The sequence below is a fragment of the Lotus japonicus genome, chromosome 1 (genome assembly GCF_012489685.1).
Source record: "Lotus japonicus ecotype B-129 chromosome 1, LjGifu_v1.2".
Classification (NCBI taxonomy): domain Eukaryota; kingdom Viridiplantae; phylum Streptophyta; class Magnoliopsida; order Fabales; family Fabaceae; genus Lotus; species Lotus japonicus.
Genome location: NC_080041.1, coordinates 91,841,658 through 91,982,964, shown reverse-complemented (window position 1 = coordinate 91,982,964; position 141,307 = coordinate 91,841,658). Strand labels below are relative to the sequence as shown.

The 141,307-nt window shown below is 36.5% G+C and overlaps 15 protein-coding genes, 2 long non-coding RNA genes and 1 other non-coding gene across 21 annotated transcripts in view; 10 read left to right on the top strand and 8 right to left on the bottom strand.

The window, feature by feature from the left end:
* Positions 1-3,002, bottom strand: part of LOC130727789 (kinesin-like protein KIN-7F) — a 6,545-nt gene extending 3,543 nt beyond the window's left edge. The window contains exons 1-10 of the mRNA XM_057579037.1: positions 2,811-3,002; positions 2,359-2,670; positions 2,064-2,153; positions 1,852-1,952; positions 1,650-1,763; positions 1,478-1,559; positions 1,320-1,387; positions 1,163-1,228; positions 944-1,068; positions 64-376 (exon numbers count right to left, since the gene is read on the bottom strand). Coding sequence (XP_057435020.1) covers positions 64-376; positions 944-1,068; positions 1,163-1,228; positions 1,320-1,387; positions 1,478-1,559; positions 1,650-1,763; positions 1,852-1,952; positions 2,064-2,153; positions 2,359-2,584 — 1,185 coding nt within the window. The 5' untranslated portion in view covers positions 2,585-2,670; positions 2,811-3,002. The remainder of the gene's footprint in view (positions 1-63; positions 377-943; positions 1,069-1,162; positions 1,229-1,319; positions 1,388-1,477; positions 1,560-1,649; positions 1,764-1,851; positions 1,953-2,063; positions 2,154-2,358; positions 2,671-2,810) is intronic.
* Positions 3,003-8,535: 5,533 nt separating this feature from the next.
* Positions 8,536-14,151, top strand: LOC130727787 (uncharacterized). Of its 2 annotated transcripts, XM_057579035.1 has the most exons (15): positions 8,691-9,152; positions 9,254-9,338; positions 9,427-9,921; positions 10,136-10,304; positions 10,396-10,548; positions 10,944-11,038; positions 11,190-11,281; positions 11,903-11,973; positions 12,064-12,199; positions 12,781-12,840; positions 12,933-13,018; positions 13,110-13,186; positions 13,276-13,346; positions 13,774-13,831; positions 13,925-14,151. In XM_057579035.1, exons 1-15 carry the CDS (start codon positions 8,965-8,967, stop codon positions 14,069-14,071), a joined length of 1,983 nt encoding a protein of 660 aa, XP_057435018.1. In that variant the 5' UTR covers positions 8,691-8,964; the 3' UTR covers positions 14,072-14,151. The 2 variants fall into 2 exon arrangements, with proteins under 2 accessions (XP_057435019.1, XP_057435018.1); XM_057579036.1 differs by lacking the exons at positions 13,774-13,831; positions 13,925-14,151 and adding an exon at positions 13,430-13,765 and having other exon boundaries at positions 8,536-9,152.
* A 3,419-nt stretch (positions 14,152-17,570) lies between these two features.
* Positions 17,571-19,313, top strand: LOC130712001 (putative glycine-rich cell wall structural protein 1). The gene is made up of 2 exons (XM_057561822.1): positions 17,571-17,889; positions 19,243-19,313. Exons 1-2 carry the CDS (start codon positions 17,571-17,573, stop codon positions 19,311-19,313), a joined length of 390 nt encoding a protein of 129 aa, XP_057417805.1.
* Positions 19,314-19,463: 150 nt separating this feature from the next.
* Positions 19,464-24,861, bottom strand: LOC130727786 (uncharacterized). 2 transcript variants are annotated; one of them, XM_057579034.1, is made up of 8 exons: positions 24,598-24,861; positions 22,347-24,266; positions 22,199-22,253; positions 21,488-21,636; positions 20,924-21,010; positions 20,214-20,342; positions 19,877-19,996; positions 19,464-19,739 (listed from the first exon to the last, which is right to left on the bottom strand). In XM_057579034.1, exons 1-7 carry the CDS (start codon positions 24,664-24,666, stop codon positions 19,913-19,915), a joined length of 2,493 nt encoding a protein of 830 aa, XP_057435017.1. In that variant the 5' UTR covers positions 24,667-24,861; the 3' UTR covers positions 19,464-19,739; positions 19,877-19,912. The 2 variants fall into 2 exon arrangements, with proteins under 2 accessions (XP_057435017.1, XP_057435016.1); XM_057579033.1 differs by having other exon boundaries at positions 19,464-19,996.
* Positions 24,862-26,497: 1,636 nt separating this feature from the next.
* On the top strand, positions 26,498-30,394 carry LOC130711991 (uncharacterized). The gene is made up of 6 exons (XM_057561810.1): positions 26,498-26,510; positions 26,580-26,680; positions 26,793-26,931; positions 28,057-28,224; positions 29,269-29,411; positions 30,323-30,394. Exons 1-6 carry the CDS (start codon positions 26,498-26,500, stop codon positions 30,392-30,394), a joined length of 636 nt encoding a protein of 211 aa, XP_057417793.1.
* On the top strand, positions 29,143-29,213 carry LOC130734917 (small nucleolar RNA snoR60). Its single transcript, XR_009018252.1, has one exon. It is a non-coding gene; the product is annotated as a small nucleolar RNA snoR60 (small nucleolar RNA).
* A 6,617-nt stretch (positions 30,395-37,011) lies between the features above and the next one.
* LOC130727785 (agamous-like MADS-box protein AP3) lies at positions 37,012-40,305 on the bottom strand. The gene is made up of 7 exons (XM_057579032.1): positions 39,849-40,305; positions 39,688-39,754; positions 39,522-39,583; positions 39,307-39,406; positions 37,648-37,689; positions 37,515-37,559; positions 37,012-37,415 (listed from the first exon to the last, which is right to left on the bottom strand). The coding sequence occupies exons 1-7, from the start codon at positions 40,034-40,036 to the stop codon at positions 37,230-37,232; spliced, it is 690 nt and encodes a 229-aa protein (XP_057435015.1). The 5' UTR covers positions 40,037-40,305; the 3' UTR covers positions 37,012-37,229.
* A 1,189-nt stretch (positions 40,306-41,494) lies between these two features.
* On the bottom strand, positions 41,495-42,785 carry LOC130732229 (uncharacterized). Its single transcript, XM_057584326.1, has 3 exons — positions 42,669-42,785; positions 42,465-42,538; positions 41,495-41,727 (listed from the first exon to the last, which is right to left on the bottom strand). The coding sequence occupies exons 1-3, from the start codon at positions 42,726-42,728 to the stop codon at positions 41,610-41,612; spliced, it is 252 nt and encodes an 83-aa protein (XP_057440309.1). The 5' UTR covers positions 42,729-42,785; the 3' UTR covers positions 41,495-41,609.
* Positions 42,786-47,545: 4,760 nt separating this feature from the next.
* LOC130732228 (uncharacterized) lies at positions 47,546-50,011 on the bottom strand. Of its 2 annotated transcripts, XR_009016975.1 has the most exons (7): positions 49,853-50,011; positions 49,701-49,769; positions 49,498-49,558; positions 49,122-49,214; positions 48,904-48,975; positions 48,374-48,651; positions 47,546-48,062 (listed from the first exon to the last, which is right to left on the bottom strand). It is a non-coding gene; the product is annotated as an uncharacterized LOC130732228 (long non-coding RNA). The 2 variants fall into 2 exon arrangements; XR_009016974.1 differs by having other exon boundaries at positions 49,122-49,558.
* A 2,777-nt stretch (positions 50,012-52,788) lies between these two features.
* On the bottom strand, positions 52,789-55,502 carry LOC130727784 (S-type anion channel SLAH4-like). Its single transcript, XM_057579031.1, has 2 exons — positions 54,580-55,502; positions 52,789-53,239 (listed from the first exon to the last, which is right to left on the bottom strand). Exons 1-2 carry the CDS (start codon positions 55,450-55,452, stop codon positions 52,979-52,981), a joined length of 1,134 nt encoding a protein of 377 aa, XP_057435014.1. The 5' UTR covers positions 55,453-55,502; the 3' UTR covers positions 52,789-52,978.
* A 6,118-nt stretch (positions 55,503-61,620) lies between these two features.
* LOC130732227 (uncharacterized) lies at positions 61,621-62,434 on the top strand. Its single transcript, XR_009016973.1, has 2 exons — positions 61,621-62,232; positions 62,309-62,434. It is a non-coding gene; the product is annotated as an uncharacterized LOC130732227 (long non-coding RNA).
* Positions 62,435-63,522: 1,088 nt separating this feature from the next.
* LOC130732226 (protein SHI RELATED SEQUENCE 1-like) lies at positions 63,523-65,165 on the top strand. The gene is made up of 2 exons (XM_057584325.1): positions 63,523-64,480; positions 64,687-65,165. Exons 1-2 carry the CDS (start codon positions 64,027-64,029, stop codon positions 65,043-65,045), a joined length of 813 nt encoding a protein of 270 aa, XP_057440308.1. The 5' UTR covers positions 63,523-64,026; the 3' UTR covers positions 65,046-65,165.
* Positions 65,166-76,684: 11,519 nt separating this feature from the next.
* On the top strand, positions 76,685-78,467 carry LOC130727783 (putative pentatricopeptide repeat-containing protein At3g15200). Its single transcript, XM_057579030.1, has one exon. It carries the CDS (start codon positions 76,764-76,766, stop codon positions 78,249-78,251), a length of 1,488 nt encoding a protein of 495 aa, XP_057435013.1. The 5' UTR covers positions 76,685-76,763; the 3' UTR covers positions 78,252-78,467.
* A 236-nt stretch (positions 78,468-78,703) lies between these two features.
* LOC130727782 (V-type proton ATPase subunit a3-like) lies at positions 78,704-85,056 on the top strand. Its single transcript, XM_057579029.1, has 18 exons — positions 78,704-78,998; positions 79,133-79,177; positions 79,644-79,769; positions 79,855-79,962; positions 80,201-80,311; positions 80,415-80,585; positions 80,838-80,975; positions 81,271-81,378; positions 81,754-81,861; positions 81,974-82,122; positions 82,245-82,398; positions 82,480-82,640; positions 82,745-82,951; positions 83,032-83,215; positions 83,310-83,393; positions 83,481-83,674; positions 84,082-84,141; positions 84,243-85,056. Exons 1-18 carry the CDS (start codon positions 78,855-78,857, stop codon positions 84,448-84,450), a joined length of 2,460 nt encoding a protein of 819 aa, XP_057435012.1. The 5' UTR covers positions 78,704-78,854; the 3' UTR covers positions 84,451-85,056.
* Positions 85,057-86,938: 1,882 nt separating this feature from the next.
* On the bottom strand, positions 86,939-87,502 carry LOC130711983 (putative F-box/FBD/LRR-repeat protein At5g25850). The gene has a single exon (XM_057561799.1). It carries the CDS (start codon positions 87,500-87,502, stop codon positions 86,939-86,941), a length of 564 nt encoding a protein of 187 aa, XP_057417782.1.
* Positions 87,503-88,146: 644 nt separating this feature from the next.
* LOC130727781 (cysteine proteinase 15A-like) lies at positions 88,147-90,482 on the bottom strand. Its single transcript, XM_057579026.1, has 3 exons — positions 89,849-90,482; positions 88,882-89,128; positions 88,147-88,696 (listed from the first exon to the last, which is right to left on the bottom strand). The coding sequence occupies exons 1-3, from the start codon at positions 90,422-90,424 to the stop codon at positions 88,422-88,424; spliced, it is 1,098 nt and encodes a 365-aa protein (XP_057435009.1). The 5' UTR covers positions 90,425-90,482; the 3' UTR covers positions 88,147-88,421.
* A 1,377-nt stretch (positions 90,483-91,859) lies between these two features.
* Positions 91,860-98,207, top strand: LOC130727780 (transcription initiation factor IIF subunit beta). The gene is made up of 6 exons (XM_057579025.1): positions 91,860-92,128; positions 93,905-94,013; positions 96,697-96,830; positions 96,932-97,006; positions 97,526-97,675; positions 97,830-98,207. The coding sequence occupies exons 1-6, from the start codon at positions 91,940-91,942 to the stop codon at positions 97,947-97,949; spliced, it is 777 nt and encodes a 258-aa protein (XP_057435008.1). The 5' UTR covers positions 91,860-91,939; the 3' UTR covers positions 97,950-98,207.
* A 14,908-nt stretch (positions 98,208-113,115) lies between these two features.
* Positions 113,116-116,944, top strand: LOC130727779 (protein WALLS ARE THIN 1-like). The gene is made up of 6 exons (XM_057579024.1): positions 113,116-113,432; positions 113,567-113,629; positions 113,846-113,962; positions 114,384-114,819; positions 115,326-115,477; positions 116,409-116,944. The coding sequence occupies exons 1-6, from the start codon at positions 113,209-113,211 to the stop codon at positions 116,596-116,598; spliced, it is 1,182 nt and encodes a 393-aa protein (XP_057435007.1). The 5' UTR covers positions 113,116-113,208; the 3' UTR covers positions 116,599-116,944.
* Positions 116,945-141,307: the final 24,363 nt, after the last annotated feature.

Below are 141,307 nucleotides of genomic sequence, written 5' to 3'. Positions count from 1 at the left end.
GTAAATATTGTTTATCGCACTATCTTAATAGCCGAAGCAAATATTAAAGTGAAGTTCCCTCACCTGTTCAATCTGGAGTTCTCTTTCCTTAAGTATGATGCTATTGAAGCTCCTCAACTCATTCTCCATTCTAGCCAATTCCTTTTGTAGTTGCTTTACCAAAATCTTGTCTGACATCACCACATTGACCTGAGCATTAGTAGCTACCTGTTTTGCGCAGCCAGCAAAAAATAGAGTGTTTTTTGATTGCTCAGCCTGGCTGCGTGCAGGGCTAATGGTACAAATGATGGCTGTTCTGGCATTTCCTCCTAAAGAGTTATGCAGAATGCGAGTAAGCTTAGAATCTCTATAAGGTACGTGTCCATTTCCTCCTTTGCTGCGTTCAATAATTGTGATTTATGATTTAGACAATGTGTAAAATGAAGTATATAGGTGAAGGTGAAAAAGGAAGGGATTATATAAGAGAACTTTCAAGGAATCAAAGATGAAAGTTGAATCAAAATAGTTGGTTTTTTCTACAATTATGTTTTTAAATTATTTATGTAACATTAGCTGCTTTTTCTTTTTGGGGGTTGAACATTAGATGAGTTGATTCAACTCAACTGTGATCTGACCCAATTTAAAATACGTCTAGGTATAGTTTATAGAACGACCCATACATCTAATAGTAGGGTTCCTATCTTTCAAAATGGTGACAAGAATTGGCCCCCAAAAAATGGTGACAAGAATGTGTGTAGTGAGGTTTTTCAATCTTCTCCTTGACCCAATTTGATGTGTTTTCAGTGTTTGGTATAGAAGGAACTTTTGAGTCGCGATATCCTGGCTAAAAGCTCCACAACAATGGTAACATCAGCATCATCAAAGAATTTAGGCTCCTAAGATTTTCTGATCTACCAATAACTATTACACCCACCCGTAAGAAGAATATGGAAGGAAATTCTACCTTAGTTTCCGAATTACAGTTCCAAGGGTCAGTAAACTGCGGTTTATGTGGCTACCTTCTCTCAATCTTGTGCCAGCTGATAATGATTGAGAAGCACGCTCACTTCCTGCAAGATCAACAAAATTCTGGACAACAAAAATAACTCTTGTTAATTTAATCTACTGCATACACACATCTATAGTCCCCACCGTAGAGGATAGAAAAGGGTGAATATCATACCACACTGGCGGTAAGAGTGCCACATCTTGCAGTGCCTACATAATTACCAGGATTACTTTCAACTGTCTGCAGAAACACATCATTTTGGGGAAAATTATGAATGCCATAAGAATTTTTTTATCTCAACAACTAGGTAATTTAGTGATAAAGTGAGTACCAGTCGAAGAATTTGATGTGATCTGGAGCTAGCTTCATTCATGGCTGTCTCTTCCGTTGTTCTTTCAGCTGAAAGATATAGACAGACATGGCTTGAGATAGAGCACTAGAAAGAGTATCAAAAGTCATTAAGGTATAAAACTAGCTAGACCCCAATACCTGCACATATTGAAAGGAGCTGTTGCAATCGGCTCCTCTCTGTCAGAGTCTCCTCAGTGAGTTTCTCAATAACAGTCCCTTTCTGTTTGAGGTTCATAGATTCTCAACCATTAAAAAGAATTAAAAACCAGAAACTCATGACAAAACATGGGAAATGTGCTACTAAATATACCTCTGGATCATCAAGGACTCTTAGTGAAGTAGCATTTGCATTGAGAAGGTCTCTCACAGCTTCATTATAGATCTCCATGGCCGAGAACTTCACAGCAAATTCCCTCTCTCTATGCTGAATCACAACAAGAAATTGTCATCTTTTGGTAACATCTAAAGAGCATCATCCATTTCATACCAATGATTTTTGAATTGCTTTATACCTTCTCTATGTATTCATATATATCCTTTATAGCATATTCAGTAATTCCAGTCATTGTGTATGTCTTTCCACTGCTCGTTTGCCCGTAAGCAAAAATGCTAGCTGTAATCATGTTTCATCAATGAGAAGAATTCAAAGAAAAAAAAATGCCACCAGCCAACATAACAATAATCAGGAACTACAAATCAATAACATGAATATTATTATACTCACAGTTGATCCCCCTAACTACTGAAAGGGCAACTTCCTTAATCCCTTGCTCATACACCTGCTGTGTGGTGAACCTTTCCCCAAATACCCTGTCTGCATCAAATAAAGTAGGAATCAAGACTCAAAAAGAGAATTGGTTGTCTGAATAACATTCAGGGATTCAGAAGTTCCGTAAAGTAAAGTACAACGATCAATTCTGACACCTAGAAACTACTCACATAAACTTCTACACAAATTTGATTTAGGCTTCGAAATCAATTATAGAAGGATTTAAAAACATGCACTATATATTTCTTACCAAATGTGCTGGCATGCTGTTCGGCGAGGCCGTTGTTCTTGAACCTGATGGTGTGGTCAGAAATGCATTCCCAATCGGACACATCATGCCTTGCCCTTTCTCTCTCGTTCAAAGGCCTCACCCTGATGGCAACGAAAATTCTCTCTTCCTGCTGGCCATTTGATTGAGCCGTTTTTCCTTGCTCCTCTCTGACTCCTACCGGCGACGACGACATTCTATCTCTCATCACAGCCACAAACCCGTTGAACCGCAATTACAACACGACTCTCATCATCGAATTTACCTTGCGCTCAACGTCTCAAGTTTCAACCCCTACGTGAAGAAACGAGTATCAAATAATTATGAACAAAGCAACAACGAAATGCAATGCATGTTGATTCATGTGTTGAATGAATGTGAAAATCTGGATAATGATTATGAAATTGTAGGGAGAAAATAGAGAAATGAGGTACCGTTCTCTCAATCTCTGTCGCCGGAGGGTGACCGGAGAAAGAGACAACGGAATGGAGAATCAGATAGATTTTGGGGTTTGAGATGGCAAGTCGTTGGTGTGTTTCCTTCGCGTGGCTTTTGGATTCCGCAACCACCGGCGAAACAAGATGTAAAACCGTTTCGCCCGCTAAAAGAGAATGGAAGTTGAATTACTATTTTAACCCTCTGTTGTCATATTCATATTCATGGTTTGCCTCTTCCTCTACGATTTCATTCAAGTTGTTTTCAGTACCAGTCTGTATCTTTCGCTCGTTTTGCGGGCAAGTTCAGTATCCTCCTCCCTCTTCCTTCGTTGTCAAAACAAACTAACCAAGTTGAATTTCATCGTTTGGATTCTTCTTCAATCTTCAATATCAATTCAATGTCCAAAGTCTAAATGAGGAACAATTAACAGCTCGAAACCAAAACGAAGATCAAACAAACAACAAAAACTCCCCTTAGATATATATATATATATAGCTCCTTTCATGAATTTCAAAATTAATTAAAATAACATTATCATTATTTTCAAAAATAAACTGATTGTGTAGTTTCTTTTACAAGCTCCTCCATATAAAAAAAATTTAAAGATGCACTGGTTTAGAAAGCAAGTTAAGTTTTTTTTTGAACTCTAAAAAGCAAGTTAAGTTGAAGAGACAAAATGATAGTAAAGTTGAGTAATTGGTGATAATAGTTGTTGGAAAAAATATGAGGTGATGATAGGTTTTAACTTTTAATATAAGGCGTTACTGCTCAGTTATCCTTTAAAAGTTTACTAGGTATTATACCCGTGCGTTGCACGGGTTTATTTACAATATTTTTAACATTATATAATAATAATTACAATTTAAATTATTACATAAATATTAAAATAATTTTTATTTTAAAATAAAAAATAATAATTGTGTTCATTATTTCAATAATTTTGAAAAAAAAGACTTTTCAATAAATAGTATTGGAGTTTTCTTTATAAATAATTAATATTACTCGAATTTAATAATTAATATTTAATAATCAACATTGGATCATTTTATAAATTTAATTATTTATTTATTTAATAACGTGAAAAATAATACAGTCCATTTGAAAAAAAGATTAAGCAATAAGTTTTTAATGCCATCGAAAAAAGTTATTTTAACATTTTTTGTACTTTTTACAGAGAAAGTCATTTTTTGGAAAGAGCAATTACAATTTCCCCAACAGGTTTACACATGTTAGATCATTTTATAAATTTAATTATTTATTTATTTAATAATGTGAAAAATAATACAGTCCATTTGAAAAAAAAGATTAAGCAATAAGTTTTTAATGCCATTAAAAAAGTTGTTTTACCATTTTTTGTACTTTTTTCGGAGAATTGGAAAGGGTAATCACAATTTCCCAAACAGGTTTACACATGTTAAAATCGTGAAAAATAAAGTAATTTCATCTTTTTCAACTATAATAAGATATAAATTAAATAGATTAAGAATTATATTTATTCAACTTCGGTCATAACTATTTTTCTCTATTAAGCGTGCTCAAAATCATTTTTACTAATATATTATAAGATCATAAAATTATATTGAGATTGTTTCTTCAAATAAAACACACATACGTTGTAGATTTTTTTGAACGTTACGTTATAGTTAATAGTAAATACCTTATAGCGTCATTTTAAAATTTAAACTATTTTACCTAAATTATTTATTGATAACATTATTTTGTCATTAATCAAGTTTAATTTTTGTTATTTTTCCCTAATGTGAAATTGAAGTCAATTTTTAAAGTTTATGACCATTATTATTCAATTTAGGTAGTTGAATTACTCTTGAAAATACAATTTTTTTCAGTTTTTTATTTTATTATTTAACATATTAATTACAAAGAAATTTTCTATTGCTTCCTTTATTTTAGTACAAAGCTAGGAAGATTTTACTGCTTAATGTATTTTATGAATTTTTTATGATAATTAAATTAAAAAATAAATGACTATGACTAATATATATATTTTGAAATATTTTTGTATCTAATTAAATATTTTATTAAATCATTACACTAACTCGTATTAACCTCCCTACCTGAAATAAAAGTGAAGTTTTTGTTTATTAGAGTGTCTTGTTTCGTTTTTATTTTTCCACACATTTTTAGAGAACTAAAGAGTTATGCTTCAGGAGTCTTTTGTCATGTTCTATTTTACCTTATATAACAAACATGAAAATTAGTTGGTAGTTGAATAACTAATTAATTTGAAAATATTATTGATCAGGTTTTAGTTTAGTTTAATGTATATAATACAATTTTTTTTTTGTTTTTTGGTGTATTTATAACAAAATTTCAATTTAATTATACATTTTAGTAGGTGTTTAAATAGCTAATGACTTAGGCAGTTTTATTCATTTTTAATATTTTAATATAATTTATTTAATACAAATGAAAATGTTAATACAAAGGTTCAAAGTAACTTTTACTTTTACATTTTAGTAGGTGGTGTAAAAAATAGTAATAAGTTTTTTTTTTAAATTCCTCAACTTATGATGAATAGTTATTATTAAATTAATTTTAATATATAAAAAATTAGAAAGTTTTACAATTAGAAAGAAGTATAAAAAATTACTATTAACTATGTAATATTGTTATTAGTGTAAAGTTAGTCAATTTCAATTATTATTATTACTTAAAAATTTCCCTCATTAATAATTAAAATTTAAATAATATTAATATTTTATTTAAAAATGAGAAATTGAAAAGTTTAACAATTACTAATTAAAAATTAAAAAAAAATTTAATAAAAATTTGTTTAACTTCATTATTTAATGCATTTAATACTTATAGCTCAAGTGAGCTTTACATATATATATAGATTTTATAGTGATAATTATTAAATGATGATTTAGATTAAAAAAAAGAGATAAATTGTATAGTTTCTTTTTTCATGGGCGGGCTATGCTCAAAAAAGAAAAGAAAAAAAGTAACACAAAATAAACTACTCCCTCACAAATGAGCTACTAGTTGCATCGGCAAACCAAAGAGGTTCCAACTACGGCGGAGGATCTTGAATAACTTGCATAGCATGATTCTGGCGAGCACCAGCCTTTGCAAGAAAATTCGCACAAGCATTTCCTTCCCCCAAAGGTGCTGCACATCATGCACCATCCAATCACGCTCCAATTAACAGATCTCTAATGTTACCAATTAGAGAAGCATACGTGCCAATTTTGGGAAGGAGGGGCTCGCTAGAGCAAATCCACTGTAGTGGAGGTAAAACAACGACAAAAGTTAAATAACTAAAACAAAAAGTTTAAGAATTTAGGCAATACATTATACATGTAATTTGTACGATGCATGACATCTGGCCAGCAAATGCGTTTAGTGGTGGTTTCTGTTGCCACTAAATATGGAGTGTAATAAAAAGTTTAGTAAGAGTTTTTAACCTCCAATAAACATGAAATTTTTTGGGGTCAGTGTAATATTTTTAAACCTCTAGGATATTTTTTAAGACTACTCTATAGATTGTGTTGGTCAGAAAAATCGAGATAACCTACATAGATGGTTTGTATCTATTTAGATGGTTATGTATTTCATTTATTAACATTTTGACATCATATTTTTTTTATGGTTAAAGTACACTAATTCCTGTCCAATTTTTTTTCGAAAGCAAAATATATTAAATAATGAGGAAATGATAAAGATATACAACCCTCCTCAAAAGGATAAAAAAAGGGCACATCCAGCAACAACCCAACATGCCCAAAGCACCTATCAAACCCACAAAGCACTTAAGAACAAACAGAAGCCTAAATTTTTTTAGAGTTACACTTAAATTCATCCTTAAATACACATTTCACCTCGAATATGTTTCTATAATGTGCTCTTTTTAAAAGATAAATCATGGTTAATTAATATAAAATAAAAGATAATATATTTGCCTCAATATAGGAACAAACCATGCATACATCATCATCCTAAGAGTTCCAAAACCATAGCAAAACTGTTGTTGCAAGCTGAAATGCTAATAGACGTCAGACGGACACAAATTTAACTGGTCATTATAGCGTCAATTGGAGTTAACATTGATGATCGGTAAGTATATGTTAGCTAGCATTGGCCTGACTACGTTATCTTTAAGTTGAATAGCTAGAGTTTTAAATCGATGTTGTGCGTAGTCTAGTTGACGTTAAAGAGAAAAATTTAGCGTAAGAGTCGGGAGTCGACGCTAATTTTTTACTTTAAAACATACTTTTCAAGTAGTGTCTCTTGTGAAAAGAGTTAAGGCTATTTGATCCTCACTAAACCTAAAGGTTTTGATTTTTCTTTTTTGTTGATGATATAGACACATTGTTTATTATATTTAACATGTTACTCTTGTATTTGGACTATGATTCTATTTAATACTCTCTTTTATTGAAATTTTCTTTGGCTTATAAAAAAACTCACATATAAATTGAATATATTCAACTTCTCATTGATGTTGCTATGGAGAACATGCAAGAAACATGACATGCCATTCATACCGTGTGAGCAAGAGAACAACTAATTAACTATAAATTGAACACTAATTACCTCATAATCTCGTTAATAATGAGTCATCATGGTGATTGGACCATTCCCTCTATATAATGAAAAGATCATTAAAAGAACTTGGTTAGAACATGAGCTCTAGTCTCCAAAGAACTTGCATAATTAATATCTCTATCTAAACCAAAAATCCAAAATCATGACCGCAGTTAGGTTGGAGTTAAGTAAGACTATACTGGTTATGATGATAGCAATTGTGATATCCGCACCATTAGCATTGATAGCATCCTCCTCATCACCGGCGCAGCCTCCAGCATCATCTATTGTTTGGCCGAGAAAGGATTACATGAACCAAGGAGATGAGTTTCATCGGTTCACTGAAGATGTAGAGGAGGACTATGGCATTTGGGACCAAACTCCTTTCTATGGCGGAGGAGGTAATGCCGCGCCTATTCCTCATTCGGATGGGAAATGATAATTTTGAATCATCTATGATTTGTTTTATTGCAGTTTTTAAATTAGTTTCCAACCACCATACCGCAATCTACTAGACTTGATAATGTTTTTATTTTCTCATTTGTGCTTGAATAATTCAAAATATAAGTTCTCATTGTACAAATAATTATACATCCCTTGATGCATCTAAGTAAAATTTATTTAAAGAAAGTCATGTTCTTTCTAATTTCTATTATCGATTTAAAAAGTCTTTCTGACACTCGTTTAATTTTTTCTTAAGTGAAAAATTTCAAATTTATGCTTTCATTCTTACCGTGGCTTAAATTGTTTATCATTAGATAAACATCTATTTTTTTATAGGCAAATATTAGTTGTTAATTGTTAGTATATTAGTTCATTCACCAGGGTTTGAACTCTGATCATTCACCTTTCAATACCCTTCATTTCCCTTAGCTCACAAGTCACAAGCTACACACACCTCGTTATTACTTGCAATTATGCTTGGGTTTGTGATTTAAGATTTTGTGAGATTTTTGATTTAGTAGTTAAGTTTTTAGTCTTTTACCCACTTATTTTGTTGGTTTGATCACTTACTGTACTTATATTGAGTGGAGGTTGTGAAAAATGCTAAAAGAATAACTTGAGAGGAGGTCACCATACTACTCATGTCAAAGCACACTTAATTGCAGGGTGAGGTTGTTTCAAGATTTAAAATTTGAGAAATAATGGTTCCAGAAATAATAAAGTAAATAATGGTTGTTTGCCAACTCTTGCGAATAGAGAAAATTCATTGGCGAGCCCCCTACTGCTTAGTGCACCGTGAAACGAGAGATTAGTCTCACGGCTGTCGGCTTTGGGATACCTTGGTCAAGATAAAAAAAAATAAAAATAAAAAAAAAGGAGTCTCCTGAAAAACAGAGGGGCATGGTTGATGTAGTGATTGTGTGCTCAAGTCACGGCGAGCAACATGCATTTCCCGCTAGCGCGAGAGAAATAAGCCATTTCATTATATTCTATTCCTCCGTCAAAGCAAGTGCGAATTTGAAGTTTGAACAAGCTCAGTTATTTTGGTGAATTTTCCTCCCTTTGTTTCATTTTCCTCCAACAAGTCACCACTCACCAACACAATATCACCGCTTCGAAATCTGATATCAGTTAACCGCTTCGGTTTCGTGTAACGCGATGGAGGAAACCCCATCGATGCTGTTGCCACCTACTCATAGATATGCAGCAGGTGCTCTCTTCGCTCTCGCACTTCACCACTCCCAAATTCACCAATCTCCAACCACCGCTCAGAACGCCGCTTCCGTTTCAGACGACCCCGAGCTTTGGATTCACGACAATTTCGGTTTGCTTTCGCCTGTTCTTAGGTATTCTATTCACTCCAATGCATGATTCAACTTAATGCTGTAACTATGGATCTTGATTTTGCATTGTGATTTTAATATGTTGATCAAATCAAAACTATCAGGTTCCTTGGAGTGGATGACCAATCCTCGAATGGCCTAAAGGAAACCGCCGGTTCCTCTTCCCAATTCAGGCATCACCTTGGATCTGTATGTTGTTTTTCATTGTCTTCCTTTTTCATTTTTCTATTTTAGGTTCAAATTTATTTGACATAGAGTTACTGTAATTTCATTCCAGTTCTTGAAATTACTGGCGGAGGAATCTGATGCGAATTCTTCGGAAAGATTGGATAAAGAAGCTGCATTGACCAAGGCTGTTGATGCAATGACTGAGAGCATGAGCACTGCTAGTATTGCTGAATCGTCGTCTGGGGAATCCGGAGGCCATGAGCAGAAGAGCCAAGATTATTTATGCAATACCACCGCTCCTCCGGTTGTTGAGCCCCATAGTGATAGTAAAACTAAAGACAGTGAGAGTTCAGCTTTGCTGCCTCAACAGAAACAAGCTTCCACTGAACTTGAAAATGTAACATTGGAGAAACCTCTGGAGGAGGCAAGTCTGATCAGTTACCAGAGGAAAGTGACAGTTCTTTACGCGCTTGTTTCGGCTTGTGTAGCGGATACGGCGGAGGTTGACAATAAGTGCTGTCGATCAAGGCAGGGCTATGATGCTCGTCACCGTGTGTCTTTGCGGTTGATTGCTACATGGCTTGGTGTCAAGTGGAATGAAATGGTCTGTGTGCTTGGAAATACGTACATGCTTTTCAAATACTATTATCAAATTATATATTACATTTTTCATGTGTGAATGTTCATAGAAAAAACACTCCTTAATGATGGGGTGTAGAATGTAGATATCGGTATGTCTATGGTTTGTTGGTTGTGGCAAAGTGATTCTTGGGCAGCAATTATTGCTAGAATTTCACCCCCAACATAATATTTTGCAGGAAGCAATGGAGTCCATGGTTGCTTTTTCTTTAATGAATTCATTGAGTGAAGCAGGTGCCAAGGAAGATGAATCTATAGGTTCAGAAAACAACTGGGATAAATGGAAGCGTGGAGGCATTATTGGAGCAGCTGCTGTAACTGGAGGAACCTTAATGGCTATAACTGGTGGTATATGTCTACATATCTGACTTACTAGTATCTTCATCTAACCCAAAGGTGTGGTAATACCAGTATCGTAAGTGTTGAAATGCTTTGGTAGGCCTGGCTGCCCCTGCAATTGCCCACGGATTGGGTGCTTTGGCTCCTACATTTGGCAGTATTGTTCCTTTCATTGGAGCTGGTGGATTTGCTGCAGCAGCAACTGCTACGGGGTCTGTTGCTGGATCTGTTGCTGTTGCTGCATCATTTGGAGGTGTGAAACATTTAATACTGGTTTATATAAGTTGTGAAAAACTCCGCCTATACTTGCGTAGCTGGTCCCAAGCCCGGCCAAAGGAGAAGGGTTGTGTTAGGCCTTGGCAGCCAATGTAGAACCTGTCGATATCATCAATATGGATCAAACTTATATAAGTTGTGAAAGCCTTTACCATTTATACAAGAAAACTGGAAATGCATTCTAGATTGTCTTTATAGATTAAGTATTCTATGGCCATGGACATATATAGATAAAGTATTCTGACATATATAAACTCTTTACTGACATTCATTAAGCAATCTTTTTCAGTGGTAGGCAACACTAGTTGAGTGACTTGGAAAGTTTTTCATTTCATGGGTAATGCTCAGTGACTTGGTTCTTTTGTACCTCAGCTGCTGGAGCTGGCCTTACTGGGAGTAAGATGGCTACAAGAATTGGAAGTCTTGAGGAATTTGAGTTGAAAGAAATTGGAGGCGTTCATCAAGGTGTAAGTTCCAAAATTTCATTATATCATACAAATTTCGCTGGACTATTAGGTGTTTCATGGGTTCAGGGGAAGTGGGGGAGGATGTTTTGGAGGTTTACTATGCACTTTGTGCAAGACTTGCTGATGAACCCATATGGATCTTAATTTTCAGCACCTAGCGGTCAGTATCTCCATTTCTGGGCTTGCATTTGAGGAGAAGGATTTTGTGAAACCTTGGGAAGGTCACTATGATAACTCAGAGAGGTATGGGAAAATAATCCTCTAGAGCTAGAAGTTTTGTTAAATTTTTATTACTGCACCGTATACATGTGCCCATGCTGTGGTCAGAATGCTGTTTTGTCTTTGCAATCCTCTTTGTGGCATTGATCTTGAGATTCACCTTTAATATATGGTTTTTATGAGCAAGCTCTTGTATAAGTCAAATATACTACATACGTACTAGAAATTTTATTTCTTGTCTTTAGTTTATTATTTCAGGATACCGTACAGTTAGGGATCGAAATAATGAAAGGGCTGCTTGGAAGGTGCGTCCCTAAATAGAGACACCTGCACAGCCAAACAGCAGGTCCCGGCTAAACCTGCGCAACCCCTGGACCACCAGGCCCAGGCGCTGAAACAAGCCCAGGCCTCTTCCTCCTAGTGCAGACCTTCCAAGTAGCCCTTTCAGTATTTTGATTCCTAAAACTTACATGTTAAAGTGGAAGGTTACGTGAATGATCAATCTTTTAAAGTATATAATGTCTTACTATCACTTTGTATTGCCGATCCTCTAATTAATTATTAATTTTACTAAATGTTTTATCTGAGTGATTAAAATCTAGTTTCAATTTCAGTTGCATTCTCAATATTTTTGTTGCTTTATAGGTATGTGCTCCAATATGAGTCTAAAAATTTGATTGCTCTGAGCACTGCCATCCAGGATTGGCTTACTTCAAGTAGTTTCGTTGAACCCTGTGTCTGTTTGAGTAATGATCAAATATATTTGAAATATTCAAACTGAAAGCATGTGATGGTTAATATTTTAGAAATTGCGGTTGAGTTGATGAAAGGAGGCGCCATGATGACGGTATTAAGCACACTTGTGGCAGCATTAGCATGGCCAGCAACTTTAGTTACTACATTTGATCTTATAGACAGCAAATGGGCAGTTGCTATAGACAGGTAAGTGTTTTTCATGGTCGTAGTACCCATTTTATATACATGCAAACATGTTATGATGTCCATTTAAAGCGACAAACACATGGAGCCCAATTTTTTTGCAAATGAGACAGATGATAATTCGCTCTAAATTTGTAGTTCTAGGCTTCTAGCATTACTCATGATCTTATGGATTTAATTTTATGGACTTGAATGTACCATTCAAGAACATATACTTGACATCAAGTTGATAGATCTTTATTGCTAAAGCTAGTAACGTTTTGATGGTATCTAGTAGTGCTACTTGAGCATATATAATTCTGAAGATAAATTCCATATTGTTGTACACAGCCCATGGACGCCAACCTCGCTTTGAGCTTGTTATTAAAACTTCTCTCATTACCTAAATTAGTTCTGGAAACGTACTTCACCCAAACTTTAGTTATCAATCTACCTTTTCCATGTATGATTCTTGTTGGTCGATCTTAAGTCTTCATCCATTACTTATCTCTAAACAATCTTTAATGCTTCCTCAAATCCTACAAGCCCAAGTATAGTTACATCACATCTTTCATATTAGCTTGCCTCTCTCTTTGTTGGAGCAGATCCGACAAGGCTGGTAAGGTGCTTGCGGAGGTGTTGCTGAAAGGCTTGCAAGGAAACAGGTGACACCGTCTATTATTATTGTAAAAGGTTGATGGTAATGTTGCCACATTGTATAAAATACAATAATTTGGAGCTTTCTATTATGGTCCAGGCCTGTGACACTAGTAGGTTTCTCGTTGGGAGCCCGTGTTATTTTCAAGTGTCTCCAATTCTTGGCTGACTCTGATGGGGACAATGGTAACCTGGAATCATTGCTTCTTGATTTTCTCAGATATTATGTTTAGACTGTTTGGTGAATAAAATCTTCATATTATGCTAACGTCTACAGCTGGACTAGTCGAAAAGGTTGTTTTCCTTGGAGCACCCATCTCAATTAATGACGAAAATTGGAAGGCCGCTAGAAAGGTACGTGGAAGTGTGAAACTTCTCCACATTTTTTAAGTTCTTCATCCATTGACTTTTTCTTAAGTATTTGATGATCCTACCACTAGCAGATGGTGGCTGGAAGGTTTGTGAACGCTTACTCGACAAATGACTGGACCCTTGGTATAACTTTCCGAGCCAGGTATGGGCTATCTATATATGTTTAAGCCATGCTAGCAAAAATGTTGGATATTTAACTAAATCTCATTATATCTGTAATTATAGCAACGACAAGTCGACAACCATGTCTTTGTCACTGAAAGGTAGTAATAGCTTCTTGTGATGGGGAAATCTCTTTACACTTGGCTGTCACATTGTAAACGTCAAACAGTTGAAAGTAAAGTGCAACACTTTTTTCACTCCACCCTCCCTATCCGAGCGCATGAAACTTTGAAGTCATGATTTCCCCCCATTATTCAATCTCTACAAAGCAACAATGGTTAAAAATAGAAGATTTTAAATCCCAATCAAATTTCTCCCCTCTCCTTATTTTCCACTCTCCCTACCAAGCATGCCCTTAAGAGAGCATAAGCTCATAAATATATTTTGAAATATTTTTGCATGCACAGTTTACTTTCACAAGGATTAGCTGGAATCCAACCTGTTGATGTTCCCGGGATTGAGAATGTAAGCTCTTCATATCCTATTCTCAATAAAACTGTTTATTAATTTATGATGTATTGCTTGAAGGTGCTATTATTTTCTTTTGTTGCTGTGCAGGTTGATGTGACACAACTTATAGAAGGCCACTCTTCCTACCTGTGGAAGACACAGAAAATCCTGGAGCAGCTTGAACTGGACAATTATTTTGCTGTTTTCAGGAGCGAACAAGAAAGGCCCCATGAAGAGAAGAGTATAGTGAACTAGCTTCCTTTTCTCCATTCCTCCATTCTTCTCTCCCCCTATATTTGCTTTCATGAGAGATTAATATCAACGAGTTTTCTCTAGGCTACTGCCTGCTCATTTGCCATAGGTATAGGTAAATAAAACTAAAAACTACTCCCTCCGTTCCTATTTATCTGTCCACTTTGAGAAAAATAATTTGTTCCTATTTAACTGTCCATTTAGCATTTCAAGAGAGTATTAAATGATGTTTTTACAACTAATACCCTTATCAGAATAATAAATGAAGAAAGATAAAAGGCAAATTAAAGGGTAAAAATGAAAAACTAATACTACTTTTATGAAAACCAACAAAATTAATTGCACTCCTTAATATGTGTGTTTCTTCTCTTCCCGGACAGTTAAATAGGAACGGAGGGAGTAGTTGTTTTGGAAGTACTGTCGGCAATGATTTGTATCTTCTATGCATTTGTATTCCTTGCAGTCAAGGGAATCTCATGTTCATGCATTCAAGCACTTCGTTTCTGAAAGCTCACATTTTGAGTTATTATTCCAAGTTACTTCTTATAACTTCAAATGTGAGTGGTCTTAAAATGTGCCTCGCCCGATGAAGATCAAACGACTAAAAACGCTTGAATGCGTGAAAGCGGGATTTCTCTTACGGCAAGGAATCCAAATCCGTTTTCTACATGATGCAATGAGAAAGAAGAGTCATCTGGGAACTATGGACAATATGACCTAGAAGCAAGCATAGGGAGCTTTATTTAAGTGACTAGTGCTAGTTATAAGTCCACCAATAAAACAAGGGAGCGGACTGTGGTAACTGGTAAGTGACTACCAACCTTTTCGCTTGATTGCTAAAGCCGAAATGCCTTGTGAGAATTTACCCAAAAAAAAATGTCTCCACGGAAAGAAGCTAAACATTATTCTATTCGATCATTACTCATTAGATTAGATTGCTTAATCCTAATCAAGTTAGATATGATAAGGTTGCTTGAAGATTAAGGTAGAACTTAAGTGGTCACCTTAGTCTAGGAATATCAGTTCATCCTTTGAAAGTATTGGCTATTGCCATTAGATATTACTATAACTGACGTATTATCCCTGAATGTAAATGAAGGTGCTTGTTTCAATACAATGATTTTTGTAATTAAATGTATACATCATGGCTGGTTAGTATTGGTTTTCACGTGGGTGGGTGGATAATTTACTTTTTAAGCCATTGGACTATTTGAGCACCTATCTGGTCCTGTACTTAATTTTATCATCCGTCTCTATTAAACCACTATTTAGGTCTTGTAGCATACGTTCTAATGCTACGGTATCGTAGGCTTAAAGGTCAAGAAATAGTAACTCATACGACAGAGGAAAGGGCGTGTATAACAAGGTGATGGAGGTGGTCAACACCAACAAGTGAATTGATGATGCATGATAAGCCTATACGAGGGTTCATCTTCATCCTTACCCTTCTCATGTAATTGTTATTGATTAATTTGATGAATGGTGAATTAGAATATTCAAAAAAAAATTGGTACATCCTCTTTAAAGTTTTCAAATGTGTCCATTGAATATCGACCCAAAAGTATTTTGGTGCTCTGTCGTTAAGAGCATCTCCAATGCTAGTTCTTATTTCTTAGTTCTTAGCACTATTTATGTGGGCCCGTACTGCCACATGTGTTTAAGCAACTCTATGCACATTTTGCTCCAACCATGAGTTCTTAGTTCTTAGTTCTTAGCACTATTCATTTGGTCCCACAATATCATTATAGTAGTAATATTTTTTACTTTCATATAATTTTGATTTAAATTTAAATGCTAATTCAATATCTAAATTAAATGAATTGATGAATGAGAGAGAAAAAATTAACTTTTCATGCTAAGAACTCAAAAAGTAAAACATCTTATATAAGAGCATCTCCAATGCTAGTTCTTATTTCTTAGTTCTTAGCACTATTTATGTGGGCCCGTACTGCCACATGTGTTTAAGCAACTCTATGCACATTTTGCTCCAACCATGAGTTCTTAGTTCTTAGTTCTTAGCACTATTCATTTGGTCCCACAATATCATTATAGTAGTAATATTTTTTACTTTCATATAATTTTGATTTAAATTTAAATGCTAATTCAATATCTAAATTAAATGAATTGATGAATGAGAGAGAAAAAATTAACTTTTCATGCTAAGAACTCAAAAAGTAAAACATCTTATATAAGAGCATCTCCAATGCTAGTTCTTATTTCTTAGTTCTTAGCACTATTCATGTGGGCCCGTATTGCCACATGTGTTTAAGCAACTCTCAAGTAATTTTGCTCCAACCATGAGTTCTTAGTTTTTAGTTCTTACTACTACTCATTTGGTCCCACCAACCACATTATTTATACTTTTTTTTCCATAAAGTAATAAAACAAAACTCATAAGGTAATAAAGTAATTTGGATGAGAGAGAAATAATTAATATTTTAAGCTAAGAACTCAAAAAGCAAAACATCTTATATAAGAACCGAGTTCTTATTTTTAAGAACTAAGGAGTCCATGTCAGCACCTCCAATGGTAAAGTTCTTAGTTCTTAGTTCTTAACCCCAAAATAAGAACTAAGAACCTTGCATTGGAGATGCTCTAAGTATGCTAAATGGTACAACTACAAACAGTAATCCAGGGCCTGCATTTTCGATCTGGTATTCTTTTTTTACAATAAATTTTGTGCTTTTAATAAATCTTTACCATTGCAAAAAAGGGGTTTTTGACATGTAGATATGGCATTGATTTGATTAATTTGATTAAAGTCTCAAAAGTTACATTAAGGTTGTTTTTTAGAAATATCATGTACACCTTTCAAGTTGAGACATTGATATTGACCCTCCAAAACCAAAAGAACAAAAATGATGGAAGAAATCTTGTTGAAAATTAGATATCCTCGACCCAACTACAGAATTAATGGGGGTAGTGCATGTCCAAATAGAATTTAGCTACTCTAAAGAGAAAAGCACTTTAGATTCATAGAGTAAAGTAAGTCATAATAACTATTGATTCAAAAATTAATGGTTGAAGTATATATAACGTCATAACTTCTTATACATTTGTAAGTAGATCACAATCTCAACGGTTGATTTCTCAATTAAGGATTGCCATGACTTAATTTATTGACTTGGTTTAGATGAGATAAATCCAAACCATGTAATGCACATTTTAATATATTTTCATAATATTTTTATGCTCAAATCTCTATTACTATAAGAATGATATGCAGGACAGGCTAAAGGTGGGGCTGGTGTGCAGTGTTAGTGGAATAGTGGGATTAGTTTGGGGGGCAGTTCATGTATGATGTATCAGCAAGTGGCTAAAGTGGGGACAAAACAAAGTGAGGAGCAAGGCATCGAGCTTAACAGTTTAGAATTTCTTATAGATCTAATTAGGTGGGTAGTGGGAGACAGACATTGCTGATAACGGTTCATTGTTCTCTCTATATATATAAGCTCTAAAGGAGACAGCATGCGTACTATAATATCCAACAGTGTGCCAAAAGATGGCGACCTTGAGAAATTATTGGGTTCTCTGTCTTATTCTTGTCATGGCAATTGTTGGGCTAAAAGGTGACGAGCTCAAAAATGGCAATGCTCCTAGTCAAGGCAATGCCACTTTTGTTACTTTCTCAGGTCAAGGTGTAAATGAAGGTGCAAAGGAAAAACACAAAACCTCCTACTCCTACAATGATAATGTTGACAAAGGTAATTATTATAGTGGAGGAGGAGGGGGTGGTGGTGGTGGTGGTGGGGGAGGAGGCGGCGGCAGAGGAGGTGGGGGTGGTGGCGGTTATGGGTGGGGATGGGGTGGTGGAGGAGGAGGTGGTGGAGGGGGAGGAGGAGGTGGTGGTGGAGGAGGAGGAGGAGGAGGGGGTGGGTGGTGGAAATGGGGGTGTGGAGGCCAACCAAGACATGGTAAAAGAAAGGGAGGGGGAAGAGGTCAACCTCCTCATTATAATTCAAATAGGAAGAACATGTCTGAGAAGGAAGATTATGTTATGGGTGAGTTTGCACAATGCATGGCAAGAACTCGATGCAGAGGCATGAAGTTGGATTGTCCTCTTCATTGTGGCGGACCTTGTTACTATGATTGTCATCATATGTGTAAGGCTCATTGTCGCAGACCCTGAAATGCTTTCACCCTTTCTAAGCCATTATTTTTTTCATATTAATCTATTTCTTTTCATCAATATTAGATCTTTGTATTTTTGGGTAATTTGAAGTTAGTACCAGACTGTTTCATCCCTGAACTTGAAACGCGCTTACAAAAAACATTTATAAATAATGAAATAATAATTAATCCGACTATAATTCTAAATTCTAATCACTTAACTGGCGCAACGATGAACTCTTGCCACTAAACATATTCTAGCTTTGTTTAAGACGTTAGTGATTGGAACCACTAAGTAAAATGAAGACAAAAGCACCATCCAAGTCCAAGCATACGGAATATTCTTTGCTTTTGTCACATGAAAAGCTGAGTGAACTACTAACTAATTAAAGTGACTACAATGTGTTTTATTCCGAAATTAATGTCCATCGGTGCTTGCTGTGGTACCTCAATTTAAATGAGGGTACGGTACCTTAAATGATGTAAAACCACTTTATCTCCAATTTTTTTTACTTCTAAAAGCCTCTAGACTCATCATTCATGAGCATTTTAGTAGATTATTTCATTATCTTGTTGTTCGCCAGACACCAATTTCCATAACTCACCCTTATTATGGTCAATAACTCTCTTGTTCTTACATCGCATACATTTCCACTTCCACCACTAGATTCTGACTTAAAAAGAGCTGGAACAACGGACATGATGTCTAAGATTCCAACAAAAGTTAAAAGGTCTAATTTTCTCTTTTTTTTTGCCATTCAATTTCATAATTTCATCTAGTTGGGGTACTGTACCCAAAAGAATTTCTGGGTACCACAGAATTTGCCTATAATCTATTCCTATATTGGTTATTTGGTTGAGTCCATTCGCAGAAAGAGGCACATGATCGAGATCGACTCTAAACATATCCTAAAGAGGAGGCACCAAATCTACATTCATATCTGCTAGCTGTGTGACAAAGTCTTGAATGCATTTTTCTCCTTTTAATAATAAGAATCGTGTGTTTTGTTGTTTATCGAAAAAATTGCAATATAATATATGGGTACTTGAATTGTGGGTAATAGGTATGAAAATGGTTATAGGTATAAGGGTGAGTATTAAAGTTGCTATCTACGAGTATGAGAATGTGTATTGAGTATTTTTCTTAAAATTCATGTGTGGGAGTGAGGCTTGTCAAAAAAAATGTATGGGAGTGAGCCAACTCCTCAATTTCCAAAGCAAGCTTCCAAATTTGTAATATAGAAGTGCATTGAAGATAGTATCACAATTTTAACAATCTTTGAAATTAGTCAATAGAAATATTTCAAAATTGAACTCAACCGATTCTCGAATCCAAAAGCAGTAATTTTCAACTAACAGATTGCTGTTTATGCTTCTAAATATAATGTAAGGTAAAATTGCTCAAAGATTTAAGAAAGAAAATGCTGTTCAAACAGTAGTATGCGTCCTTTGCACTTGCATAAGCAATAAAGTTTCAGATTCAGCATTGGCGGTGACAAGAAGCACTCAGGGTTGGGATGAATTTGCCATATCAGAACTTTGGGGTTGAAGAATCATCAACCTTCACAGGCAAAGGAACATGGGGAAGAATAGTGAAGAGCTGCAGAAGTTTTCCATTCCACCAATAAAAGTATTGACATGCAATAGCAGGGTCACTCCTTAGCAAAAATCAGAAAGTGCAGAAGAAATAAGAAGCACCTTCTGTGTTAGTGGACCTCTTGCTACCATTTACAATTACACTCCATTGTCAGTCATATGCTCCAGGAACTGCTTCACACAACTTTCATTTGTCTCAAATATGAATGGCATGCTCTTCAACTGCAAAATAAACCATATCTGCTTTATATTCTATATTTGCATAATTTCAAATTTATCTTTCATCTTCAGCATTTTTCTGTTCTTGCCGCAAGCTACTGTAGTCTCCATTTTTTTATCAGGAAAAAAAAAATCGGTTCCAATAAGAAAATTCACATTGAGGCTACTCATGCCAATCAATCAAATTTGAAAGGAGCTACAAGAGCTCATAGTATCATACCTCAATCAGATAATCGGAATGCAGTCTTTGACACTGACCAGTGCGCACTTCTTTGTTATTTACAAGGATTGAACTCCTGCCCAAGTTTTTAATGTAGAAAGATCCATCTTTGTCCATCTTTATAATTGCCTACAGATTAGCAAGGAAAAACATAATTAATACCTAACCATCTGCGCTTCCAATTTATGTCACAAACTACACATGAAAAAATTAATAATCCACCCGAACTATTATTTGAATTTATATTTATAGTATGTCCTCACAATACTTTAAGTAGAATGTCGATTACAGCATCCACACCAGATGAGACAGTTTGATCCTGTGGTAAGATCAATAACCCTAATGCACTAGAGGATATATAGACACTTGATGCACAAGAATAAATAACATCTATTCACAATTCTTCCTCCACTAGACTCTTAATAAGGCATTGGTTTTCTCTTTGAAGCTAAAATTTGGAGGAAAAGACAAGTATGGGGTATGATTTTCTCTTTGAAGAGAAAGAATGTAGGTGCTTTACCGTGAAAAGTATTTCATGAAGCATACAGAGATGTTTGTAGTATAACTAATTTTCTGATGTAAACACAGTTTTGTCCAAATTTAAAAGTAGAACATGCATGTCTTTATCAGAAACTATCAAAATGCAACAACTTTGTTGCTGCTACATTAACATTTAAGTCAAAGTTAGTAAAGAAGTAAATATAACAAACCTGACGTCGAGATATTGTATTGGCATTCCCTTCTCTGCTCAAGTCAATGTCCACAGGAACACCTTCTGCTGCTCGTCCAAGTAAAACCTGCAGGATGAATTGAGCCATCATTAAAAGCATCGTCCAATGTCTTAAATTTAATCTTGACCACAATTTCAATCAGATTTTCTGTCACGCATCACAAGTAATCTTCACTATTTTAGCTTCTATGTGCTAGGAAATAACAAAGTCTATTTCAGCAGGGCACTTTTCCCTAGCACATTCATGTTTATAATTGATTAATTAACAGGCCTGTCCAAATATTATTTCCTAGACTGTTTGAACAAATGACTCAAATTTACAAATCAATCGCTGTGTCACGTCAAGACAGAAAAACAATCTGAATAAAACATCCAGAAAGATGTGTAACTATGTATGTAATATGCCTGTGAGATAATTTTAGCAGTAGTGAAGTTATTACAAAAAATAACATGACCTCATTATGCTTTAAATATTCAAAAAAAGAATCAATGGAAAAGATTCTCAGATGACTAGTAGATCAAGTAAATTTACATGCCCAAATACCTCGGCTTTCTTAATATAATGCTTTGAGCGGCGACCATATAAAATAGCAAATGCTCCATGTGAAGCAATGGCCCTCTGCGTAATAGAATCAGCACCCTGTTCCAGCCTTACGATAGCTTGCTTAGTTTCCTCATGCTGATAACTTGATACTAAATCATAATCAGAATACACATTGTTAAGCTATCATACAGTAGAGGTAACAATGAAAAATTAAATGGTTTACGCGAGCATATTTCATGACCTTTAGTTCTTAGATTTATTTAGCATAAACAATGTGATCATATTTCATGGACATATCTTGATCAAGGCAAACATTAACACATATTTCGTAAATATTTCACAAATTCAATATACTATGCAATTGATTTGCAGAATTGCATGGTAAGTATGATAACATGAATTCTAGCAACAAAAGTACAGCCAAAGCTCACTCCAGAAAGGATCTATCTCATTTTATATTTATTCAGAAATTGCAGAAATATGGGCAACCACAAGGAAGAGAATAAGTCCAAAGTGGCTATTAACTGCCCAAGTATCTGAAGTGTGTTCCCATACTATAAGGCAAGTATCAGAAAAGCATCAAGAAAAAGAAATGTTATTCAGTTGGGTCATTAATTCATGTTAGGTGTCCCTTCTCTCGGAGCAAAAAAACAAAGAAACAAGTGGGCACAAAGCAAGCAACAGCTGTTAAAATTCATAGCTCTGCAATACCTTCCTCATTATAATACAAATCCTGATCATCAGGATCCAAGTCCATATCAAGTACCTGTAGAAGTGAAGAATGAATATGTCAGGAAATAGCAACAGACATGAAAAAAGTGTTAACAGTTGACTGGAAGTTCAATTCAACACGCCTTACCATTGCCTCTATATCAGAATAATAAGGAACATCATCATCACTTTCTATAGAATCCTCGTCCTCCTCAGGAACATCTGAGGATCCCATTTCAGTATGTTGCAATTGATGATTTTCAAGTGACAAGGCTACATCTTGTTCCTGTTGTATGCTAGAACCATTAGGTTTAGGATGGTTCCTCAAGTCATTAGAACCAACGCCTGGTTTCTCAATCAAAGAATTTGTCGCACAATTGCTCAGATGCTTTGCCAAGCCAACCTTGGTAGGCTCTTCCTTTGTATTTTCATGCAGAGGAGCATTGGTTGTGTTTGCAGCATTATTGTTTCCAACTAAGCCACCAGAAACAATAACTGCACTCCTAGACACTGTGTGTGATGCATGACCATAGGGCAACTCACATTTTACCTTAGAACCACAAACAGGCCCTGGGAGTTGAGATCCCATCATCTGAGAAGGCTGTCTGGAGTTTTTTTGTTCAACCTGCATCAAAGTTTTACCTCTTTCACTAGCTCTATGATTACTAAATCCATAATCATGAGAAGTTGACGGAATTGATTTACTGAATTCTCTAGATTTTGATTTATGTGAATGAGAAAATGTTGACTGAGGCACATCAAAGGGTAGGAAAACGTCATCATTGGATGGAACTTCTGGGTCCTCAGTATTCAGTACACAGTTAATAACTCCGTTAACTAGTTCAGGAAAATGAGGATCTTTAGCTGAGGCAGAAGGTGGCATTTGGAACTCTATTTTGTGAACTACTTGCACACTACTGCATTGCGACTCCGAGTTATCATCTACTTTTGCATGGCATGGAACTGAAAGATCTGCAACATGGGCATGTGAGTCCAATAACAACTCTGTTTCAGCCTTTTCAGGTACCTGATCTGGACTAACATCCATTGGAGGATATCGCAAGAGCAAACTTAAATCATCATAGTAAGCCTTATCAATCCCATCTTTTCTATCACCATTCATCAAAAACAGTTCATCATCATCAAATTCCAGTTCATTAGACAGGTCAGCCAGACCGCAAGCAACAGAATCTTTTAAACCACCATCATACTGAAAATTAACTACTGGAATGTTCTCATCTGTTCTCCATAATTCAGTCATTTCAGGCACTTCAGGCAGCGGAGATAATGGTAAGGCGTTAAATGATGTCCCACACTCTAACTCAGGTGAATCAAACAGATTATTTTCATAAAACGCAGAACACAAATTTTCATGATCATTGTCGACATGATCCAATGCAGATAAACGCATATTATCATCTCCAATCAAGTTATCTACATCCATATTTTCTGGAACCCCCAATTCCTCAGCAGCTCCATTCAAAGACACATCATCACCACGAATTTGCAATCCTTCCTCAAGTATACTATTTTGCTCAATGGGAAGATTGTCTTCAACTGCATGGTCAGCTCCAGGGTAAACCACACGATCAGTATCTCCATCAATTGCATCATTACCATCAATCATATTTTCAGGAAAAACGCATTGCGCCGGATCAAGATCTGAAAAGTGATTCGAAGTTGCACCATCGGGTATGCTATTTTCAGGCAAAGGCTCGCTTCCGTTCAGCCCGTAATCGCCATTTTCCGGATCAACTAGAAAATTGAAGTCCATGGAAGTTGCCGAGTCCTTGCGTAACCTCTTCCGCATGGCATAATAAGAAGAACGGACACTTTTACATTTACTCCTTACAGAAACAGATTTACGTCCTTTCGAATGCCCAAAATTAAAAAACCTTGACGGGAGAGGCGTCGCACGAGTCTCAAAGTCTGCCATGGTTGCAGCAGATTCCGCAGATACAACAGGATCATAGAGGATAGAATACCATCTATCTTGTATTTCTTTAATACTATATCTTCGAGAAAACTTCACTGCGCCTTTCGCCAGTGATTCCAAGGAAGCACCAGACTGCAAATGAAAAACTCAAGATTAATCTTCTAAACATAAATCCTATAATGTTTGTCTCTAAAATTAAAGCGAGAAAACATAAAAAGAATATCAGATTCATGTTAGCTCAAAGTGCATGCCCCTAATCAGACATAAACATTAACATTCAAATTAACAAACAAAAATACAACTATGGGCCTCACTACATCAATGACTTGCAAATTTCACCAATGATTGACACTATAATTTGTGTGTAATTCATATCAGTGTTGAAGCTATAAGCAAAAGAGAAAGAAGAAAAAACGCATAGCAGCAGAAGAGAAAGAAACTCAAAGCAGAAATCAGAAAGAACCTCAACGGCGTTTTTGAGGAGAAAATCGTCCTCACGAGTCCACGGGAAAACGGTGGGAAGAGCTCCCATGGCGAAAACAGTGACTGACGGTGTCTCCGGCGAGAACACAGCGTCTGTGTTGTGAATGAATGAGTGGTTGGTCCTCCTCCTTCTTCTCCTCCGTTCAGGGTTTTAAGCCGTTTTCCTTATACGCCGCAACGCAAAACCCCACTAATGCAACGGCTTTTTCTTTTTTCCCTTTTTTTTCTTCTGCTACAATTTTCAATTGAATCAATTAGGATTTGATTTTGATATAACAAAAGAGCAATTTCTGTGTAATTCCATTTTTTTAGGGGTTACAGATCACCAATGTGATTTGTGAATATACATCATACATGTAAGGGGATGTATTATTTTTTGATGCATCGGAAAAAATAAGGGATTGTATTTGATGAGAAGAGTATTATAAAAAATAAAAAAAAACTGATGAGAAATGTGTAAAAAAAATCAGTTTTTAATACTTAAAAATTATTGTTTAAATTTTAATTATTAACAACAATTTGAGATTTTATAGTAACAAGTAAAATTAATAAAAATATTAAAATTGAAATTGACTAGACCATCAAATTAAAAAATATTATTTATTTATTAATAACCTTTTATTTTTTCACTATATTAATTACTAATTATTTTTATTTTAATTATTAATCACAATGAGGTAAAAGATTAAATAGTACTCATTTAATAAATAAAATTAATTAACTTGACCAAATAACAGTATCAATTAGTTCTATCAAAAAAAAAAACCAGTATCAATTAGTTATTGATGATCTTTTATATTCATAACTAATTGTTTCGGAAAAAAAATATATTCATAACTAATTGATTTTCTTCTTTTAACAAAAAAATATTCATAACTAATTGTAAAATTTTTCAATTTCTCATATATTTATTTAAGTATAGAAGAATTCACTTGATAAAAATATATACAAGTAAAATTGACTTTTATATCCCCAAGTCTGTTACAATTAGTAACTACTTTTTTTTTTTGAACTCGCAATTACTAACTGCTTAATAATGTTATTAATGTTCGTTCAAAAAAAATAATGTTATTAATATATAGTCAAGTCTTTTTTTGACGGGGTATAGTTCAAGTCAAATTTACTTGTATATATATATTTTTTTTGAACCATTACTTCATTTACTTGTATATATTATTATTTTTAAATATGAGAAACTGTTAAGTTGTACTATTCATAGCTAAAATATATATATATATATAAAAATAAGTAAATGAAGTAATGGTTAAAAAATATATATCTTCTAACTTAAGTTTCAAGGTTTTTTACTGTTCACCCGTGCCATTTTTTTTTTGTTACCACTGCAGTTGCTGTTGGGCCTGTTCGGTTCGTGGGCTGCATTTGTAGGATACCTTCTGTCTCTTTCACTTCTTCGCGTGATCTCCCTTGCCAGCCGTCGTCCCCCATCTGAGCATCATCTACCTTCTAGCCACCATGCCTGCAACTCTACTCGTGGTCCATCTTGTCATCACATCACATATACTAATCTCACAGCAAAAAAAACACGTGTTTGAGATTTTCCAGCAAATCCAAGCCTAACCATGCCAAAACCCATAGCCACTTGATTCGATTGAACAAACAGTTACTGATGCAATGCTATAGCTCGTGAATTTTGGCCAGCTGTTGTGTGGTTGTTTTTTGATTCCTGAACCCTACAAGGGATGCTACGGTCTATGTTTGTGAAGGGTTGTCCGGCATAGGAAGTGTTTCCAACCATCCAAATGATGTCACCTGAATTTTGGCCAGCTGTCATCCAATTGAAGCTTACTCATCTACAGCTGGTGTGATTTGTAGTTTGATTTGAGTTTCCTGCATTTCCAACCCCTCATTCATCAGTATAAATGCACCCAACAGGTAACATGTTTTTCACATACTTCTCCTACTCATTCCTGTTTTGCTCTTTTACATTGCTTTGAGTCATAGACATGAGTTCCAAAATTACTGCCATAAAGGATGTTTGTCAAAGAAAGAAATTTCCCATAATCAGGACTCGAGTTTTACGAATGTGGGGAGTTTATCCTGTGGTACTGGATATATTTTAATAACTGATTTGTTTCCAGTTATTTGGGTTTGCTTCTGCATTAGTATTGGATTTAGTTGCTTGTACTCTATACTGCCTTATGTTTTTTATGGTAGGGTCACAAAATTGAGGCAATTGCTCCGAAGGGAACTATGTCCAAATTCAAGTCTGAGCTTCATGAGGGCAAGGTTTACAGAATTTCGTCCTTTGCAGTTGTGGCCAATAATGGCAATTTTATGGCATCTGAACACGAGTGTAAGATTCTTTTCAATGAAAGAACGTAGGTGATATTGGAACTAGCCTCCTCGATACCAATGAATGTCTTTACGTTCAAGAACACTGCTGAGATTTTTTCAACTGAAGGTGAATCAGACTATCTTATTGGTATGTCTTTGGCTCTTATTTCAGTTTTCTAAATCTGTGATTAACTAAGTTGCCTAACTGGACCTGTATGCGAGACTATGTGTTTGTTGCTCAGTGGATATACATTTAACTCAATTATAGTTGCTTAGTCATGATTGAGCAGGATAGTTCATATTGATATTGATTTTGACTCATTAATGGTCACACATAAAATAATCAGAACTTTCAGCCTGTCAAGTTTGTTCTGTAATTGTTATGTTTCTCTAATCAAGTTGAATATTTTTTTATATGTGTTGTTTGGCTTTGCCTAGCTGTTTCTGCCCAGATGACCTGAACTCAAGTCTAAAACGTTACAATCCGTATCCTTCCTCCTTTTCAAATTTTATTTTTTATACTTTTCAGGAGCTAAAAAGAGAAAGAGAAAAAACAACCCTTGAGCATATTTCATTTTGTCATTGATTTCATGTTGCTTGGAATTTCCTATCATTTTCCGAATATGGCAGGAATTTATTTATTAGATTAGATCAGTCATTACATACAGTTACTTCATACATATTTGTGATTATTCTGTAGTGAACATAAGATATGCCCAACGAGATGGACTCTGACCTGTCGCTGTGGATGCTAAAAGACTTCCTTCTTCATCAAATTGTTTTGTGGTTCAACTATACCCATCTGTAAAATTTGTATATCTTTAAAGAATACCAAAAGAGGGAGAGAGGAAGTTTTCTTTCGACTTATCCTAGACTAATACACTCCTCAGTTTCTTTTCCTGCTTTTCCTACCCAGTTTAAGAGATAAAAACTACATTAATTGAATGTCTTTTGTGAAGCAAGATAAAAACTACATTAATTGAATGTCTTTTGTGAAGCAATGTTTATCAACAGTTACAAGCATGGTTATTTTTAAGTCATACTCCCTATGTATTCCTTGATACCCTGCTTCTCTTCTTTTTATCCCAAGTCTGCCATGTTATGATGTATAAACAATTTTAGAAGCTTCCTTCTAAATATGCAGGCAATTTCAGTTTATCTGAGAGGTTAGTGGCAAAGTATGGTGGGGCTGCAGCTATGTATTTTGTGTCAAAGAAATTGAAGAAGAAACACAATATCACCGATGAGCGTGTTGCATTGTATGGAGCTGCAGAACAGTGGATTGATGCTTTGAAGGGCCGAAAATTTCTTGGTATAATTCCAGCAGCTATGAGAAAAACCAATCATGAGCAATGAAGATTATGCTGATTTAAAACAAAGGCTAAAGGTACTTAATTTGCCTATTTGAATGAGGGTGGATTTGAATAAAGGGTCCGCTTTGTGTGTTTTGTAATGTGTTGATGTTTGATCATCAGTTCCCTAAATCAGTTTTGTAGATTTGAAATTGAACAATCTGTTTGGTTTTTTTGTGCTCGGAATGATAAATTTTACATAAATAAAGTGGGGGGATCTGAGATGGATTGAGACTTAGAACTTTGATGTATACAAAATTTTGATTATTTATTTATTGCAGTTCTGAATTGGCTTAACACATTACCCTGTGACATGATGTTTCTTTGAAGAGTTCTCTTAACTTTCTAATGCAAATAAATATTCACGGTACTTTTCTAGAATCAGCATCTGTATCCTAGATTTCCAGTAATTGTAGACCTGTGTTCTACATAAAGTTTATGATGTGGTTAATGAAAGTATTAATTTTTTCCATTTGATTACTCAATCAAAATGTTTTAGAAAATATGACTGAGAGAATGTTTATAATGCCAAAGGTGTGAAGTTCTCCATATCTTTTTCTATTAATCATATTCCCTTTTAGTTATATTTAAAGACGTGGTAGTTTCATTTTTATTTTGATCTTATTCCAGAAACCCAGTTGAGAAAGTGACTTTGAATCTGCTAGAGACAAGCAACAATAGCAGCAGTGGCTATTTTCATGAATCCTTGGCCTTTTGGCATTTGTGAACATCTTTTAAACTTCACTTCTCATAATTGATTTGTGTATATCTATTTTGTCTCACAAAATTTCTAATTTTTTCAAGCCCGTACTTTTCTCAAAATAAGCTACTTTATTTGGTCGAGTTTGTATTTTTCACTCATGTTTGTTTCTTTATCTGTGCATATGATGAGCTACTCGGATTCCCCTTCAAGACATCCTGGATGATGTGAACCCGAAATTCTGATACGCATCAATTTCTTGCCAGATTTCTAGGGCTGAATGCTTCATATTTTCTCAAAACAGGAGGTCATTTTGTTACAGTTGACAGCAGTAAGGAAATGATTGGAACATTCAGCCCCCAAACCGATCCTTACACACATGAGATGCCTGATGAGACAACACCATCTGGAATATTTGCTAGAAGGGCATATTCAGCTAGAAGTAAGGTAATTTTCACATGTGATGCGCTTCCTTAACACTAAAGTAGAGTAATTACTAATTACTCACTGCAATGCTGCATACTGTTTGAAATTTAGTCTTAAAGACAAATGGATAAAATTGGTAACTTCTGTGCATTTACTATCCCCATGCATTTTCATGAGATATTATTTGAAAAACTATGTAAATTGTGGGGACCTATGCCTGCCTGCAATGATCTGCTGCTTTCACGATTTTCACCAGAGAACAGCTACTTACTGAGTACAGATTAAGAAAAAGAGTTAATCCTAAATCCTAAACTTGACTTTTATCGAACCTCTAGCTGATTTACCTTCATTTGAGATCGTGACCGTTCATTAGATTCTTTGTCCTCATTTGGTGTCTCATTTCTTCTTTCACTATTAAAATTGTGTCATGTAAGCATGAATATGACAGAATTAACCTTAAATTGGTAGTTTTTAAATGTTATGTCATAATTTTATTTGGTGGAATAGAGGAGGAGACGCCAAATGGGGATAGACAATTACACTGGCCCGCTAGAGAGGGTTTGGGTTCGACACTGATATGTTTCCATATTAGAGTAATTTGATGACATGTTTAGAAAATCAAGTGAAGCTGATTTCATGTATGTTTTGCATCTATCAGACCATAAAAAAATGTTCTAATAAATTTGGCACCAGACTTCATGTGCACCCTTTCAAGTTTCAACCACTTTTTCAAAATTTCTGAGTCACTTTTTTGGTAGAAGGCTTTAATTCTGATGGAACTTCTGTCGTGATGGAGCCTTCAAATATGATTACTTAACTACGAATAGTAGCAATAATGCACACTCTTTAATATGCTCAAAGATTGCTTTGCTTTCATTTTTGTTGTTGAATGTGAACTATTTGACTTCCTATTTTGTTTCTCCTTTTTTCAGTTTGTTGATGATGACAACAAGTGCTACTTGGAGATCGACTACACGTTTGATATCAGAAAGGATTGGCAGTAGGAGTCATCTGAGTTCTCATTCAGTGATGTGTTTAATCCTTAATCATTGTTATTTGTTCTGAAATCTCCTTCAGTGTTCACTTACTTCTTTTTCATTGTTAATTTATTTCTAATCCTATCTGAGACCGGTAATCTTAACAATGATGAGAGGATTTTGGGGGATGAATTGGAATTCATTTCATAGAGATAGTTTTATCTATAAAATTGAGTTTTGCCTGTTTGGTTGCACCACTATGCTCCTTTTTCTTCATGGAATTGCAATATAATATAAAGTAATCATAATGGTTTTAGATTCTAATATGTGAGCATGTGTGGTAATTGATCATTTAGCTTCTACGAGCACCTGGATTAATTTAAAAATATATATAATATTGTCCTTTTGGAATATTTTAGATGCTATTTTTCTTATATCAAGAACAAATAATTGAATCATTTTTAAATTGAAGTGATCAAGCTGAAGGCAAATCAATTTAAGCCTGCTGAGCAAGTCACCCTTGAACCATTTGAGCGCGACCATGCGTGTGTTGTTGGTGGATACAGAGTGTCAAAGAAGAAGAAAGATGCTGAACAGATTGATTGCTTTTGAAAGACATGAATCAATGTATTTCTAGCAGGACCATGTAGTAATGTGTTATTTCAGTGACTTTTGATTTCATTGTCTCCAAGAAAAGGTTGGGATTATCAAACATACTCCTATTTTTGGTAGTTATTATTCGTAGTTGCTTTTGGCTGAAAATTTGTTGGCTCTTTGGTCTCAATTTTGCTAAGGGTAATCCTTCGCGTATAACACCAATCTTGATATTGAGAAAAGAGGTGGTGGAACCAGAAAAAATAAATCATATTGTTTAATGACATGTTTCTAAATGCAGTTTAAACTTTATAGATGGTAGACTAAATCCAGTAAGAAACATTTGTGTGAAGGTTTGGATGCAGCAGCTACTTTGTTTAAAAATTATTCTAATTTTTCTCAAGTATTCTTCTTTGTTTAAAAATTATCATAAATATCTCAGCCATAACAATGAGGCAGATTTTTTAGTTCTAAATTTTACGTTTAAATTCAGTTTTAGATTTATATCCAACCGACTACCATTTTTTGCATTTCTACAACGAAAAAACCGAGCATACTTGATATGATAATGGGATAATAGTTTCTACTGCTCTATTTGTGGCACACCCACATACCATCAATGAATATATGTATTAATGTACATTTGAATGTTCAGATTTATTTAAACCCCAATTTTGACCAGTTTATTTCCAATGTAAGTAAATTCATATGTATGAGCTGCAAAAAGCTAAAATTAGAGATTAGACTCATGTACTCAATGTCTTAAGATTTCCCGTGAAAACGTAATGTCATACTTCACTCTTTATCCATTGGAATTTTTTCATAATAGCATACAATAAAACATGATTATAAATAACAACAAAAATTATTAGATTATGTATTTAATGAGGTTTCGTGACATTTTTTTTGGCAATGAACGAACTATTAAGTCGTGTTTTATCAAAATAATCATGTCCGAAATGAAATCTCAGTACCCTTCGTGCAACGCACGGGTATAATCCTAGTATATACAAGTAAATTTGACTTGAACTATACCCCATCAAAAAAGACTTGACTATACATTAATAACATTATTAAGTAGTTACCAATTGTGAGTTCAAAAAAAAGTATTTACTAATTGTAACAGACTTGAGGATATAAAGTAAATTTGACTTGACTTGTATATTAATAGCAATATTAATTAGTTACTAATAATATTTTATATAGTTCATTATATTCATTACTCATTGTAAAAATTTTCAGTTCCATATATTTCAAAATTATTATTTAAATTTAAAATAGATAGTTATTATCCTCAACTTGAGAAAAAATATTAAAAATAATAATGACAATAATAAGTAAAGTTGACTTGACCTACATATTAACAACAATATTATATACTCATTAATAACCTTTTATATTATTCATTAAATTAATTATTTTTTCTAAAGTAGACATTATATTCAGTACTAATACTAAAAAAATTAAATTTATCATATTTAAAATTAAATATTAATATTATTTAGATTTTAATTATTAAACACAACTTGAGAAATTTTTTTAAATTAATAATAAATAAAAAAGTAAAATTGACTCGACCTTTACTTTAATAACAATGTTAGTTTTTTTTTGACATAATATCAATGTTAGTTAATTCATAATAATATTTTATATTTATAACTAGTTATAAAATTAGGGGATATAAGGGTTGGGGGGAATGAATTGTGAAGAGTTCAGGGTTCGAATCTTGAGGAGAGACTAATTTACTAAAACTGCTAACAACTAACATTTGCAATTTTGCATATTAAAAAAAATAATTGTAAAACTTGTCCATTTTTTAATATATTAAAATTAAGATTAATATTATTTTAATTTTTATTACTGATCACAAGTTGGGGGAATTTTCAACTTTGAACATTCTTATACAAATAAAGATTAATTAAAAATAAAATTGCACATATAGTTATCAGCAAATAGTATTGTGCTATTACAATTTTCACATTTACTTATTAACAAATGATATTGTGTTATTAACAAATTTCAGTACTTAATATATATTTTTATATATAATTTTCCGCCTTATATTGTGATTTGTAATCAATGCGAAGGATTTTCCACCTACACCTGAATGAAGTACAAACCCTAGAACAGAAGTATGAAGTATTTGGTCATGCATTGCGCCAATCTATGCATGCTTAACCTAACACCTTGACTTATTATTACATGCAAGGATTGACATGTTTGTGATCAATATGCATGTGACATTATGTATATATACCTCGCGTCCAAGGATGGTATTGAAGAGGAGACGGGCATTGCAAAGAATGAACGTGGTATTTGGAGAGTTGCGACCCATCTATGAGCACCAAACGTGGTGTATGTATTACCCAAAGGTGAGTTAGTGGAAAACACTGTCAACATACTCAGAATGATCAACTCATGTAATCTGCGTGCAACAATGAAACAAAATAATTAAGTGGATGTACATAGTGTTTATTTAGAGCAATTAGTTTAGAGCATGAAACACTTGCCTTGGACAAATCATCGGATATGTCATGCACACTACATCCAAAATGAAGTCTCATATATACATCTCGTGAATGGAATATCATTGTCAACTAATACATCAACAACAACCCACAAGCTTCTACATGCTACTTGAAGAACCTCAGGATATTCATTTCCCGAATTAGGACAAGTGAGGAAGGCATCTGAACCTCACCATGCATCTGAAAATTATTAATTAATACTAATGATTTCCAACCAAATATATAAAGTTTACCAAACCAAGAGCACGAATAGAAACATACCATTAACAAAGTTCCACTTCTAGATTCTTTCATCCGAGTAGATATCACATCCACGATTATAGCTCTAGCAATCAATGATGGAAACATTTATAACCATGAACCTGTAGATAAAATGATTGGTTCTTTAAATGAATTTCACTTCTATTCAAGAGAAAATGGTCATCACATGAAAGAGAGTACAAGAATTTGGATATCGTATAGTGTTCATCAATGTTTTCACGAGGTTCAAACTTTTGATTATACTACCCAAATTTTTATTCAAGTTTTAGTTATATAACTAATGGGTTTTGGGTCGATATAAGGAGAAAAGGGTTATGTGTATCCAGTACTTCTTTCTCCTCATTTAAACTTTTGATACATAGAAGGCTAAATGGTTAAGCCATCATAATTAATTCATTCATAGAAGCTAATGCATGATCCACACGCACATGTCTCTCTATCTAAATGTACTTAATTACCCATCACCAACGCTATTGGTTATCTAGTTCTAGAAAGTGCAGGCGATTGATTTCCCAATACTACATCTACCGCATCACATCCCATTTGCAAGAGCATGCTAAAATTTCTTGAACCACCAACCTCATTTATTACAATGCTAGAATTTGGGGTTCGAAGAGCTTCCGTAGAACTAACCAATGCGTAGGCACCTATGCGATTAAATCCATCCATTAGTTGACCATTCTCAATTCATAACTACTTCAGCTTTAGTGAAATTTAACCTCCAAGGGTCGAGCCACCATAATTTTTACATGTTGCATTTCCTAAAACTTCTTTCATGACATTATTATTTGCCCGAAGCTTCTTATTTTCCTGCACAATGATCAATTGTAATCAATTCATTTAATTAATCAAAAAATATGCGTCTGAATACTAATATATTCCAATTTACATTTAATTGGATTCTTCTATTTTGAAATCAAAACTTAACATTCTTTTTCTTTAAGTCAAACTTCTTACTAAGGTATCTTTGCTTCTCATCAGGATGATGAGTCTCCTTGAAGAAACTAAAACATTTAAGAGAAAGAATCAAAATGAAAATCATATCTACCAAACATGCCAATCACAGTTGTTAAAAATATTGCATAGTTTTACAAAGTCATACGCTTCAAAACAACATAAAAATAATGTAATCATCATCGCTCGTATGACAAAAAGTACATATCCATAATGACTACCAAAACGTCACCAATTTTGGAAAATTTAGAGGGAAAATGACAAAAACATAAATAAAAAACACAAAATGTTGCGAAACCCTCTCATACCTATAACAAAGATCAAAGGAGTTGGTGAAGGTGAAACCTTCTTGAATCTCGCTGTCTCGCACCTACTTTCTCGCATAATCATCAACGTGAAGGTGAAATCCACGACATCAAAGCGAGACAAAGGTGAAGGAATGAGGCGAATGTGAAATAAGTGACTGCAATGCCACAGTCACAACCCCTCATTTCTTCGTCCAGAGACGGTGGCTGGGTGGCTTACACCGAAGATAGGGAGGGGCTCAAGCGGCAGATGGAAAATGCGGCTTAGGATTTGAGTGAGGCAGATAAGAGGACGAAGGGTGACTTAGGGTTGGAAAGTGAAACTTAAAACTTTGCTCATGTCTCGTAAGGGCCAAGCCCAAAAAAATTCACGCTAGTATAAGTAATATTTGGGACTTGGGTCAGTTCAAGTTCTAAGGTTTTAAACTAAGACCCAAACATATGGCACCAGGTTGACATAAAAAAATCTAAACTGGGTTTTAGATATCAGGTCGGGTCAAGTCATTCAGGATGATCGGGTTGACATCAAACCATGAACACCCTTACATTGAAATAAGATTGACTAAAATATTATACAATATTAACTATATATAATTAACATGACGTTTCTAGAAATAATATATAATATTCATTATATAATTTATAGTATTATTTAAAATAAATATTAATTTTAAAACTTATGATATAATAATATCAATTTGTTATTAATGAAACTTTATATAATTAATAATATTAACTATTGATTTTTTTTAAAAAAAATTATATCAACTATTGATAGTAAAAAAAATTAATGCATATTAACTTTTAAAATTAGTTAAAATATTAATTATAATTCACAGCTTGGAAAACTTTAAAAATAGTTAAATGACACTAAGTAATGTTTATTATTCATCAATAATAAAAAAATAAAAAATCGAATTAAAATAGCGAGATTTTTTATAGTGGTGTATATGTCAGGGGTTGTTAGGTTGTCATTTAAGTATGCTCGCATGCTTGTGAGGTTTGTTTTGAGGTTTTTGCTGTAGTGGTTGGATTTTCATCAGCTTATTGTGATAGCTTGGTTACTGTATCCATGTTAGAGATGAATTGTTTCTCAACAATCTTTATAATTAAATATATCTTGCTTTAAAAAAAGTTGACTCGAAGGCAACCACAAGGTCAATGACTTCAAATGGGATTCTATCCACAAAGAGGGTGAAAATCGAACAATGAGAGTCCCCTTTCTCCTTCCTTCGGAGCAAAACTTTGTCGTTACGGGTCGTTCCGATACCCACTCCTGAAACAGAGCCTTCATGCACGCTCCCACCAGAAGAAAGAGCTGCAACGCTAGAACCACCACCAATCGAAGAAGTCACCTCACCAAATTCAACCAAATCGAGCCGTCCTTAATGCACCAAAATAGCGGCGTTGTCTTAGTTTGCTTACCTTTCCCCCACCCACTCCTAAAACAGGGCCTTCATGCACGCCCCCACCGAAATAGAGAGTTGCAACGCCAGTCAAAGAAGTCATTGCACTAGACCCAACCAAACTAAGCCCTTCGTGACACACTTAAATAGCGTCGGCGCTATCTCCATCTTGCTCATTCCATAGCTCCCCTCCATCATCGTCGTTAGTCCATACCTCTGATTCGTAACTAGGCGGCGTGCCACCAAGCCTTGAAGCATTCATCCGTGTCGCACAGCCTGCTAGGAGAAAGGAACCCTAATAGAGCAATTCTCCATCACGTTTAAACAAGAAATCTTATATAGGCATATGTTATTAAGGGCTCGTTGGCTGCTATATATTGTCTAAGTGCTTTCTTTGTAAAAGAAAATTATGTAATCAAAAGGCATGTTTAAAAATTTTAAAATATTTGAATCGTTAAAAAGTTGAGCAGAAATTTTATATTCCTTTTTTAATTTATTTAAAAGACCGAATCTGAAAAAATACATGCATATATATATCTTTTTAGAAGCTTATGAAAAAGCTCTATAAATGAGATATTGGCCATGCTAATTAAGCATTCTGAACAAAAGGAAGCATCGCATCAAATTTTTTTGTGGTATGATCAGGCAAAACAACATACAGATAATAGTTCACCAGTTGCAATTTAACTCACATGTGCGTCTGGTAGTGTCTATGGATACATACAAACTGCATATTTGTTTGAAGTAGTACATAGTAATTTTATTGAAAAGTGATGTGGTATTTGTAAGAGAGCTTGAATGTTTGCTTTGCTTACTAGAAAAGTAAGGGGTAAGTGGTAAGGTCAGAGCCTGCTCCTCCTCCGCTATTATGAACATTAGGATGACTAGGTTGTAAGCTCAATGCAAACATGCGTGGACCTAAATTTGAGAATCCAATCACAGATTCGTACTCCCCTCCATTGTCCATCAATTCATAGGGTGGATTTTCCGCTCTTGCATCCTAATTTAACAATCAATAATAAAACAATTGCATTTCAGAATATTTCTTTGATTTAAAGAAAGGTACACAGATTGGGATAGTAATTGCTAAAATACATACCAGGTCACGGAGGAGTCTATTGTGCACCTCTCTTTCGTTATTAAACTACAAGAAAAGGGTATTTAAATTATTAAACTCAACCAATTAACCACAGAACAACAAATTATCAAAGAAATAAGTTGACCACTTTTACCTTCTTCCTTTGGGTGTCAATCTGATTTGTTATCACCTTATACTGTCATCCATTGCGATGTGGAAATCGTTAGCATGGAATAATGAAGAATTTCAAAAAAAAATTGAAAAACAGAAAATATGAGAATGGTACCAGCCCATTTCCACAAGTGGCCCAAAACGGGGCTCTAAAAAAAAACACAAGAGGCCCAGCAGGAGGACCAAATGGCTCGAGAATTCTATCTAATTAGCTTTTACCTAATTAGGCTTTATTATGCTGTCTTTAAATTCAAGTACTTTTTATTTAACCAAAAAAAAATATTCAAGTACTCTTGGAGTATCTCTAATACTAGTTATTAGTTCTTAGCACTATTCATGTGAACCCGTACTGACACATGTGCTTAAGTAACTCTTTGCAGATTTTGTTCCAACCATGAGTTCTTAGCATTATTCATTTGGTCTCACAAAACCATTATATTAATATTCTTTATTTCCATATAATTATGATTTAAATTTAAATGTGAATTCATGAGGGTGTCTAAATGACCCATGATAAAGTTTGAGTTAAATAACTCATCATCCAATCACTTTATATGAAATATGAGGTTGGATGACAATTTACTCGGAAACCCAAACAACATATCCTCAATAAGAAAATGACAATTTTAAACGGTTGATGACTTAAGCTCAAGCACTTGAAAAGCTAAATGCTTGTGGCTCTACTATGATCTGTCTTTGTGGCAAAGTGTTGCAACTGCTTTAATCCTAGCCCCATTATCATCATTCAAAGGCACATAGTAAACTTGTCTTTAAAACACGACATAAAGATAATTCTATTTATGGCAATCTTGCTTCTAAATTCTTAATCCATGTTACAATAGTATATATTTGTACTCTGTTTCTCTATCTATTGTAGTTGACACACCATGTAGTTGACACACCATTAACATTTTTACAAAGTTTGGAAGTGGTGAAATCAACCATGGATTCAAGCGAAGTCACACAGTATTGTGCGATCACTCGAGTACATAATTGTCCCCATTTCCATGCTTGAGAAAAAATATTAATGTCGTGTCCACTGTAGTGGATAGAGAAACATAGTTAAAAAACACACTATTGCAACCAGGTTAAGAAATTGAAAGTAGTGGTAAAAAACTGTTGTGTGCCACAAACATAATCATTCTTATGTTGTGTTTTATTACCAACAAATTGAGACGCTTATCAAAAAAAAAAAAAACCAACAAATTGAGACTAAAACGGATTACTTTGTGCCTTTGGAGGGTGATAATAGGGTCAGGGTTAAAGCAGTTGCAGTGTGCCACACAATGAAATCTACGTGGGAACCCAAATAACATGATTCTCAAGAAAATATGGCAAACTAGAATTGTTTCTGGCTTAATATTCTTGAGCACGTGAAAAGCCAAGCTTAATTAGTTTAATGTTGATGGTGCTACACTGCTACCAAGCTTCTCCTAGCTAGCCCCTAGGTTTTAGGTGGTATTGGTGTTGTGATTAGAAATGCACAAGTATTTATCTTGGATGCTTTAGTTTTTAACAGAGTTGAGAAAACACAGTTGTTTGTATTTCTTTCATTCATGTGTTTAGGGAACAAAATGAGAGATAATTAGCAAATTAAGGCACGTGAATATATATAGGAGGTGAGCATAATCTAATTAACTACCTTACGCTCACGAACAGCCTTGGCGGCGTTGTCCATTTCTTGCTCAAGAAGCCTGAGTTCATCCATGCTCAGATCATTCAGACAATCCCCCACCCTCTGCCTGCAGTTTTGCACCGCAGCCACACATATATATAATTAAAACATGTATGCATACAATCGATGTTAATTAGCAAAGAGAGATCGATGGATCGATGTGAAGTTAAAAAAAAAAATACCTAATCTCCTTACGAAGATTCCTATTCACCTCCTTCAGTTTCTTCAAGTTCTCTTGCATATTCTGCACATATAACCAAGTATATAAGTTTACTCTATATATTACAAATTCAGTAACCAAAACAAATTTGAAAAAAAAAAAGAAGAAAATAGATCTGGGAGATGGACCTCATAATGAGAGCTCCATAGATCAACTCCTACAGTCATCTGATACTGATCGAAGAACTGCTTTGTTCTGCAAAAACAAAAACAAAAAAGTAAATCTAGCAAGGTTAGGTAGGTAGGGTTTGAGAAAAAGTGATTTCGAAGTTAATTAATTATAGACTTACGAGGTGGAGGGGCTAATATACTCGTGAAGCTTGCCAGTGCTGGAGAACATGATAATGGAAACTTTGGCATCGCACAGAACGGTGAGCTCGTTTGCCTTCTTGAAAAGCCCGTTCCGTCGTTTCGAGTATGTTACCTGACGGTTAGTGGTGTTCTCTATCCTCTTGATCTGGATCTTTCCTCTAGCCATGATCGATCTATCGATCTATCTAATTCCAAGCTTAATAGGCACTAGCTAGTTGCAAGGTCTCTCTGCAGGTTCTAGAATAGATCGAGCTTGTAGGTGTTTGTTTCTTCCTATTCCTATTGATTTGCTACCCCTCTCTCTCTCTCTCTGGTTCTGGTTTTGGTTTTGATTAAAGATAAAGCAGTGGAGATGAATGGATGATGGAGCGATGAGTTGCTTGGTTGCGTTGCCGAAAATGGGAGGGTATTTTCCACACATGCGAAAGTTGTTGCAGGGTTTGTTATAACTGTTTGTGCATGCTCTTCTCATTTCATTGTTCACCACATTTCCATGTGAGGAGTGGGGACCCCTTTACTTTCCGTCACGGAACCGTTAACCTTGTTTTACCCCTCAGCTCACTCACCCCGTCACTTAACTGAGATCTGAATTCAATTGAACGCAACATAATATCCCAAGGATTGAAGTTTGCGTTATCACGTCTAGCTAGGTCTAGGTGTGTTTATTTCTTCAAAGTTTTGTTCAAACATGGATCAAAAAGCTTTGGCTTGTCACGTCGCACTAAATTGGAAAAAACTTAACGTTGTTGAGGCTCCTTAGTAATGTCAGTTACTAGTATCTAAACCCTTACCAGATTTTTTTTCAAACAACATGTTTCCTATATATATATTATATAATATCACAACTCATTATTGTGAAATTATGGACAACAAACCAGATGATAAAGGAAATTGTCCAACACATGCCATCGCAACTTAATTAAAATAGCAACACTTGTCCAATATATGATAGAAATCAAGAAATACAATCCAGGTCGTGAAAGAAAAACATGCATGCCATTCTATCATGGCTTAAGGTGGATTAAAACATTAATAACAGCAAATTTTTCACTGGTAAAGAAAAAGTCAACACATCTTCTGCCTTCAATCCATGTGACGTGCAGAAGGCCCAGAAGGCCCTCCAACCCCTACCAATCCCGAGAGCCTGAAAGATGACTTATTGTCCTGTCATGAATCAAGTCCAATGATACTTCATTTAAATATAAATATCTCTTAATGGTTTGACTTCTAGTTTTTCCTATCTCCCTCTACCTCCAAATATTGGATATCCATTTAATCTACCATCTTTATTGGTGCTTCTATAAACCATATAGATCTTCTCAACACATGTCCATACCATCTTCTCTCTAAGAAACATCATATGAAGAGGACATACTCCTAAAGCAGCAACATTGGTTGAGTATATTAGCTTTCCGGGCCAAAATGATCAGACTAACCTTGACATTACTATTTATTTCTTCATGAACATCTGTAGAGACCTCATCTTCATTATTAGAATCATGCCTACCACTGTAGTCTTCGTCACATTCAGGTCCAATGTGCTCTCTAACATTTCCAGAAGAATTTTCTTTACAATATACTAAGTCTCCTAAAACTACTTGTTCAGTTCCTGCACGTGGTAGAATCAAATTCAACTGAATAAATGAATATTTTGGCTTCAACTACCATAATAATAATTCAAGGTAAGGAGAGTGTATTGAATGAAGTAAGGATGTAAGGAGATGTAAGTTCATTAGAAGTTAATTGCCACACAAAGCAAGCAGATCTAGAAAACTATTGAAGATCACATTACCATATTTTTGCACCCTTGTACTTGCTGCATGGTTCCACAAATAGCTTTGGTAACTATGTACATACCTAAAAATACAGAAGCAATGGAATTATAAGATGAAGAAGATCAATATTATCCTTCAAATATTCCATCTCAAATAACATCTCTATTTGTTTTCATAGCACACTTGTCTTTGCACATCACAGTAAAAGATCACCAGATAGACAGCCTATATAGCCCACTAAGAAACTTCATAGGAATTTCTTTCGTATTTTCCTAGCTTTCAAATTTTATTTATTTATTTGTGTGTTGACTTCACTGTTTTGTATTAACACACTAAAACATTTTATCATAAAGCAAAATAAACTAATGTAAGCAAGCTCAATGAATTTACTGTGAACTCAGATGTCTACCAAGATTTCAAATTTCAAATAAAATTATGTCAAATTCAAACTCGGTATGGTGGGGCATGGGTAGGGCCGCCTCCTCAGCCACAACATTCAATTATATCTTTAGTTTGAAATGGAAAGAAAAAAAAATATCAATATAAAAGAGAAGTTAAATATGCGAAAGAAAACATTTGTGATTCTTTAAGTAAGAAACAACTGAAATATAAGCACATAATTCAGTACCCAAATAAAAGATATTTATTACACAACAACAGATGATGCTAGAAACTGATGAGAGAAATGAACTTTGGCATCACAATTTACAAATATAATTACTCCAACTAAGAAAAATTACTACCAGTCACAATATAAACCCACTTTACCCAAATATTTACTACACAACATATTAACCTCTTCAGATAATTATAACTCACATCATTCTCAAACTCCGTGGAATAGCTTTCAGAGCCTGCAAGCAGTTTCCAGGACACTTTTTTAAACTTTGCAGCTGCAGAGGATGTCAATAAAAAACTTGGTTATGCATCATACATGGATGAATGGTAAACAATATATTAACGTCACTCTCACATCAACTGAAAGGAAACACAATGCAGAAATAATTTTCATTTGAAACTCACCACAGCCCTTTCAGCAACTAAGTAGCCAAGCAAGCAACAGAGTCTTTCTGCAGCCTCCATTTCTCGATACTTTCTTCGCTATTAGATGCTGCATTGATGCTAAGCCTAACAAATCTGCTTTCGCAGTTCATCGTCTTCCGGCTTCAAGCTCTTTTCTCTCTGTTGTTCTGATCTCTGTAGTTGGAGATAGAATAGAATAATTGGAATTATATCTGTCTGTCTACAAACCACTTATTATTGTCAATTTGTCATGCATGATGTGTAGTTCAAGAGATTTGCTTGATATGAATCTCACTGTATGCTTCCTCTTCCCACGTCTTCTTGAAGGAAACTATACATTTTTTTTCTTCTTCATTATCTTGATTGAGGTAAAAAGTCCACACAATACCAAACTGAAGAAGCACGAGGCAGTTTTTTAGGAAATTTTGCGGGTATTTGCCTAGATTTGATGAGTTAGATGAGGTTCAAAAGAATCTGTCTGACCTCAAATAAACCTTCCAAGGTCCTCTTAGATCATTAAATGCTCAAGTCCTAAACTACTTGTAATGCATTGTCAACTTGAAATCTTTCCAATATCTATGCAAAATTCTCAACCTGTTTTATCTTGATACATACATATATACTTTTTGATTCCTGCATTTTATGCGGAGCAAGATCTTTTAATAGATCTTTTTCATCTGACACCAAATGGATTTGCTCATGATCCTAACTAAAATGTCTTAAATCTCAAGATATACGTCATGAGTGACTCTTTTTGGAACAAAATCTTATCTAATCCTACCAAAAAAAAATCATATTCAAGATAAGTGATGAGAAAATGGATGTGAAGAAGGTCACCCACCTGGATTCTTCAGTGTGGATATCCTTCCAATATCTCCGATCATCAATCCCGGTTATGGATAGTCCCTTGAATGATAAGCACATACAAATTTTCCCCGTGCTTTTATCCAACCAAACTTTCTGCAATAAAAAAAACCCATATATTCAAACATTAATTCTTCCTCTAAAAAATGATTTAATCAAATAATTAATCAACCAAACCATTAACTAATTACCTTGGATTAAGAGCGGCGTAAGTGGCTCTTTTGCTCGAATCGGAGGGAAAATCGGTGAAGATTTCCCTGACAATCGCACGGTAATTGGCGGGGAGCTTGGATTCCCAGACAAAATCGGCGGAGGAAGCAGTGATTCAAGGTCGCTAGCTGGCAGATCTGAGGAGGATCAAAGCGACGCAGCTCCTTGGCAATTCACCAAATGACGGCGAGACTTGGTGTGCGTGGCGGCGAGAGAAGACGATACCCATGACCATCAAACGGAGATCGGAAACGCGATTCAGTGTGGCAACTATCCATTTTTCTGCTCGATTTATAGACTCAGAATTCCCAACTACAACAGATTATCGTTAGCAGTTCTGTGATTCTTGCCACACTGAATCGGAGAAAACGGGGAAGGACTTTATAAACCGGAAATGGGTTGTTTGTGGATGGTTGTGGTTGATATGCATGTTTGGTGTTCAATTTATAGACCGGAAATTCGAACATTCATCCCGCCAAAGGATCCAGCGAATACGGGGATGGACAGCCATCAATTATGTGGTTCAGCCAGTGCAAAATTATCAGAAACATGGGCTGATAACACATTGCGTTAAAAATTGACACTGGAGCAATGCTTACAGAGTGACAGAAGCAACTATGTGCCCTCCCCAAGAGAAAACGATACCGACCTATCTACCCTACTTAAGAGATAACGGGTCCAGCTATTTGATATTTTAAACTTACTACCTATAACGTCTGCCCAAGATAGTTGTCTGAAACCTTGACACGTGGAGAGTTGCTCTAAGCAAGACACGTCGGATTTTTGTCTTCCAAACCGGCTTCTGTTTTGTATCTAGTATAGATAGATGAATAATATGATTTGATTACTGTTAATATTTTTTTCTCACTGTAATCCCATCTTTTTATTTATTTAACTTAGGGGTGTACAAGACCCGGCCCTACCCGCCAACCCGTCCCGGCCCAAGCCTTTAGGGCCAGGTTGAACCCGGCCCGATCAATAAAAGAGACCGGGTTCGGGTTGATCTTTGAGTTACCCGACTTCGGGTAGGGTCGGGTTCGGGTTGGCACTCGGGTCACCCGGCCCGTCCCACATATATATTTTATAAAATTTTAATTTGTTATAATGATTAAAATGTGATACATGGTGCTCAAATTTATCTTACTATGTAGATGAGATTAAAATGTCTAACATCTACCTTATGAATTAAATAAACGTTTGTCAAACTATGCACACTTTCATGTTCTAACAAGAGAAAATCATGTGTGTGTATTATGCATATGTGAGACAGGTGAAGAAATGATCAAACAAAATGTAAACCTCAAGTGCAATAGATTCTGAAAGAATTGGATCATTTCAAGGTATTTCTTCCAAAAAATAGTTCAAACTTATAACTCTTTTAGTATGTTATTATCTTTAAATTTTACAATTAGTATCAAATAGTCTTAAACTTATTGTCCCTCGGGCCAACCCGGTCCCGTCCTACATAGACCCGTCCTAAATTAGACCCGCATAATGTCGGGTTGCTTCGGGTCTAGGGACGGGTTAGGGTCTATGAATTGGCCCGATCAATATTTAGGGCCGGGTTAGGGTTAACCAAAACCCGTCCCAACCCGTCCCTTGTACACCCCTAATTTAACTGTTAATGAAGCTATGTTAATTATGGGACGAACAGAATGAGTATCATTTATGTCATGGTGTCTTATGGTTTCTCAGGTGCATGGCACATCACATATATTAATCCATGTAAACAAATCACATGTGTGCTCCAATCAATCTATGGTCCCAATTTTTCAAATCTAAAATTGCTAATTCCAGAGACATATGCAATGCCTCTCGATCCCCTTGTTTTAATCTACCCTTTCCCCTCTCAATTTCATGCATGGCTAAACTTAATCCCGTGGCCATTAATTGTTTTCACTACATCTAGTGAGCTCCACTGTCCTCAGTACTCATAACTCTTAGCATGCATGTTTGGATTTACCACTATAAAGTTTTATTTTGTCAAGTAACTAATTATTCAAAAAACTTAAGCAGTTGGGTAAGGATCACATGAATAGTTTTATATTACTATTTCTAAACACACTTATATTTAGATATATAAGAAGAAAAAAATAGAAAATGAGTGATATTATAGGAATAGAAGTACGTAAGAAAGAAGAAGATAAATGAAAAATGAAAAAAAGACGAACAGAAAATGAGATTTTTTATAGTTGAAGAAAGGTAGATCACATTGCCAAGGCCAGGGGAAAAATACAATAGAGGTGTCCTAACAGCAGGCTTAAGGAATTAACAAATACACAAAGGAAGCCCATCATAATCGACTGGCTCTAAACACTACTTCAATAACTGAAAGTCAACACTAGAAAGGGAAAAATAAGACAAAATTTCTAGATTGCTATTTGCTAAATTGATAAAAGAGTCAACTAAAAGGAAAAGAAAATGAAGTTTGAATGGATGAAAATCTTTTACCACCAACTTGAATATATCTTGTCGAAGGTCGCATCATCAACAAAATATCTTGTCACATGAACACGGGATCATGTTCGGACTCCCCGACTCTTTGTTGTGGTTCACTAATCTCACTTGTCATGAATGAGGGCAATGGACCACCGATTTCTAAGTATATACGACTTGGGCCCATCCAGCCCAACCAAATCACTCTGCCTGGCCTTGAAATGTATTTAAATAATCTTTTTTCTTTCGGATAAAAAAAAAGAACATTACCCATGCCCACGAGCATCAAATTATCCCACCAAGAGACTAAGCAAGAATAAACCCTAGCACAACAGAAAATAACTAAAAGAAGAAAACCAAATGGTGGCAAAAGCCAATTTTCTTCATAATCTGTCATAGTCAAGACATTTATACTTAGTAAATTAGACCTATTGAGATTTGAGACTAACAAGATGCTGGGCCAATCCAGGACTACATTTAGTGCAGCAAAAATAGAGATTTCCGATAATTAATAAGAGGCCCAACTGTGTTTAAGTAAAATCGTTTAAATAGGTTGGCTTCTTGGACTTTCTTTTGGATTATCTTTTTGCTGGTTGGGTTGGGCCAAGTCCTCCAACACTACCAATTTCAAAGCTAGCAGATACATAGAGACTTAAAAATTCATATTAAGGTTGACCAAAAAAAAAAACATATTAAGTTAGCAAGCCTTTCTAAATAAATTATTCTGCGAAGTCCAAACTTCATGATTCTACCTTACTAATCCTTTTGTTTTTATTCAGCTTATAATTAAAAATATATATCGTCAATGTTGTGTGTTGGTGTACGTTTAATTCCTTGCTTTCATTGGACATTCAATAGCAGACAGAATTTGAGCGTTCGTCGTACATCTTGTCTAGCTTGCAAGATAGAACAACAAGAAAATCCAAGTTTATCTGTACTTGAATTAAAACACAAAAGTCATCTATCACTACAAAAAAATTATTTTTTAGTGGCGGTCTGTTTTTCAATTTGTGCGGTTTACAACCGCCACTAAATGATTACGTGGCGGTCACTTGCCCGCCACCTTCCCGGATGCCACAAACGTATTTGTGGCGGTTTTCACTCGATTGCTGGTTTTACATGCCACAACAATTTGCGGCGGTCAAAAGACCGCCACAATGACCGCCACAAAATATTTTAACGACAAATGGGTTCTTTTGAGCTGAAATTCATGTTCTTGAATCATATTACCATCACCTTAAAAAGAGGAAATTTTATTCTTTATAAATTTCATATGATAAACTTATATAAAAGTCAAAGAAGTCACAATTAAATTCTCTATAATACAAAAGACTCATGAAATTTCAACTACTTTTAAAAGTGATCATTAAATTCTCTATAATATGAAAGTCTCATAAGTAACCATTAAATTTCAACAACGCAATTACCACAAAATGCTAAGAACACCTTGTTCATAGTTTTCTCTGAGTATGAACTACGGATACATAGGAATACTATGTTCTATAAAAGTTTAAAACTCAAAACTATGAAGAGCTCCTACACCTAGTCCTCGCACACATCCGGAATGATCTGGCCCCAAAACTTTGGCAAGGGCGTCATTTTTTAAAACCTAAGAGGAATCAAGTGTTTGGCTTAGCTCTTACTCAACCAACACCTGCATATATTTTAAATTAATGACATTAAAGTACAGTTGCTCAATTCAGAGTGTCATACTTTAGAAATTGCAAAATCAGCAGATGGAAGAAATCACTAGTTGGTGTAGGAAAAGAATAAAAAATGAGCAATCAGAGAAAGCAACAGCACAAGCAATGTTATTCACGGGTACAAGGGAATCCAAACCAGAACCCAGCATCCGTAAGAGACCACACACGAAGACCTCCCCCTCTACAAATACAAAAGGTCAAACAATGAGGAACACTTTCAAGAAAAAAGAAAGTAAAACATAACCAATGTCACATCAAAACAGATCATCTCTAACAAGGATTCAAAGCACGAGTAGATTCATCTCATACAAAGAGAAGAAGCACAGCATCAATCTAAGTTAAACAGAATCAGTAAAATCAATACAAAGAAAGAAAACAAAATCAGCTCATATAGAGTATAAATAAAGATCAGTCTTCAAGTAGAAGATAGAATAAAGTCTGAGGTTCAAAACTAAATGTACATGTCAGATCCTTTTTAAGTGTGCAACAAACCTTAATAGATGTGGATTCTAGAGCTTCCTGCACTTTGGAACTTCTTGACTCCCTGCAAGAGATTTTAACATTTTATCAACAAAAAGAAAAGACCAAATATAAGAAATTGAAAAGGAAAAAAATCTGAGGAAGGTGATAAAATTGAACTTGATAAATTCATTCAACTTATAGAATCAAAGAACAAGCTATAGCTATCATCGGTAAAGGAGTGCTGCAGCTTCTCCACAAGCTTGCATTTGCCTATCAAATATGTTAATGTCAGAACACATGAATACACCCTACACCAAGCACAATCAAAGACAAAGAGACACAGATTAGAACAATAAATTAGTTTGAAATTAGTTGTAAAATTGAAATGGATATATACATATTCAATTATTCATATACCATAGAGGAACTTGTTATTAGATTGAGATTCAGGGTTCTCACTTGTGTGAGATAGAATCATGCTAAATTGAAAGAGGAATGGACATTGATACAAGGCAGATTTCAGGGTTTTCATTGTACTCTAACTTCTTTTTTGTAGTTACCTGGTTCTTAATATTTACCAAAACTAGATGATTCTTCGTTCCCCCAGAAACAAACTCATAGCTCCAATGTACCTGTGGAAATTTTGCAATTACTGAGAACTTACTCTTGATATGCTCTATTGTTATTTATTACCAACAACATGTGTCATTACCATCTCCTAAAGCCTTTTTCTTACAAAATAAATAGTCCAACTTTTATAATTGCACAACTAACATACCTCTGCTACTTTAATTTTGTGTTCCACCTTGATTCTAACTCATGACCAAATTGCATCCGGGAAATCAGCATCATTTAGATGAATGTCATGAGTCTGCATGGAAAAAAGAGTGACTATGTCCCCTATGGCTAATGGCTTGTAATACAATTGGTAAATATGCTAAGCTTAGTACCCAAAAATGATCAACATATTTACATGATGCAGGGTAGAAAAGTCAGGAAATCTATGAATTGACACTTTCTTGACAGAACCCGGTTCTATAACTACTATGCAGCACAATGCTATTGCAAATAACTGTTTATAACAACAAATGACATTTTAGTCACACCAACCATGGCATAAAATTGTAAATGTAAAGCTAGCAGGGAAACTGAACCTGGATAAACAATGAGTAAAGGTTTTTCGGCTTCGTTCTGCAGGTTATAATGGAAGCATTCCTATAAAAGAAGTACAATTTTAAACAGTCACAAAGATATTATAATATATTATAATCCTAGCACATCTTGAATAATAGCACATAGAAAAATTATATGGAAACAATCAATTTGATTTCTACAAACTGCTGAAAAATAAACTTACCTCCATTCCAGAGTGCACAAAGACCCATATAAAGCCTCTTCACGTGTCACACTATGTTGTTATCACAATCTATCAATAATGGCCACATTAAAAGCACAATAAATTAACAAATTTTGTGACCTGAACAGATAGATTGAAGACACATAACAAACCTCATTTTTTCCTCAATCTACACTCCAGTTCCAGTTGAGATCAACTCCTCTCTGCCTGCAACATAATATAAACTCAGGTTTCAAAGATAGTTAACTATTACACTAAACATTATAAAGGAGGAAAAAAAGACCATTTCTTCTCTCGCAAAGATCTCCAGCCTCAACAAGTTTGCATCTATTCAAGTTACAAATAGTTTCCTTCAAAATTGATAAAAAGCACATACTCAACATGTGGATTATGTTTTCCTGATTCACATTTAACAGTCACACCTATCTTCCCTCTTAGAAAATTTGAGGTGCAAATGAGACCTGAAGTGAATGATAATAATCAGGATCAACCACAGTGAATGAAAGACTTAAACACAAACCCATTGAATTTTTTTACAAATTAGGGATTACAATTCAAGCAAGGTTTAACAATTCAAAAAAAAAAGAGCATGAATCAAATGTGATAAGAAAACCTGAAGATCTTCCAGAATCAGTTGAACAAAACAGATTTAAGGTTCGAGAAAGCTAGATAACAGAAGGAAAAACCAAAAAAAGAGATCAAATTAAAGGAAATCTTAACCAGAAAAACAATTAATCCACTATTTCTAATATATATGCATCAAGATTAATATAGTCACACACTTATCTGTAAGTGATCTCAGCTTCAACTGTGATTCCAAAGAGAAATGAAACTCAAAAATCAGAATCAGAGATCAAACAAAGAGAAACCTAATCAAAAAATCTAACAGTCATTGAAGATGGCTGAGCTACAACCGAAGCAAAAATAGAAGAAGAGACTTCCATTGCAGATTCAAGAGCTAGAAAGGAAAACAAATCGTAAATCACAAATCACAAAATGGAGAGAAGACATACATATTTAAGACGAGAATTGCAGAATGAGCGTCGATTGAGAATCACAAATCGCAAATGGAAGAACCAAATCACAAATCGTAAATGGAGATTCTGAGAAGAAAAGGCGCCAATGGATGAAAGAATTGCAAAACGCAAATGGAGATTCAGAGTAGGATTCTATTTCAGAGAAGGAGAAGAATCGCGAAGGTGAAGTTGTCAATGGTGAAAGGCTTCGACGCCACAGTGAAGGTGAGGCGAGAGAGTTGAAAACCTTTCACGACATTTCTCTTTGAAAAACCTAATAAATTTAAATTAAAAAAATGAAAAAATTACTAATAGTGGCGGTCTTTGTAAGACCGCCAGAAACTGCATGCCACTAAAAATTACTTTTTTTTGTAGTGTATATAAACCAACTACCTAATCCCTTTGATTTTGACATGCCTAAATTTGTTTATACTTTTGCCGTATTTTTACTCCAAAAATGTTTACTCGACGATGCTCTTTGATTTGCCCATCATTTCAAGAGAGAATTGAATAATCAAATAGCATGCACAATTTGTCCTATTTAATTAAATATTTATTTCGTTTTTGGTTTAATGAAAATGGTTAGTACCCGATCAGAACAAACTTATTTTAATTTCAAGCTTATGTAACCATATTAATGGCTACAACTGTTTTTATCTGTCTAAGCCTATAAACTAATGACCTACCGATCGTTACTTGATCCGATAAATGAACTTGATTAGATATGAAAGAGATATTTTCATCTAAATTCCAATTAAGGTACGTAAATTAAAGGCATAGTGTGGACCAAATATACGAGAAACGTTACCAACTGGTAGATTCATGAACTTAGTTTTTATTTATTTATTGACGGGCTAGTTATTCTTAATGATAGCTAAAGTTGTAAAAACCGAGGAATATGTTTTTTTTTTTTTTGATAAGCAAACCGAGAAATATGTAGATATAGGTGCAGAGATCGATCACTATAATAGAATAAAAACCCCACTCCTTATAAAGAAAAGATGAACATAGTTGACTTTAAATTCTGGTAAAGACGTCGCCATATGATGATTCCTTGTGCAAATTTGCTTCCTCTTTAGACTTGAGCGCCTCTTAAATCGCTTTCTACTCTCGGACTTGCGAGCTTCTTATTATGATACTACAACAAGTTGAGAGTTGATCGAAACTCTAGTGTTTATCAATATACTTGCATGTTTGGTTGATATTTTTCTCATAGCTTTGAACGTTGTGGACTTGACTCACAAAATCTAATGGTTTTTTTAACATATAAAAACCCGATTCTAGGCGGCATAATGAATTACATCCAAATTTACACAGGTAAAATTTATAGGTAATGCTTCTTGTTTGTCTAAATCACTCGTGTGTGTGATTAATTCATGTCCTAGATTGATTAATATAATTTAAATTACAAAAATGATGGGCAGGTTGATATACTTTTTATCGATATTCTTTTGCCAATACTTTAGCGGCAAGTTTTAATTGCTAATTTTAGAGGGAGAAAGAGGAAAAAGAATGATGCGGTGAAAGAGTGAAGTGTGATAAATTGTCGCATTTTCGAAATTTATCAGTAATTTTCTACTTCAGTTTTGCCCGCCACCAGTGTCCCTGATTTAAAGGAGACACTGCAGCCTCTGCGTCAAATTAAACTTTTGCTTTACCTTTTATTTTTGTATTAAATTTTTGTGAAAATCTTGATTCTAGTGTCGTGTAAGTTAAAAGTTTCCCTAAAAGTGCGGCACGAAATGATTTTGTTTTTTCACCTAGGTTGAAGGGACAAATTGACTCATGTTGTGTCGGAAATTTTAGGGAGGGGAGAAAGGGAAATCTGGCAGATTGTTGCATTTTAGGAATTCTTAATGAATATAATGATTAATGAAAAACTTCCTACTTAAAATTTGGTGGGCGTCGGTGTTCCCCCTTTTAGAGGGAGACATTTATCTTAGTGTGGAATTCTTTTTTGAGACCATAAAATGCACTTAATTTCTTGTACCATTACATACCCTCCAAAATCTAACGTGAAAAAAAATTATGAAAAAAATGAAGGCTTTGATCATCCAAAGTACTCCAAAATCTAACTTGAAAACAAATAAATAAATATTATCAAAATAAGAAGGTTTTGATCATCCAAAGTAGAGGGTGTTCCTCGTGACTAGTGTTAACGAATGTTAACACACATTTTAGGATGAAATGTGAATGATTTATCTTTTCTTAAGTGAGATGATAGTTTTTCCACGTCGCAACGCCCGGTATTTAAGCACGCACTTAAACAATAAGGAAGGTGGCAATGGGATCATCATCCGGCAGTAGCATCTTAGAGTTGATAAAAGTGAACACCGTTAGAGCAAGGGAGACCAGAACAGAAAGTGCCAAGAGAACAAGCATTAGCACGTGAGATATTGTTCCTTTGACTTCTTCGGCATAGTCCGTGGAAGCCATCGCCAGAACGGTAACCGGAAAGGAGTAAGCCCACCATGCAACGTTGAACCTTTTCATAGATCTCCTGAACAATGTTGGCCTGCAAACCTGTTCATCACAAATAATGAAAGATTAGTATATAGAGATCTCTTGAAAGACAATAATTATCCATTTTAACTTAATTATTTGGAGAAAAATATTATATAAGTGCAACAGTTTAACCAAGTGCCACTAGTAGGAGGAGGAGCGAGCTTCCATATTGTGCGACAGTCTACCACAAAAAAAGTGTTTCCTTTGAATCCAATCAGCTGTTGGAAATTGAAATTGACCCTCTATGTTGACTATGACCCGTCTAAGTATAAAATGTCATCCTACAAAGTAAATGTGTCTCTTTTTATTTATTTAATTTGTTGATAAATTTCTGTACCTCCAATCCAGCTGTATGCTTTGTCATTACTTGAGACTAAAGGTGCTCGCGGAGATTTGAGCATTAATTGAAGCTCACTCAAATTCAAACTTCTTAAGGTGTCTCAAATATTTATTTTCTATTCTTACTTTTGATGGATGGTGTCTCATTTTTTCTGAGGAATGATATATTGTAATATACTCTACCCTTTTTGTCCTTAATTATAATATTTTTTGAGACATGTTTCATGTACTTTTATATAAAACTCTTTACTACATTCTAGAAATGTTTATTGTATTTTTTCATATTTATCATACTTTGTAATTAAAAAAAATTGAAAACTAATATTAATGTTTTTCAACTTCAATATAATTCATTAATTAAGGGTAATTATAAAAAAATCGATACATTTAATAAAACTAATAAAATAATTAACTTCATAATATGTTTTTTTAATAAATTAACATTTTATGCTAATATGACCTTATAATTAAGGACCGATTAATATATTAAGAGTTATGATATATACACATCTTCACCCCTTTTTCACCTTCATTTTTTATTTATTTTTCTCTTCTTTATCAATCAAATTAAATCAATTTATCACATCTTCATTTTCTCTCTTCTTTCTTCTTATCTCTCCCCTCTTCCACCTCTTCACACCTGAAAAATGAGTTGTGACGATATAATTATTCAAATATTAATTAATAATATTTTAATATGATATTTATAAATATATTAGTGATTTTTAAATTCTTTTTCCCTTCATGACACGATCTCATATTAGCTGCTTAATGTGATCTTGAAACTTAAAAAAATTAGCCTTATGACTGTCGATCGTGAAATATCCCCGAAAACCAAAAAAGTCTCATTAGTAGAATAGAAAATGAGATACAACCGAGCATCTAGCCATCTACATCCATCCTTGTCGTCCTCTTGAAGAAAAGACTTGTACAGTTGCATGCATGAAAACAACCACAATTTTGTCCAATAAAATATAATCATTTAAAAAACAATTGAGGCAACATAGAAAATGAATTACCAGTGACATGAAGAGGAAAAGCGACAGAAAGAAGAGCATCTTGGAAAGGGTATCAAAGCCTCCAACAATGGATCCCCAAGCCAAGCTCGCCACGCCGGGCGCCGCAAAGAACAAGAAGAAAACCGGCCTCAACAACACCGGAAGGCGATTTCCACCAGACAACCGCTGATAAAGCGTGACAAACAACACCAAGTAATGCACCATCCCTAGCGAGAATAAGCACACCGCACTCTCTTTCCAACCCATGTGCGCCGCGGCTTGCGCCCCCACCAAGTTGCCTATCACTGACAACTGGCTTGTTGGGTTTGCCGCGGTGGACAGAAACCTCTTCCCTTTCGTGAACCACTGACCGTAGATTTTCACGTCCAGCACCACAACCGGCACCGCAAACACCCACCAAAGAACCAAATAGGTGGCCGTTTTCGGCGCCACGAATGGCGCGGATTGGAGTAAGAGAAACCACGAGATCCACGGAGCGAAGAGGTAGTTAACCCCGACATGGTGCAAGAACTCTGCCTTTACCATATTGAAGTGAAACAAGCACCTTAGAAGGTAGAGAAGAGAGAGCAATGCGAGTGTGAAGAGAGCCAGAGACCATAGTACGAGGAAAGCGGAGGAAGGAACCATGTGAACCACGTGTCGCAGGGTGCTTTTGTCGTGTGTTGGTCCGATTAGTGTCTTCCATAACAAAGCTTGGCCACCGAGGGAGAGACTTATTCTGAAATAACCTGCATGCAATTTTGTTAGTACAGAGTTTAGGGACGCTAACAAGCGCCTCGCAACTATAAACGAGGGTGGTTCGCGGGAAATAATGGTGGAGACTGTGTTGTCTATGACAAGCGCAATCTCGGGTTTAGGATCTTGAGCTGCCATGTATCGAACTTGTATACAGGGAAGGGTAGATGTGTGTGCATTTTTCCTAGTCCACATGCAAGGGATTTTATAGGGGAAGGTAAGACCAGAATCGGGAGGCTGGGTATACAAGTGGACATATTAAAAGTCTTTTTTTTCTTCTAGGAATGGACATTGAAATTAATTTAAAAGGTCAACTTGAGAAAAAGAAAATATTTCAAGTTCAAACCATTAGGTGAATTGATCATGTGGTCATTTCTGGGTTGCTTTTGCACGTTGCACATACAAGCGTCCTATTTAATCTGTTGTGGTGATTTGTTTTTTTTTTTCTAAATTTTGTGTACCACTTTTTTTAAGGCATTTTGACATATATAAGAAAAATAATAAATGTGTGATATGTATTGTGATATGACGATAGAAAGAAAAAGTGTTTATAAATTTTGTTATTGTTATATGACATTGTCTAAGATGGTCCAGCAACTTTTTGTCTTACTATAGTGTACATGAATGTGGACTTTTCTAAATAAATTGATAGCTTTTTAAATTCTAGATTATTTTTCAATTGATGTGAGATATTTTGCAAAAACTGCTTGATTTATTCCTTCTTAGGAAAATAATTCATACACACTTTAATTACATCTTATCTAGATATTGAGTAGAAGAGAAAAAATGTGATATCTAATAGGATATGATGTGATAGGAAAAGAAGAGTAATTAGAAAGATAAACAGAGTGAGTAAGATCATGGTTGTCAATCTCTAGAGATTACCTAATCTCGTGGAGGGGAGGTAATAGAGATTACCTAATCTCGTAGGGGGGAGGTAATCTCGTACATGCAAAAATAATACTTTTAAAACTATAATAATGATTAAGTCACACTAATAGTACTAAAAATTATCCAAATTATCCAACAATGACAATTAAAATCATGCATAAAATTACCAAATATCCAAACCTAAGGTACATAAGTCATAACAAGTAAACAAAACATCAATAAAAGTTAGGATAAACTTAAAACAAGAACAAATAAGTCACTAGTCATCCAAATTTAAAATCCTACAACACCGTCGAAATTAAAACAATTAGAATCATCATCACCATCAAGTTCTTCCTCAGATGAGATAGACTTAGACCCTCCAACATTAGGATCAAGAACCAAATTCTCAATGTCGTCTTGAACTAATTCAATGATGTCCACAATATCATCATGACCATCGATATCATTCTCCTCTACATCTACCTCTTTAGTTATCAATTCATCATCAGATTGGATTTCATCAAAAGGAAGAGGAAGCCGCATCGAAGGAGGACGAAGTTGCGCTAGTGGTCGTGCAAGAGGATGAGTGAAGGCTGCGCACGCAGAGATGAGAGAAGAAGTGGAAAGAACGACAAAGTTGAGTGGCAAGAACGACAGAGAGAGTGAAAACCCTAAAATTTATGGGTTAAATGACTGAAATAGCCTTAGACAAAACATTTTTTTGACATTTTTAATAAAACAAGCTAATCTCGTAATCTTGTGGTAATCTCACGATATTACACGAGATTAAGAGATATCTCGAGATATCAGTCGAGATTTGAAAAAACAGTTATTACCCCCCGCTAGTCTCGTTTTTGGTACGTGATATCGTAATCTCGTAAGAGATTAAGAGATATCTCTAGAGATTGACAACAATGAGTAAGATGAAAGAAAACATGAGTATGAATGTATCAAAACTCTAAAAGTTTGCATCAATAAACCTTTGGGATTAGTAGATTTTCATGGGACTATGGGTGTACGCGGGATTTTCTATGCTTTGCGAAGTGAGAAGAAATTATTTTCTCCATGATCACATCCTTTCGTTTTTGAAATAGAGGAAGAAGACATTTTGGACAAATCTTTCGACTTATGGGGTTGAAGGATAGGGCAAGGGGGAGAGGGAGAGAATGTGCCAAACGCGTAGAAAGAACAAAAGCCTATAAAGGGAGAGGGGGAAGGAAGAAGGAGTCTAGAGTGTCGATCCAAAGCTTCTATTAAGACTAGGAGGAATTGGGTTGGGGAAATATTGGTTTGTGCATTTTGGGGATTGAACTAGGTTAACTAATTTAGGGATTATATATCTTAAATAGGTGAGGGGTAATTCACTTAAAGCAGGTGTCATATAATTAGTTAACTAATACATGAGTATGAAGTTGGTCATATCAGATTTCAACAAACATGTGAGCAACTCAGGTTCAAGCGATGACCAAATTCAAATATTTTTTAAATTGTAGGGACTAAATATAATTTTGTTTCGATGAGAGACTAAAATCAAACAACTTTATATTTACAGAGATAAAGAAACATTTTTGAACTAGTAGGAACATATTTAACTTTTTAAAAATGATATGGACCTTTATTTTATGTCAAATTCTTAGAAAAAAAAAATAAAACTTCTCCACTGGTTTTTTTTTGTTGTGGTCTGTAATGGGCTATTTTGACTCAAAAGGTATTGATGGCACCGGGCAATTAACATTTATTTTACTCAATTGTTTGGACTTTGGATCCCTTTTATTTTGGGGTCCAGTTTGTAGTTTTGCTCAATGGGGTCTACGTAGAATCTTTTTTTGGTCAATTTGGATCCATTTTTTTCATCCTACATGCATGTTGGTACTGCTTGTCCTATTTTTGTCCAACTATAATATACAACAAGTAGGACCCGAATATTAAACTTAGGCTCGTAAACAACTTTGGTATGTAAAGCCCAAACGACACCCTTCCATTTCTTTCATAAGGCCCAAAACCAAAAGGAATCCAGCCAAGTAGAAAAAAAAAAGGAAAATAGGGTAGGAAAAGGAAAAGTGTTTGAGTCCTTTGCTATATCACTATTTGACTATTAGACTCATGTGAGACATGAATGTGCATGCAACATATGCATTTTGGCTTATTCTGCGATTAGGTTACTTAAATTCTTATAATAAGTTAAAGAGGTCCTTAATTTATACGATTTGGGCAAAGATTTGTTGAGTCTAAATTATAACCACCATACTTAGTCCCCTCAAAGAGGAAATAAACGCTGGTGGAGCCGGATCAAATATAATAGTCCATTAAATAACAATCTCTTAATTAATATACTATAAATCAAGGAATTTGGTCCTTTTTATAATTCCCTAAAAAATCAACACGCTTCCGGGGACCCCAGTTCACTTGTTAGCAAGTGAGGGCCCGTGTGAGAATTCCAGGTAGACGACACGGGTTGCATTTCCAATCGTGTATGGCCGAATTTTGCATCACAGGTGTTTGTTGACCTCCCATGAACAAACCGGTTTTCAATATCCCCAATTAAATTTATCCATCCATTAACATGTCATGCTATCTTGGGCAGGGACGGAACTAGGAAAAATATATGGAGGGGGTGAAAATTTTAAAGAAGCACTAGCAGTTTAAGAACTTGTTCTAACACTTAGTTTGTCCCTCAATAACTCACTTGTAGAACTTGATAATCTTATGCTCATCAATATTATCAAAGAAAACAAATGAGAATGATCTATATACGCAATAAAGGTAATTTTGGTGCATAAAGGCCTCGCATGTGTATGTCTGGAAACAGTGGCGGATCCAGGACCCCGGGGTCAGGGGGTTCAAATTTTTCAAATGAGTAAATCGATAAAAATGTAATTAAATGAAGACTACAAGCACACTTTTTTTTTGTCATCAAAAGTGAAATTAAATTAATCAATCCCACTACAATAGACTAGAATAGAAGGACTGATATACACCACTAAAAAGAGTACTAAATTACTTAAGCCATAGAGATACCTCCAAGGAGTACTATAGTCTAGACTATCTTCAAATGCCAAAGCTGATTCCTAACACCAGCAATTTCAGCCATGGAAATTCACCAACCAATTAAGCTGACGCAACTCTGCCAAATGCCCAAGAATGAACCTGCAAAACTATCAACCTTCTTCTCACATAGATCCTCACAATTAAAAGCCACATATCATATTGTTGTCAAGACCATGCCCCCAATATCGCTAATGAATCCCAACAATGTATAACAAAGCTTCATGAATTCCAAGATGCACTTCTAGTCCGCACCATGCCAATTGAAATTCAGATGCCAGAGTCTCCCAGCATTTAAACACGCTGCATCTATTCATACCTTACCTTACTACTCCTTTGACCTTTCCAATAACATCAAAACCATATCACTCATTAATCAGATTAAAAATTTCCTTCCTGCTGCAGCAATATCATCCTCAACTCATCAGCAATACACGCAATACCATTCTCCAAAAGCATGTAGGAAATCCTTATCCCTGGCCCGCAACCACTCCCATGCCCTCTATTTACTCTTCTCAAATACTTCCGCTGGATTACAATTACCACCCTTGAAAATACCATCACCCTTGAAATTATCTAATTAATTATGGAAGAACACAACTCACAGTTTCACCTGCTGAATTAAAAACCAAATTCAACCACCCACTGTCCACAATTTTTCATCACCCATCGTTGAAACTTGAAATTGTTCTTGAACAATTCAAATCAAATCTAAAAATTCATTTAACACATGCTTATTTGGTTCTAGGTCCTGCATTGAAAAAATGAAAGGGATGCATTTGACAAAGTAATTCATCAATTACAGGTGCTTCGCTGTGGTTTTGCAACTGCAGCAAAAAAAAAACCACAACCCCCATAGCTACCCCAATGAGCCACAAGTAGCCCCATGAATTAACCTTCTACTTCAAACCCAAACCTCCCAAATACACCCATAACAGTAACCATCCAGATCTGCAAATCCCATATCCACCATCCTAGATTGAAACCCAACAACTCCAGCACCTGCAAACCCAGAAAATAACCAGAAGAAACCCAGAAAAATCAACAACAGAACACATCCACGGAGTGCATCTGGTTCCATGAGGGGTCATACCTAGGGTAGAGCCGCAGAGGGGCGGCTGGACTGGTGGACGGTGGTGGCGTGGCGTGGTGGTGGCCGGTGGTGATGCGCCGTGTCGCGCGTGTTTGAATCTTGATGACCTAGTGAGAATGCGAGAGAGTGAGGGCGTGGTGAGCGTGAATCGTGAGAGGGTGAGAGCGTGAGTCTGTGAGTGTGTGTGAGAGAGAGGAGTAAGTTGGGGTCTGGGTGCAAATTAAATTTCTCAGGGGGTTCAAAAAAAAAACATAACAGGGGGTAAGTAGAATTTTTCTTTTTTTCAGGGGGTTCATCTGAACCCCCTGACTTGGCTGTGAGTCCGCCCCTGTCTGGAAAGGAACCCAACAAGTGGTCTATTGTACGCAGTGTTATGCCATTTTTTATATATATAAGATGTGATTTCTAAAACTTGAATCTTTGACTTTGTACATTGCATGAATGCTTCCCTTTATACATTGCAACTAATTTTTACCATTGCATGAATGCTTCCCTTTATACATTATACTCCATGATATTCAAACCTTTAGAAATTGACTTTATACTCCATTGCAACTAATTATACTCCCTTTAAAATGTGTAGCTAGGGAAGAGGCAAATATATATATATATATATATATATATATATTAGAAAAACACCTATGCTACTGTTTTACACACATTAATCTTGGAATGTGGATGAATGATTGAATATAGAATTCATGGTCAATTTGGTAAAAATGTCAAATATCCACTTGTACAATGTCACCAACTTTCTAAAAGCTGAAAAGAGTGATGACGTTAGAAGCAACACAACTAAAACACTGTCAGAAACTCAGAGCAGTATCAAATAATGAGTATTGAGTATTGAGTATATATGTATATTAAAAACTAAAAAGATAGCCTAAAGATAGCCTTAGGGGCAGCTTTACTGGCTGGTTCCTATAGCTGTGATCGTGGGGTGGGGGGCGAACTTATTGCATATAGTACTAAGAGCAACTCCAACCAAAAAATTCTTATTTGGTTTCTTAACACACTATTCAGCACTATTTAGCACTATTCTTGTGGGCCCGTACTGCCACATCAGACTTAAGAAACTCTTAAGAAACTGAAGCAGATTTTGCTCCAACCCATGGTTTCTTAAATTACTATTACAAGTGTCCCACATGTGTCCCACCATATCACATTAATTTATAATATTTATTTTCACCCAATTTAAATTTATAATTTAATACTAAATTAATAATATAATTAAATTAAATGATTTTCTTTTAATTTTCTAATATTATAATTAAATAGTAATAATTGGGCTAAAATTAAAAAAAAAAAATTGGGCTGATCAGATGAGCCCATATGGACAAAAAACCGGCCCATCCGGTCAAAATATGCATAAATGGTAAAAAAAACGGGTTCCAGCCGGTTAACCAGGGCTCAAACGGGCAAAAAACCGGGTGAACCGGTCACCTGGGTATAAATTTCTCTTTTCTCTCTTCTTCCACTTGAAACCCTAGTTCTCCCTCACCTCTGATCAGCCGTCCCCTTCCTCTCTCCCCCTCTCTCTGCTTGAATTCCATTTTTCATCTCCCTCACCTCTGGTCCACGTCTCTAAGTCCCCAGCCGGCCACAAAACCACCACCACCGGCCACCAAACAACCACACACACTCGCCACCGGCCACCAAACAACCACCACCGCCACCATAGAGCGTTGATCCGCCCCCCACAGCCCATGTTTCATAGCTTCAAAGCCTTAAAGCTTGCAAAGGAGTAGATTTGATTTCTCGCTCACCCACTCACTGTCTTCCTCCTCTTCCGATCGCTCTCTTCCTCCTTTCTCGCTCACCCACTCACGGTCTCTTCCTGCCACGCCACGCTCCGGCCACGATGCAGCCTCCACCGCCCCTCTTTGACACATGCAAGCCGATTTGAGGTAAGTTTATGTTGATTTTGTAGATTTTCGTCAGTTTCTTTACTCTTCTATTGAATTTCTCTCATTTCCCTTCCAGATCGGAGCAAAAACGACCGGATCGGAGCTCTTGTTCTTCCACACAGTCAAGATCATATTTTTTTTTATCTTTTTTCTATGTAAAAAAACTCATCTTTTGTAAATAAATTTGTTCATCTTCTTTCTTCTGAACATTTCATTATAATTTTTTAATTATTTTATTGTTGAATAAAATTTCTGAAATTCTGGTTTAAGAACAAGAACTGTGTTGATGTGTTGATGTTCCTTCATTCTGTTTTTTTCCCTCTGAATTCAGTTGAAGCAAGTGAGAGAAAATATCATTTTTTTAATCTAAGAAACCAAAAAGCAGAGTTTCTTCCACAAGGAACTCTGCACTGTTGCTAAGAAACCAAAACCGCTAACTAGACATGCTCCAATGCTGCAAAAAATAAGAAACGGTTTCTTAGCAACTCCAGCTGGGTTAAGAAACCAGCGTTGGAGTTGCTCTAAGTATCAGTGATCTTTGTACCAAAACGGGGGCGAACACCCTTTTTTCATATACCTGGTTCCGTCCCTGATCTTGGGACTTCATCATATAATCATCAGGCCAAGAATTTTAATTTGGAAGACAAGGCACGAAACGCGGAACAAGATAGTCCAAACTCAAACTTAAAACACACAAATTAGTTTTTTAAGTTTTGCTAGTATCCACAACCGACAAACATGTGACTAATTATTGTGAAGCTCATCAAGTTACATTAAGTAGTAAATTTGTCCTAATAAATTATTCTTATACACATTGTTCATTAATCAAATTTTAGATTAGATATTTAAGAAATTCAGCGATCTAGCATATATGCTAGACTTTATTGGTAAATACACGAATCAATCAACTAGTGACATAAAAAATACACTAGCTCATTATCAAAAAAAAAATATAAAATACACTAGCTACCCTAGGTCCCTTTATTTTAAATCATATGCATGGCTACGTCTCCCTTTTACCATTCCCTCCAAATTAAATTTTGGTTAAAAAAAGCAAGTAGGAAGAAGAATCACTTGGATGAAATGAGGTGAAGTATTATAGAGGTGATGGAGACGTATGTGATGAAATAAGCAACGTAGATGCATGTTGAGTGTAGCATAGCAGTATTAGATTTCCACAATTAGTACATGGTATTGCTTTAAAAATCAAAATGAAATTATTTTTAATTATGGTCAGAGAAAGTACCACCGGGTTTTCCGGTGCAAGGACGAATAGGCAAAACCTAATGGTTACGCGTGGAACAACACTGTCCGTTGGATGGTCAAAGCCAAGACCGTAACTCACTCATACCGGCCCAGATTTATTATTGAAACTGTGAGAAAAACTGTAGAGAAGAAGTAGATAGATTTTCATGTTCCCCACACACACTCTCTCTCTCCCTCTCACACAAACTTTCAGTGTTTCTGTGTGTGAGTGAGCTTTGCACAGCTAGCAATCTCGATACAGTATTACTGTACAGTGCAAAAGTCCAAGTAAACTAGAGATTCAGCAAGAGATTGGAGATCCCAGAGTTCCATAAAATTGAGATCACTTGAACAGTAGAGTGAGTGGAAACTGCAGTTTCCATGGCGGCGTTGCAGAGATTCTAATTCCGTGCCATTATTCAGCAACTTCCATTCAAAGTTCAAACCTAGTAGTGTTACTACCCCTTCGCGAAGGTTCTATATGCTATATATGGATATTACTATCGGTGAATTGTGGATCGTTTCAGCTTTTGGGTGCAAGTGCAATAGATGGCTGGTTTGTTCTCTCTAGGCCCACAAAACAAGTTAGAAGTTGAAAAAGAAGAGAGTAGCGTGTTGTGGTTCAGGAATGAAGAGATCTACAATAACAACAACAAGGGTTTTGAGATATGGCCACCGCAGCAGAATTTGTTGAACTACAACAACGAGGAAATCACGTCCTTGTGTGAAGCTGCTTCTAGGAGAAGATTTGGAATGATGATGAGTAGGCGTGGTGGTGGTGGTGGAGGCGTGAACTGTCAGGACTGTGGGAACCAAGCGAAGAAAGACTGTGCACATCTGAGATGCAGAACTTGCTGTAAGACCCGAGGGTTTCCGTGCCAAACGCATGTCAAGAGCACTTGGATTCCCGCTGCCAAACGCCGTGAACGACAGTTATTGCGCGGCGGAGAAGATAACAATGTTCCTAAACGTCATTCTTCAAATCCTCCATCCTCCACCACAGGTAATAAATATTTTAATAAATGATAAAGTAAACCACTATACAACTTGTGCCTGTCTCACTCTCTCGTCTTTTCCATATCCAATCACTGTTTTTAAGTAAACTGACGATACTTTTGGTGTTATTATATATTCTTCCATTACATGCTATATGCTATATACCATTTTTTTCTAATTTTAATTTGTTGGTTATGACTTATGATTAAATAGGGTTGGAAGCGGGGCAATTCCCTACTGAAGTGAACTCTACGGCGGTGTTTCGGTGTGTGAGAGTGAGCGGAGTGGAGTGTGCGGAGGAGCGGTGCGCGTATCAAACGTGTGTCAACATCGGAGGGCATGTTTTCAAAGGGATTCTCTATGATCAAGGTCCTGAAAGTTCTTACACTACTAGTACTGTAGTTGGTGAGGGTTCCTCCGCTGGTGGTGGTGGAGCTAAACAACTTGGCTTCGTAACTGCCACTAACACGGCCACAACCAGCGGAAACCCCTATTTTGACCCTTCTCTATACCCGGCTCCCTTAAATGCTTTCATGGCTGGTACGCATTTTTTCCCACCCTCAAGATCCTAAAGACCTGTCTCTCTCTGTATATTATACAAAGGGTTTTGATTCATTTTCTCTTGATGGTGCTGGTGTATTTCCGGTGTGAACAAAGCATGTTTCATTTGAACAATAGATGAAACTTTATCACCCTTTTCTCATTTGAACAATATTTGGACATTGGACACACATAAATATTATTGCAAATGTAACCTAGATGTTAACACATTCGTTCCAAGACAAAATTGAATATAACCTAATTATAAATTGGATAATTTCTTGCCCTTCAAACACATTTAATTATTAGTGATGATAAGGTTGTAGTTAACTGATTAATTTTGATGCATGAAATTACGAGGAGTGCTACTAATAGTACACATTTTTTTAACACACACTTCTTGGTGATCGGTCTATTTTTAATTTAGTCATTGTATTTTCTCTCTCATATTAAAACTAGTGTTTTTTTAGAAAGCAAAGTATATATATATATGAAAAGTTGAGAAACATCTCTCTCAACATGGGTACAGTACCTTACCATCATAAACCTCGACAAAACTCAGTCACCATAGAAGAAAAAACCTTCCTATAGACCCTCTAAAAGCCCCAAATGCTCAAAAGTGTGCAACAATACATAGCAAAACCTCGGGAGACTAATCTATTTATAGATCTCAACTAAAATCGAAAAACGGAAACAAGATCAACCATTTTCGGTCTACTCAGATAGGAAAAGATCATGTGGAAGCTTCAGTGACAGGTGGGGAAGCAAGAGAGAGAAGGAAGTTTGGTTCGACCAGACATTGATCCTCATTCCCTTGGAAAACTCCCATGTTGGTGGAGATCCATATGACCGGTACCATCAAGCGGTTTTCACCACATAAAATAAGAGTGTGTTTTTTTGGTTTGTGGTATTAGCATTTCTTTTTTTTGAAACTTATTAGCATTTTTTTAAGGCTTAATACATCAGAAGGCCCCTGAATTTGTAAAGGGAATCAGTTCCAGGGCCTGGAAAATTTTCGCATCAAATTGGGTCCCTAACAAATTTTTTTTAATTCAATTAAGGCCAAATGCGTGTCTGATGCTGATGTGTCTAAATTTTAACAGACATGGCATTTCCGCGTGGCTTTTATAATTATTTTTAGAAACCAATAATTATTATTCCTTTATTATTAATTCCAAGTCATTAAAAAAAACTTAATCTAACCTGAAAAAACCTAACCTAATTTGAAAACATAATCAAACCCTCTCCTCCTTCCTCTCTTCACTATCTTCTTCCAAACACGGCCGACCTTCCTCTTCCTCCAACCAGCCGCCACCTTCTAACTGATCCCTGGCGAGAAGGAGAGAAGGAAGAAAGCTTCCGCACAATCGGCCGGCGATGGAGGCCACAGTAGCTGACGAATCGACGGAGGCTGGGAAGAAAATACCAAGATCTTGAAGAGATCCACGATTTGAAGATGGTGGTGCGATGGAGGTCTCAACGGCGCGGCGAGATGGCAAGGCTCACGGTAGTGCGTTGGTTGCAACAGTGAGGAGCGACGGCGCGTGGAAGAGGAGGACGGCAGAAGGGAAGGTCAGGTTAGCTTGGGTTTGATTGGAACATGGTTGGCTTTGTGGTGATTGAGAAGAGGTTTCTTTCTTCTTCGTCTCTTTCTGGTTTTGATTTAGGGAGATTTGTTTGCTTGAAGATTCAGTGACAGGGGAAGTGGGTGTTGTTCTGATTTAGGAGCTTGAGGTTCTGGGTCCAGTTAGCTATGCAGTGGTTGTGATTGAAGGCTTGGGTTTGAAGGGAATGGATTTTTGTGGTTTTAATTTCTTTGATGGTGGTTCTATCTTCTTCCATTGTACTAGCTTCTCTGCAAATGATAGTGCTTCTCTGCACTGGTAATTACACATCTTGTTGTGGTTATGAAGCTGTCTTTTACCTGTTGTGGTTCAAATTGGGGCTGAAGATCACTTAGGAGGGTTCAATTTGGGGCTGAATTGTTAATATTAGATTAGAAATTTGTTATTATTAGATTAGGTTATTATTTAGTTAAGGGTTATTAGATTAGGGATTTTATTAAGTTTTTTATTTTTTTTCTGCTTAAATAAATGAGTTGGAATTAAAAAAATAAAGTATTATAATTTTTTAATTAAAAAATAATTATAAAAGCCACGTGTAATTGATGACTAGGACAAAATTGAGGTTTGACAGCATTTGGCCTTAATTGAATTAAAAAAAATTTGTTAGGGACTCAATTTGATGCGAAAATTTTCCAGGCCCTGGAACTGATTCCCTTTACAAATTCAGGGGCCTTCTGATGTATTAAGCCTTTCTTTAAATTCAAATGATCAAGGACTTTCCAACTTAACTCTTATATATTCATCACACTCTAATCTTCCTTACATTTCATTTTTCATTTATTTATTTTTCTATCACTTTCATCTATTTATATATATTACATCACATATCATCTCACTCATTTCTCTTTATTTTGTTAATATATCCCTCTAAAAATCTAAAATGTAGTAATATGGAAAAGTATGATGATAACATTTTTCAGGATTTTATTCGTCACAGTTTCCGATTTCCAGAGCACATACATTTGGATTTGCAGTACTGAGTGTGAGAATGTGGCGGTCTGTTTTCCGTGGCATTATTGTGTGCATCTGGATGTGTGCATTATTGTGTTAAGATTTGTCATACTAACTGATTTGATTTCTTTCTTTCTTGGTATTTTTTCTTTTTCTGGGTTCACATTCAGTGAGCTTTTCTGGTTGGTGCCGAACTCGATGCCGCTTTTTCCCGTTTATCCGTTTGCTTGCTAGATCTAAAATAGAATGAAGCAGGTTTCGTGTTTGGTTTGCGCTAGAATCTCAAAACAGGCCAAGATGGCTCGCTTTCTATACTTTTTTCCCTCCTCCATTGATCAATCGATTTCTACTTAATTATTTTACATATAAATGGAGAATTATAACTAGCACTTACACCAACTACTTCTCTGAAAAACAATAAAATTTTACCAATGGATGTGACTTCTATATGCTCGAGTAATTGCAAAAGTCCTCTTCTTTGGTTCATAATCTTTAATGCTTTTAAAAGTATGTGCATGAGATGTATGTTTATGCATGTAGGTTAAGGTATACATGCCATATGATAGGGATCATGCATGATACATTCATAGAGTGCTCGTTTTAGTGATAAAGAAGAAACAGAAAGTCTACTGAAAATTTCCCTAGTTTTGTAATAACTGGCCCATAACATGTGCTAGCAGCTACTACTACATACAACCTTGAGCCATTGAGAAAGACTAGTATCTTTCCCTTTCATGTATGCTTTAAATTGTTTTGTATTTATAGCCTCTTTTTCTCTCTCATTTTTATCCCACCTCGCACTCTTTGATGCCTTTTACAAGTGTTGATCATGTTTGCATTTAATTTACACAGTTAGTTATATCGTTTGCCCTACCCTTTCCCTTCCTTCATCCATATCAAGAAATCAAATTCAAGTGTTGTATATTCTTCGGCTGAGATTTCATGGACAATATTCATGATTATATCCTCAACCGAAGATTAAAGTTGACTGGATTTTATACTTTTGGGAAAAAGAAGCTAAATCTATAATTGTAGCTCAAGTCCAGTCACTTCTGTTGGCCACATGCCTCAAGAGAAGAAAGAGAGATGAAAACAAAAACAAAAGTTGTTATATAACCACAGTTCAATCCTTGAGTTATGCTAAAAATTGATAATTGCCTGAAACATTTTCCGCTAAGCTAGCGTATATGCTCTCAAGCATCACAATAAAGCCACTCAAAGCATGATGAGGATTAGTCTGGAAAAAAGCAATGCACACATGCACACAAAAAAGTGAGATGAAATGATGTTGTACTTAATTACACAACCTCATACACTCCGAATGTCACCTTATATTTTGTTTTTTTTTGTTCAATGTGTACTTGATTATCACAACTGAAAAAATACAAATAGTATGGAAGATAGCCCAGTACACGATAGCTCAGCAAGAACCCAAAAAATAGGCGTAGAAGTCCAACTAAAACACCCAACACTGCACAAGCATAATAGGTATAGACATCCTAATAGACGCGTGCTTGGGGTTTACTATTTCCTGTGCTTGGACAAATGGTCAAAGGTGGATCTGGATCTAACAGAGTGCCATATCTTTCTGAAGTGCAGCGAAGATAACCATTGGTGGGCACCAAGACCAATTTTCGCGGAAGATTACCCCTGCAGGCAGCTCTTTGCAGCTAGGTGAGCCACTGCGTTACCTTCTCTTGGTGTCTATGTAAGATCACATAATTGGAATTGCATTCTAAGTTCTTTGATGTCCTCCACAATTCCTTTAACCGCTCCTTGTTTCCCCTCTGCATGCCTTAACCAATTCCAGGCAATCAGACTCAATTTTCACTTTGGGGAACCCTGTATTTGCTATAGGAATGAGATGGCTTCACGGGTAACCAAGGCTTACACCATGATAAGGGAGAGTGCAAGCCTATGATAGTGAATCCCCCACAATCTCTGGCTATTATTTCGGATGCTTTGTGCATGTCGTTGCATGAGAAGATTGCATCAATGTTGCATTTAACGAAATCTGGGGGGTTTCTCCAGTGCTTCGATCTGCCATGGTCGTCCTGTGCTGCTGCTCTGCAACTTTCGGTAGTGTGGCTTGTGTTCTCTAGAGGGCTCTTCCTTCAACTTTGCATGCATCCTGCTAACCTCTCTAATTACCCAATTGGGATAATGGGTGCGGTTCCGAAAGCAGGCATTGTTTCTGGCCTTCCAAATGTTCCAGAGTTTGAGCTCGATGAGATCCACTTGCAATGCAACTGTGGAACTATTAGGATCTTGAGAGATGCGGTGGAGGAGCTCGTGAAGCCATCTGGCGAAGGAAGAATCAGGAGCAGGGGCGGGGGCTAGCTGTAGTTGGGACCCAAACCACACTGCTTTGGCCCAACTACACTGCATGAAGGTGTGTAAAGTGGTCTCTTCTTCATATTTGCTCACTGGGCAGAGGGAGTCTTGACCTAGGTGCCTCCGGACCAGGTTTAGCTTTCACCGCTATTGCATTATGCATTAGTTACTAGCAGAACATCCTTACTTTAGATGGGACGGTAGCGTACCATAGGAGGTGCCAGATTTTGGTAGTGATAGGGTAAAAGGAGAAAGAGATATGTACCAGAGCTAAGGCATTTGCATGGGCCTGCTTGTATTCTGAGCTTACAAAGTAAGAGCCATCTTTGACCAGAAGCCAAGTTAGTGAGTCCTTTTTAGTTGTGCAGGAGATTGGTGTTTGGAGGACTTTCATCTGTAAGATCAAGTTTTGATCGAGTAGTACAACTCTATGTTTTGATGATTACAAGTTAACATTTTAGTATGAACAATTATGATACTCTAACGTGTTTTTCTGAGTGTGCTATTTACAGGCTCTGACCTCAATTCGATCTCACACAAATCAGAAGCACTGTGCTTAAAGAGTGACCCAAGCAACGCTTTCGCAACATCTATGTTCACTCTGAACAGTAGAAACGCTTCAGAAGATCTGAAGTCATATAAGCTATGATATGGACTCAGTCACTTGAAGTTCTGAAGATCCAGACGTTCTGACAACCAAGAAACTCTGAAGGTTTAGATGTTCTGAAGGTGTAGAAGACTCTGAAGATCTAGAAGCTGAAAAGTGGAAACTCTGATGTCCAGAAGCAAGATGACTCTGAAGACCATGTACTTCCCTCTGAGTTCAGAATCAGAAGATACAACGGTCAGAGGATCTGTGCTTCCCTCTGACTCTGATCAACTGGCTTCACAAGTTCCAACATGAAGCATTCCCCTGATCAGAAGTCTACTAGGTTTAAAGGTCAAGTCACTATCCAAGTACAAAAGCAAATGTACTATCCTGACGACCTACCTAACATTCTCAGCCACAGCAGAAGCTGGAATTTCCAGAACTGCCCTCCAACGGTAGCATTTCCATGCAGCGTTCAAACCCTAATCCTTGGAGTATAAATAGAGGCTGAAGATTGAAAGACGCGGTTGGAAGAATTACTCACGCGCAAGCTATATTCAAAAACCTTCTAAGCATTCTTTCATCTGAAATTCATTGTGTTTACTATTAGCTTTTCAGAAGCAAATCCTTTGTAAACATTCTTTCTTAAACAGTTGTTTAGTTACCTTTAGGAGATCAAGGTTGATCGGATCCTAGAGAAGACTAAGAGAGTGAATCTTAGTGTGAGCTAAGTCAGTGTAATTGTTAGTCACTTGTAGGTTTCAAGTGCAGTTGTAACATTTCCTGATTAGTGGATTGCCTTCATTCTAAGAAGGAAGAAATCACCTTAACGGGTGGACTGGATTAGCTTGAGGGATTTATCAAGTGAACCAGGATAAAATCCTTGTGTGCTTTTCTATCTCTTATCTTAAGCACTTTGTTCTCGAAAGATTTGTTAAAATCTTTAAGGTGGAAGTTTTATTCTGAAAACGTTATTCAAACCCCCCCTTTCTACCGTTTTTCATACCTTCAATTGGTATCAGAGCCAGGTCCCGTGTTCGAATCCCACGGAAGGCATGTTGTGCAGCTAGTTTGGCTGGCAGGTGCTGGGGGGGATTGTTGGGTCCAGGTGGGCCAGCATCCTGCCTGCTAGGTAGCGTTCGAAACGAGGCGCTGTCTGCTACGCTATAAGGAAATAACGTTGCGCCCTCACTAACACCAATTGGTTTTGGTGTAGTGGTAAGCGCGTGATCCTTCATCATCGAGGCATTAGATGGGAGGATGCTCGTAAATTGGTCCATTTTCCAGGTCTTGGAAGAGTGGTCAATTAAGGTATTGACTTTGATATCTCCTCTATGGTAGTAGTCCTATAGTGATTCACTAGAACTTAACCATTTGTCTTTCCAGATGTTGATATCTATGCCATTGCCCACTATCCATTGTCCATTTCTTAGAATGTGTTCTCTGCCTTGTAGGATTCTCATCCAGGTCCACGAGCAGCCTCTTCCCTTTTTTGCTGTGAGGAAATTCTGTCCCGGAAAATAGATTCCCTTCATTACCTTAGCCCAAAGAGAATCGGGTTCCTGAAGAAGTCGTCAGGCTTGTTTTGCATGGAAGGCTAGGTTTAGTAGTTCAAAATCTTTAAATCGCAATCCGCCATCAGTTTTACATTGTGTGATTATGTTCCATCTCCGCCAGTGGATACCCTTTTCCTTGTGAGTTTCCACCAGAATTGTGCACTTTTTGAACACAGGGTTTTGCAAAAGCAATAGGGAATTTGAGGATCGCCATGGCATAACTTGGTATAGCCTGGAGCACTACTTTGATTAAAATTTCCCTGCCCGCTTGGTTTAATAAATTTCCTCTCCACCCTTCAATCTTTGCCATATATTTTGTTCAGATACAATGATTTTGTTTCCAGGCCTAGAATTTGGGCTTTGGCCCTCCAATCTATCAAAAAAATGTCATTAGATCTAAGCGATGGGTGGTGTGGTTTGGACAAGGCTAGTGTGGTTTGGCAGCCAATTGCAGCTGCATTCACTAAACCAGCAAGAGTGGAGCGTACAAGATTGGCTAACCCAATCCTTCTCCTCGTTTCAGAATAAGCCAGATTGTGCAAGCTTCCTAATATGACACCTTTGCTACACAGTGTGGGAGATCTGGAAATCCAGAAACGCTAAGATCTTTGAAGGTAAGGCCCCCAACCCAAAAGCCACACTGGCTAGAGTCAAATCAAACCATGCTAAATTCCTAGAAGCTAGTAACTGGCCACCACCTCCACGAGGCCTTCCATACACAGAAACCCCTCTAAATGGAGCCTTTTCTCGGCTGGTTTCCTCAAATGCAACACTGACGCAGCGTTCAAACAAGATAGGAGGAAGGGTGCAGGTGGTTTCTTAGTTCGAGATGATCGGGAGAGCTAGTCAGCACCTTCACGAGAAGCTTTGAAGCTTTGTCCCAAACCATGGAAGAAGTGGTGGCCCTCAGAAAAGCAGCCTTAGTGGCCTCCAACTTAAATCTAGAAAGAGTGATACTTAAGTCAAACAACCTTCAGACTACCACGACAATCAAGTGAAGCTCTAAGGAAATACTTTCAGCAAGCAATGGGAATATGATGACCTTAAGATCAAACCAGATCTGAAGGATGGATTTTTGACTCGTGGGAACTCGGTTTTATCGAGTCTTGCTAAAGTAGTCCATACTTCACGTGCTCCTTCAGTCGTTCCAGAATTTGACAAGGCGTTGTCCCGTCACAGTTATGTCTCACTAACAATATATATCTACTCTTCCATTTTTTTGGTCGAAAGATCAAGTTTCATTGAATAACTGGGCAATGCCCAAGAGCAAGGCCGAATCCTTAGAGCATTACAATTCCTTACTTAGATAAGTTCAAATTGACAAGCTATTCAGTTCAAATCCAACTAGTAACTCTAGTTTCACCTAATGCATAGTGAGACGTTACATCCAACGTTCATCTATTGACTAGCAAGATTACACCTAGGATTAATAGAGTCTGCTTTGTAGCTTGAGTCAGCTTTGTAACTTCCAAAGAACCTACACTCCCGTGAGAGGTGGAACTATTCCAAGAATCGAACTTCTCACTGCTGTACTGATAAGAAAGGTGACTGCAACTGGTTGAATTAGGCCTGTATCGATTAGTCTCTTCTTGTTCAGTGCTTTAGTCTTCTACTACCGAGAGTGTCCTTGTGGGAGGTCCTTATAGAGTGCAAGGAATAGTACAGGAGGTGGGCTAGAGAACCATAGATGAGGCAGTTTTTTCTCATACTTAAGCTTCTCTAGGAGGTGTGCCGCTCCATTTCCTTCACGCTTTGTCCATGTGAAGCTACGGATAGGAGTTGCTTGCTTCATTCTCCGAATGTCTGCAATGATTGCGTGGATGTCTCCGAGTTCCTTATCCCCTCTACAAGCTCTAATCAACTCTTTACAGTCGGACACAATAATCACCTTGGTCCATTGAAGGTTGATTGCAAGATTGATTGCTTCTCTAACCCCAAGTGCTTCCGCTGCTAGGGGGTGGGAGAAACCAGTCCAAGCAGAGCCTGCCATTCTTGTCCTAGGGGAATCCCTTGCTATGCATGCTATAGAGCTCATATGGGAACTCTTGTGTCAAGCCGTGTCCGAGTTAATCTTGATGTGGTCTAATGGGGGGATCTCCAACTTGCATCGTGTGTGCTCTTACCTCAGCTTTGGCAATATGGTAACCTGTTTTGACTGAATAGTCCCCGGAGTTTGCATGTGGCCAGACGATTTTGTCACTCACTCCTGTTATGCTCACTGATGTTTGCAGGGCTTTCATAGCTGTTTGTGGTGGTAGTGTTTCTCTGACCTTCAGTGCATCCCATTTCCCAGTGGAGCTATCTATGAGTTCTGACACCTTTGTCCTGGTTGTGTTCAATAAGTTCCCTACTAATTCTCCAGTCCATAGCCAACGATCCCCAGAGAGTCTTATATTCGTGTCGTCACCAATTGCCCATTTACAATTTCTTAGCAAAAAGTCCCTTCCCTGAAGGAGGCTCGACCAAATCCAAGATGGCTTCCAGCCTCGAGATGCAGAGAGGAAGTCAGTTTCCGGGTAGTAGATCGATTTCATGAGCTGGAACCATACTGAGTTTGGATTGTGGATTACTCTCCAAGCCTGTTTTGCCAAGTCCTCAATGTTCATATGTTGAAATTCCCTGAAACCCATCCCCCCATCCTTTTTACTCTTGGTCATGAGCTCCCAGCTTTTCCAGTGAATTCCTTTGCCTGTCTCTGGGTTCCTCCACCAGAATTGGGACACGGCTGAGTTTAGGGAGGCAAAGAAGGATTTTGGGAAAAGTATTACCGCCATGACAAAGGTAGGTATAGCTTGGATTACCGCCTTTATCTACTCTTCCTTTAGATCTTCTCTCGATTTGCTGATAGCTAGCTTAGATTGAGTGAGTAGACCAATTCATTGTAATGGGCCTCGGCCTCGGCCTCCTTAGAGTCTATAGTGTCACTATCGCTCGTATCAGCTGGGCTTGGCCCTTATGGAATGAAACCCATTAATCTTTGTTAAAAAAAAAATCTAAACGATGGCGGGTATATTAGGTGAAATTGAAAATAGGCTTAATTGCACTTTTGGTCCCCCAACTTTGGCCTTCCTGCGAAAATCGTCCTCAAACTTCAAAATTAGCAAAAAACGACCCTGAAGTTTACACCCGGTTGCAAAATTGGTCTTCCGTTAAATTCCGTCTAAAATCTAACAGAATATTCCGTTAAAAATGAATTAAAAAATAAAGAAAAAACTAAAATTGAGAAAAAAAAATAGATTTTAATGTTTTCTGGGTAAAAAAATCAAAAACCCACGAACTTCATCATCTTCATCCCTTTCTTTAAGCCTTCTACATCATCTACCCAGAAATCACAAGCTTTCAAAAAAAAAAAATGTTCATTCCATAATTATCCTTTTTCTCCATAATCATAATCCTTCTCCTTCAAACCTCATTTTTTCCATTTCTCTCTTCAAAATCCGAAGATATCCAACCCCTTCACACCTTGTCATCAATCAGACTTTCTCTTCTACTTCCAAATCCAACACCTTCACCAACCAGCAAAATCAGAGTCCTAGTCCGAACCAGCAACCATGATGCAAATTGAATAGATTGGCCAGAGAGATTCAAAAATTGGGGCCAGATCTGGATGCATCAATCTCTCAACAATGCTCTCCCTTCTACGCTCTTCTTCTACCTTTATTCTGGGTTTGTTGGTGGTGGTGGGTCAGTGTGGGTTTGTTGGGTTGCGATTTCGAGGTGGGGGCAATGGAGGTTGTGGGTTGCGATTAAGGGGTGGGGCAGTGGAGGTTGTGGGTCGAGATTTGGGGGTCGTCGTGATGTGAGGGTGGCAGCGGCGGTGGTTATGGGTTTCAATTTGGGCGTGAAAGAAAGCTCCATTCATATCAGGCTTCAACGCCAGATTCAGAGTTTGGCTAAGCTCAACAATGTTCCAATTTTGCACATGCTCAGAGCTTCAATTTCAAACTGGAAACAACTGGTTGTCTCTCATATTGGTTGTTTGTTTTGAATTCATCCATTTAGTTGATACATACTGGGATAATTGTGCAACTTTGGATTTGATACATGGCAATATGACATTCTTTAGATTTGTAGTCTATTATGTCTTCCTCAATAATTAAGTGTTCAAGTTCTATAATTGGATTTATACTCTCTGTACCTTGTACCTTGATGCTTGGTCTCGTGGTATTTGGATTTGGGTACGAAAGTGGTGGGGATGATGTTGGAATCAAATGCATGTATTGATGAAGATGAACAATAATTGATGAAAATGGAGATGAGGATGATTTTAATTTTAGTAGTTACAAATTTTCTGGGTTTGTATTGATGAAGATGGAGAAAGTGAGGAATGAGGAGGGAAGAGGAGTGGTGATTATAGAGTGGGGGACTAAAAATGCAACTGACTAAATGTTATTTGATTAAAAAATTATTATTTTTCACTTAAAATTAATTTAGAAATGCCATGTCATCATTTTCAGTTAAATTTTAGACGGAATTTAACGGAAGACCAATTTTGCAACCGGGTGTAAACTTCAGGGTCGTTTTTTGCTAATTTTGAAGTTTGAGGACGATTTTCACAGGAAGGCCAAAGTTGGGGGACCAAAAGTGCAATTAAGCCTTGAAAATATTGTTCTGCCTTAAATTATCAATGGGCACAGAACAAAGCTCAGAGATCTATGAAACTGTTTGTAACAAATCCATGAATGAAACAGCAACATGGCTTATCACCTTGGAGCGAGAAGGACCACACGGATATTAGAAACCCTGTTCCCACTGAACCCAAATCCCGTAAAATCAATACCACCACCACTGTTCACGCGGCGATTCCTCCATTCGCAGCCGGAGCATGCCGCCGGAGCCGGAGCGTTCGTCCAGAACCTGCTCAAGTTCCGAAGGGACAAACCCACAGACCAGGTGGAGCGAGCTCTTGACCTCTGCGGGTTCGACCTCAACGACGATCTCGTCCTCGACGTGCTTCGACGACACCGTTCCGATTGGAAACCCGCCCTCGTCTTCTTCAACTGGGCCTCCAAAGCAGATAGCTACGCACCCACTTCCCGCGTTTGCAACGAGATTCTCGACATCCTCGGCAAGATGAGCCGCTTCGAGGAACTGCACCAAGTGTTCGATGAAATGTCGCACAGAGAGGGACTAGTCAATGAAGACACATTTTCCACTTTGCTTCGCAGGTTTGCGGCTGCTCACAAGGTGGAGGAAGCAATCAGCATGTTCTACACAAGGGAACAGTTTGGCTTGGACCTTGACTTGGATGCTTTCCGCACCCTCTTAATGTGGCTGTGCAGGTACAAGCATGTAGAAGATGCAGAAACATTGTTTCACAGCAAGGCGCGCGAGTTTCAGCTCCACCGTGATATCAAGACTTGGAACGTGATTCTCAATGGTTGGTGTGTTTTGGGGAACGCTCATGAGGCGAAGAGGGTTTGGAAGGATATCATGGCATCCAAATGCAGACCTGATCTTTTCACCTACGCAACGTTCATAAAGGCATTGACCAAGAAAGGGAAACTGGGCACCGCTCTTAAGCTGTTTCGCGGGATGTGGAATGAGGGTTGCAATTGCAAACCCGATGTTGTGATATGCAACTGCATTATTGATGCTCTTTGTTTCAAGAAGAGGGTTCCCGAGGCCTTGGAGGTTTTTCAGGACATGAAGGAGCGAGGTTGTGAACCCAATGTGGCTACTTACAATTCGTTAATCAAGCACCTCTGCAAGATACGGCGAATGGAGAAGGTCTATGAATTGGTGGAGGACATGGAAAGGAAGAAGGGGAGTTGCATGCCTAATGCTGTTACTTACAGTTGCCTGCTCAATTCCTTGAAGGGACCAGAGGAAGTTCCTGGGGTTTTGGAGAGGATGGAGAGGAACGGGTGCAGCCTGAGTGATGATATTTACAATTTGGTATTAAGGTTGTATATGAAATGGGATAATCAGGACGGTTTAAGAAAAACATGGGATGAAATGGAAAGGAATGGTTGTGGACCAGATCGACGATCATACACGATCATGATTCACGGGCACTATGAAAATGGAAAGATGAAGGATGCTATGCGTTATTTCAGGGAGATGACATCCAAGGGAATGGTGGCAGAGCCTAGGACTGAGAAACTAGTTATTTCCATGAACAGCCCATTGAAGGAGAGAACGGAAAAACAAGAAGGAAAAGAGGAGGAAACTAATTTTTGAGGTCTTGGAATCATAGCCCCATTGGAATTGTTTGACAATGTTTACATCAAATTGGCGCCTGAGTTTTGTAGACTAGAAAGAAGGGCTAAAGTTGAAGATTAGCAGATTCAGAATGAGAAACAATAATAGAAGTCTCATTTCAAATTGTAACTTCCAATATGTATATTTTTGTGATAATTTAAGTCAATGAGGAAGAAAGAAATAAAAAATTATATACATGAATATAGTCAATATACCATAATATATACCACAAGACTAAATAAAGTCTTTAACCAACTAAATGCATCGTTTGGGCCTGTATAAAGAGATTCCTTAAAAAAAAAACGATGGAAGATGGATATAATTTTGACGTTTACAATTCAAGATTGTTATATTCATAAAACATTCCATATTTTGGTACAAAATGTAAAACTCGAAGTATTATTTATGAATGTAATTGCGCGGGTGAGTGTGGGGACGAAAAGGAAGCATTGTAAACCGCGGGATAGAAATAGCGGCAAAGATTTGATTTAGTGCGGTGATTGAAAACAAACACTTTCTCAAAAAAGCAACAAGAGCATATAGCATCATTCATTCTGTGCTTGGTGCATTTTTGGAACTCCAATGGAAAATGAACGTTATTGCCTTCCCGCGATGGATCTGCTGCGATCGGAGCCTATGCAACTGGTTCAATTGATCATTCCAATCGAAGCAGCTCATCGATCCATCTCTTACCTTGGCGAACTCGGTCTCTTCCAATTCAGAGATGTACGTATGATTGCCTCTTTTCAAATTCTCGTTGCTCTCTCGCTTTGGATCATTTGATTTGATTTGATTTCTTCATCTGTTTGAATGTAATTCATTTCCTGTATTGATGAATCTTGTTGAAATCAATTCTCCAGATGAATGCAGATAAAAGCCCTTTTCAACGGACTTACGCTGCTCAGGTGCATCCTCTCGCATTTCTTTTTCCTGCTTAATTGGAACTATGCTGCGTTGCGTGTTGTTGTTCTACTTCAGCTTATTGTAATCAGTTTCTACGATTCAATTTTATTGAAGAAAACATCTAGAATTTTATTTATCTGTTTCTGTTTTAGATCTTCAATGTTTTGTGCTGGTGATCTTAGGATGAAAATTTGATTTCTTATGCTATGTTGAATGTTGATACAATGATATATAAGCACATGAGATAATTTATAAGTAGATTAGGCGAGGCACAGTGATAAATAGTATCTTGTCTTTTGGGCAACATTGAGCGCTAGGTTCATGCAACATTGGACATGTCAATGTTGCTAAGTAATCCAGCTTCTGCCGCTCGTCGCCTTTTTAACGTTGCGAAAAACCTGTGTCTGCATTTTCTACTCTGTCAAGTTTTACAGAATTGACTGGAACACTTACCATTTTACCATTTAGATGAAAAGATGTGGGGAAATGGCACGCACGCTTCGGTTATTCAAGGAACAAATGACGAAGGCAGGTGTTTCACCCTCACCAACTCGGTCAACAAGAGACGGTTATGTAGATTTGGATAGTTTGGAGGTTGTTGCCTGCGCTGAAATTTTTATCACACGCTCTTTTGTTTAAGAATGCAGTGCTATGTAATGAAACTTTTCTGTATCGCTAGGGTAAACTTGCAGAACTTGAAGCTGAGCTACTCGAGATTAATGGAAACAATGAGAAGTTGCAGCACGCTTACAATGAGCTATTCGAGTATAAGCTTGTTCTGGAAAAGGTATGATTTGCTAAGGTCGTAATTACAAGTTTACAACCACCTCATCTGATACGAGCTAGATTTACTTTATTGTTAATCTTATTTGTGTTTAAATGAAAGTGTATAATCATTTTGTCGTTTCTATATTATGATTTTAAGGTCTCACTGGGTACCTATTTCTAGTACAGATGTAAACTTCTTCGAAGATTTAAATCATGTATCAACTCTAATCATACTATAGCTTGGTTTATCATTATAGGTCGGTGAGTTTTTCTCTAAGGCACAAAATAGTGCTGTAGCTCACCAGAGGGGTCTTGAAGTCCAGACAATTGTTGAGGGATCTATTGATAGCCCATTATTACTGGAACAAGTATAAGCTCCAGCTTTGTAGTTCTGGTTTTATTACTCTTTTACAGTTTGTTATATTTCTTCTGTTGATGAGTGATGACGCTAACCAAATTTATGTTCTACAGGAGACAACATATGCGTCAAAGCAGATCAAACTGGGGTTTGTCAGTGGTCTTGTTCCTAGAGAAAAATCAATTCCTTTCGAAAGAATTTTATTTCGTGCTACTAGGGGAAACGTTTTTCTCAAGCAGGCTGTGATTGAACATCCTGTTCTTGATCCTATGTCAGGAGACAAGGTAACTTATTCTAAAGTTGTAACTATAAATCTTTAATGGTTTAATATCTTTTAGAAGTTAAGATATATAGTATGCACACTAGATCATCACATTTCCTCATTTTATCATTTGCCAATCTGAATAAGCTGTAAGTTTTAGGAAATGAATGAGTACTTTTTTTTCTTATTCTAGCAATTTACTCTTTATTGTTACTGCTCAGTTCTACTTTCTTAGTCTTTTTCACTGATAATCTCATAACCTCCCCTTTTACAGGTTCATAAAAATGTCTTTGTCGTATTTTATTCTGGAGAAGGAGTTAAAAGTAAAATTCAAAAGATATGTGATGCTTTTGGAGCAAATCGTTATCCTTTCTCAGATGACTTGAGTAAACAATTTCAGCTGATAACAGAGGTAGACGTAAATTTCTTGTAGGTATTTGCTTAGGTTTCAATTGCTGTTAACTAAATGCCTTAGGTTGCTTCTTCGGGATTACTTCTTGTTAAATTCTACAATTTTGGGTGTCTACGCTCAAATGAGTGTTTACTTACCATTGTTACTATAAAAGCATTGAATCAGTCCCATGGTTTTATTTGAAATACCAATAATACTCGGTCTAGTTTGCCCCTACTAGTTGTTCTTAATAGCATGAAAGACTGAAAGTTGATGAGCCACTGAGATTAATTATTGTATATTTTGAACTTGCTAGGTGTCAGTAAAACTTGAAGAATTAAAGGCAACCATTGATGTAGGTATGCTTCACCGGAGCACTTTGTTGCAGACAATTGGAAATCAATTTGAGCAGTGGAGCATTCTGGTTTGTTTGTCCTTTTCGATTTAGCATTTCTAAGGATTATCAATTTGTTAGAAGATTGCTAGGAATAAAACTCCTATCATTCTCTTTTTAACAGATAAAGTTCATGTTAGTTTCATTAAATTAATGTTGGCCACTTCTTATTTAGTAAGATACATATGAATTCCACTTAATAATAAAAGATTTGCTAAAAATATTGTAAAACAGGATATGTTGCTAGTATTTTCCTTATTGATAAAAGACATGCATAGTTTTTATAAAAAAAATATGCATATTGCATAGGCTTTGTGATATATGTTTTTCTTTTTAGTTTTGCATCTAAGCTTCTGCATTATGTTTCATTTTGAAGATGACATTTCCTTAAATTTTAATTGATAGTTGAAGAAGGAAAAATCCATTTACTACACTCTAAATATGCTAAGCATTAATGTCACGAGGAAATGTCTCCTTGCAGAAGGTTGGTGTCCGGTTTTTGCAGCTACTCAGGTTTGTCCTTGAGCTATGGATTTAATTTATGATGCGATGTGCATACACATATTTGGAGTGTAATTTTTTGCTTGTTGGCCTAGCTAACTAATTTGAATTCAATTCTTAGCAGATTCAAAAAGCATTGCAGCGGGCAACTATGGACTGTAACTCTCAAGTTGGAGCTATATTTCAGGTTTTACAAACAAAGGAATCACCGCCTACCTATTTTTGCACAAACAAGTTTACTTCTTCATTTCAAGAAATCGTAGATGCCTATGGGTATGTGACAGAGCTCAGCAATTTAAAGCTTACGTGATTAATTTATAAGCTTGTTTCATGACATCTCAAATCATATAAGCTTGTTTGATTAACTCAAATCATATATTGTCAATACTCGACAGAGTTGCCAGGTACCGGGAAGCAAATCCTGGAGTATACACAATCATCACATTTCCATTCCTTTTTGCTGTAATGTTTGGTGACTGGGGGCATGGTATATGCTTATTACTGGCATCTTTGTATTTCATAATCAAAGAAAAGAAGTTTTCTTCTCAGGTATTTAACTCATGTATATTTGCTGAGTGTTCTCTCATTTTTAATGTAAGCACCAGTTTTGTTTGATATTGTTAATGGCAGAAACTTGGAGACATATTAGAAATGGCTTTTGGGGGACGCTATATTATTATGTTGATGGCACTATTCTCAATCTACACCGGCTTGATATATAATGAATTCTTCTCAATTCCATTTGAACTATTTGGACCATCTGCCTATGGATGCCGTGAGTCTTCATGCAGGTGGTTACCAATTCAATTTATTCAACAAACTACTTTTTATATATGCTAATTGAGTGATTGGTCACAATATTATTTGTAAGTTTAGTGTATTATTACTTTTATAGGGATGCTTCTACAACAGGTTTAATGAAAGTGCGGGGCACTTACCCATTTGGTGTGGATCCTAAATGGCATGGTACTCGAAGTGAACTTCCATTTCTTAACTCTTTGAAAATGAAGATGTCAATTCTACTGGGAGTATCTCAGATGAATCTTGGAATCATGTTGAGTTACTATAATGGAAAATACTTTGGAAACGACATAGATGTCTGGTAATAGAGAAAATATAGTTTTAGTTGAATGTGGTCTGTTGTTTATCTGTGTCCCGTTTGATTTTTTGATGTTGCTTCAGGTACCAGTTTGTTCCCCAGATGATATTCTTAAACAGCCTATTCGGCTACCTTTCACTCCTCATAATTGTAAAATGGTGGACTGGATCACAGGCTGACCTGTATCATGTGATGATATACATGTTCCTAAGTCCAGCTGATGATTTGGGTGAAAACCAGCTCTTTGTTGGACAAAGGTTCCTTCAAGTAAGAAATTTCAAATCTCATTTATTTTTTTGTTAGTTATATTGAACATGAACAGATGTCAAATATGAACTGTCTACTATTTCATTGCTGTTAGATTGTGCTGCTACTGTTGGCACTCGTCGCTGTACCTTGGATGCTATTACCAAAGCCCTTTCTCCTGAAGAAGCAACATCTAGAAGTATACTCTAAACTATTATTTATCTTGTTTTTTGTTTTTATTTGTTCTTATTGAACCCCGTTTTAATTTTTTACCTTGCTTCATCAGAGGCATCAAGGTGAATCTTACTCTTTGCTCTATGCTGGGGATGAACCTCTTGAATCAGAGTCAAATAGTACTCCCCGCGATCATGAGGAGTTTGATTTCAGCGAGGTTTTAGTGCACCAACTGATACATACAATAGAATTTGTGCTTGGAGCTGTGTCTAATACGGCTTCATACCTACGTTTATGGGCCCTCAGGTAGGTAGTTGAAAGCGTTTGTTGCTGTTCTGTGAACTAACTTTGGTTAGAAACTTACAATGAATTAAAGTTCAACATAGATGTGTGCACGCTATCCCTTCAAGCAAGGTAATTGGAATGCAATTTAGGCTTTGATAAATTGCAATTCATGGATGGCAAGAACTATGAATCAGTAAAGGTCCAATGGATTTTTGGAATCCAGTTTAGTCCTTAGGAATGAAAGAAACCTCACACAAAATGCATACGTACTTTGAAGGAAAATATTGGAAAATTAGTCACTTAGAAGTGTTGCAAGAAACCTTTATCTTATTATTGTACAGACTTCAGCGATCTCATTAAATGTGTACATCTCCAAATGCATCATAACCTACAATTTAAATTTTTCTTTGGTTTTTGGTCTTGTTCAGTCTAGCTCATTCAGAGTTATCAAGCGTTTTCTATGACAAAGTTCTACTTCTAGCATTGGGGTAAGTTCTTTTAGCTTTGTTATGTAATAACTGGTGGGCATGAAGAAGGTTACCTGGTGCATTAAAACCCTTATATATTGATGTTTGTTTAACTCATGCAGGTATAGCAACATCATTGTTCTCATTGTTGGCATTATTGTTTACATATGTGCTACTGTTGGTGTGTTACTGGTAATGGAAAGTCTGAGTGCTTTCTTGCATGCTTTGAGACTTCACTGGGTTGAGTTTCAGAACAAATTTTATCAGGGAGATGGTTACAAGTTCTTTCCATTTTCATTTACATCACTTAATAATGAGGATGAACTGTAGCTGCTAAATACTGGACAATATGTATAGATAGAAAGGTCAATTTTACCTCAAGAACCTGGCATGTGTAGTATATGAAGCTTTCACTTCAAGTCGCCCAATTTGTAGTTATATCGTGTATTCATGTTATCAGTTGTCTTCTGAAATAAGAGCACTGAGACAATGGAAGGTCTGTCTCTCTTGTTTGTTGGCCATTAACACTTGGAGTCAAAACTCTAAAGCAAGCAGATTAAGAGGAAAGAAAAACAATTCCATTCAGCAACTACAAGTTGAGGCGTTTTCATTGTACATCAAATGCATATGACAGCACATTTAAGTTGAGTGTGGTGTATAATATATCTGGAAATTAATATATTTTTTCCAGTTTATTTTTGAGTCATTCATTCAAATTGTAGTCATTATACCCACACAAAAAATTGTAGTCATTATATATTGTCATCTCAGGTTAATCATTACGAGACAATCGTTGGTTGCTTTCCTGATTCTTTACCCAACCTCTTTTAGTAGATTTTCACTGAACCAGGCTGTAGAAGGCAAAATTATTTTAATTTTATAAACTATACTCTAACTGTCTAACATTAAATGCTCCAACTAATTCATAAAATGAATATTGGAAGATGCTATAGAAAGCATGATACCCCTCCACAAACAAAAGTTCAGAATTCGTCAGTCAACATGCTATGAAACCATTGCCAGTTTCCTCTACTGATCAGGTTGCTGATGTTTTTACCAAAGCTTTGCTGCCAAGATTCTTCCTCCAGAACATTTCCAAGAAGCCATTGGTAGATATCAACCACCCTTGAGCTTGATCGGTATTACTTGAGGAGAGAAAGTTCAATCCTCTAGTTCTAGCTCACAGTACTTAGTTTTAGTTACTTACTATATTTTACAACTTAGTAGTTAGTAGTCATGTAATGTAGGAAAGTATTAGATTACATAATCACTCTCATATATAAGCAACAGCTATCATGTACAGCTACAATCGATGATTCAATTTCAATAGAATTCAGTTCATTCACTATCAAAGCGTGCCTATTTTAAAAAGAAAAAACAAATCATATGTTGTGCAAAGTATGAATAATTCAAGAAAGAATTATAGTGCGGATTGCGGAAGAAAGTTACTTAACGCAGTAAATGGTGACAAGTGACAACCAGATTGATAATACTAATTTCCTTGGCTGGAAATATTAATATTCAAAATATGGCATTAAGATTCATCATGTTCTTCAAATCGCTATAGACTAAAAGATATATAGGCTAGAAAGCAACCATTTAACAATAATTTTCTGCTACTATGAAGTCATTTAAAATGAACCACACAGTTTGCAGACTTCTTTGGGCACAAGGACAGTTGATCAAATATATAATGCTTCTCCATTGGACGCAAAGAAGAAATACCGCAGATTGTCATGGTTTGTAAAGATGATGAATTCTGCATAATGTATTCTGCAAACCGCTTCTCATTTTCCTGTCCACTATAATGTGTGAGGGTGCACTTTCTAAATTGTAAAGAAAGGCAATGAGGAACAGCATCTGGATAATAGAAAACCTCATCACCAGCATAAATTCCAAATAACAGGAAATCTTCAAGTAATCTGTTCTGTTGTCCGAGCTTATCAACTACAAGATCTTGAAGCTTGGGACTTTTCTTGAGGAAGTCAAATACCACAGGCCAAGAAACGTTTCTCAATGGAATGGTAAGCTCCAAGTGAGTTAAATTGGGAAACTCCGGAACTTTCTCATTGCCGCGCTGCAATGGTCTGGGGCGGAGGCAGAAATTTTATAAGGGGGTGCTAAGATCTAAAGGAATATAATTTATAAGAAATTTTAATTTTTTATCATATAAAGAATGTGAAAAAAATTATAAATAACTAACAATTTGTTATAATCATAATCAATATAAAATTAGTTTCAGTACAAGAGAGATACTAACCGGCACCCATAAGAGGGCTTAAAACAAACAACACCCATAAAAAAATTGTGGCAGTGGCAGCAACGTACCAATTGAGGAAGATAAATCAAGATTTTGTTGATTAAATTCTTGAAGCAGCAGCCAGAGAAAAACCCTATTGAACGCTTGAAGAAGGTAACAGAGGCAAGATTGAAGATAGATCAATTTTTTTGTAGTGTTGTTGCTTTTACACAAAAAAAAAGGTAATCAGTACTTGTACATTCGTATGTAACAAGCTATCTAGTAAGTGAGAATATATTAAAAAAGTGCAAAGGTCCCACACATAATAAGAAAGACTGAAAGAGTAAAAGAGAGTATAGGTAATGGTGGGTCCGTGGGTGCTATTCAGTTTAAAAAGTATAATATATGAGACTCAAATTTTTTTTGTTAATAAAAAATCAAAATTCCAGGGTGGCTACAGCAGGGAGTAACCCCCACTGTGCCTCCGCCCCTGGCAATGGTTACAAGACAAATCATTACAAAACTGAAAATAGTTTTATAAAACTGTAATCATATGGACCCTTAATAATTCTCAAACATTCAAACCTTCTCTACTCGAAGAAACTCCACATTGGCTAAAGCTATGAGAGGAATATTTGGATAACACGTTGCAGAGATACTTGCGCTCACCAACTTAGGTAAGCTTTTATACTCAGCCTCAGATAAACCACGACGCTCGATATCTATATCATGTGCTTCCAAATTCTCAAGAATTGGACAACCATTAAAAAGCGCCACGAGAAGCCGATCTTCAGAAAAGGTAACTTTATTCAAATGCAAGGTCTTGAGCAAGGGAAAGTCAAAATTGTTAGAGTCTATCACAGATCTCCCTAGCAATTTGAGAACAACAAGGGCTCTGCAGCTGAAAATGGAGCGAGGAACGGCATAATAGTAACGCCACGAGAAGAGTTCAAAGCCCTCATCTTCCTCTATATTAATAAACCGACGCTCACGATGTTTGAGGCTGATGCTGGTGAGTGAAAGCCAGAGAGGCATCCATGTCTTTGAAAGAGCACTTGTTGCAACAGCTTCCTCTATTGAAAGAAAAGAGAGAATGTGATGAAGTATTCCATCAGGTAATGTACTAATTCTACCATCATCCATTGTGCTCTTGGATACTTTGGCACTTAGTCTCAATGGATACTTTGTCACTTAGTCTCAATGGATACTTATAGCAGTCGTTCGTGATGGAGCACTCAGCTCGCATGGGTCTGGTTGGAGTGCTCCACCGTTGGGGGTGGTGAAGGTGAATATGGATGTCGCCACAACTACTTCTGGTACGTGTGGAATGGGCATGGTGGTGCGGGATTCTGGTGAAGCTGTCCTTGCCTCAGTAGCAGGTCATGAGTTCCATACGAGGGACGTCAAGGTAGCTGAAGCAATGGCAACGATGGGCCATGCGGCTTGCTATTTATTTGGGTTTCAAGGAGGTTATTTTTGAGACGGATAATTTGTCTGTTGTTAAAGCTTGGTCTAGTTTTTCTTCTCAGTTGTCGTACTTAGCTTCTATTGTGTCGGATTGTGTTGTTTTATTGTCTAGTTTTAATTCCTTTAGTTTGCGCCATGTTTCCGCAAAGTTTGCCCTACCTGGTCAATGTTTTATTTGGATAGCGGATGCTCCTCCGGGTATCGAAGGGCTCCTATCCAAGGATGTAGTTTCTGCTTCTATTTGATCAATGAAATTTGGTTTATGTCAACAAAAAAAAACCAACGATTGTCTCTGATTTGAATACATAATGACATGATAATGAAATATAATTGGATAGTTACTATTCAGAGACATAATTTTCCATCGTTACTTGCCAAATTGCCATAGCTATTAATAACTGCCCTGGACAATAATTCATTGTAAGACTGGCTAACAGACAATTACAGTATTACATCTAATAATAAATAGACATGAGCTTAACAGTTTCCTTATCCATAAACATCACACTACTTATTTACATAAAGTCCAGTAGCCTGGTGCCACAATCACAATGAGTTGGTCTGTATAGCAGCTCACGATCAGACATTCTTATGTTTAGTGGTTGGTCTGTATAGCAGCTACGGTTGAGACCATGGAGTCCACCCCACAAACATTGCGTCCTCTGCAGATCTTGTAATATCCATTCTCTCCCCAGGTCTCCCCCCATGAATTCTTTATGATCCAGTAAGGCTTTTCCTTCAGCCTAATGGGAGAATAAGCACCAGCACCATAGCCCACCAGAAGAACCCCATGATCCAAATGCTTGCCGCAAATGTATGGGCATGAAACTCCACCGATGTATGTCTGCATAAAAACTGCATTGATACCAACTGTGCCATGCAAAGCAAAGGGTCAGTATTTCTCTAATTAGCAATTCAATTCAATATATCTTGTTCTTTGAAATAAAAAATGGGACAATTAAAAAAATCCTCTGGATAATGATAGTTAAAAATTCATTTCGGGGTGTGGGGATAGGGGATGAGAGCTAAGCCTGCGTTGTGCACAGAAAACATACTTGCAAGAGGGCCATGCTTCACCAGATTTGCAGCAATTTGATCTTCATCAACAGAAACCACACTGAAATTAGACGCGGAAGCAGCAATTTTGCTTTTCTCAAATTTGCAAGTGCCACGATCCCTTCCAGTATAAGGATAATCCTTCTCTCGCATCACTCCACCAGCCTTGAGTGTATACTCAAATGCATTGGTCATCAACCCACCATTACAGCCCGAGTCACATGATCTAGAATCTTCAGGATCACACTGAAAAAATTGTACACATTAACATCATGAAGTTTTCATAAATGGATCATCAAAATCAATTTAATTATCTCCCTAAGAAACCACCATGTTCAATTTCCAACAAAGAGTGCAGTCAGTGGGTGGCTGGGGGCATGTTAGAACTAGGTACACAAGTGCATTAAAATGAACTGCCATTCCACCAGAAACAATTTCCTTTCATACAATAGTATTCAAATGTTACACTGGCCCTTCTAAAAATCTTACATCACCTTCTCTACTTAGCCAATGTTGACTTTACCTAACATGTATAAAATTTTCACCCATTTACCAATATATTCTGGTTTCATCCCTAGGTGCATCGTGGCTTCGACATATAGTCCTAAGTGCGTTGTGTCTTCAACATACAGTAAGGTCTCATTAGGAAGAACTTATTTGAGTTTATCTTATAGCATTGACGCTTATTTAAGTGTTTTTGCGAGCTTGAATAGGCTATGACCTACTTAGCTTAAAGCTACCTACAACCAGTTTTAGGCTGATTTCAATAAACATCTCAAATTAGCAATTAGGTTACATAAACAGTTTATCCATACACACCCTTAGTTAGATCAAAAGTTCATAACAATCAATCAAGGAAGACAATTATACATACACACAAATAATTGAAGCATAATACACATACAGAGTCAGATTGAATTACAAGTAATTATACATGAATTAAATTAGAGAGGAAAGAGTGGCTACCTCATGATCGCAATCGACCAGTTGTTGCTCACTGAGGCTAACAAGCTCGCCAGTGGCCAGATAATGAGCTCCTTCCAAGGCTCCAGTAGCGCTGAACGACCAACAGGATCCGCACGAGCCCTGATTCTTGACCTCAGTAACTGCTCCCTTCTCACGCCAATCGAAATCGGTAGGGAGATCGTTGGTAGGGAGGATCGGAGCCTTCTGAGCATCTTTGAGATGGCGAGGAGCCTTAAGGCCGAGGAACTGACGGCGAAACTCCGACGGAGTGAGATCGGAGAATCTGGTGACGCCGTGGACGGCGGAGGGATCTAGCTTCTGGTGCGATTTGGCTAGGATCAGGTTTTTCTTGAAGACTCCAAACCGGTAGTTGTGCTCCTCCTCGGTGGCGTAGGTCTTGCCGAACCTGGCCTTGAAGGTGGAGAAGTGGTGCTCGGCGTTGAGCAGGTGATCTTCGACCTCCGGCACCACCTGACGGATGAGCAGATCTTCGGCATCGTCGATCACCGCGGCGGTTGCTACGGCGGCGGAGAAGAAGATGAGAGCCAACAGGAGGAAGGGGCGCGCCTCAGCCATCTGATTGGAGAAAAGGAGAGGAATGGGCAAATTGATTGGAATGGGTTTCGTGCGTGATAATTTGGATTTTATGGACCATTGCGTGAAGATATTAAATTGGTGTAGCCAATGTGATGTTGACACGTGGTTATTTTTTATTGGGGGTTAACTTTGAGTGCACTCTTCAGCTCCGAAGGGACACGTGGCCCTCTTCTTATCTTACTTTTGTTCAACCCCCAGACGATTACTTTTATGTTTTTTATGATAAGATTCAATATAAAGACAAAATGGAGAATAAATATCAATGTTATTACAATTAAATTATTAGGTTAGATATGTTTCTTTGTCTTTATATTTTTGGGATTTATTATGGTTTTGATCCTTTCTGTTTTTCTCATTGTTTCAAAATGAGGAGTTTTGGTTCTCCCTTTCAACATAATTCAATTCATTGATGAGATAGTTTATAGATGACCAAGTTATTTTTTTTGTTACAGTCTTACAGAGGAAAGATTAACAAGCTAACAAACTAAGCCGAAGCGTCTAAGAATAACAACTCGTAAACCGCCGATGGTGGTTGCCCCCACATCCGGTATTGAGACTCCTCCCTAGTAGCTTTCCTAGCAAGAAAGCCAGCCATGTTGTTTCGCTCCCTAGATATATGCTTGAGAGAAATTCTCCAATCTCGCTGGAACCAAACTCTAGCTTCCAAAAGCGCTTCCCGTTCCCAGAAGGATTCTGCCACCGTCTGCGCTTGGAGGACCTGCACGACCTCAAGACAATCAGAAGCACAATCCAAGCTGCGAATTCTCATGCTCCAAGCAAGTGTCAACCCAAGCTCAACAGCCCAGATTAATTATTACACGGTTGTTATAATTTACTCAATTTTACGTGAAAGTGAGATGAAATAGAAAGTTAAAAGTGAATAGATCAAAGTTTATCAAACAAAGTTGGCTTCTAAGTTAAAAGTGAATATACGTAGATTTATTATTACATGGTTCATGGTTGTTCTAATTTACTCGGCCATAGTTGCTAGTTGTACAACAATATGGGAAGCCAAAAAGGCGGCTCGACCCACACCAAGATGAGGTATGGACAACATCACTGAGAATCATGAGGGAAGAGATAGGCCTCTGCATAACCCAAACTCAGCAGAAGAAAACAACTAAATGTGGTTAAGGGCGACGGTGGTGGAGGTAAACACAATAGAGATGACATCAAGCTTGGCCACACCAAAATGGAAGGAAAAACTCACTTATTTAGATAATAAATCCGCCAAACGTTTTTTTCCCTCTCCGCTTAATTCATAATAGATAGATTATTGCTACTTGTTGGGCCCAATCCATACTTGAGGATCCAATCCATGAAAGAAAAAAGAAAAACAGACTATCAAACTTTTTGGGCCCAATCCATACTTAAGGATCCAATAGCAGGAGTATATTGCTGCTCGAAAACAAGTCCAAGTCAAATTGAATTGACTGAGAGAAGAGCGGCGTCGGTCTGAGAACACACGGCGTAGAAGAAGGAAAAACGAAAACAATGGATGAGGAGAAAAGTGTGAGTAACGTAGAGACTTCAAAAGCTGAGAGATCGGTGTGGCTGATGAAGTGCCCTGTCGTGGTAGCTAAATCATGGCAGAATCATCACCCTTCTCCTTCACAACCTCTTTCCAAAGTCGTTCTTTCTCTTGATCCTCTCCTCCCCGAAGATGACCCTTCCCATCTCCAGGTATCCCTTTTTTACTCCATTCAAAATTGCTTCCTTCTTGCTAGCTGCTAGGGTTTATGGTATTGGTTAATTCTCCTTATTGAATGCTATTAATTAGGATTTTTAGGTTTAGTTGTTAGCTATCAACCCTGGTATATTTAATAATCATATTTAGTTGGAATCTTGGATTATGCTGAATTGAAGCTAGCTATGGTTTGTTCATAGATCTTAGGAATTGATTTGATTGGGAAGGTTATAAAATAGGGATTGATTTGTTTTTCTAATGCTTTGGATTTGAGTGAGTTGCACGTGTTTATTGATTCAGAATTTCAGTTAAATTTGAGTGGATTCAATTTGACTTTTAATTAGAATTGGACTTTTTATTATCATATTACCTTTGTTCTTTTCTTTCATCGGCACGAACTTTATTGTATGAAATGTAAATGTCACAAATCCTTTTCAACCAATTACATGTGGTCTTGTGGTGGGGTAATATTACATATTGGTTCGGTTAGAATATGAGGGAAGTGGATAAAAAATGATAACAAAACACCATGTATCAATGGGACAAATTTCATGTTGATGTTCTTCATGCTATTCAGTAATTGCTATGTTCTTTTAAGGTTTTTGAGTGTTATGTTGACTTATACTGTGACTTTTTTATGATTTTATAGTTATGAATTTTCATTTATGTTTTCTCCAATGATGTAAATCACAAGTTATTTTCTATGTATGTATATCTCATTAAGTATAATTTTGCATTTCTAGTAGGATCTTACGGTCTGATCCGATCTGATCCTATGATCTACGATCTTTTACACCCTTCTTCTGACTCTGAGTAGGATCCCAATCCTGACAGCATTGGTAGTGACAGCTATTTATTCTGTTTGGCATTGCCTTTTGGTATTGTGCCCTTCATATAGCGTCACAAATTGCAGGGGATACTTATGGCTATAACTTTGAAACCCATGTACAATACCATTTTTTTCGGGAAGAAAAATGGGATTTCATCCATCTTTGTCAAGAGAGGTTTTCAACACCACTGTTCAGTCCTCTCCTATAAAAACACACACCTCTTACCTTCTGTTTGGACGAACATCCTCCAACTCAGTTCTTGCTGGCATCTTTCAAGCCAAGCCACAGTATTTTATTGTAGACCACTCCTGCATTTTATCCACCCATCTGCTTTGATCTTTATGTGCTCTGTTCTCATCTCTTCTTCATGTTGCCTCTCATCTCTTCTGTAACTTCTGTTTTCTTGCTCTTTTTCATTGTGTCACTTTCACTCTCTTTTGTGTTGGTACTTTGTATTTGTTTTGAATGTTTAAACCTAGGCTTTAACTTGTATGATTCCTTGATTTCTGTTGTTATCACCTGTGTTTATGACCTCAGAGGCTTAATCTATAAATTTTTAGCATTCTGTCTTGAGAATTTATAATACATTTCACATTTATCTAAAATTTCAATACAGCAGCCATTCCACTATGCGCTATCCCAGATAGTGGTTTTGGGGTTGTCTGCTATGCACCACTATCTGGCATTAGTATTTGGTTGCTAGTTTCTTAATTAATCAATCCCATAATTTGATGGTTACTTGTGATATATGTTTGTATTGTACTATGGTCCTATTCAAAATTATTGACTGTGCAAGAGGAGTGAATCCGGAGGGATCAATAGGAAAGGCAAATACCTTATGATCCACCAGATCCAGTATAGTTTAGTGCTTCTCAGTAATATTTATTGCTTGTATTGATGTGACATAGTCATTGATTTATAACTCTTTCATAATTATGTCAGTTTACAATGGAGATGACTGGCTCTGAAGCTGTTAATATGCCAAAAACTTATGCTTTGAATATGTTTAAAGACTTCGTTCCTATGTGCGTCTTCTCTGAAACAAGCCAAGGTGAGAAATCTGATCTCAAATCGATTTCATTTATAGTTCTTAATTCATCTATTGCAATTCCAAGATTATCTTCTATTAGAACAAGGCCATGGTGCATCCATATTAGTTATGTAACCCCATTAGTTAATATAATGTTTATTTTATAACCACATTGCCTTATAAAATGAAAGTTATGTTGTTGTAATCAAGATCATGGTTCTAATGTTTTTATTATTGATTAGGTTGTATTGATGGGTATTCAACTAACTAGCTGTTTAGTTATATAGTATTTATTGTATCATGCTAATTATCAATCTCTCTCTCCCTCTCTCTCTCTCTCTAATTTTCATAGGTGTACGTAATAAATTGGTGACTTATGCATTCAAAAGCCCAAAGTAACCACCATGCATTTTCTTTTTATCATTTTTATATCGTTAGTACCAGTGTTATTAAATAGCGGTTATAACGGCCGCAACCCGCTATAGCGTAGCGGAAATTTGGCCCGCCGCAATCGCTACGCCGCGACATTGCGGCCACCACGACAAACGCGATCGCGGCCGCAACTCGCAATAACGCCGCCATGGGCAAAGCGGATATATCGGGTGGAGTTAATTCCACGCGTGATTTGAGGGATTTTTCTTAAATGCCACCGCTTGGAGAATGTAATACCACCGACTGATTTAATTGGATGCCAATTAGTGGAAGAAAATGGCACCGCTTGGACTTTGGAGAATGTAATGCCACCTACTGATTTTTCTAAAATGGCACCGCTTGGACTTTGGAGAATGTAATGCGACTTCTTTTTTTCACACTATTTTCTTTCCTTATCTTTTTTCCTTCCTTCTTTCTTCAAATTTCCAGACTCTGTTTTCTTTTTTTTCTTTTTTCGCTATTCACAATTAACATTTTCAGACTCCATTATCTGTTTTTTTTTCACTCTTCTTTCTTTCCTTATCTCTTTCACTTCGTTCTTTCTTCACAGTTCCAGTCTCTGTTTTTCATTTCTTCACCCTCTGTTTTCTGTTTTTTATTCTGTCTCTGTATTTTATTTCGTTCTTCTTTGGTGACAAGCTGTTTTTAATATAAAATTTCACTCATTTTAACAGCTATGCGGTTTCCGCCATTTGCCCGCGACGCTATCCGCTATATGACATAGCGGATTTTGACCTCATCGCGATTTGCCGCGATCCGCGATTAATTACACTGGTTAGTACCTTCTAATACAAGTCAATGCATGGCCTGCTTTTATTTTTTCTTTGTTTTTAACTGTTGTCCACTTAGACAACTTGTTACAATAAAAGACATTGCTATTGTTCCCAACAGGAAAGAGGGGGGGGGGGGTTGACATCATTGTTTATTATAGGTACCTTTCCAGTACAAAAGAAAAGGCGACATGACCTTTTTTAACTGCTGCAATATTAACTATGGCATATACGAGACATTTTTCATCAAATTAACTATTTGTATGGCATAATTGAGGCTTATGATTTCAAGTCATATTGTGTCTTTGAGATATGACTTGTGAGTTTTATTGTCGAATATGTCCTCAGGTTTCTACCTCTTTTTGGCATAAATTAGGCATGTTAGGTAATTGTTGGCATTGTATTTAGTTATTCACTATATTTTGTACAACGGCTACCATGGCATATATGGGTCATTTTTCACCAAATTAACTATTTGTATGGCATAATTGATGCTTATGATTTCAAGTCATATTGTGCCTTGTATTATGCATGTTACATATTGTTTTCACCAAATTAACTTTTTTGAGTTTCTATATTTTTTTGGTATATGTTATGCATGTTAGGTATTGTTTGCATTGTATTTAGTTATTTACCATCTTTTATACAGCAGCCAGCATTTTGGGAGTCAACAACTCTGTAGTCTGTACTGCTATCTGAGATTAATTTCTATGATTTAAATAAGAAATAAGAAATTAAGCCACTTTCAAGTAAAAGGACTCATGAATGGGGAAACGCTGCAAATATAACCCAAGTTGGTAAAATAGAGAGGGGTACTGGTGCTAAATTTAGTTACCTTGTTAATCTGTTATTGGAGAAATCTGGTAGCAGGGGTACCAGTATCAGGATTAAGATCTTCTTCAAATTTTGATGGGGATTATTTTACCCATGCCATATCCAGCTGGCTGCCATGAGGCCATCCCTATTGGTAGAAGAGCATGAAACCTCATATATTGATTTTTGGATTATCTGATAACTAGACAACTTAGCCTGTTGGTTGTTTAAAATGAGTTGGGTTTTTTTGCTAATTCTTTGCCGTCCTTCTCCGGACATCATGTTGTTTTCTCTTCCTGACTGTAAAACTTCGACGGAACATTATTCTGTTAGAAATGTGACGTTTTTAATGAGATGAATGGTCCTTGAGTTTAAGCAATACAACCTGTGTTTAGTGATGGTATTAGTATTAAATATGATGTTCTTTTATTTCACTTTTTTGTTTTGCAGTTTTTGTAGCCATCATATGTAATATAACAGGATAGGATTTTGGCAAATTGGATTGTTTGAATGAGATGTTTTGGAAATTTAGTTGGTCTAGTTAATTTGTTTTATCATGACTTGGAAGGTGATAACTGTTAATGATGGTATACTTAATGATTTAAAATGGATGATCAATATTTTGATATATGGTTCCCTCCTGAGCTTTGCTGCCTTTAGTTACGTAACTGCTTTTGCCTTTATTTTAGGTGGCAAGGTTGCAATGGAAGGGAAAGTAGAACATAAGTTTGATATGAAGCCCCACGGTGAAAACATTGAAGAATATGGCAAATTGTGCCGCGAGAGGACAAACAAATCTATGATTAAAAATCGACAGATACAGGTAGTGTTTCATGTCTACTATTTAATTATGCCTTTAGTAATTCTTGCTATATGTCTATGTCTAAATGATTGATTTATTGGTTCCCCTGATTCAATTGGAAGGTTATTGATAATGATCGTGGAGTTCTAATGAGGCCAATGCCCGGAATGATTGGTCTAGTTTCATCCAATTCGAAGGTACCCTATTTTGTATACAATTTATGATATGCCATACTTGTGGCTAACATGTAGTTGTGCATTTAGTTGACTATTTGTGGCTTTGGCTTATGGTTTTTACATTAATAATCAGAACTCGAATTTCATGAATGACTTAAAACATGGTATTTAGAGGGGAAATGGAAAGAATAAATTGTATTATTGAATGACTTAAGTTTTTTATACTGGGTTATATGCACTAATCTATACACACTGTCATCAGTTAATAAATTAACTAGCGACGATAACAACTTAACGGAAAATAACTAAACTAATTTTTCAACCATATAGCTAACTAAATTTAACTTTAACACGTCATGAGATAATAGGCAGTCATAAGTGTATCCGTAGAAAGATACCATCTAAATTGGTGTTATTTCTATGATAATTCATTGTAGATGAATAATATTCATTCCATGTAGAAAGTTTGGTCCTTCAAACGTGTTTATGGATAGGAATAATTCTGTGAGGACTTTTCTTATTCGTATGAAACTCTCACAGGACAAGAAGAGGACACAGCCAGTTAAGCAATCTGATACAAAGAGAACAAGAAGAGATCGTGGAGAGTTGGAGGATATAATGTTCAAGCTATTTGAAAGACAGCCTAACTGGGCCTTGAAGCAGCTTGTCCAAGAGACTGATCAACCTGCAGTATGTTTTCTTTCTTGTGTTTCAAATATTGCTGGGCTTGGTTGGAGGGAGCTTTTTTCACAATCATGGATTGTCTTGGTATTTCTTCTCAAAAATACATATATGTTTGCATTAAAAGCTAATCTGGTATCTTCGCCCCCTTTTTCTTTTGCAGCAATTCTTGAAAGAGATCCTGAATGAATTGTGCGTGTACAATAAAAGAGGTGCCAACCAAGGAACTTACGAGCTGAAACCCGAATACAAGAAATCCGTTGAAGATGTGAAGGTTGAATAAGTGATTTGTTCCCTACACACTGTTACTCTAACTACTCAAACCCCCCAAAAAATGAAACCTCTTTCTGTTTATTGAGAAGGTAAGTGTTTGTGTTTAGGGTAAATAGGTTGAAGGAAGGGAAAAAAATTATTGGACAATAAAATAACTAGTAAAAATGTGTATCTGAACTCAAAGAACACTTTTTATGATTTTTTACTTCAAGAAGAATATTAAGTAATAGAAGATTCAATGAGATAGTAAAAATGTTTGAAAACATCACACTTCTTAGTTCTTTCATATTTTCATGTCAACATTGTCAGGTGCCTATTACATGAACATTTTTAAAGCACGCCATTTACCGTACCAAGAAGTTATGAAAATAAAACAGATCAGCCACAAATCTTTATTGTTATTTATGTTCTGAGGGAAGAAAGGTTACGTATTTATGTTCTTTAGGGAGAAAAGAGGGGGAGAATTGAGCAAGTGTTTTACAGGTTAGAGGGAACTAAATTTTTAGATTTGGGGATAAAGTTTGGGTAAATAGCCAAGTTGGTCCCTAAATGTGTCAGCCACCTTCAGATTAGTCCCTAAACTTTTAAAACGCCTCTCGTGGTCCCTGAATGTGGCAAAACTCCTTCACGGTAGTCTCTGGGTTAAAACAAGTTGACGAACGTTAACGGAATGCTGACATGGCTTTTTTTTTGTCAATGGGAAGCTTACATGGCATTTTAACCCAAAATAATAATAAAATAAAATAGTTAAATAAATAAATAAACCAATAAATAAAAAAAACTAATCCTAAATTACTCTTCATCATCTCACCGTCTTCATCATCACATCAACCCAACACCAGAACCAACATGAACCAGCCTACCATCTTCTGGAATCACGCTAGCAAAAACGAAGAAGCCAGAAGCAGATGAAGAAGCTTCAATCAGACAACAAAAAAGAACGGAAAAGCACAAAGCTTGAATCAGAAAATAACGGTACGTGATGAGGGCGAAGAGGATATAATCGTTGTGGGTGCTAGTTTACATGGTGCTGAGGCCAGATCTGAAGCTTTCTCACGTGATCTAAGTTGAAAAGCTTGAAGCTTTCACCTTTTTTTCTCATGTTTGAGCTTCAATGTTGAACAAGGGTCAGATCCGAAGAAATACATAAACTTGGTGGTGGTGGTGCGGTGTGGGTTGGGGTTGGTGGTGGTGGTGCGGTGTGGTGGTGTTCCGACCTAGCTCATGTTGTGGCCGCACTTGGTTGGGGTTGGTGGTGGTGGTCGGTAGTGGTGGTGCGGTGTGGGTTGCGGCTGGTGGTGGTGCGGTTTGGGTTGGGGTTGGTGGTGGTGGTGCAGTGTGGTATGGGTTTTTGGGGTTCTAAAATCTGGAGGAAAATATTGATTTAGTGTCTGATTCTGAGAGCAGAAGTGGTGACTATGCTAATCCATGGAGGCTTTTCACCGTGACACAGGTAGAGGAATTGAAAATCTTGATCCGTGTGTTACCAATTTGGGCTACTGAAATTGTTTTTTCTGCTGTTTATGCCCTGCTGTCAACATTGTTGGTGGAACAAGGAACGATGATGAACAGAAGTTTTGGTTCCTTCAATATTCCTCCAGCTTCTTGTGAGAAATTGATTGGGTACCTTTCTCATTGATATGTGAATATTATATATACAAGAAATATAATGTATGGTCAACTACCTAATTATGACCCAACATAATTACAGGAAAATTACAGGAGAATATTCTAGTCTATCACACCCCCGCAGTCGAAGCGGGAGGATCACAGACGGTTAGACTGGTCCGAAAATCATCAAAAAGAACCCGAGGTAGACCTTTGGTGAAGATATCTGCAATCTGGTACCGGGAAGGAACATGAAGAACGCGCACCTGGCCACGTGCTACCTTCTCTCGAACAAAATGAATATCCATCTCAATATGTTTTGTCCGTTGATGCTGCACAGGATTACCAGAGAGATAGATGGCACTAACATTGTCACAATACACCAGAGTGGCCCGGGGAAGCGGAAAATGAAGCTCCAGGAGAAGATTACGAATCCAGCAAGACTCAGAGACAACATTGGCGACACCTCGGTACTCAGCCTCAGCACTGGAACGAGAGAGAGTAGGCTGCCGTTTAGAAGACCAGGAGATGAGGTTGTCACCAAGGAATACACAATAGCCAGACGTGGAACGACGAGTGTCAGGACATCCACCCCAATCAGCATCAGTGTAAGTAATGAGCTTCTGAATGGGAGATGGGGTCAGAGACAATCCAAAATGAGTAGTACCCTGAACATAGCGCAGGATGCGTTTGAGAGCGAGCATGTGATCCGTGCAAGGAGCATGCATGTGAAGGCAAACCTGCTGAACAACATAAGAGATATCAGGGCGAGTAAAAGTGAGATACTGTAATGCACCTGCAAGACTCCGATATAGAGTGGGATCCTCATAAGGAGTGCCGGAGGAGGTGCTGAGCTTCTGTTTGGTGTCAACAGGAGTGGCGGACGGTTTGCATGAGGCCATGCCAGCACGCTCAATAATCTCTGAAGCATAAGTGCTCTGGCTGAGAAAGAGGCCATGAGGATGGCGATGAACGGCAATGCCCAGAAAGTAGCTCAGAGGGCCTAGATCCTTCATCGCAAATTCGGAGGCCAAGAGAGACATGAACTTACGGCGAAGATCTTGAGTGGAGGTGATGAGGATGATGTCATCAACATAAAGGAGTATGTATGCCAGGTCAGAACCCTGTTTGTAGATGAAGAGAGAGTGATCTGACGTGCTATGGTGAAAACCAATGGTGGCTACATAATCAGCAAAACGTTGGTACCACGCCCGTGGAGCTTGCTTGAGACCATAAAGGGACTTTTTCAAGCGACAGACATGATCAGGATGATGTGGGTCACGAAAACCGAGGGGCTGATGCATGTAGACAGTCTCATAAAGGTCACCATGAAGAAAGGCATTCTGGACGTCGAGTTGATGAATGGGCCAAGACTTGGAGAGAGCTATGGTGAGAACAGTGCGAATTGTAGCAGGCTTCACCACGGGACTAAAAGTCTCATCACAATCAACACCTGGAACCTGTGACCTGCCATCACCTACAAGACGAGCTTTGTAACGCTCAAAAGAACCATCAGATTTCTTCTTATGCCTAAAAATCCACATGCAACGAATAATATTAACATCACAAGGTCGAGGGACTAAATCCCACGTCTTATTTCTAATAAGCGCATCAAATTCAGATTGCATTGCAGATTGCCAATTCGGGTCAGACAAAGCAAGTTTGGGGTTCTTGGGAACAGGAGAGATAGCAGGATCAGATATAGAGGCCGATAGGGTGAATAGCTTTCGGGGTTTGGCAATACCTGTCATGCTACGAGTGGTGACGGTCCTAGTAGGTGGGTTAGGGCGGGGCGGTGGTTGTGGTGGTGTTGGTGCTGAGGGCGGGGACTGAGTGCTAGCTGGGATAGAATCAGTTAGTGGCTGTTGACAAATGGAAGAGGTGGGTGGGTCGGCAACGTTGGGGGCCGAGGTGGCTGGCTCAACGACAACAGGCTGGTGTAACTGATTCTTCCACTGATTAACTAAATAGGGATGGAAGTCATCATCCAAACAAGCATAAGATGGAGGAGGAGGGGGGTTGAGGTTGGCAAAAGGAAATTGGGTCTCGTCAAAGACAACATGCCGCGAAATTATTATTTTTCTGTTCGACAAATCAAAACATTTGTAGCCTCTATGATTGGACGGATAACCCAAAAAGACACACGGAGTGGAGCGAGGTTGTAGTTTGTGTATAGTAGTAGAAGGAAACAAAGGATAACACAGACAACCAAATATCCGAAGGTGTGTATAGGAAGGAGTACGATGATATAGCAATTGTGTGGGAGACTGATTCTTGAGTGTTTTGTGAGGCAGAATGTTCAAAAGATAAGTCGCCATTTCAAGTGCATGAGGCCAAAAAATGTGAGGAACAGAAGAATGAGCAAGCATAGTGCGAATCATATTGTTAATGGTCCGTATTTTCCGCTCAGCTTTCCCATTCTGAGGAGAGGTATGGGGGCAAGAGAAGCGGAAAACAAGGCCATTATCAGTGCAATATTTGCGAAAAAGCTCATTATTATATTCACCGCCATTGTCACACTGAAAACATTTGACAGGTTGCTTAAATTGAGTTTGAATAAGCGTGATAAGAGAGATAAACATGTCAAACACTTGTGATTTGCGGGAAATGGGAAAAGTCCACAAGAAGTTTGTGAAATCATCCAAAAACAGAACATAATACTTATGACCAGTAGAACTTAGAACAGGAGATGTCCATAAATCACTGTGAATAATATCAAAGGGCATCAATGTAGTAGTTCGAGAATCATAAAACGACAACTTAACATGTTTGCCAAAAACACAAGAATCACAAACGACAAATGAATCAAAAGGTTCACTATTAATGAACTTATTTGTGCGAAGGGAATTCAAAACTGAGGCTCCAGGATGACCAAGTCGACGATGCCAAAGACTGGAGATGAGACCAACAAAATTGGGGGGAGCGGTGACTGGATAGAGATCGCCGAAGCTGTCACATCGAAGAAGAGGGATCCCCGTCTGAAAATCAGAGATAGAGAAACCAAATGGGTCAAATGAGACAGAGACATTATTGTCTGTTGTGAGTTGTCGTACAGAAACTAAATTTTTAATAATTTGCGGGGCATGCAAAACACGGTTTAGGGTGAGAGGTTGATGTGAGGTGGGTATGGTTGTGGTGCCGGTACCGTGAATTGGAATCCCATGGCCACTGCCAACAATAATAGTCTGATTCGAATTACGAAAATTAGAGTAAGACGAGAGTTTACCTGGTGACGCCGTGGTGTGAGATGTCGCTCCAGTATCCATATACCACTGATCTTCCGGAGGATGGAGAGACATGGTGTGCAGGGCAGCCTCTATGTCGGTAGGGACGGAAGAGGATGTTGTAGCGGCATACGCTTGCGGGCGCTGACCGAGGATGCCAGGTTGCTTCAGAGGAGTGGTCGGGCGCTGCCACAGAGCGGTGGGATATGGGCAAGGAGGCATAGCCCACGGCGGCGGGGAATAACCCCACTGTGGCCAAGCATGATACGGTTGCGGCTGCCAAGAAGATGCCCACGGTGGAGGAGCATTAGGTGCACTTGGGGAACCAGTAGGTCGAGAGCCACCACGGTTACCACGACCTCCGCTACGACCCTGACCTCCACGGAAACGAGAACGGTTGTTGGAACGACGATTGTTATTCTGGGAGGAGTCATCAGAATGACTCGGCTGGGACGTGTGCATGGCAGCATGAGAGGAATGGTTCACCATCTTTGCCATACCAGATTCTTCCAAAGTAAGCATGGAGCGAGCCTGGTTGAAAGTAGGAAGCGGATTGCTCTGCCGAATCAGGGTAGCAACACCACGATAAGCATCAGAGAGACCGGAGATCAGCTGAAGAACCAGACGATGATTGTTGACAGGAGAACCAACATTCTTCAGCTGGTCAGAGAGCTTCTTGAGACGTTGGCAGTAAGCAGAAACATTGGGAAAGCTATCTATGCGTGTAGTAGAAAACTCTTGTTCAAGAGTCACAGCACGAGCATTTTGATTGTCCTGAGAAATGTCTCTCAGATCATTCCAAGCTCTCATAGCGGTTGAACCGGGTACAAGAATGGTGGTCAAAAGGTCAATGGAAATAGTTGAGTAAATCCATTGAAGGACCTTTTTGTCAAGAGTGTTCCATAAGTCCTTCTCATCATCGGTGGCCGGAGGCGATGGTGCCTTCCCTGTGGGAGGTTCAATATGATGAAGAACCTTGTGGGAATCTGCATGAATGCGAAACAATTCCGCCCAAGTGCCATACTGATCCGTTTCCATCTCAAGAACGATAGGAATGTGATTCTTGATGTTGGATACGGTGAACGCGGGGTGAAAAGCTTGTTTGGCATCGGGGGCGGTTTTGGCCGTGGATCCGCCGGGGACGGTGGCGCTGGTCTCGGAGTCTGACATGGTTCCGAAGGAGAAGGGAACGGTGGGGAGAACCTGGATCTTAGGGGCGGGCTCGCGGTGCAAGGGCACGGGTCGCGGGTCAGAGGAGGTTGCAGCGTTGCTGGTCAGAGGAAGCTGCAGTGGTGCGCGGGGTGCAGGGGCACGGGCGCTCGGGCTGAGGAGGAAGGTGGAACAGCCGGCGGCGCGCGGTGGTCGCGCGAGAGAGAGGAAGACAGACGCGGGCAGGAACCGAGAGAGACAGACGCGAGCAGGCACGACGTGGGTCGTGGGTCGCGGGTCTTGGTCGATCCGGACGGGAACTCACAGCGTCGGGCGGCGCGGTGGCGCGGCGAGGAGGCTGGCGGCGCGGCGTAGCTGCGGCGCGGGGAGAGGAAGGGCCGGCTGCTAGGAGGAGACCAGTCAAAGAAATAGAGGAAAAGAAAAGGAAATTAGGTTATTTTTTTTTTTTTTTTGGAATAAAAAATTGACTGCTGATACCATGTGAGAAATTGATTGGGTACCTTTCTCATTGATATGTGAATATTATATATACAAGAAATATAATGTATGGTCAACTACCTAATTATGACCCAACATAATTACAGGAAAATTACAGGAGAATATTCTAGTCTATCACTTCTCTCTCAAGTTTTGATGTAATAACAGGCAACGAATTTCTTTGGGTATTTCTCAAAGTTGCAAAGAATAGGAATTGGCCTTCTTGTATGGTTAATTGGGTATTTCTTCCCATGAATTTTGTTTTTTTTTTTTTTTGAAAGTCATGAATTTTGTTCCCACAACTGGATTCAAGTTTGCTATTTTCTACCTTTTTTAATTTGTTGATTAAGGAAGTTTATATCTTGGGAGTGATTTGAACCAATGTGCCTTCATTTATTATGATTTAATACACAGGTTTTTTTTTATTTATTTAACTATTTTTCATTATTTTCTAGGTTCAAATGTCACATAAGTTTCACCACTGACAAAAAAAAAAAAATTACACGTCCGCATTCCGTTAACGTCCGTCAACATTTTTTAACCCAAGGACTACCGTGAAGGTGTTTTGCCACATTCAGGGACCATGAGAGGCATTTTAGAAATTTAGGACTAATGTGAAGGCGGCTGACACATTTAGGGACCAACTTGGCTATTTACCCGATAAAGTTTGATGGAATGATGGATTGATGAAATTTTGGATATTTTTCGGTGAAAAAAAAATCTATTATATTAAGAATTTAAATTGTGTGCTAATCATAATAATTGATTTATTTTAAAGAAAAAATTGTGTTTCTTTGCAAATTGATTTTGATACAGTTCAGAAAAATTGTAAATAACTTGTACTCTATTTTGACAAAATATGTTACTGCTTCAAGACACGGTTCATTGATGGATCAGTTTTAAATTGATATTTTTTTCTCTTATGAAACCAAGGCAGTATAAATCTTGTTTATTACTAATGTTTAACTACATCTATGATTGGATAAGGATTTAGTATGCTGATCATTAAGTGTCTTAACTAGAGTCAACACGTCAAGTTGCATGGGGGCTTTGCAATGACAAAAGATTAATTAGTTGATATATCCTGATTAGAGACTTTGGGTTGCATCTGGTGCAGTTGCATGTATATCACCATATTAAAGTAAGGACATGCAACATCAAGTGGAGTTTGAATGTGAACACTGAGCAGCAAAGACTATAGAGTAGAAACATGAATGGTCACTCCACCATGCCTCTTCTATCGTGCAATCAAACTAGGAATCTTCTTTAATTTGTCTCCAGCTTTAGGAGATTTTTTTGCAGCAACGTCCTTGCTAGCTTTTTTCATACTCAAATTTAGATTCCATTACCATCTTTCTCATCAAAATTGGGCAAATTAAAGATATATCAACTTCAAGTAGACCTTGCATGGAGGGCGTTGGTGGGTTAGCTGTCCCATTTCTGGGACCCTTCTACCACTTTAAAGACAATGGAAAATATATATTTGAGGACTCTACCACTCCCATGAACGTGGATTGCCTAATAAACGATGAGAGAGACACGTTGAACAGTGACAGAATAATAGGTTTTCATTGAGGAAATATAATTGTATGACACCATTATCAATTATATAGGTACATGATAGAAAACCAAGATGAAACCAAAATTATCATGGATAGAAATAAAAGTCAAGGGAAATTGTTACTGACCACAATGATTTTTGCTCATTATAATTTTTTATCGTATATCCAAATATAGACATAATTTGTGGAAACAATTATCACATATTCACATAAGCTTTGATTATTATTGATTTTCGATGTACCAAAAAAAAAAAGCTTTGTTTATTACTTATTAACACGCCGGCCTAATGATTTTATATATAAACCCTGCCCGTTGAGGATATTCTATGCATGCTTGAGCGTATATCCTTCTTGGAAGATAAAAGGACTTATCATTAACGACAAGAAAAATGTCTCACCCTATACAGTCTTTTATTTTAGTTTGGTCTTTAACTCTAATTATTTGAAAGTTGGAAAATGCTAAAAGTTATATGAGATTAATTTCTATGCACCGACGGTGTAGATAAGTTTTACACCATCATTCAATCACATCCCTTTATTTTGTTAGCTCACAATTAATTTTGAATTTAACAATATCTAAAATAGAAAATGGTGAGCTAACAAAATAGAGAGATGTGATTGAATGATGGTGTAAAACTTTTTACACCGTCGGTACATAGAAATTAATTTCAAGTTATATATATTTTTATTTTATAATTAAGAGCCCATACCGAAAATTCCAAGCTTTTTCCTTTTCTGGGGAAAACTATTTGTTTCACTTTAATTTCTAGTTAGCTCTCAACCAGCTTTGGTTGATTAATTTGCAAAGGTAACAGTTACTGTGGGTCACCTATAACTGAATGATATCCATCAATTTTATTTCAATTCATGATCAAGCGCGCATATTCTAATACCAATATGATCAATGTGATAATTGACGCAGAACCCCTTTGCTACAATTGAGGTTTTCTGATTTAGGCTCTTCTGTTGTGCACTCCCTTTCATATCTCTATCTATCCAAAAAAGTTAATTTTAGGTCCGTCTCTCCTCTATGCATTCACCCCCAAAAGATAAATATCATGAATATTTAGTTTTTCTTTTTGTTATATACATTTTATACATATCCCATCATTGATTAATACAAATTGTTTCGTTACTTTCATATGTGTTTGAATATGAGTTGAACTAAGGTGAAAATATATTCATCTCAATCCATGAGAAAAAATATGTATAATTATTTTTGGTTTAAAATGAGTGCTAACATCTGTTTTAACGGATCATAACTAATGTCTAATTCAATGAATGAGAAATATTATTGGGCGTCTCTTTCATTGACTCGATCGGCAGCTTATAATTAAAGGCTAGCTAAGGTGTATCCATCCAAGACTAGTCTAAGAGGCTCAACTTTTGCATAGCTAGGGTCCAAAAGCTGGTCTTACAACTTTCTTAGTACATGCATATGCATTCTATTATGCACTCTATCAAAACTACTAAAAATCCCCATATTGAAGGTGACTAAACATCAGCAATATGACCTAAAGAGCACAAGCAAGCCACTGATCGATGGGAACTAGATTTTTCTTTTCTCTTTTCCTTACGTGTATTTTTCATGTAAGCAATCATATTCGAGCCAAAAATATATATATTTTCATTGTGGTAGGGCTAACTCTTTCAATAAAGTTTTAATTCACCCACAAAGTTCGAATTTGAAACTTAAGTAGTTTTTCCTAGCTTAAGTGTTTGTTTGGAATTATTTCCTATGATTGATTTTGAAATTAAAATTAATAGGAGAAATTTATGTAGCTTCTCATTTTCAGAAATTGATACAAAGATAGTATAGTATAGGCAATGATGCTATTGTAGAAACGCACATTAATTAGTAGCTATCGATATGTACTCAAGCTTCTCAAAACCATGTTCGGGTATGGGGGAATAGAGTCACTGGGATGAATTACGTAATTGATTTGATTCCATTTTCAATTCCTTATTTTTCAACATTTTAATCATCGCTGTTTGACATTTTGTCATGAAAATTTCTTAAATTAGCCAACATATGCGTGGAATTCACAGTTAGTAGATATTATGTGCTTCATTGTAACATTATTATTACATGCTAATAATGTAATGTATATTAACGGACTGCATGCTGCGTCTCTTTCATTATTAAGTTGGCATAAGCTAGTGCAAAGAAAGTTAACCTTAATCATCTAAGAAAATTATGATTTCTGTGACGAATTGGTGAAGGAAAAAGGTCGTTGCCCAGATTCCAATCATACCAAAGAGAACCAGGTTTGATTTGTAGTAACTCAAAATTTAAATTTTGATCAGACATGAGACAACTAAAATGTTTGAAGGCTAGCTAGCTTGAATGCAAGAGTCCTCCTATTGAAGGGAATCCAAATATAAAAAGACACCTTAACATCAATGTTTGAAGGCTTGAATGCATGAGTTCTCCTATTGAAGGGAATCCAAATATAAAAAAAACACCTTAACATCAATTTTAATCAGACGACTAAGACTGGATAATTAGCATTTTATTGCCCAAGGATAAGCTACTTTGCTTATACTTTGGCAACCTAGCAAAACAAAACTCAAACAAATTGGCATTCAAAATGTGTTAAGAATATTAAGACTCAGAAATCATTTTTAAATTAAGGCGTATTGTGCCAATTCGACTTTAATCACGAATTCCATTTTCGTAAACAAATCTGTAACATATTCTATTCAATACATTTATTACAAACAGACATAACCTAACAAAATATAATTCCTAAAAGTCAGCAAAATTAAACTCATTATCAACAAATAAAACACTCAAATTGAGTACTTATCATAAAAAAGTTAATCAAATGAGACTAATATATACCATTAAACCCGACATAAGGTAGTGAACACAGTTACAACGCGATAGTCAGACGACGATAGTGGGGCGACTCACCATAATGGGCATCGCCCAACAATGGGAGTAAGACGACAACAGTGCAACAATAGGGCAGTAGAAGGGAGCGGCATGGTGCAACAATGAAGTAGAGAGAGTGGGGTGGCTGGAGAGAGTGAGGGTGGCAGATGAAGAGGGAGAAGGTGAGGGTAGCTTGACCGGAGGGCTGGTGAGGGTTGGAGGTAGGGTACGAGACAATGACAGAGGATAAGGGACGAGGGCAGCTCATAGTGAGGGTGAGGGGCAATGGGCGGTGGAGGAAGGTGACGAAGAGGAGTAGCGAAGCAGGGAAAATGGCACCAAACAAGGCAGAGAGTGACATACCAAGGAGAGGGCAGAGGAAGAAAAGAGAGAAAATAATGTTTGGAATATGGTAGAGAGAGGCTTATAAGGAAGCCTGAGCGTTGAAATCTATGACTTTTAGCGTTGGTCTAGGTGACCCTAACATTTCTAGCCATGAAGTGGGTCATATACACGTGACACTAATATATAGTAATATAGTTGATGAATGTAGAGTTAGTTCACAACAGCTGCTATTTGTCTAACAACGATAGACACTACATTAACCAATGATTTTAGCATATGTCATAACCGATGTTAACTTAATTAAAACCAACACTAATTAGCTTCAGTAAAAAATTGTGTTTTGGTTCACCATTACTTTTATTTTTAATTTTCCTTAGTTGTTCTCTTGGTTAAAATAATCCTTCTTAATTTCTTTCTTGCCTATTATATATATATCCTCAAAGTAGGATTCTTTTGAATAATGTTTTTTCCCCACATATTCAAGAATAGAATCCAAATTAATATTTTTAAGGAATCCAAGTTTCCTCTACATACTTCTCTAATATATTACATTAAAGATAGTGCAATTATTCAGAGAGAGTGAGAAGGCAGAGCTTAAAAACAAAATGCCCAGCAGAGAAGAGAAGGTGGAAATTGGGGCAAGATGAGTCAAACAAATCGATCCAAGAGCTGGTGTGATGAAGATTCTCTCGTGCACACAAAATCTGAAGTTTAGCTGTCAACTGTGTACTCATGCGAGCCAAAAAGTGATGAGTGAGTCAAGTTTGTGGAAACGCAATTAAGACCCCAACTGGTTTGGTCAGGGTGGTGTCCGACCGGTTCATGCAGGCCGGGTCAGACCGTCTCCACCCAGCTAACTAGCTTTTGTCATATAATGAATGCAATTATAGTAAAGCTAGCATGTCTGTCAGATTACATGTACCCTGACTCAATTTTTTTATCAAATAATTAAAGATTTCATGGAAGATATATCAATCTTAATCACTTTTATCACCAAACACGTAATTCAAGTGATACAGAGTTACTTAAGTTCAAATTTGAATTCTCTTCTTATAAATACAATTCCATTAAATACTTTGTAGAAAATATTTTACCGTTCATACACGTTCAACCCGACTCAAACAAGATTATGATACATGTGATCTAAACTAAAAAAATCTTGATCACTTTATCCTTTAAAGTTTTGAAGGATGGTAATGGCATTTTAAAAGGGTTGTAAGGGGTATCATGTCTGTTAAAAGTGAGGACTGAGGAGGTTCATTTTAGCAACTAGTCCGCATATTATGCTAACTTTGGAAGTGGAACACTTCATTTTAAACCATTTGATTATAGCAGTGGAAGTAGTGACTGCAAAATTTCTGTATATACAATATACGTGGTATGGCTTTGTGATTTTTAAATAGAGTGTTAAGAGAAAAGAAGCACACAAACTTTTTTTAGGCTAACATATTTATTTCTATGATGGTCTGTCATAAGACTAATCTATTCAAGACTCATAGATCACGGTGAGCGGAAAAGTCTTTTCCAATTAATAAATCTTTATCTATTCATACTACCTAGAGATCAAATTATGAACTAAATGTTTAAAGAGTTCATGTATCTATTTATATGTCTAAAACTGCCCTTCATATAATTAAAATGTATAAGAGCATCTCAAATAGTAGGAACTTATTTTGGGACTTAACTCAATTTTTGTGGGCCCAAATTGTCACATAGGATTTAAGACACCCATAAGGTCTTCATGCACATTTCACTCTAGTGGTTGAGATTTTATTTTACTTTTGACTGGCCCACAGTACCCAATATATTTATATTATTTATTTCTCTCCCTAATTTTCACTTTGGTTATGGTATTAAAGATGAGAGAAAAAAATATTATTTTATTTAAGATTCAACATTTGAGAGTACCTGAGTTAAGACACGAATCTTAGCTTTTGCTAAGATCTTAGAGCATCTCCAATGGGAATGTCTCACACAAAAGAGACTCTCCCACTAGTGTCTCATACCATCTTAACTATTCTTCCACCATGTCTAATTTGGGTGTGGTAGTGTAGACACTTCTCTCTCATGTGTCTCTCATAAATATGTTCATATAAAATATTATTATATTTACTTATCATTTAATCACTCAAAGTATGTAGTTGATTGTGAGGTCTACAAGAGAAACTTTTAAGAGTTTTTTTGTTAGAGTAAAAAATTAGTAAGTGGTTTAGATGATGTGGCACTATGAAAAATTGTAAAAAATGAAGTGTAGACACTTTAGTGAATGTGATGGATAAAGATGCTCTTATCCCATGTAGGATAGCTCTAATGATGGAATATAATAAGATCCGGATCTTATTTTAAGGTCCCAAAATAAGGACTTCATTGGAGCATTCATAGGCTACACACTGTATAATAACTTATTAATGAATGGGAAAAAAAGACATTAGGGGAATGTGGTGGGGTTTAGATTTTCATTGGGATGGGAACGCATGGGGTGTCCACCACTCCACTCGTGCGCGCTATCTATCAATGGCGGCTCCGCCATTGCTCAACTTTCATCATTAAGCATGGTGTCTAACGGAAACTGTTTAATTCACAAGAATATATAACAATGACGCATGTATATATCTTCTCTCAAAATTGAAATTGGATATAATTTTTATAGGCCGTGCTAGTAATATATTTTTTTTTCTAAAACTTCTATTAATTTACTTAAATTCATGTGCGTCTCATTTTTAATATACTTCGGTATCTTGCTTGAATTTCAATCAATTCATATGAGAATTTTGACGAGAATGTTGAAAAGAGATTATTGATAGTATTTTTTAATTTACATTAGCTAAATATGTTTTTGGTCTTGAACCCGAATAAAAGATGTTCTTTAGTCCCTAAAAAATTTTGTTTCACTAAAAATAGTTGTTATGACGTCATATAGTATTTTTAAAATATTTTTCCCCTTGTGACAATTCTAATCAAGTATAAATGTTCACATTCTAATCAAGTATAAATGTTCACATGTAATTTTTACATCAATTTTAGTCATTTAAATGAAGTCTATATTTAGTATTAAAATTATAAATTACAACTCTAATCGATAACTCAAAAAACATTAGTTATATTTTAAGCTGCACAATAAGCAGATTGGTTACGGTCATGACCTGCTTCTCAATACTTCCGCCACTTGGTTGGGAGGTTTTTCGGGCCACTGACTCTTGTGTTCTCTACTAAGCTTTTGGCCATCAAGCATGGTCTTCTCTTAGCTTGAGATTTGGCTATAGTTTGTGGGAGTGGTTTGTTGGATGATATTAGGATGTTGAAGGCCCTGGCTATGTCTTCTCACTTGGCAGCTGTGTTGGGAGAGATTGTTGCAATTACTACTCACCCTTGGCGTGTCTTCTTCCGGCATATCCGTCGAGCGACTAATTTGTGTGTTGATAAGCTAACCTCATTGGGATTGTATTTCTAGTTCCTCTCCAACAGTCGTCTTTGCCCCCTACTGAGTTGAATTTGCTTTTAGTTTCTGACCAGCGTTGTTGTGTCGGCTTAATGTAGTTTCTCTTCAGTTGTTAAAAGAAATATTAGTTATAGACTTAATTGTCATTTAGGTAGTGAATTTAAATTTATGTAATTACTACTTAATAAACAACACTAGTTTTCTAAAAAAGTATAATCTGTTAGAAATTCCCCTCTTTTAGGCTTGCTCAAGCTCATGGATCATGATTACTTGCTCTATCTTAGCTAGCTCTCTTTTATTGAATTTGAAGTAGTTTATAATCCAAGTGCGATTGGGGTTGTGTTTGTGAAGGGTGGAATATCAAAGAAAAGAATGTGGGAGACAAGCAAAAACATTTGAAGGGTACCAACAGTTATTGTGGGTCATCCCCATTGCTTCTATACTCTCTCTTCACAATATTTATACCCTCACTCTTCTATCTCCTCTTCATTCCTCCCTTAACCAATTAACTAGACTAGCATCTAGCTAGCTAGACCTCAATTATTTGCTTAATTAGGTCGAATCCAATGGCTGATTCTGCAGGCTCAGCCTCTTCCGGCAGAATGTGGTGCTCTGTCCCTGAACGGCTTCAGCTGCATGGAGCCATGCTGGCCCTGCAATTTGGCTATGCTGGCTTCCATGTTGTCTCAAGAGCTGCCCTTAACATGGGCATTAGCAAACTTGTTTTCCCAGTCTACAGAAACATCATTGCTTTACTTCTTCTCCTTCCTTTTGCTTACTTCTTGGAAAAGTTAGTGCTACATCCTCTAACAAATCAATTCATATATACAATTGACACACATAAAGTGGACAAAATTGCTAATGTTAGCAACAGTTTGCTTGATTAATTTGCAACTAATGTTAATTTCTTTCACTTTTGTCCAGGAAAGAGAGGCCTGCAATCACTTTAAACTTCCTCTTCCAGTTCTTTCTTCTGGCCCTTGTCGGGTATGTTCCATTTTTACACCACATACAATTAAAATTAGATCATTGAAAAGAGAGATGAAATTGCTAAAAGCTCAAGGGAGACATTCTGTTTTGTCTTTTTTCAAAAAATAAATAAATAAAAAAGATTTGATGCTGAGAACCACAAGGTGAAGAAGCTATCTTAAGTAGATGGTCATGGTCCTTATAATTTATATTAATTTTGCATTGCACATACAGGATTACAGCAAACCAAGGTTTCTACTTGCTTGGGTTGGACAACACATCCCCAACCTTTGCATCGGCCATACAGAACTCTGTCCCAGCCATCACATTTCTCATGGCAGCTATACTCAGGCAAGCCCTTTATTACTAAATTACTTGTTCTTCAGCCGTTAACTAGGTTATACATGCCTCAGTCTCCATGTACGATAACATTTTTGAAAATTCTTCTACAACCGATTCTCAAGCTAAAATCAATTTCGCATGAAAAAAATTATCGGACTACCTTTTGGGTGCGTGCATGCCGGAATTGATTTCAGGAAAAAAAAAATGATTCAAACATACTGTCAGATAGTTATAACATGTTTGGTTCACTTTAGAATCACTTATGTTTTGTTAGAAGCTTTATGATAGTTTCAGATTAAACATGTTTCGAATTATGTGAAAATCGTGAAACCAAACACTCATCATGATTCTAAGCATGTATAGTGACTTTTATTATGTGCAAATTTTGAAAGCAAATGTCCACTTACATAAATTAGAATTACAATTTCAGGATAGAGCAAGTGCGGTTAAACCGAAAAGATGGGATAGCCAAGGTGGCGGGAACGGTGTTCTGTGTTATCGGGGCAAGTGTGATCACACTCTACAAGGGTCCAACCATATACAGCCCGGTTCCACCTCTCAACAGCATCATCACCCCACATCCACAGACACAGTTACTTGGCTCAGTCTCACTCTCACTAGGAGATGCTAATGGCAAAAATTGGACCCTTGGATGCCTCTACCTCATCGGACACTGCTTGTCGTGGTCCGGTTGGCTTGTCCTGCAAGCGCCCATCCTTAAGAAGTACCCGGCACGCCTCTCTGTCACTTCCTATACATGTTTCTTTGGACTCATCCAATTCCTTGTTATTGCTTTGATTGTTGAAAGAGATGCTCAAGCTTGGATCTTCCATTCTGGTGGAGAAGTTTTCACTATTTTGTATGCGGTTAGTATAACTACTTATCATACTAATAACATATTTGAATCAATTTTTTTTTGTAGTTGATTTTGACATGCAAAAACTACTTTCAGAAGCTTTTCTTCAAAATTAATTTTGACTACATAATTAAAATTGTAGATGAGGTCATTGTAATTTGTAAATAAATGTTCGGATATTAAAGTTCATTCACATTGTACTATGATATGTGAACACACGAGATGTTCCCAGCCTAACTTCATAGGGGAATGAAGAAAGCTGGTCACCTTCTAATAAAAATAAAGTTCTTAAAGTAGACACAGTTTGGCTATAGCTGTTTATGCATATGCGTCTAAGATGTGATATGATATGTATTATGGAAGTTGTTAAGCAATAATGTAGTGAGTGAGATATAATGGTAGGCGTGTGTTTGTGCGTGTGTTGTTGACAATGAAATATACGTGAGAGAGGAGAATTGATGAACTTTTTAAAATTGAGTTTGAAAATTAATTTTATAATGTAAACATTGCATGCAGGGAGTGGTGGCATCTGGAATTGCCTTCGCTGTACAGATATGGTGCATTGACAGAGGTGGCCCTGTGTTTGTGGCGGTGTATCAACCTGTTCAGACTCTTGTTGTCGCTATTATGGCTTCCCTTGCTTTAGGCGAAGAGTTCTACTTGGGAGGGTAATGAGTCCTATATATCCACCTTAATTATCCTCTTAATTTTCTCTCTTTTTTCTTAATTCTAGTTGTTTACTTTTTAATCTCCTTTTTTCACATAATTATCTCCACTCACTTAATTAAAATTTAATTTTCCCTGCTTGATAACTTTGACTATCCACTTATAATTAACTTTATATATAAAGCTAATAATATTGAGAAGCATCCAAGAGATGAAGGGTACTCTTTCTTGCACCATTTTGAAAACGACAAATGAAAAACCACTAAATTAAACAGCAAGGAAGCTAGAGATAAGGCAAGGTTTGAACCCTTTCAGTGAGGACTGACGCAAATGCGAAAGGCTATGACACACGAATGAACACCTTTTTTTTTCTTTTAATGATTAATTCCACCTTCATGGGTTAAAAAATGCTTTAAAAGATTACTTTTTTCTTGTTTTGCACTTTTTTGCTTTACACTACTTTTTATTTCAAAAGAGAAAAAGAATTGCTTAAAATTTGATTGATAAATGCCTTTATTGGTGGATGCCAATTTGAGATCCACTCTTTTGTCAAAATTCACACTCATTTTTTTCATTATTTTTTCATCCATCTTTTAATTTGAAGATTATTCATGTACATCCTAGTGAAAAAGTAAGAGAAGAAAGAGATAATATATGCAATATATTATAGATGAAAATGAATTTCAAGTAAGGTTTCCTTAATTTAACCGTTAATATGAGTCGTTTGATTATGATCCATTGGTTCAAATTTAAAACATGTATACTGTTTAATCTTGATGAGAAAATCTGAATCAATCAATCTTAATTAGACAATTCAGATTTCTTGATCCCGTGAATGCAGAGTGTGTCTGCATATCAAACTCAAAAGCATTTATATTTTTCTCTGGAATATGAGGTGTTGACAAACTTTTTACTTTATATATGATGTTATAGGATCATTGGGGCAATATTGATCGTTGTGGGACTATACCTAGTCTTGTGGGGTAAAAACGCAGAGAGGAAGTTTGCTATGGAACATGCAGCGATCATGTCCACTCCGGAGCATAGCAGCATCAGATCCGCAAGTCATGCCAAAACATCACTTACTCAGCCTCTTCTCCCTTCATCAACGGAAAATGTCTAATCATGAAAATCATAGCTAATAACTTCAATCTGGTTGAGCAAGCATTTTCTTGGACAGTGAAAAGAAAGTAACAAGAGAAGATCAGAAAAAAACGATATCAGTTATACATTACTACTACCCTATGTCAGGAAGCTTGTGTGTGCATGTATGAAAGGGTTTTCATCTTGTCCTGCTTTTGGTTTCTGGTTAATTGATTCAGATGCTTTCTTACTAGGACATTAGATTAAGGTTTATTTTATGGGAATGTTTAGAATGATCGATACATGTGATCACTTCTGAAATCCCATTGTGCTTTAATTATATGTTAATTAATGGTTTGATTTACAAAAAGAGATTATTTAAGCTATGGTCAATACTGTCGATGCTAGAGATCATTATGACATGGGTGATGGGTGGGAAGGTAATTAGGTGACAGAGACTGTCATGATTTTTCAGACGTGAATTGTTAAATTGTTTCAAAAGCTGGACAAGCATGAAGGTTGTGATAAGTCATAATTGTCATGCTCAAATGGGATCATCATTTCGGTTGGATTTGATCAATATGATCTCTAATTTTCCATCATTGCTCAAGTTTGAAGACGACTACTTAATGAGGTGTATGCTGGTATAATCCCAAGCACAAATAACTACACCCACTAGTAGATGTCTCAAATGATAATGTTGAGACAAAACAAGTCTCACGTGGAATAAATTAAGGGGATAACGATGGATTTTGTTAAAATTTAAAACCATTAATTTGACTCATACCCAACATCTTAGCTTTTGGGATGATTGATTGTTTGATATGGTATTCGAGCTTCTATGACTTAGTGGTCTAGAGTTCAATTCTTGCTTCCTCACTTTCTAATTAAAAAGAGGAATTGAAACACATGGTAGGTGGACATATTCATTTATCCACGCTTCAAGCCCAAAATGGCTCTTGCGTGAGGGAGCATATTAAAACCATTCATTTGATCTTTATCTAAAAACTTAACTTTTAGAATAATTGTTTGTTTGACAATTTGGTCATATATCTAGCCAATGTGAGACTTCTAACATATTTTAATTCAAAGTGTTTCTAGAGGTGAAGGAAAGAAAATGGAAGAATGGGATAAGAGTTTGAGGAATGTTTGTAAAAGAGTCTAAAACTACTTCAAAATTCTTCTCTAGCTATTTTGTGAAGTTACTCCAATTTAGGGGTTTAGGTGGAATTTTAAGCTTCCAAACATGAAGAGGACTTGTTTGAGTGTTTTTTAAGAAATGAGTAAGAGTTTGGAAAGTATTTTTAAAAACTCTCGAAAACTTTTGCAAGACCCTTTTTACATCCTTTTTTACATTTATTTGAAAGTTTTTTAAGTAAGGGGTAAGGTTTTCGATTTTGCTTAGCGTGAGCCAGTTTCAAAATTGGCCACGTGATCCAGTTTAATAACAACCATTAGATATATCAATTTAATATTGAATGATTGAGATTAATAAAGATCATTTAATTAAATTACTAAAATATCATTATCAAACCTTTATCTCTCACCACCACATACAACAAAACCTAACTTACCATCATCTTCTCCGATCTGCCACCACCATCATGAACAAATAAACTCTGAGCCACCGCCAACACAATGAACAAAAATAGTACACCATAGTCTTCTTCCCCGGGCTCTTTGCATCAACACATTATTTGCTAGAATGAAGCTTTCTTCAACACCTTAATCTTGCGATTTCAGATCGAACCAATACAACTAGTGCAAAATGCCCCTTCACCCAACATGTAAAGCCTCGACTTTCAGGGTCACCATAGTAACCTGATAAAATAAATATGCAATGTTTTCCAAAAGGATTTATAAACATGAGTATAATTTTTTTGTCCTTTCAAAGTGTTTCTAAAACATGTAATGCATACTCCCAACTACAAAACTTAACCAATAGAAACAACTCAACAAAGAACCTATTATGCAATGACACCATAAATCCAGCATACTCCCTACGATCTCCACATCGGGGAACCGCAGGAAAGCAAAGCATCAGAACCTACCCGAAAACTCAAATATAAATTCCTAAAACTCATCAGGTGAGCTTAAACCAATAACGGTAAGCTCTCTAACCTAAGGCTCTAGCCTTAAACCCGACTCCACTCTTCAAGTCTTCCACTAATCTTCAAGTCCTCATCTCCAACTCGTACAAAGGTCAAACTTCATCGAGGGTTCCCTATCGCCTAATAGCGTTAAGCGCCCAAACAACAAGTAGCAAATAGAAATGGTTAACTCCATACAATTACCATGTATAAAAGAGAAAAGCATGCTATTAAAGTTAGTGTATAACATGGCACATAAGCTAGCAACTTAATTCCGGATAGATGACGACATATATCCAACAACATAAAATCAATTCAGATATCAACAACATAGATTTAATCAGATATCAGCAACATAATAACAGATTTAAATCAGATAACAATAACCTCAACAATATAACATCAAATTAGATATCAACAACCTCAACAATATAACATCAAATCAAATATCAACAACCTCAACAATATAACATCAGATATCAACAACCTCAACAACATAACATCAAATCAGATATCAACAACTTCAACAATATAGAATCAAATCGGATGACAATAACCTCAACAATATAACATGAATCAATAAAATCCAATATATAAGTGCCTTGTAGTACAACTATGTGTCACTACCAAGACAGGTCAAATCAAAAGCGTCTCGCAAGACGGGACAGTCACCTGGTACGAAGACCATTGATCTGCCACTTAATATGCCACGAAGGCCCCACAATACGCCACACAGGCTCCACAATATGCCACATAGGCCCCACACAATATGCCACACAAGCTCCACAATACAATCCAATAACGCACATGCGCAAATATCAACACAACATATAGCTAATAACACATACTTAGTATGTGATCCAGCCCAACATCAACCATGACAACAATAAAAACATCCACAATTCTCAATCCAATAATCAACAAACAGAGCATCAACAATAACCAATGGTCGAAACCTCAGAAAACGGAGACGCACGTCGCTATTATTTAACAATGGCCTAAGCCTCAGAAAACATTTGACACAAGCCTCAGATCAATCAACCTAAGAAAGCATACAACATCGCAAGCACACCAATATTTCAATCAACGCCGATCAAGTTAAACAACTTCATCTCAAACGCAAGCAGTGCGATTTAAAACATGCAAGACTAAAAGACACTCTATTCTGAGTTACAGTCCGATCCAAAGTCAAACTCCCGAAAGTTCCCCTGTGCGTCTTTCTCTGTTGTGAAACCTCACAGCTTGTTCCAAACCTCTTTCCTCATGTCAACTCGTTCCAAACCTTAAGCAAAATATCATTTCTTAGTCACTAATAAACAATACAATCCAATAACACTAAATAAAACCGAAAGAAGCTTTAGAGTTTGACACTTGGGCACAAATGGACTATAGAAACTTCGTTCTCTAAAACACGCGTAACTCGAGCTACATAACTCGGAATGACACGAAGCCAAAGCCAAAATTTCGACAACAGAGAGGGCTACGCTATGGCTCAGGCCATACAAATCAAAAAATTATTTTTTGACACGGTACAACACCAAACAAGCTTCGACCACTACCAAAATAGGGCTTCCCGAACTTTTTCTTCGATTTAATAAAATTCATAGGCAATCTCAGGTGATATCTAGGGCAGGGAAACTCTCAAGAAAATTTAAGAACTTAAACTGTGAATTGAGGGTATTTTGGTCAAGATTTAATGACTAAAAACTCAAAGTCGATATTTTTCGAAACAGATTTTGAATAACGATAAACAAGGCCTTTAATAACAACTAATCTCAAAGGCACTAAGCAAAAGTAAGAATTTTTGAATCAAAAAGCGAATTAGAGGTAAAAATATGTTTCGGGGTTTAAAACTCAGATCTACGACGACTCGGTGCAAATCCGAACAAACCGACAGCGATTATAACATGTTGGGTTAGTTGGGAAGATAGTTGAAAAGAAAAATCAAAGATATCGGTTAGACATTTTGCTCCAAACTTTGAGCACAGAAAGACATGGAAAAACCCAACAGAAAGTAGAAACAGAAGCAAGATCAGACACCCTTACCGCTGCACCTATGCGTAGCTTTAGAAATCAGGACTATCGGGCAAAGGATGAAGAAAGTCTCACTCTCTCTCTCTCTCTCTAGAACACTCTCGGCCACAATGGGGAAGAAATGAGATATTTCTCATTTTTCCCTTTTTATAGGTGAGGGGAAAATCCGAAAACTCGAGATTTCGCGGTTTCGGTCGTTTTGGTACTTTCATCAGATGATAAAAATTGAGTATTCGACGATAGAATGTCGAAACTCAAATCGAGGTTCTTTTAATTGAGGAAAACGTCTCAAAGACAGTGTAGGTCGATTTACGCCGAGAAACTACTTTTTGCAGTCGACGTCGAATGAAGAAACTTCCTTCTGGAAAAAGATCACAAACGTCGAAAGGAAGGAGAAAAGGCGGATGGAATCTCCGTTAGAAGCTTCGAATAGAAAAACTCTTCATTCAGGGTCTTAACTAAAGTCCTCGAGAAGTTAAAGTCTAGCTTCGGCGGACTTCAGGGAAGCAAAACCTAACGTGCGTACAGTTCAGGGTTTCGTATCGGAATACTGGTCAGGGGAAAATTACTCAGAGGTTCTTATTCTCCCTTCAATTCTAAAACTCTCTTAAACGGCTCCCTAGGAGCAGATATTGCCTTTTTCGAACACTCTCGACCTTAGTCGGGTGCGAATATGGCTCGTGCTATCACTCGAAATGACTACAGTGTCATCCTTAAACATACTTCGAACCTAATTATCATATAAATAATATTTATGACTCGCAATAAGGTTCGAGTCAGGAGAATAACACAGAATATAAACATTCAATCATTTAATACAACGAAAATAGATAAATAATCTAGTTATTTATTTCGGGGTCTTACACAACACAACCAGTTCAAAATCCCCAAAATCATAGCTCCTTATCTCTGTCTCTGAGGTCGAAATTAAAGGGTCCAAAATCAGATCGAACTCTCGCTCTCTTCTTTCTTCAAAACTCTTTTAGAGTTGGTTCTCTCTCTGTCTCTGCCTCTTCCTCTCGACCTCTATTTCCCACTATTGTTAACGCTGGCGTCATATTCAATCGCAAAATATCATCCCCTTCTCTGATGAACACGTCCGCACCACCAACACGATGAGAAGCCTCCCCCACAGCGGTGATTCAGGCCAATGCAGATCGGATGAACTCGTCGTTGTTCAGATTCCGCCGCCAACGTTCGCAAAACTCAAGCATCGCAAAGTTGAGAGGAACAAAAATCTTGTCATTTGATTGAGTTTAGATTCTCTTTTCATTTCCTTTTCATTCTTGCTTTTGATTATATTTTCATATTTCATTTCATTTCATTTTTGGACTGCTCTGCGACTTGGACCGGGCGGTCAGGACACCATTAATGGGTTGGTCAGGCCACTCCAAGGGACACATTTAGACCGTGTTGCGACTTGAGTCGTATGGACATGACACTGCCACTAGGCCGGTCGAGTTACTCCAAGAGACCCAGCCATCCGCGCTCACCATAAAGACGGTCGGGTTGCTCTAGAGACCCAACCATCCGCATTCCCCATAAAGACGGTCGGATTGCTCCGGAGACCCAACCATCTGCACTCCCCATAAAGACGGTCGAGTTGCTCCAGAGGTCCAACCATCTGCAGTCACCATAGAGGCTCATCCTTCCACAATCATTATGGAGTCAACTCAGTGGTGATGGATCCAGCCGTATTCACGCGAGAGTCAACATAACAGTCGGATAGGCTGTAATCTCGGCAAGATCAAGGGAAAAGTCAAGACGTCCAGCTTGATCCGCGCGGTCTGCTCCATTTAGTCAGCTGACTATGTAATAGACGAAAATGTTAGGGTTAGAGGACTCGCCCACTATAAAAGGGTGCTTCCACATGTATAAAGATCATCTTTTTTCATGCTTGAGAAATATACCAGTCCCTTTCACTTAGTCTAACCGACTGAAAAGTTTCTTCGAGAACACTTTTCATTCTTTCCATTACATAGTGTTGCAATTCCCTTCATCTTTTTAGGGGTGGTTTATCTTTTATATGATGTTTCATGATGCTTGCTTATGCTGGGTCTGATTCTGTATGGTATGATTGGGGTCAGGGAGGGGGTGGCTAGGGGTTCCAATTCGTGCGGCTGAGATAAATTGGGAGGGGGTTGTGAGAGAAAAGGATACAAAATGCAAGTGAAAATAAATTTTGGGCATTTTTGTAATTCAAGTATGAATAGCAACTGGACCATGGTGAACCACTTTCTAAAATGACTCACGATAAGGGCAGCCAAGGTTTCCTGTTCTTATTTGAGAGTTTTTTAAAGGGTAAGAGTTTAAGGAATTTTTTAAAACTCTTTAAAAACTCTTTTGAAGCTATCATTTAGTTATTTTGAAAAGTTCCTTCTATTTAGGGATCTTGGTAGAATTTTAAGTTTCCAAACACAAAGAGGACCAGTCTTATTAGACTTGAGCAAAAGTGTTAAAACAACAAGTTCAACATCGGTGGTTAAGGACTAAGTCCTATATCGATAGGTTCAATAACTAAGCCATAGCATATAAGCTAGTGTGATAAGTAGAACATATCTTAAGACAATTTTGAACCAAATCACACTTACATTTAGCCCATCACACGCACCTAACCTATAAGTATATTTTTTGCCCACGCTCCCCAATCCAAGATTTACTAATAAATCATTTTGGCTTAAAAAAATATCCATTAATTATTTGAACGTTATTACTAATTACAATTTCATTAATGTTTAATGTATTATTCATTCAAAATCACATATATTCTGATTAATTATTTAGTTTTGAACAACATAATCTGAATAAAATAATCTCTAATCATCTAATGTGTGATGCGCTCCGGCAACGGCCGACCGTAAAGTGACTGATTTTCTAGAAAGTTAATTCACATAATTTATGCTGACGTATTCTAATCAAGATCATTAATAGATAAGATTACATCTAGCTAGTTATTTTGTGTCACCTAGATGCACGTTGGCATAGTCAGCTCTACATTGTTCCATTATGCCTATAGAAATATGACAAGCAGCTAAGGGCAAATGAATACATGTTGGTTTAGAAGATACATCCGTCAGGCTACAAGCCAACAACATGTTATCTTCATCGTTAATTCTTGTGCACAAAGACACAGACAAATTGACAAATTTAGCCCCGGGTGTAATTTAAGTACAGTATATATTTAACTTGTAAAACCCTGTTAACAATAGTAACACAAAGAAAGAAGGGGGACAAGAAGAGAGAAAGCGGAAGCTGCTATACAATTACATTGCAAAATTAGGGTTATAATGGAAAGCTACAAGACAAATATAAATAGGTAAATACTAAAATGCTAAAAGACTAAGCTACCCTTAAGACCTAAATTATATTAAAGTTATATTATCTAACAACCCCAACCATATATCACTGATATGAAGAGGATGAATAATTAATTAGAAAATAGAAATCCATAATCACATATCCATTTTTTTGAAAGGCGTAAGTCAAGCCAAGCCAAACGATATGTACCAAAATGTACCCATGCCTTATTTTCTTCTTTTTTTTTCAAGTCTCATCCATGCATCCTCCACCTCACCATTCTACACCATTTACGGGATACGTCGCTTGGGTCCAGCAATCGCAGCAGGAGAAGTTCGATGTACCCATGTGGTTCATCGTCTTCTCTTTTTCCGCTTTCTTCGCAACCCCAACGCCATGGATACACCTGTAGTCAACTCCTTGCCTCCTCTAGCACATGATGATCCAGCTCCACCACACAACTCAGAGGCACCTGCTCCATGACCACGTCGCGTTTTAACTTGTTAAAATTGAAGCGGTAGTCCTGCAAGGTTTTCATTTTTTTCTTATAATATATACTGTAGTCATGAAATAATAATTTGTGATGTAGTCAAATTTGGTGATTAAAAGAATAAAAATAAATTTTAAATAACTAAATCTTAAATTGTTTGTGTGTGTTAACAATAAGAATAAGAGCATGAAAAAAACATGACGCACGCACACACCAACGCAGACACGACACATGCACAACGCTCGCACATGGTACTCACAAGAGCTAGACTTGCACGTTTTTGTGTTAAAACAGAAGGGCCCCATGCCTTATTTTCTTTTTTGCTTAAATGCACTTTTAGACCCCCAAGTTTACATTTTTTGTAATTGTTGACCCTGATCTTATTTTTCTACGAACTGAGACCCTCTCCAGGCAAAAAGACCAGACTTCTACACGCAAATTGCCTGGAGAGGGTCTCATTTCGTAGAAAAATAAGATCAAGGTCAACAATCGCAAAAAAAGTAAACTTGGGGTCCAAAAGTGCATTTAAGCCTTTCTTTTTCCTTTCTTTTTAGGTCTCATCCATACATCCTCCACCTCACCATTCTACGCCATTTACAGGATACGTCGCCTGGGTCCAGCAGCCGCAGCAGGAGAAGTTCGAAGTACCCATGTGGTTCATCATCTTCTATGTTTGTGTGATAGGTCTCATCTTCATGGTCGTGGCATGCTCGAAATGGTGCTACAACCGACGACCCCGGGTGACAGCAGATGTTGTCATCGTTGCTACTGTCGTTCACGCGGCCGCTACTACTGTCGTTGCCGCCGCTAAGGTTGTCGTTCTGTTTCCTTTATATCACTTAGGGGGTACCTACAATTTTCCACAGTAGTGGGGAAACCAGTCAGCTTCATCTCATCACGGCCATCGACTGCAGCAGGATCGTTTGCGCTTGCGCGGTGACTCTCGTTCTCCTCATTGCTTTGTGCGGCCTCTTTTTCCGCTTTCTTCGCAACCCCAACGCCATGGATACACCTGTAGTCAACCCCTTGCCTCCTTTAGCACATGATGATCCAGCTCCACTACACGGTTCAGAGGCACCTGCTCCATGAACACGTCGCGTTTTAACTTGTTAAAATTGAAGCGATAGTACTGTAAGGTTTTCATTTTTTTCTTGTAATATAGACTGTAGTCATGAAATAATAATTTGCAGTATTCTGAAAACCCAGACCGGACCGGCCAGTTGGACTGGTTGGACCGAGAACCGGACATCCCACCGGTCCGGAACTGTTAAAACCATACTACTTTGAAACCGGTCAGAACTGGCAAAACCGGAGCTGTGCGGTTTAACCGATTAGTACAATTTTATGCTTTTTCCCATCTGTACCTGTCACTTTCTATCCCGGTTAGTACAATTTTTTGCTATTATGCAGCTGTCTTCCCTTGGTTTTCTCGCTCTAAATCTTATACTCTTACTTGTATTGATTATTTCCATAAAAAATTGTTAGCATTTATTCATCGATTACTCATTGATTTGACTGAATAAAACAAAAAAGAAAGTACACTGTATATCTAGTGTTATTGGGTTGAAGTACCCCTTGTACTTCTTTTCAATAAATCGTCATAGCTTATAAAAAAAACACTGTATATCTAGTGACACTATTGAACTAGCATAGCATAGCTCAGATTGTTTTAAAGATGCAATGAAATATTTTGAACACGTTCAAAAAAACATGATGGAATCATTACCTAGTGATAACAACTAGATTGTTTCAAAAAAAAAAAACTAGATGGCTCTCTTTCATTTACCGATTTACAAAAAAAAAAAATCTCTGAAGTTCTATTTTTTTTAATACTATAGCTTTAGCATTTAACTTATCATATTTAATATATTAAAAAATGTGTAATATATTAAATTCTCATATTTAATTTAGTGTTATATATAGTACTAGTGTTTTTTTACCCGCGCGTTGCACGGGAAATATGTCTATTGTATTTAATACATCGATTCATATTTTAAATTATAAATATTTAAGATGCTAAGAATGTAAAAATAATCATAATAAAGATGTAGATATTTAAAGAGCACAAATTTTGAAAAACACAGAAGTTAATAAACCAAAAGCTTTAATTTTTGCATATCTGAGGTATAACTGAATTTTGTTTGTGAAGATGTATACTCGTGTTGCATAAAGGGTAATGCTTTTGTGTTTTAGATATATAACAATACATAAATATATAATTATTTTTTAAATTATTAAAAATACACTTAAGTTATAGAAAATGAATTTTATTTTTTTTAACTCGTACAAATTTTCATTTTCATGTAAAATGTTTCTCCCCGTGAGATCTCGTAACTCTAATTTGTTAGCACTAATAAATTCATGTCATAATTTTATAGTACATATGTATTAATATTTTGTATTCCTCTTACTTTTCTTATTATCAAATTATTATAGTTATATACTTATATAAATATACACTCTTAAAATTTTGAAAATAATACTAAAGTTAATTATATTAAATTTATTCTATTAAAATAATATCAATTAATTAGTTTAGAATATAATGATTGTATAAAAAAAGTATAATGATACTTTTTACATAAAACAAAATCTCACGTAGATAGCATTATAGTACTTTAAAATTAAAACATACAATTGAAAATTATACGCAAATACAAACAACAACCACTTTTAGGTTTCAGAGCAGACTTAAATGCAAATCATCTTACTCAATGGATTCTCATTTATCAGAGAAACAAAATCTTATAAATTTCATAAATCAATATAGAAGGGGAAATTCTAGTGTTTTTTTACCCGCGCGTTGCACGGGGAATATGTCTATCGTATTTGATACATCAATCAATTATTTGATTATTTAAAATATATTAAACAACATATGAAATAGAAGGGTCTCAAATGCTAAGCAAAGTGGAACAAAAGACTTGTCATCTAAGTCTGATTGAGATCAAGATGAAATCGTTTCACATTCTTCATGAACATGAAAATAATGACACAAATAATAGATATAAGGAATCACCAATAAAGCAAACGATAAACACATATTATGGAAAAAAAAAGGATGTGATAGTAACACTAATCAGGATTGTAAAAGATAAATCATAAAGTATGACATCATTTTGTGTTTATACCAAATCATCCAAGTTTGAGTCAATATTGCAAGGTACCTACAAAATTTATGAAATATATCGGAATTTTTTTTTGGTTTGTTTGCTCTGTCCTGTTTTCTTTCCGGCACTTTCTAGGTTTTCCTATCTTTCTGTCTTTGTGTTTCTTCTGTTTGGTTTTTGTCTGGCTCGATCTTTGGGTGTACTTTCGGGTTTTTTCCGCCGGTGTTGGTTGGTTTGTATTTCCTGCTTAAGAGTTTGCTCTCAAGCCTTTTGATATTGTATATATATATATATATATACTCCTCCAGAATTGTCCCACCATTCTGGTTCGATGAAGGTTTGGAATTTCATATCTGCTTTAGCCAAGTAACATGAATTTGGGCTAGGTCGGGCAACTGTGCTAGGCTGGTTATTAACTACAAACCTCTCAATCAAGCCCTTTGTTGGATTAGATATCCTATCCCCAACAAGAAAGATCTCTTAGCCAGACTGCATGATGCTAAGGTCTTTTCAAAATTCGACATGAAATCTGGATTCTGGCAAATCCAATTGCAAGAGAAGGATAGGTATAAAACTGCTTTTACTGTTCCTTTTGGGCAGTATGAGTGGAACGTTATGCCTTTTGGGCTAAAGAACGCCCCATCTGAATTCCAAAGGATTATGAACGAAATCTTCAATCCTTATTCCAAATTCACTATTGTCTACATTGACGATGTTCTAATCTTTTCCCAAACTTTAGATCAACATTTCAAACATCTCAATACGTTCATCTCTGTAATCAAAAGGAATGGCTTGGATGTATCCAAGACAAAGGTCAGTTTGTTCTAAACCAAAATCAGATTCCTTGGTCACAACATCCACCAAGGAACCATCATTCCTATCAATAGAGCCATCAGAAGCTGAAGTTGCTCTACCACCTTTTGGAGGAGCTCATTGTCAGATTCCTTTTTTGCTCGAAGAGTTTGAGCCGAGTGTCTGGAACGGCTACTGATTTGAAAAGGTTTGAAAAGAGGTTTTTCAAGTTGACATCCTTTAGGGATATCAAGATTGGAAGAGGAAGGTTCAATCTTGACCTTTTCTTTTCCTTTCCTGGAAGAGGAATCCTGCACTTGGGATTCTCCAAGAATTTGAAGATACTTATTGGTATAATTGGATTGTTCCATGAGGTCTTTGATGTCTTTACCAGTGACATCACCTTCTTCTTTCCTAGTCTTGAAGGGAGAAGCTAGGACAGGTGTAGATTGAGCTCCTTTAAGAAGGAAAAGAGTTTTAGGTGGCAGGTTAGAAAGGGTTTCTTTTCCATCCTTATGCTGCCATTTAACCATGTCAATTTGGAAGGGGTAAGATTTCCAATTCTTGTTGGCATAATCTTGAAACCATTCAAAAAAGAAGATGTTTTGCTGGGTTTTCTCAAGGAACCCATAGAATTTTTCTTGGATCTTCTTTCTCTTTTCACCCTGATACTTTGCAAAGAACCATATTCTTTGCTGAGTCCATTGGTCAGAGTAAAAGTCTGCTCGGATACCTTCTTTGTCAATGACAAATTCGGAAGTAATTGCTCCAATGAAATCAGAAGTCTCTCCAGGGGTTTCTAGAGAAGAATACGTTGGAGATAAGGTGGATTGATGATCTTCATTACTCTTGTCATAGGTAGTTTTGACAGGAGTAGTATTGACATATCCAGCTAAATGGATAGTAGATCCGTCATGAGAGAGGGAAGGTCGAGCACTAGACTCAGGCTGGTTCCTTCTAGTCATAGAAAAAGATCTTCTAGACATGGCGGATTGGAAATCATTTGAGGATGTCCTAATAGATCTAGGGATAGAGAAGGAATTTCTCCTATCAAAGATGAGATCTACTTGGCCAGATTGGTGTTGGATGATTTCACGAAACTCAAGAGTTTCAACAGGTTGGGCTGGAGTAGCCTTTTCCAAAGACCATTTCTCTGGAAGGGTGATATCACTTCATTGGATGGTTTTGGGAACAATAACGTTAGCCTTATCATAATCTGTAAGGAAAAGAGTTGTTTCTCCAGATTTCTCACAATTGGTTCGCAAGAAATAAGATTTGATAGAGTTCATTACCTTGTATTGAACCCTGTAGATTAAGGAGATGGGAATGGAATCCTCTTTCATATCAAGGCCGTGAAGCTTGATATTTAGGAAGAGGACATCAAGGATGTTTTTATCTTCCAGACTAACAGTTAGATCTGGGAAGCAATTGAAAAAGATTGGTCCATTACAGCGATGTCAAGAGATTTCCTGGTTAGGGGTTTAAGACCAACTTGAACACTACCTATATGAAGATAGTTTAGTTCAAAGTGTACTACCAGTCCAGATCCCGACCAAAGTGCTTAATTATATAAGAACAGAACAGAGAAATAACTTATATCTAACATATTTAGCATGTTCCTACTTCCCCATCAGGCTCTGATACCAAGAGGGGGTCGGAAGCAGAAGGAGGGGGATGAGAAGAGGATTAAGAGAAGTAGGACGCCACCACGGAGGGGCTTCTTGCAGAAAAATAGATTGCAGAAATTAAAAACAGGAATTAAAACAGGAGGCTCAGCCTTCCATAAACAGAAAAATAAAACTTGAACAATTAAAACAGGAGGCTCAGCCTTCCATAAACAGAAAAATAAAACTTGAACAAGATATATATTACATAAACATAGATTACAAAACTGAAACTTAAAAATTGAAAAACTGAAACTTAAAAACAGAAAAGATTGAAAGAAATAAAAACTGAAGGAGAACTTACAGAAGGAATTCTCTCAGTGTTTCTCTCTCTAAACTCTCTATCTAAGCTCTACCAAAAACTCTCCTTCACAAGGTTCAGAATGAGCCTATTTAAAGAAAAGATTGGACATTGTTTGAATAGTTCCGGTAGACGGTACTATTTGACTGGCACTATTTGCTACAGTAAAAAGTCAATTTTACTGTTGCTACAGTACAAAAATTGAATTATTACAGAATAAAATGATTACAAGACGACAAACTTAGCAGAAGTCATCATCATCTGATTCTGTGGTTTGGACAAAATCTGACGACCCAAGAGAGGATGGCTCGGAGACTTTGTGTTGGGGGGCCTTTGAAGATGAGGCCTGCTCAATTGGCTCCTTCAATAATTGAAGAGCAGATTGAAGATTCCTTAGCAAGTCTTCTTCTGTTGAAGCTCCTGCAAGGGCCGCTGTGATGTGGGCCTTTTGATTTAGCAAGAGGCTGGTTTGCGGACTTGCATGCTTGAGATATTTCTGATTGGTTTTGAACCATTGGCTCACATTTTCTTTGTGGGCTTTTGTCGCATCAAAGATTTTCCACCATTTGATGAGAGCCTGTTTGTAAAGGATTGGTTGGGTTTTGGTCTTAAGACCATAACGCCAAGAGAACACCCAAGAGAGGGAAAAGATTGTAAAAAAGTTTAAACAATCTGGATAATTGTTCAACTCTTTGTTCCAGTGTTTAATGAAGTGATTGTATCCCTCAAGAACTTCAGAGGGGAAAATTTCAGCTGTAGGTCCAAAGAAGCTCCACCATGAATGAAACCAATTTGGAAAAGAATATTTGTTGGTCCATTTAAAATAAATGAGCCAAGAATGTTTGAAACTTTTATTTTGCAGACCAAGGATTATATTATCCCAAGCCCTGATATAGTCCCAATAATTAAAACCAACTGGGTCGAAATTCTGGGAGAACTTTTTGTAACTGTTTGGATTTGGTCCAAAGTCCTTGGGACGAAGGACACGGAGGATTTGTAGTGTAGAATGGGTAATCAGGGAATTATCATTTTTATCCCTGAAATGTTTGATTTCCACACTGTTTGTGTCAACCAAAATAAACTCATAGAATCTTTGGTTTTTGATTGGGTGAGTGGGATCAAGATGACTTGGGAAGAGCTTGGTACCAATTTTATTGGCCAGGTTAACTCCTCCAGAATTGTCCCACCATTCTGGTTCGATGAAGGTTTGGAATTTCATATCTGCTTTAGCCAAGTAACCTGAATTTGGGCTAGGTCGGGCAACTGGGCTAGGTTGGGCAACAACAACAGGTTTTTTCCCATCATAAGTTGCTAAGCTTCTGGTTCTATCAATAAAAGCTTGGAGGGATTGAATTTCTTGGTCATCATCTTTGTCTGCGATGCTGGCCCAAGATTTATTTGGAAGTTTGGTGAGGCCTTGAGGTATTTCATCTAAGCCTGCTTGTTTGAAGGCAAGGAGTGTTGGGATGGATAAAGCATAATCTGCTTTAGTTTGTTTTGGTTGGGAAGATTGGGTCTGAGCAGTGGGCTCAATTTTTTGGACAGTGGGTCCAAATTGGTGAGCAGTGGGCTCAGATAAGATTAAAGGATCAGAGATTACAATACCTTTATTCCTGCTTTTGCCTCTTCCTCGTGAGGAGGAGGAGGAGGGGCCTCTGGAGGCCATGTTAGGTTCTTCCCTGCAAATATTCACGAGTAAGAAAATCAGGGAGAGAATTGTTAGATCCTTTTATATATTCAATATCGAAGTCAAAAACGCTTAAAATAGCTTGCCATCTGGCAAAGATATGTTTTGAAGCTAAGTTTTTGACATCTTTTTGTAAGATTTCTTTCGCAGATTTGCAGTCCACACGGACTAAGAATTTTTGATTAATCAAATCAGATTGAAATTTTGAAATAGATAAAACGATTGCTAAAACTTCTTTTTTGACAGTAGAATAATTCTGCTGAGCAGGATTCCAATGTTTTGAAGTAAAAGCAATAATTTGTTCCTTGTCAAAAACCTTTTGTTTCAAAATACCACCAAAGCCAATATCAGAGACATCAGTTTCAATAATTTTGAAAGCTTGAGGATTAGGGAGATAAAGACAAGGGAGATTCTTGACACGAAGTTTGATTTGTTTGACCACATTGGTATGAATATCGGACCAAGGTGGAGGATCCTTCTTGAGTCTATCATGAAGGGGTTTGATTATGGTACTGAGTTGAGGACAGAAGTCCGCAACATAATTGAGACAACCCAGGAATCTTTGTAGTTTGGTTTTGTCAATGATTTGATCAGGGAATTTATCCGTGAACTCGATGGCTCTATTGATAGGAATGATGGTTCCTTGGTGGATGTTGTGACCAAGGAATCTGATTTTGGTTTGGAACAAACTGACCTTTGTCTTGGATACAGCCAAGCCATTCCTTTTGATTACAGAGATGAACGTATTGAGATGTTTGAAATGTTGATCTAAAGTTTGGGAAAAGATTAGAACATCGTCAATGTAGACAATAGTGAATTTGGAATAAGGATTGAAGATTTCGTTCATAATCCTTTGGAATTCAGATGGGGCGTTCTTTAGCCCAAAAGGCATAACGTTCCACTCATACTGCCCAAAAGGAACAGTAAAAGCAGTTTTATACCTATCCTTCTCTTGCAATTGGATTTGCCAGAATCCAGATTTCATGTCGAATTTTGAAAAGACCTTAGCATCATGCAGTCTGGCTAAGAGATCTTTCTTGTTGGGGATAGGATATCTAATCCAACAAAGGGCTTGATTGAGAGGTTTGTAGTTAATAACCAGCCTAGGGGTTCCCCGTTCTATCTCAGCTTGTTTGTTGACATAGAAGGCTGCACAGGACCAAGGGCTCTTACTCCTGCGAATAAGTTTCTTTTCAAGGAGATCATTGATTTCCTTTTGGCAGAAATGAAGAAGTTCTTCATTCATTTGAATAGGCCTAGCCTTGGTTGGAATCTGTTTGTCTGAAAAATCTTTTTCATAAGGAAGTTCCACCATATGGCTCCTCCTTTCCCAAAAAGCGTTGGGTAGATCAGAACAGATGCTGGATTGAATATTTTCCAAAATATTCTCAATCCTTGATTTAACAGAAGGTTGTTGCAATTGATCCTCAATGGTTCTGTAAGAGATTTCTTCCCTGAGGAAGTTGATCTGCTTCTCCTTGTAGGATATGACGTTCAAAGTCTTATCTATGGGAGGTTCAGAGAATTTGAACAAGATAGGCTGTCCAAGATGCTGAACAGTGATGCCGTTTTCGTCAGTATTATAGGGGAAGAGCTTCTTAATGAAAGGGGTCCCTATAATGATTTTTTGACTCAAATTTCTGACTAACAGAAATGGAATTTCGATTTCAAGACTACCATTTTTGATGATAGCTGAGGGGATTTTATACTTGATCTTTAGTCTAGATCCTTCAGCAGCGCTGAGCTTCTCAGTAGTTTTCTCAAAATATCTGGTGGGAATGAGTCCCTCCGAGATACAACTGGAATCTGCCCCTGTGTCAAAGAGGGCAGGGATTTCGAGAATAAAATCTCCTATGAGGATTTTGACATGGATGAAGAATTTCTGAATGGTGACCTGGTTAATATTTTCCAGAAAGTCTTCGCAATTGTTGTTAGGAGCAGGATTGGAATCAGGTACAGAAGAATCATCTTCCTCATAATTTCTAGTGAGTTTTATATATATATATATATCTTTCAAAAAAAAAGTTTGACTTTTTTATTAGTAGTTTGTCAACACTACTTTAGTTGCATATAATAATAAAATGTGTAAGAAATATATATTGATTCGTCTACTTGAAATTTGTCTTCTAAAGGAGAAGAGCCGAAATATATAGGGAGTTTATGATCTTTTATAGTATATCAAGTAACAATTTTGTGTCTAAGGGTGACGACTGTCCTATTACCACAACGTGATTCCACCCTTAGTACATTCATTAAAAAATTATTCTTTTTTTGAAAATGGAAGAAATAGCACGTGATTCTTTTTCAAAAAATTCAACGTGTCAATACATTAGATAACAACTGTGATTCTGTTACATATTTAATTTTTTTTTAAAAAAGTGATTATTAAACAATAGATGAAATAGAAGAGTCTGAAATGCTAAGGAAAGTGGACAAAAAAGAATCACCAATAAAGTAGATGATAAATACATATTAATCATGGAAAAAAAAGAACGTGATAGTAGCACAAATCTGAATTGTGAAAGATAAATCATAAAGTATGACCTCATTTTTTTTATTTCAAGTCATCCATGTTTGAGCCAATATTGCAGGGTGCCTACAAAATTTAAGATATATATCAGACTTTGTACATACTTGTTTTAATCAATAAAGAATTATTTCATTGTAAGGAAAAATAGAACGAACCTTAAACCGACAATAATATTTTTGCATCAGATGTTCATCAACTTATAAGATGTCATAGACATCATGTTAACAATGAAATAAAGTTAGGTCACTTAGAAGTCAGTTTGTATTAAAAAAACTATTAAGATAAAAAATTAAACTAACCACTCATATGTTCTCAAAAACTTCTTGGTACACAACATTGCGCTTGGAGTTTGAAACTACCCCTTGTTTATCCCCTAGTGTTTTTTACCCGTGCGTTGCACGGCAAATTGATTGTTGGAGTTGACATTAATAAAAAAATATAACAAAATGTGATGAGTATAGAGAAATACGTGTGGTATAGAGTAAATTATATAAGTTGTTTGTATGAGAGCTGTGATAGTAGAGAAAGAATGACGTAGATTCTCTCCCATCGTTGGGTTAAATAGAGAATAAGAGAGGGAATTAGTTTGCCATGAATCGACATTTAAATAAAAATAAAAATATCAAAATATAAAAACAATGATAGGCTTAATAAATTAATAAGATTACTCCCTCCCAATAACCAAAAAAATTAATAAGATTACAATTGGAAAGCTAAAAAAATTGATCAAACTTTGTTCTATGTCTACTCAAAATGAGAAGATTGAAAAAATACATTGGACCCACAAAATCTGCCCCTTTATCTCTCATCCCTTGCCAATCAAACACACTAACTCTTATCTCTCTCTCCTCTATTTCTCTCTTCTCTTTCACTACCATATCAAACAAAGCATTAGAGAACCTAGTTGAATAGTTTAGCAAGGCTATAACAAAATGGCATAGGAGTTATTGGAAAATAATTTTAAAATTTTTTTAAATTATTTTTCAAATCTTATCCAATATAGCTTTTGTTTGAAAGTAACATATCCACTTCATTAGCATTCTTTGTGTGCAATCACCCTCCTCTCTCTCTCTGTCTCTCTATTCTCCTGCCTACAACTCATTTCCTTGTTCTAGCTTCTCATACCTTATTTCAAGTAGTGCCTTGATTTCTTTAAGGCATTTGATTCAAATTAGCCTAATTGAACCAACCAAAACACATAAAGAATAAAATTAAAAACAGACACATAAGTAGCTTCAAACCAGTACATTAATCTTATGAATCAAATGCTAGACATAAAGAACTTTTAACTAAAAGGAATCATTCTCCTACCTCATAAATTAAAAGCATTAAGCCACATGTTTTTCCTTCCCAAACTCTATCTCGAGCCTTTAATGTACTTCAACAATTCTTCTCTAATTTTTTTTTTGAAATCTCCTGCATTCTTCATTCCTTAGCATAGTATGAGAAAACAAATCATAATATGTCTTAGATCAAGAAAATCATTTCAACCTACAATATTATATCAAGAAACTGATTTTGGAGCAACACGCGTAGGTAGATTGGCGGAACCATCACCTATAACCCGAGTCAAAATAAGATTAGACATAAACAAAACTATGCAAAGAAGGAATTTGAAGAGGAAAAGGGAGAATGCTCACCACTTTTTCCGGCCAGCTCTCCAATTGAGTCATGGAACGTGACAAAGAAGGGAGTCGAACCCATCATTATAAATTTAGTAAGGAGTAGTAGTAAATCTTCTTTCAAAATATAATTTATTTAAATCTTAGATAATTAGGGAAAATCTTTTAAAATTCAGGTTTCAAGATAAAATAGCACAACATGAGACTATCTAACAAAATGACAATAAAAACAAAACAAAATCTTTAAAAAAATTTTAATAAAAATACGATAAAAATTCGGATTTTTTTTAGAGTATTAATTAATTTAAGATAAAAATAAACAACCTAAATCCTAATTGATTTATACTCTAAAAATAACTCTAAAATAGAATAAAATATTTCCTGTAGAATCACATACAAAGGAGAATCAAAAAACATAAAAAACAAATCAAAATATTGCAAAATTCCATATAGAATATAAAATGGACTCACCATCCATGGCTTCCAAAGAATCTCTTTTGGTGGAATATCTATAAAAAATAACCTGAAGAAAAGAATTTGAAATTAGCATGGCAAGTGATGAACGAAATTGACCTTGAAGTCAAACATGAGTGAATGAAAGTTAAAGGTAAAGTAAAATAAAATTGAAAAAAACCATAACATATTATGCAAGCAAATGAAGAAAATAATTTGAAACCTCCATCTGCAACATTCCCAATCAGTCTAAGGCAGCAAATCGGAGGGATGCGATTGCAAGTCGATGGCAAAGTGGTTCCGTTGAGAGATGAGACGATTTTGTGGGGGTGGTTCCGTTCAGTTAAGAGATGAGATGAATATTGCATGGAGGAGATGAATTCCATGGAGGAGATAGTGGAGGTAGGCAGGGTTTTAAGAGGGTTTTTGCTGATGGGATGTATTATTGATTTAAATCACTTATCACAGATTTTATATTAAGATAAAATCATGAAATAAACAACATAAATCCTAATCAAATCTAAAATTAAAAAATGTACCAAATAAATATAGATAAAAACTATCAAAATCTAGCAAATCACAATAAAAACTCATAAAATCAGGAATTAATTAAAAATCCAAAAATTCAATAAAAATACCATAAAAAAATAAATAATAATATAAATTAAGATAAAATACAGAAATAAACAACATAAACCCTAATCAAATCTAAAATTTAAAAATGTACAAAATAAAAATAGATAAAAACTATCAAAATCTAGCAAATCACAATAAAAACTCATAAAATCCGGAATTAATTAAAAATCCAAAAATTCAATAAAAATACCATAAAAATTAATTAATACTCTAAAAATAAATCAAAAATAAATTAAGATAAAATCAAGAAATAAAAAACCTAAATCCTAATCAAATCTAAAATTTAAAAATGTATTTTTTTACTAAGGAGAAATAAGGTAAGTAAAAATCAGGGCACATGTGGCAAGTGGGGCCAAGGAGAAAGAGCTTACATGTAAAATATTAGGTGACAATTAATCTGGGAGCGACACGTCACTAACTTGGCATGTGAGAGCGACACGTCATGCTAGAAGTTTTTCTTTTCTAATATATATAAAATTTAAAAATGTTCTAAATAAATATAGATAAAAACTATCAAAATCTAGCAAATCACAATAAAAACTCATAAAATCAGAAATTAATTAAAGGGTTAAAAACTATAACCGTCCCTGAACTTTGAGCGAGATTTGAAAACCGTCCCTCGCCGGAAAATTATCTCAAAACCATCCTCAGACTTTTAAAAACAAATTGGACCCGTCCCTCCGACCACCATATCTCCGGCAAGCCGCTTATGTGGCATTCCACGTCAATTAATGAGATGACGTGTATTTTTTTTTAATTTCAAATTAGATTATTAATGATTAAAAAACAAAATTTCTTAATCTTTTCTTCAGATCTTCATTCTCATCCTTTACCGTTTCTCTTCTCTTCTTCTTTCTCATCTTCATCTAATTTCAATTCCTCCAACAACATCGTCATCATCATCTTCTTCTTCTTCATGGCTTCATTTCCTCCAGCATCCCCAAAACACGCCACCACTCCCAACCCTAACCACATCGCACCGCCGCCGCAACAACACAGCGCCGCCGCCGCACCACACCGAGCCGCCACCGCCAACCCTAGCCCATACCGCACCTCCATCTCCAACCACCAACAAACCTCAAAAGGTCGACCTAGAAAGAAGAGTGTTTGGCTGAGTTTGAAGAGAAATAGGGGGATTTGGCTGGGTTTGCAGAGAAAGAGGGAGATTTGACTTCAGATGTGGATAATGGTGGAAGAACTGCAGAGTTTGGTTTCAAATGTAAAGAATGACGGAGGGAGACTACCTCCTCCTCCTCCTCTTTCTCCTTCTCCTTCTCCTTCTCCTTCTCCTTCTTCTTCTTGGGTTTTGGGGTTTTTTTGCTTCTTTGATCTGAGGAGGTTTGGGAGTGGTAACTCTGTATGGTTATACCGGAAAGCTTGTGATTTTGTTGGGCTGGTGGAGTGCTGTATTGTCTGAGAAGCAGCTTATGTAGTGAAAGGTTTTGGCTACAAGCCACTGTTCAAATGAAGAAGATGATGAGGTTGGGGGTGGTGGGTTTGGTATGAGTTTCTGGGTTGGTGAGTTGGGGGTGGTGGGTGCGTGGGTGTGGGTATGGGTTTCTGGTTGTTTTAGAGTTAATTTATGACCAAAATGTGCTAACAAGAGATCTACTTGGAAGAACTGGTATCGGATTTTGAGAATATGATATATAGGGATCTTTTCTATTTTCTTGTTGATTTAGGGAATCAAAGGGGGTTTAGGGTTAATTTGGGGATTTAGGGGGCTTAATTTAGGGTAATTGGGTTAAATAAAAAAAAAGGATTTTTTTAATTTTAAATAATAATAAAAAAATACACATCATCTCATTAATTGACGTGGAATGCCACGTAAGCGGCTTGCCGGAGCTATGGTGGCCGGAGGGACGGGTCAAATTTGTTTTTGAAAGTCTGAGGATGGTTTTGAGATAATTTTCCGGCGAGGGACGGTTTTCAAATCTCGCTCAAAGTTCAGGGACGGTTATAGTTTTTAACCCTTAATTAAAAATCCGAAAATTCAATAAAAATACCATAAAAAATAATTAATACTCTAAAAATAAATAATAATATAAATTAAGATAAAATACAAAAATAAACAACATAAACCCTAATCAAATCTAAAATTTAAAAATGTACTAAATAAAAATAGATAAAAACTATCAAAATCTAGCAAATCACAATAAAAACTCATAAAATCCGGAATTAATTAAAAATCCGAAAATTCAATAAAAATACCATAAAAATTAATTAATACTCTAAAAATAAATCAAAAATAAATTAAGATAAAATCAAGAAATAAAAAACCTAAATCCTAATCAAATCTAAAATTTAAAAATGTATTTTTTTATTAAGGAGAAATAAGGTAAGTAAAAATCAGGGCACATGTGGCAAGTGGGGCCAAGGAGAAAGAGCTTACATGTAAAATATTAGGTGAGAATTAATCTGGGAGCGACACGTCACTAACTTGGCATGTGAGAGCGACACGTCATGCTAGAAGTTTTTTTTTCTAATATATATAAAATTTAAAAATGTTCTAAATAAATATAGATAAAAACTATCAAAATCTAGCAAATCACAATAAAAACTCATAAAATCCGAAATTAATTAAAAATCCGAAAATTCAATAAAAATACCATAAAAAATAATTAATACTCTAAAAATAAATAATAATATAAATTAAGATAAAATACAAAAATAAACAACATAAACCCTAATCAAATCTAAAATTTAAAAATGTACTAAATAAAAATAGATAAAAACTATCAAAATCTAGCAAATCACAATAAAAACTCATAAAATCCGGAATTAATTAAAAATACGAAAATTCAATAAAAATACCATAAAAATTAATTAATACTCTAAAAATAAATCAAAAATAAATTAAGATAAAATCAAGAAATAAAAAACCTAAATCCTAATCAAATCTAAAATTTAAAAATGTATTTTTTTATTAAGGAGAAATAAGGTAAGTAAAAATCAGGGCACATGTGGCAAGTGGGGCCAAGGAGAAAGAGCTTACATGTAAAATATTATGTGAGAATTAATCTGGGAGCGACACGTCACTCACTTGGCCTGTGAGAGCGACACGTTATGCTAGAAGTTTTTCTTTTCTAATATATATAGATAAATGATATTTTTAATAGGATTAATAATTAATATTTATTTTTAAATTTATTTAATTACTATCGGTTGGACCCCGGTTTGACCACGGTTGAACCTTTAAACCTTAAATCAGTGCCTTCACGGTTCATTAACCGATCCGATTTTCTAAACATTGATAATTTGTGATGTAGTCAACTTTTGTGAATAAAAGAATAAAAATAAATTTTAAATAACCGAATCTTAAATTGGTTGTGTGTGTTAACCATTAGAATAAGAGCATGAAAAAAGTACGACACACGCACACACCAACGCATACACGACGCACGCATAATGCACGCACATGGTACTCACAAGAGTTAGACTTGCATGTTTTTGTGTTAAAACAAAAGGGTCTCATGGCTTTTTTTTTTCTTTCAGGTCTCATCCATGCATCCTCTACCTCACCATTCTACGCCATTTACAGGATGCGTCGCTTGGGTCTGGGAGCCGCAACAGGAGAAGTTTGATGTACCCTATTGAGAGCATTTATAGGATAGCTTGATTTAATACACTTGAGTTAGTGTAACCCAAACTAAACATGACAAAAGATTGAGCAAACCAAAGCGACCAAACTCCGAAGTCCTAATCTGTATCCAAATCTTGATATACTGATCCCAAAGCTAAAGTTTTATTTTATAATCTTTATATCACTTTTCTAAAATTCAAGCCAAGTCGATGATAAGTGCCAATTTTACCTATTTTGATGAGAAATTTAGGCATTTATCCTTGTCAATTCATGATAAATCTTGACCAAATCTACTTCTTTTGATTAGAGCTTATTGATAGATGAACTTTAGAATAGAATGTGCTTAAGTTTGATTTTCATCTTGATTTGTGTTGAAGGATTGAAGATTCAAGGAAGATGACAAGCTTTGGCAAGAAAAAAAGAGTTTGAAGATGTGTTGGGCGCCCAGCGGGTTGCAGAG

Excerpts from the sequence above, each read along its gene's own strand:
- LOC130727787 (XM_057579035.1), top strand. The coding sequence starts at position 8,965 with ATGGAGGAAACCCCATCGATGCTGTTGCCACCTACTCATAGATATGCA. Across the intron at positions 13,019-13,109 it reads TGACTCTGATGGGGACAATG|CTGGACTAGTCGAAAAGGTT; the intron begins GTAACCTGGAAT and ends TAACGTCTACAG. Across the intron at positions 13,347-13,773 it reads GGTATAACTTTCCGAGCCAG|TTTACTTTCACAAGGATTAG; the intron begins GTATGGGCTATC and ends TTGCATGCACAG.
- LOC130712001 (XM_057561822.1), top strand. The coding sequence starts at position 17,571 with ATGGCGACCTTGAGAAATTATTGGGTTCTCTGTCTTATTCTTGTCATG. Across the intron at positions 17,890-19,242 it reads ATGGGGTGGTGGAGGAGGAG|GTATGAAAATGGTTATAGGT; the intron begins GTGGTGGAGGGG and ends TGTGGGTAATAG.
- LOC130727786 (XM_057579033.1), bottom strand. The coding sequence starts at position 24,666 with ATGGGAGCTCTTCCCACCGTTTTCCCGTGGACTCGTGAGGACGATTTT. Across the intron at positions 22,254-22,346 it reads ATTCTGATATAGAGGCAATG|GTACTTGATATGGACTTGGA; the intron begins GTAAGGCGTGTT and ends TCACTTCTACAG. Across the intron at positions 20,343-20,923 it reads ATACAATATCTCGACGTCAG|GCAATTATAAAGATGGACAA; the intron begins GTTTGTTATATT and ends GCTAATCTGTAG.
- LOC130711991 (XM_057561810.1), top strand. Across the intron at positions 28,225-29,268 it reads GAAGGGCCGAAAATTTCTTG|GAGGTCATTTTGTTACAGTT; the intron begins GTATAATTCCAG and ends TTCTCAAAACAG. Across the intron at positions 29,412-30,322 it reads CATATTCAGCTAGAAGTAAG|TTTGTTGATGATGACAACAA; the intron begins GTAATTTTCACA and ends TCCTTTTTTCAG.
- LOC130727785 (XM_057579032.1), bottom strand. The coding sequence starts at position 40,036 with ATGGCTAGAGGAAAGATCCAGATCAAGAGGATAGAGAACACCACTAAC. Across the intron at positions 39,584-39,687 it reads TATGGAGCTCTCATTATGAG|AATATGCAAGAGAACTTGAA; the intron begins GTCCATCTCCCA and ends TTATATGTGCAG. Across the intron at positions 37,690-39,306 it reads AGGCTGTTCGTGAGCGTAAG|TATAAGGTGATAACAAATCA; the intron begins GTAGTTAATTAG and ends AATGGATGACAG.
- LOC130732229 (XM_057584326.1), bottom strand. The coding sequence starts at position 42,728 with ATGGAGGCTGCAGAAAGACTCTGTTGCTTGCTTGGCTACTTAGTTGCT. Across the intron at positions 42,539-42,668 it reads TAGTTGCTGAAAGGGCTGTG|CTGCAAAGTTTAAAAAAGTG; the intron begins GTGAGTTTCAAA and ends CATCCTCTGCAG. Across the intron at positions 41,728-42,464 it reads CCACGGAGTTTGAGAATGAT|GTATGTACATAGTTACCAAA; the intron begins GTGAGTTATAAT and ends CTGTATTTTTAG.
- LOC130727784 (XM_057579031.1), bottom strand. The coding sequence starts at position 55,452 with ATGGCAGCTCAAGATCCTAAACCCGAGATTGCGCTTGTCATAGACAAC. Across the intron at positions 53,240-54,579 it reads TTTTCCTCTTCATGTCACTG|GTTTGCAGGCCAACATTGTT; the intron begins GTAATTCATTTT and ends TGTGATGAACAG.
- LOC130732226 (XM_057584325.1), top strand. The coding sequence starts at position 64,027 with ATGGCTGGTTTGTTCTCTCTAGGCCCACAAAACAAGTTAGAAGTTGAA. Across the intron at positions 64,481-64,686 it reads TCCTCCATCCTCCACCACAG|GGTTGGAAGCGGGGCAATTC; the intron begins GTAATAAATATT and ends ATGATTAAATAG.
- LOC130727783 (XM_057579030.1), top strand. The coding sequence starts at position 76,764 with ATGGCTTATCACCTTGGAGCGAGAAGGACCACACGGATATTAGAAACC.
- LOC130727782 (XM_057579029.1), top strand. The coding sequence starts at position 78,855 with ATGGAAAATGAACGTTATTGCCTTCCCGCGATGGATCTGCTGCGATCG. Across the intron at positions 82,641-82,744 it reads TGCCGTGAGTCTTCATGCAG|GGATGCTTCTACAACAGGTT; the intron begins GTGGTTACCAAT and ends TTACTTTTATAG. Across the intron at positions 83,216-83,309 it reads TTGGACAAAGGTTCCTTCAA|ATTGTGCTGCTACTGTTGGC; the intron begins GTAAGAAATTTC and ends CATTGCTGTTAG.
- LOC130711983 (XM_057561799.1), bottom strand. The coding sequence starts at position 87,502 with ATGGATGATGGTAGAATTAGTACATTACCTGATGGAATACTTCATCAC.
- LOC130727781 (XM_057579026.1), bottom strand. The coding sequence starts at position 90,424 with ATGGCTGAGGCGCGCCCCTTCCTCCTGTTGGCTCTCATCTTCTTCTCC. Across the intron at positions 89,129-89,848 it reads TGGTCGATTGCGATCATGAG|TGTGATCCTGAAGATTCTAG; the intron begins GTAGCCACTCTT and ends CAATTTTTTCAG. Across the intron at positions 88,697-88,881 it reads GAAGCATGGCCCTCTTGCAA|TTGGTATCAATGCAGTTTTT; the intron begins GTATGTTTTCTG and ends TGCATGGCACAG.
- LOC130727780 (XM_057579025.1), top strand. The coding sequence starts at position 91,940 with ATGGATGAGGAGAAAAGTGTGAGTAACGTAGAGACTTCAAAAGCTGAG. Across the intron at positions 94,014-96,696 it reads CTTCTCTGAAACAAGCCAAG|GTGGCAAGGTTGCAATGGAA; the intron begins GTGAGAAATCTG and ends CCTTTATTTTAG. Across the intron at positions 97,007-97,525 it reads TAGTTTCATCCAATTCGAAG|GACAAGAAGAGGACACAGCC; the intron begins GTACCCTATTTT and ends AAACTCTCACAG.
- LOC130727779 (XM_057579024.1), top strand. The coding sequence starts at position 113,209 with ATGGCTGATTCTGCAGGCTCAGCCTCTTCCGGCAGAATGTGGTGCTCT. Across the intron at positions 113,630-113,845 it reads TTTCTTCTGGCCCTTGTCGG|GATTACAGCAAACCAAGGTT; the intron begins GTATGTTCCATT and ends TTGCACATACAG. Across the intron at positions 115,478-116,408 it reads GAAGAGTTCTACTTGGGAGG|GATCATTGGGGCAATATTGA; the intron begins GTAATGAGTCCT and ends ATGATGTTATAG.